The sequence below is a fragment of the Cetorhinus maximus genome, chromosome 19 (assembly GCF_964194155.1).
Source record: "Cetorhinus maximus chromosome 19, sCetMax3.hap1.1, whole genome shotgun sequence".
NCBI lineage: Eukaryota > Metazoa > Chordata > Chondrichthyes > Lamniformes > Cetorhinidae > Cetorhinus > Cetorhinus maximus.
In genome coordinates this window covers 81,953,952-82,067,786 of record NC_135897.1, presented here as the reverse complement: position 1 = coordinate 82,067,786, position 113,835 = coordinate 81,953,952, and the positions used below count along the sequence as shown (strand labels likewise).

Here is a 113,835-nt window from a genome sequence, read left to right as displayed (position 1 = left end):
ATGGGCTTTAATCGAGTTAAGTATTTTAAAGGGTGAGCGAGAGGGGGGAAGGAGAGATTAAAAAGGTTTAAATAAGCAGCTCCAAATGGCATCAAGGAGGAAGCTCAGCACTTTACAACTGATGTTAGAGGGAGGGGAATGGGAGCATCCAGGAGGGAGTGGACTTCAAGAGATTTGCAAAGATAGGGTGGGGCAAGCCATGGGGGAATTTATAGGCGAGGACAAGGATTTTAATTTTGACAGTTTGGGAGTCAGAGAACCAATGTAGGTGAGCAAGAAAGGATGAATGGAAGAAAATTTGTATGCAAATGATAGGTCAGTTGAATAATTGATTACAGCACAGAAGGAGACCGTGTGCACTCTCCTGTCCGTGCCAACTCTCTGGAAGAGCTACTCAGCTGGTCCCACTCCCCAGCCTTTTCCCTGTGGCCTTGCAAACGTTTCCTCTTCAGATAATTAATCCAATTCCCGTTTAAAAGCCATGATTGGCCTCACCCTCCACCTTAACTCTGAGGCAGTGCAAATTGGTGAACCCCTCCCAACGTGATTTGAGACGAACAGGAACACTTGGGGCAGAATTTTGCTGTCGGTGAGCAGGGGGCGGGGCCCGCTCGCCGGCGCGTAAAATGACACGTGATGATGTCGGGCGGAACCTCCAACGTCACCCTGCCCCATTTAAATTTTCAGGAAGGCGGGGGTGCAGCAAAATCAGCTGTGCCCCCACCGACCTGTCAATGGTCAATTGAGGCCATTGACAGGATCAATTAGAACCATAAACCATAGAACACTACAGCACAGAAAACAGGCCATTTGGCCCTTCTAGTCTGTGCCGAGATATTATTCCGCTCGTCCCATTGACCTGCACCTAGTCCATAACCCTCCAGACCTCTCCCATCCATGTATCTATCTAATTTATTCTTAAAACTTAAGAGTGAGCCCGCATTTACCATGTCAGATGGTAGCTCGTTCCACACTCTCACCACTCTCTGAGTGAAGAAGTTCCCCCTAATGTTCCCCCTAAACCTTTCCCCTTTCACCCTAAAGCCATGTCCTCTCGTGTTTATTTCTCCTAATCTAAGTGGAAATTTAATTATTCAATTAAAGGACCCGCCCATCCAACCTTAAGGTTGGCGGGCAGGCCAGGAGCCCCAGCGGCAAATAGATAAAACATGAAACCTCAACCACCGGCGGGATGAGGTTTATGTAGGGTTTTAAAAAGTTTAATAAAGTTATTATGTAAATTATGAACATGTCCCATCTCATGTGACATTGTCACATGAGGGGGACACGTTAAGGAATTTTTTTTCTCTATTTTTCATATTTTTAAAAGTGTCAGCGATCTCCCTGAGACAGCACTTAGCCTCAGGGAGATATGCGCTCTTTCGTGCGCATGCGTGAAAAAGCGCACTCTCGCTTTTGGGAAATTCCCCCCCCCTACCCGCACAGGGAGCGCATAGCGCTTCCCGCTGGATGTCACGCTGGGTGGGCCTTAATTGGCCCACCCACATAAAATGGCGGCGGGGCCCGCTTCTCCAGCAGGGATCGGCTCCCCGCCCGCCAGAGATTGGGTCGGGCTCGCCCGCCTGACAGGCAGAAAATTCTGCCCTTGGTGTTTGTAACGAAGGATCTCGGTGCATCTGCCAGGCCAACAATAGCATCGGGAAGGGAAAGCCCTCAGGGTTGTGGGATCATTGAAAACTCGCCAGTGACTCAGACACCTTTAAGATGACAGCTAAAACTGTTTCTTCTCTCTACCAAGCAAAGTTGGACAAGATGTCAAGTAAAGAGGTCCAGACTCTGCTTACGGAGTATCTGGAGAAAAGGGACTGGGTCCCTTTTGAAGAAGTGGTTGCATTTATTCAGGAATGGCTGTGCGAGAAAAAGTTAAGAGCTAAAAAGGCAAAGAATCTTGTGGCTTTTCAGGGAATAGATGTGTTTCAACCAGGAGGCTGGTTGGATTGTGATCATGGGAATCAGGAAATAACCAGGAGCGAGTGGCTGGCAGGCGTTGATTCCCATGAACAGAGTTTTAACCCTTCAGTTGCTGTGGTTAGTGCGCGGAGCGTGATGGACACGCAGGGCCAGGTCCAGTCTATAGAGATTCACGTGCGCCCCCTTTCCCCAGAAGCTGAAGTGTTGGGCCAAGAGTTAGGGCCGGGTTTGGTTTGGGCACTTCACTGTGCTGAGAAATCTGGCAAGGTTTTTCAGGAGTCAGAGAATTTAAGATGCAGGGCGCACAAGAGAATTCGGGAATTGGAAGGGAAGCTGGACAGGCAACAGGTACTGGCCCTTGCTGAAATGATAGGGGCGAGCTCCCTTTTCTGTGAGACAACGCAACAGCTGCTCATGTGTCTGACCAAAAAGTAAATGGACCTGTTTCTCTAAATCTCACCAAGTCACAAGGAGGGTTAAGAGAGAAAACAAAATTTGAGCGTAAAGAAAATGATTAGGAGAAAATAAGAAAGTAAGCTTACAGGCACCCAGCAGAGTTAAGGTGCTGTGTGAAAGGGAAAATGAGAAATAACTTGTGTGTGAATGATTAAGTTTGCTGGTGTACTTTGTTGAGGTATAAATCTTTTTCCTGCCTGAATGTGATTTTCTTGTGTGTCTCTAAGGCCTGTTTCTGTGTCACCAAAATAATGACTTATGTGGTCTGGTATGTTTTAAATTTTTTTTTCGTGTTTGTTTAATGTGTCTATACATTTGTATTATGGTTGACATTTTAAACTGGTTTAAACCTTAATTTGCTTTTTCTTCTTTTCCCCTGGAGCTCGCGATTTGGGGATACGTTTGATGCTTTGAGTTGACCTCACTATAAGAGTTCATATTTCTAGGGGTGCATGGAAATATGAAAGTGTGAGTGTGATTAATGAGCATGCCTATGTAAATTTAATACAAGGTTTAATTGTGAATTTGTGGGAACCCAATGACCAGTTAAATGCGTGAATTCACTTTTTCTTTAGTTATTTTAAATTACAATCCTTGGAAATCCAATTGAAGAAAGAGCCATAAGGTCGCCGATGTAATTTGTTTCTGTTTTTTTTGAAGCATGTTTCTTCTTGTCTTGGTGTGTGGAATAAACTGATTTTTGTGTGGACGATGTTTGTGGTGCTTCAAGTTTTAATGTTTTTCTTCCCTGTATTGTGATCTTGCAGTCTCAGTACTTTAAGCTTCAAGCTAACAAAAGGGAAGCGTATTTATTAAAGTAAAATTTTCAAGTTATGAAACTGGAGTCATGGTTACTGGGCCAGACTCATTATTCCAGGGTATTTTGTTAAACATGTGGGAACTTTAATCTGGGTACAAATTCACACATGTGAGAACAAGGTAGTTTTAGTGCTCGATAGGGTATATTGGAAATTGGGATACTTGAAGTGATTATGATCAACCCTGAGCTGGATTGATCTTGGGTTAGAAACTTCTTGCAAAGTTTTTTTATTCATTCAGGGATGTGGGCTTCACTGGCTGATATCTTGATATCATGTGGAGTGAATTGAATTGGCTGAAGACTGGCATCTGTGATGCTCGGAACCTCTGGAGAAGGCCAAGCTGGATCATCCATTCAGCACTTCTGGCTGAAGATTGTAGCAAATGCTTCAGCCTTATCTTTTGCACTGATTTTTTGGGCTCCCCCATCATTGAGGATGGGGATATTTGTGGAGCCTCCTCCTCCAGTGAGTTGTTTAATTGCCCACCGCCATTCACGACTGGATGTGGCAGGATTACAGAGCTTAGGTCTGATCTGTTAGTTGTGGGATCGCTTAGCTCTGTCTAACAGTTACTGCTTATGCTGTCTGGCATGCAAGTAGTCCTGTGTTATAGCTTCACCAGGTTGACATCTCATTTTTAGGAATGCCTGGTGCTGCTCCTGGCATGCCCTCCTGCACTCTTCATTGAACCAGGGTTGATCCCCTGGTAATGGTAGAGTGGGGGATATGCCGGGCCTTGGGGCAGCATTGTCTCCCCATCGGGGGGCTTGTGCGGGAGTGGGCGCAAGCCGGCGGGTTTCCGATCAGCGCCCCCAGTCGGGGGTGCGCCGCCATTTTATGTGGGCGGGCCAATTAAGGCCTGCCCGGCATGACGTCCACCCAGAAGCACTGTGCGCTTCCTGTGCGGGTGAGGGTGGGATTCCCTGAGCCGGGAGTGCACTCTTTCGCGCATGAATCTCCTTGAGGCAAAGTGCTGCCTCAGGGAAATTGGCTCAAGGTTCAAAAGTTCATCAAAGGCAGAAAAAAAATTCCTGACATCTCCTCATGTGACACTGTCACATGAGCTGAGACATGTCAATTTATTTTATTCAAAAATTTTATACAAATTTTAATACCCTCATGAAACCTCATCCCGCCTGTGGATGAGGTTTCATATTTTTTCTGAAGTCTGCCTGGGCTCTTCGCCTGCCCGCTAACCTTAAGGTTGGACGGGCAGCTCTGTTGATTGTTTTAATTGCTCGTTAACTGGTCTTAATAGGCCTTTGACAGTTCGGCGGGTGCGCAGCCCATTTGGCAGCGCGCCCGCTGAACTGAGAATGTAAATGACATCACCCCACGTCATTTTACATGTTGGCAAGTGGGCCCCACCCCCCTCGCCAACCGGAAAAAGCTGCCCATGAGGTTACAGATTGTGTTCGAGTACAATTCTGCTGCTGCTGATGGCCCACAGCACCTCATGGATGCCCAGTCTTGAAAGTTAAAAGATTTGTTCCTGACACAATCGTCACAAAGAAAAGATTTTGAGATTGGATACTGCAAAGAAACATTTTAAAGGAGAGATTCAGGTTTTCCCTTTTGAGCACAAATTTTAATAAATGGTGGTGACATCATTACATCAATTTGAGAACATTTGCTCCGCCCCTTTCCAAGCAGAGAATGAACTCTTTTCTACTAACAGCTTAAGCTCAGCACAGCTTTTACTTTGCTAAATGAAAATGTATTTATATTTATACATATATTGGGAATTACAAAATTCAAAACTTCTGAATTGTCAGATATGTTTGGATGAATTAACCCAATTTGCCCTGGGCAGAATGGATCTTTTGTGATTCTTTTTCACATTTTAATTCATACAAGTTGGAATCCCAAAAGAAAATTAAGGAAAAATTACCTGAAATCCAAAGGAATTGCAAGATAACAATAAAAAGACACACACACACACACACACACACACACAGTCTAGGTTGTTTCTACGACTATAAAGAAGTTTATTTTGAAGAAGAAATTAATTACTTATTAAAGGAAATCTGTCAGGCCATCAACACTGCTATTTTGAGATGTGAAAAGTGCAGTGTAATTTCGCAAGTTATTTTTGAAAAATTATGATTTCATCTAAGGTACAGAACAAACAAGCAAAACATGTTAATGCCTGGAATCAAATACAAATGTTTGATGAAAGCAAAATACTGCGGATGCTGGAAATCTGAAACAAAAACTAAAAATGCTGGAAAAACTCAGCAGGTCTGTTAGCATCTGTGGAGAGAAAGACAGAGTTAACGTTTCAAGTCTGTATAACTCTTCTTCAGAGCTAAAGAGAAGTACAAATGTGGTGAAATATATACTATTTAAGGGGCGTGGAACAGATGAAGCTGGATAGGAGGCTAGTGATAGGTGGGGGCAAAGGAGAGATGGCAAAAGATGTCATAAACAAAAGGTCAAAGGGGTGTTAATGGTGGCGGTACTGGCTAAAGGAGGTGCTAATTAAGAGTAGAAAGCAGAATGAACAAGTGACTGATGGCCCTAGTGGGAGTGGGGTGGGGGGAGGGGATGGTGGTGGGAAAAAAGATCGAAAATAGGCCAAAAGGTGGAGTTAAACAATTAATAAAAATGGAAATAAATTTTAAAAATAATATAAAAATAATGGAAAAAATAAATAAATAAAAAATTAAAAATAAAAATGAATACTGAAAAAAGGGGATCAAAAAGGGATGAGGTTGGAGGAGAGAGTACATGGTCTGAAGTTGTTGAACTTCATGATGCAGATCTTCCTGTCGCTTGCCATGTCAACACACCACCCTGCCCTCATGCCCACATGTCCAGTGAAGCTCAACGCAAACTGGAGGGACAGGACCTCATCTTCTGATTAGGCACTTTACAGCCTTCCGGATGTAACATTGAGTTCAACAACTTCATACCATGTACTCTCTCCATCCTCACCCCTTTTTGATCCCCTTTTTAAATATTTTAATTTTTAAACTTTTATTTTTTTTCCACTTATTATTATTATTATTATTATTTTTTAAGTTTATTTCCATTTTTATTCATTGTTTTATCCCTACCTTTTAGCCTATTTTCGATCTTTTTTCCCACCACCATACTCTCCCCCCACTCCACCCCCACTAGGGCCATCTGTCACTTGTTCATTCTGCTTTCTACTCTTAATGTCACCATTAGCATCTCCTTTAGCCAGTACCACCACCATTAACTCCCCTTTGACCTTTTTGTTTATGACATCTTTTTCCATCTCTCCTTTGCTCCGACCTATCACTGGCCTCCTATCCAGCTTCATCTGTTCCACGCCCCTTAAACAGTATATATTTCACCACATTTGTACTTCTCTTTAGCTCTGAAGAAGAGTCATACAGACTCGAAACGTTAACTCTTGTCTTGCTCTCCACAGATGCTGTCAGACCTGCTGAGTTTTTCCAGAAATGTTTGATTTCTGTTTTAAAGATATCATAAGAATATTTTATTGGGCTGTAAAATTTCTCCAGGGCTCATAAATGTAACAGAATAGTAACTAACGACATGTGTGAAATTGGATGAAAGGAAGTAAGTGAGGGTAGAAGATCGAGACAGGAAAACACAGGAACACATGGGAATTGGAATAATCTATATTGGGTCTAATCCAATGGAATATCTCAATCTGCTATATATATATATATATGTATATATTCTAGCAAAAGGAAAGTGTAGATGAGGTTAGTAAATTGATAACTTACTCTTGATGAGGCTTGTGTCCTTGTCTATGTTTTTTTTAAGAACTGAATTTGATCTCCTGGTCACCACCCAAGGCATCAGGACCATACTTGGAGAGATAAGCAAAAACTTTGAGATCCTTTGATAAGATCATGAGAGTTAAGAATGTAAGGCATGGTATTTGGAACACTGCATATGTATGTAGATAAGTTACGTGTGAAGTCACTAATATGCAAGAAATCAGTTCAAAAAAGGCTGATTCAGAGGTTGAGAAGTACTTGGAGAAATGCACAGAAGAACAGGTCTCAGGCATGTGCACTACTTGACAAACCACATGGCATGAAATGGTTAATGTGGCCAGTATAGTGAGACAATACCTTTAAATCATCAAGACACTGACACATACTCCAGAGAAACAGACTTTAAAACAGCCAGGGTAGAATTGGACACACTGATACCTGTCAAAGTGAGCAACATTAGAGTAGAAGGGTGCAAAATTTGGCTTGGAACAATGAAGGGCCTGGGAGTAAGTACATGCAGTAAGACGTATCCACAAGATGGATATAGATGAAAGGAGAGCTGGAGAATCTTTTAAGTCCATGCACATTGTTATTTTAATGTTATTGAGTGAGGTGATCTGCAGGTGGGGAGTGTCAGACCGAAAGGAGCATCAATCTGAGACACCCTTGGTTAAAAGCTCTGTCCACAGTATTTGTTCAAGTACAAATAGTGACAATTATTGGGATAATACTGATACCCTGGTACCTGAGATACTTTATCGGGAAACTGCGGAGATGCACCATTGATTTCAGAGCAGCTGGGCTGCTCTGAAAAACAATGATAGAATTGTTGTGTGAGGCATCAAATGCCAAGCATTTTAGCCTCAAGGTGGGGAATATGCAGGGAAAATGATGTTTAATGATTAATTTTAGTTTGGATCACACAATTAAAGCATATTGATCTTTTAACCTCGTCGTACACTTTCCTTTTAAATTGTAACCAATAGAAGACTCCAGCAGTGAATATCATGTGACTCTGCTTGGCTTCATTTGATAGAGAAAGGCACCATGGGATTTTAGACACAATGAGGTAACATACTAATGAGTTAATTACAGAACAACTGATGGAAGAGGCCCTTGTTGCACTTATCTCCATATTACAGAGCCACATTGAGATGCTGCCTTCAAGGTTGAATGGGCAAGCTTATATTCTCTCACATCATAGAACCGAAACAGAACCGGGTGTTATCAGGAAAGGGAAGGTAGGAGGGAAAGAACAACAACAGCTATGTCCTACACTAAGCTAGTTTTACTTTGTAGTGTTTTAGAAGGAAGCAATTATATTCGACACAATGTATTCTTTGTATTAAGAACTAATGTTTGTAACAATGTGTGACTAGTTTTGTAATTGTATAATCTTTTTAGACTTTTATCACTCAAGACTATGTATTAATTGAATGTATAAAGAGACATTACTACCTTACATTTTAAACACTGATTACTGCTATGCACTTGTATTTTATACACACTCTGTATAACTTTTAAGTATTAATGCTTTGCAATCTTTTGTATTAGGTGTACATAGTTTTAAGGTTATAAGCAACTTTTCCAAATCGTCCCTTTGTTTTAAAAGTAAAGTAACTCATTCCAATTACCAACACCCACAGAGAGAAAACCCACCCAGCAGATAGCCTCTAAAGACAGTTATTGATAAGGGTTCTGAGAGGATGAGTTCAGGGTATCATTCATGGGGACATGATAGCATGCCTCCCCTATTCCAAACAAATGGTCAACGGAAGATATCATAAAACACCCTTTTGTCTTCGCAAGAAGTTATTAAAATAACAGAAATAAACTGTGTTCGACTGCAGTTTGCCTGTTAATTCACATATACCTCATTTTAATTCTGAGTGTTAGAGAATAATGTAGATATTGTAAATTATTATACTTTTCTGACTTTGTATAATAAAGTTTATTTTGCTTTGTTTCAAACCGTGGACTCTTAAGACTTTATTCTCTTAGTATTTGACAAGGCTCCTTAGCACCTTCCAAATTCACGACTGCTGCCACCTAGAAGGACAAGGGCAGCAGATAGATGGGAACACCACCACCTGGAAGTTCCCCGTCAAGTCACTCACGATCCTGATTTGCAAATATATCACCGTTCCTTCACTGTTGCTGGGTCAAAATCTTGGAACTCCCTTCCCAGCAGCACGGTGCACATGGACTGCAGCGGTTCAAGAAGGCAGCTCACCACCACCTTCTCAAGGGCAACTAGGGATGGGCAATAAATGCTGGCCCACATCCCGTGAATGAATTAAAAAAAATAGTAAATACCTTGGATCTGACAGCTACCTGACTGGCCGACAGCTCTTTAATCCTAGCAATACCACTGGGAGTGGTGCCCGAATCTAAGTGCCAGGAGCCCAGGACAAAGGTAAATACAGGAGGCAGGAAATACAGTGGGGACAGGGGATGAGGGCCCTGGGTGGGGGAGGTTTTGTTGGAAGGAGCAGGGAGGAGGGAGCACCCGGAGTGGGGTGAGGGGAAGACCTTGTTGGGGGTATGGCAATCAGGAAAGTGGGCCAGTGATGGAGGCGCCCCCCACCCCACCTTTCTCACCCAAAGGCTGAGCGGACTTCGTCCCTTACTTCCTCCTGCCAGCCTTGAAATTACAGCTTCATTCTTCCTGCCGAAATACATTACTTCACACTTCTCTGCATTCGATTTCATTTACCAGGTGTCTGCTCATTCCACCAATTTGTTATGTCCCCTTGAAGCTTCTCGCTATCCTCCTTATATTTCACAATATTTCCAAGCTTTGCTTCTTTGCAAATTTTGAAATTGTGTCCTTCACACCCAAGTCCAGGTCATTAATATAGATTAAAAAGAAACTGGACCTAATACTGATCCTTGGGGAAACTCACTATATGCCTTTCTTCAGTATGAAAAACAATTGTTTACCAGTCCATTCAAAATCCTGGAACTCCCTCCCTAACAGCACTGTGGGTGTACCTACACCACATGGACTGCAGCGGTTCAAGAAGGCAGCTCACCACCACCTTCTCAAGGGCAATTTGGGATGGGCAATAAATGTTGGCCTAGTCAGCGATACCCACATTTCATGAATAAATTTAAAGAAATGCTGTTTCCTGTCACTCAGCCAACTTCATATCCACACTGCCACTGTCCCTTTTATTCCACTGGCTTCAACTTTGTTGACAAACCTGTGTGTAGCACTTTGTCAAACGCCTTTTGGAAGTACATGTGCCCCACATCAACTGCATTACCCTCAAACCTCAATCCTCTCTATTTCACTGAAACTTAAATCAAATTAAGTATTGCTGAAAAGGAGACATTATTGAAGCTTTTTGTCTCGCAAGACAAACAATTTATACTGGTGCGAAGAGAGTGCTGATTGGTTGTCAAGTGGACTCTGATTGGTGGAGGCGTTGCCATGGAGAATTCAGCAGCGAATAGTTAACTGTTAACTGCCAAGTTTTTGTTTCAAACTCAAACTAGGCAGGTCAACTCTGATTGGTCAAGGCATTGCTATGGGGAATGAACCTGGGAATGGCTGTTCCCCCAAGCTTTTGCTTAGTTGGAAAAGGCATAATGCATGGACATGATCCTTCTGTCTGCAAAGGACAGGGCCCTGTGTGTGAATATATGTGGCTCCTGGCATGCTCAAGTGAACCACATTGCAAGCCTGACTGATAATCTTAAATTGGTTTTCAGTATAATTCTTAGCCCAATCAGGATTATTTAGCAAGTGTTGTCTAATTGCAGAATCGCATCTAATGCCAGACACGATGTTTTGAGCCTTGAAAGCGCAGGCTGGCTGGGCATAACCAGTACTTTGCCTGTTGCGAACAGCCAAAGGATGTGCTGTTTGATATAATCTGCCAGCCATTGGGATGCATGGCCTACATACCTGGCATCACACTGGCACTGAAATTCATTTAACACATTACTCATTTTTCTGATAGACAGAAGGTCTTTTTGACTTGATGGCAGCATCCTGTTAGTGGAGAAGACCACTCGTGTTACTACTGCATTGTCACAGTGTGCAATGGCTAGCTTCACCTGTTGTTCAAATTTTTGAGACTCCTTACCCTTCCAGGTAATCTGAGGCAGACTGGGCACCACCCATGAGCAAAAGTGGAAGTACGAGGCCCATTCATGGGTTTGCACGATACACATCAAGAAATGATCTGATCAAGGCAGCCATTATCCTGCAAGATGGCTGTAATGCGGTCTATTTCAGCATCAAGCTTGCATGGTGAGAAAATAGCCCAGGCCCCATTCATGAGGTTGCTGATAAGGTCAATATTATAGAAATTCCAATATGTGTATTGACCAGTGAAGGCAGGCTTGTGGTAGACAGTAGGAGAGAAAACCCATTGGCAGATTTCTCAGCTAGCACGTTGAGGAAAGGGAGCTCATTTGACTGCTCCATTTCAAAGTTGAATTTAAGTGCAGGATGGAGCCTATTAAGATGTCTAAGGAAGTTCCCACACATAGTTGCAGACCCAAAAATAGCAAATGTATCACCCACGTATCAGAAATATGCAAGGGGTAGGAGGTTAGGTGTCATTCCATTAAGATGCGTTCGCATGGAAACCAACAAATATGTCCATGAGAGCTGGGCCCAGAGAGGACCCCACAGCAACAACATCTACTTGGGCATACATGGTGTCGTTAAAACTGAACTTAACTGCATGGGCTGCTGAGCCCATAAGTCCAGTGAACACAGATTCAGACATTGGCGACACGTCTAGATCACCATGATATAGTGACATGGTGCAAATATCCATGGCCTTCTTGAGCTGCACACTGGTGAACAGGCTAGCTATGTCTATTGAGCACATGGACATAGCATTGCTATTGATATGCAAGTCCCATATGCTCCCTGCAAAAGTGAAGGAATCTTTCACCATGTATGCAGAAAACTTGCTTAGAACTATTTGTAGTAACTCGCCCAGCTATCTGGCCAGCTCATGTTGTATAGGACCAGCCATAGACAAGATAGGGTGGAAAGGGACATCACATTTGTGTGTCTTGGGCAGCCCATACACATGCAGATGCAGTGAGCCGTGAGGACGAATCCTATTATATATACCACCTGGAAGCGAGTTACTCTTACACAAACCCAACAAGCATGTTTGTAACTTGCTTTTGAGCAGGGCTGCCCGGTCATGCTTAGCAGCAGGTCCAATGGACACAGTTAACTGTTCTCTGCTGCATTCTCCATGGCAACACCTCTACCAATCAGAGTCAATTTGCCAACCAATCAGCACTCTCTTATCATGCAGTATAAATTGTTGTTCCCTTTACTGTTGGTTATCTTGTGTAGCTGTCCTGATGAGTGCAAGGTGAAAAGCTTCGATAGCATGTCTCTTTTTTCGGCCATACTCAAGTTCTGTGGTACCAAACGACTATCAATCATATTAGTTAAACATGATTTGCCCTTAATTGATCCACATTTGTCCAAGTAACCATTAATTTTGTCTTGGATTATTGTTTCAAAAAGCACTTCCACTACCGAAGTTAAGCTGACTGGCTGGTAGTTGCTGGGTTTATCCTTACACCTTTATTTGAATAAGGGTGTGGCATTTGTAGCTCTTCAGCCCTCTGGGCCCTTGTATCTAAGGAGGATTGAAGATGGCCAGTGCTTCTGCAATTTCCTCCCTTAATCCCTTCGGAATAGTTGGATGCATTCATCCAGTCCTGATGGTTTACCAACTTTAAGTACAGCCAACTTTTCTAATCCCTCCCCTTTATCCATTTTTAGCACATCCAATGCCTCAACTACTTCTTCTTTCATGACGGCTTTGGCAGCATTTTCTTCCTTGGTAAAGACAGATGCAAAATAGTCATTTAGTACCCCAGCCACGCCCTCAGCCTCCATGGGCAGAATTTTTCAATCAGCATGCGGAGACGGGCCAGACACGCCAACGCATAAACCGATGCATGAGGACATCGGGCGTGCATCCCGACATCATTGCGCAGTCCCGCAATATTTCGTTCGGCCGGTCCAACCTGAAGGTTTGTGGACGGACGAAAAGCCCAAGCGGCCTTCGCATTTTTTAGGAAACCTCATCCACGAGCGGGGTGAGGTTTCCTAAAGCTTTTATTAAATACATTTTTAAAAGTTCATAAATATAAAAAACATGTCCCATCTCATGTGATACATGAGGGGGCATGTTTAAATAAATTTTCAAACCTTTTATTTCATTTTTTGAACATCGATTCAATCTCCCTGAGGCACGGAGCTGCCTCAGGGAGATTGAAGTGTTCTTGCGCGTGCAGCGCTGGCCCCGACTCTTCCCCCTCCCCCTGTCCACACAGGTTGTGCTGAGCGCTACGGCTTGCGTTTTACGCTAGGTGGGCCTTAACCGGCCCGCCCGCATATAATGGTGGGCGGAGCTAATCGCGGGAGGCGATCAGCTCAGCGCCCACTCCTGCCCACTCCCGCCGAGCCCGCCCGCCATGTGAAAAATTCTGCCCCATGTGTAAATCCCCCTTTAGGTCCCTAAACAACCCCACACTTCCTTTCCCCACCCTTTTACTAATTATATGGTGTTATGACATGGCAGATGATGTGTGCCAGGTGGACCAAATTCACACGGGAAACTTGGTCGTCCTATTACAATGGTTTTGCAATTTGTATTTTTTTTTACAAGAAGATGTATGCACTGAATTCAGAAGTAATGAGTCCCCCAAAACCTTTAGAGATTTTAAAAATTAAATTAAAATATTTATTAACAAAATAAAAGATTTCAAGAACATACAAAAGACTACAATTACTTACTACTATAACAAATCCTAAAATTTCTAATTGACCTGACTCCCAGTTACACACCCACTTTATGGTCACAGTTCAAAGTAGATTTTAGATTTAAAACAAAACCAGCAAGTTAACAAAATGCCTACTCGACTGTGGAATTCCAAATGGCTTCCCCAACTTCGGTTAATACACAGCAGGCTTATGCACACATGGCTGGAGGCTTCTTGAAGGCTATTTCACACACTCCTGTTAGATCCTACATGGCCCTCTCCTCACATAGCCTTTTCTCTCTCTTTAATGTGTAAATTCTATTGTTCCATAAGTCTTTGAAACTGTATCTTCCTCATAATATAAAAACTTTCATGTTGCCAATATTGTCAGTAACCTTTGGGAAAAATAAACACACTCCTTAGCCTTGCTTATCTGGACAGTTGTAAACAGACTAACATGGCTTTGAGATCCAAACAATCCCTTCATTTATCTGAAGATACAAATTCCTTTCACATCTTACATGCTAAGCCAGCATCCATGTTTACTCATTAGCATTTCAAACACATTTTGATGATTTTAAGCTTGCAGCCTGCTTGACTCCAAATGTAATGAAATCACATAGACAGAACCACCTATACCTATATCCATAAACCTATTTTACAACAACCAGAAAAATATTTTGAAAATTATTATACTTTCACCACAAGGGCTTTACAAAAATTTTAGACCCCTTTTCATGTTGGGGGGTGGGGGGGCGCACGGGGTTGGGTGGGGGGCGGAGTGGGAGCAGATCAGGCTCCTTTCGATCGGGTCGGCACCGCCATTTTACGTGGGCGGGCAAATTTAGGCCCACCCAGCGTGCTTCACGAATCCCATGCATATCAGGAGTGGGCGGGCAGCAGCGGGTGCACTCAGCCCGCCAAGTCCAATGGTGACCCGGCGCCCTCTATAAAGGAAGGCCTGGCAGCCTTGGAAAGGCTGCTCGCAATGGCTGGGCGAAGGGCTCTGCAGAGGGGCAATGGAGGTTATTCAAGTTCAGAGGCTAGGCCATCGGGACAGGCCAGGCCAGAGGGTAGGGCAGGGGGCCAGCGTGCCCCTTGCTTTTTAGATGACTGCCTTGCTGCCCTCCTCGAGGACGTGGCAGCATGGCAGGAGGCGTTGGTTCCCAAGAACGAGAGGAGGAGGCCCCCCCCCAACATGAAACTTGCCTGGGAGGAGGTGGCAGAGGTGATGAGCTCCCGCGACATGGTGCAGTGCACCTGGATCCAGTGTCACAAGCGCTTCAATGACTTGTTGCGCTCTGGAAAGGCAAGGCCAATGTTGGCCTTGGTCACTTAACCCAGCACCCAGCAGGTCGACTTTCCCCTCTGCTGCTCCCACCCCCCCAAGCCTGAGTGTAGTGACTGCCTTGAATCATTGACAGCATGTGTCCTTTGCTGGATGTGCCAGCAGATATTGCCCATGCCAAGGTCACCCTGAGAGGGTGGTGAAGAGATGGGTTCTGTGCCTGCAGCATGTGGTACACTGAGACCCACATGACTGCTTTGGAGGAGCTGCACCTAGGCGCTGTGTTTGAACTGCAGGACATGTCCAAGTCAGGGTGATGAGATGCTGGGAGGGGAGCTTCAAGGTGGCGTGGCAATGAACCATCTGCTGTCCTCTGCGCTCCATGTGCTTGCGCCTCCTTGCTATGGAAGGATATACCATGTGGTGCCTAATGTGATATAGGTAGCATGTGTCCAAGAGGGGGGTGGGCGGGGGTGGGCGGGGGTGGGGACCAGGCCTAGCATCTTTGTGTGAGTGTTTGGCAGCAGCGGGGAGAGGAGGCTTTGGGGTCCTGATATGTCCCACTCTGGTTGGGGTGGGCTGTGCGCGAAGAGAGTCCATGTGCAATTTGCACTAATCAATGTTTGTCTCTCATTTTCAGGAGAGGAATGCTCATAATGTGGCAGAGCGTGCGAGGACTGGCGGCGGCCAGGCGCAGATCGCCATTCTTAGCCGTTTCTAGCAGGAGGCCCTGGATCTGGAGAGGCGCCATGCGCCCAGGTCCACTGGTGTCGGTGAGGCTGGGGTGCCACGGCCAGGTATTTATGCCCAACAGTGAGGTCAGCATTGTTCCCCCAACAGCCATAGCAGTGCTGAATGTTAAGTGATTTAATTTTGCAACATGGCTTGACCATTGCTTATGGAAGGATGAGCTCATAATGATCCGGGGGACAGGGATGCACTTTGCCATTGTCTTCACGTTAACTGATCCAATGTCCTTGTTCTTCCTTTCAACATCATCAGAGCAGGGCCGGGAGGAGGAGGCATAGGGGCTCCCTCTCACACCTGAGGGGCCTGAAGTCTCACCAGCATCACACCATCTCTGCCAGGCAGGCACCAGCGCAGATACTAGGACCTCGGTGGGAATTTGAACATCAGCTAGTGTCCTGGAGCACAGCGGTGAGGGCAGTTCACAGTCGATGGAGGAACTGGCAGAGACAGAGGGTGCCCATGGTGCCAGCAGTCGGAGGACTGCAGGGGACCAGGCACATGCTCAGTCGCTGCCTGATGATGTGCCTCTGGAATCGTCCACGATGCAGCAAACGCAAGAAATGCGGCCGGGTGTGTGGGAGCATCTGGGGGAGGTACATGAGGCTATGCTTGGCTTGGTCTCCGTGGTGGAGGAGTCTATGCGGACGATCGCCAAAGCAATGAGTCACATGTCCGAGTGCCATGTGTCCTCCATGGAGAGAGTGGCGACTCTCGTGGAGAGGCTCCTCCAGGAGACCCATCAGGGCTTCCTGGGGATGCGCTCTGACCAGCAAGCCCTCACATCGGCATTGACCTCAGCTGGTCAATGGCAGTGTGGGAGATGGTCTGGGCACCAAGTTTCCCAGCTCGGTGCCCATCCATCCACAGTGAGCAGGGAGGTCTGAAGCGACCTCATGTTGGCGCAGCAGCTGCTTGGCGTCTCTGTGGGCTCCTCTCAGGGCGCTCTGGATGAGGGCAGCAGCTCCTCCGCCCCTCTGCCAGTGACCATAGCATCCGATGAGACTGTGGCGACTGGGGGGATGCCAGCTGTGGAACTGGCAGCTCCCTCCCAGGCGGGGCCAGCACAGACTCCATGGGCCAGAGAACGACTGCCAAGGTCATCGAGGCCAACAGGACAGCAGAGTCAGCAGGCTGGCTCAGATGCCACTCCAAGCGATGGGGCAGCACCAAGACATAGCACTCAGAAACATAAACATAAGGCACCTTAGGCACACCACGGGTTTATCACTGGTGCTTTTGTGTTGGCCCGAGATGAGGTCTTTGTGATTTGCTTTGAATTGAAATACCCTGGTCATTTTGTTTCATTAAGTTTCTTTGCTTGTGATATTAAATTCAGATATATCACCATGACTGAGGGTGCCTCTTCTCTTCTGCATATGTATGGTTTCCAAAAATGTTAGGAGTGCTTTGTGGGACATTAAGCTTTATTAACAAGGCCCTTAGTTAATGTTCCTAACCTGGAAGATTTGGCACTTAGGTATTGAGTATGGAGCCTACAGCCCAGGCATGTCTTGGAGGTCCATATGTGCTGTGCTAGCTGAAGGTTCATTGGATTAAAGCCTCCCGGGTGTCCCTGCCTCCTGCAGTATGGCCGGGTCAGTGTCTACTCCCTCAGCATTTCCCTGTGCACGCTCATCCTCGGACTCACTGCTGGACTCACCGTGTGCAGCCGCAACCACTGCATCGACATCTTCATCGTCCACTGCGTCCCCCCTTTCCAGCACAAGATTGTGGAGAGCGCAGCATGCAACCACTATCACCGAGACACGATCTGGGGGGTACTGGAGTGCGCCCGCCCGAGCGGTCCAGGCATCGGAAGCGCATCTTGAGAAGACCGGTGGAGGCGTGGCTCCTATTGCACCGCTGCTCAGCTTCTGTTCTTGGATGGCGGAGAGGCGTCATGAGCCACCTTCTGAGGGGATAGCCCATATCACCCAGCAGCCATCCATCCAGCCAGGCTGGAGCACTGAAGAGACCCGGCACCTGGGAGTGTCTGAGGATGTAGGCATCATAGGAGCTGCCTGGGTACCTTGCACAGACTTGTAGAATCTGCATTCTGTGATCACACACTATCTGCACATTCATGGAGTGGAAGCCCGTCCTGTTGATGAAGGCACCGGGCTTACCTGCTGGCGCCTTGATGGCCCCATGTGTACAGTCTATAGCACCCTGGACATGGGGGGAAGCCAGCAATGGCCGCGAAGCCTCTGGCTCACTGTGTCTGGCTTGCCTGGTCCCAACGGTAGTGGATGAAGGTCAATGCACGCCTGAACAGACCGTCTGTAACCTGCTTAACACAAGTGTGGACAGCTGATTGGGAGACACCACAAAGATCACCCACCGACCCCCAGAAGGAACCAGAGGCATAGGAGTTGAGGGCAGCTGTACCTTTGGAGCCACTGGCATGGGGTGTCCACCCACACAGTTCGCGGAGATCTCAGGCCCAATCATCTGACAGATATAGTTGACTGTCTCCCTTGAGAGACGGAGTCTCCTTTGGCACTGCACCTCAGACATATTGAGGTAGCTGCTTTGCCTGGCAGCAGTGTAGTGGTGTCTTCTGCGGCCCCTTCCGCCTTGGTCTACCTCTTGGTCCTGCGCCCCTTGTGCCTGCACCTGCCCTCCCAAAGGTGGCTCCCCTGGAGGCTAAATGTGCACTCCTGGTCTCCTCCCCCTTCTAGCCCTCCCTTCCTCCTCAGAGGAGGTGCCTCCAATGGAGAGTTCAGCTCCCATTCTCAGGCTATGGGAAGGCTTCTAGAAACCTGCAGGCTCAAAAAAGATTACTTACTGCAGAATGTTGACCTGAAGGTTGTGAGTCCAGTCCAAGCAGCTGGTATGCATTTTGAAGTATTGCAGATCACACAGGCAAGTTTCAAAAACTTTGAAAAATCAATAATTGACAGAGTCCACTCGCGATCCCAGTGAGTCCAGTTATCCTGCCCGTGGATGAGGTTTATACAAATGTGTCCTACCTGCCTGCTCTTTGTGCTCATGCGCTGACCCAACGATTGCACGGGAGCCGAAAAATTGGCATCGATTGGCGAGTCAAGGGCCTTCAGTGGCCCGTTAATTAATGGCGGGCACACAGCAGATATCATTGCATGCCCACTCAATGAAATATCGCGATGGTGCGCGGTGACTTCGGGACACTCGCCCAACGTCACCACGTGTCATTTTACGCGCGGACGTGCGGGGTCCGTCCCCGCAAACCAATGGGAAAATTCTGCCCTCTTTTTCTTTTATTTATTTTTTTCACCTTCCCTCTGAACTTACTGTATTCTGCCTGGTTCGTACTGGTATTATCGACCTGTTATCTGCCATACACATTCCTGCCTCATCTTACTCGCTATTTCTTTCATCATCCCGGCAGCTCTGACTTTATTTGTCCTGCTGTTCCACCTTATGGGAATGTACTTCAGCTGAATGCGAACTATCTCTCTTTAAAGGCAGCCCATTGTTCAGTTGCAGTTTTGCCTGCCAATCTTTGATTCCAATTTACCTGAGCCAGATAAGTTCTCAGCACATTGAAGTTGGCCCTCCCCCAAGTAATTATTTTTATTCTGGATTGGTCCTTGTCCTTTTCCATTGCTAACCAAAACTTTATAATACCATGATCACTGCCCCCTAAATGTTTCTCTATTGACACTTCATCCACTTATCCCACCTCATCCTCGAACCAGATCCAGCAATGCCTCCTCCCTCATTGGACTGGAAGCATGCTGATGTTGAAAATTCTTTTGAACACATTCCTAATCTGGAAACTCTTCCCCCTCTCTTCCCTTTACACTTTTACTATCCCAGTCTATACTAGGATAATTAACATCCCCCTATTATGACTACTTTATAGTTTTTGCATGTAAGTTCCTTGCAAATTTGTTCCTTTATATCTTTCCCGCTGTTTAGAGGCCTATAAAATACATATAGCAGTGCAATGGTACCTCTATTGTTTCTGAGCTGTAACCAAATAGATTCTGTCCTTGACCCCTCTATGTCACCCCTCCCTCCAGCACTGCAATATTCTAATTGAATAATTTATTTTAAGAGGCAATTCTTCACTTGACATAACAAACACTTGGCTCACTTTGAAGCTTTTATCCAGATGGCCTAATTTATCTGACTGGTAGGTTGATAACAGTCTCTTGCAATGCACTTTGCATGTAAATGATCCAGACCTCTCAATCTCAGACTGAATTCGCAAACTTTTTCCTGCTCAACAAAACCAAAGTACTTTCAAATCTGCACTAAAACCCGGAAAGAAATCTGCCAGAAGAGATGAAAAAAGACCACCATCAGCTTGGCAAAGTGGTAGCAAGCTTACCTCTAACAAAAAGGTTGTAGGTTCAAATTCCACTCTGGCGAGTAATTGTGAATGGCACTGCAATGTGATACAAAGGGAGTTAGACCATAAGACATAGGAGCAGAAATTAAGCTATTCGGCCCATCGAGTCTGCTCCGCCATTCAATCATGGCTGATAAGGTTCTCAAGCCCATTCTCCTGCATTCTCCCTGTAACCTTTGATCCCCTTACCAATCAAGAACTTATCTATCTCGGTCTTAAATACACTCAATAACCTGGCCTCCACAGCCTTCTGTGGCAATGAATTCCACAGATTCACCACTCTCTGGCTAAAGAAGTTACTCCTCATCTCTGTTCTAAAAGGTCTTCCCTTTACTCTGAGGTTGTGCCCTCGGGTCTTAGTCTCTCCTACTAATGGAAACATCTTCCCCATGTCCACTCTATCCAGGCCCCTCAGTATTCTGTAAGTTTCAATCAGATCCCACCTCATCCTTCTAAACTCCATCGAGTATAGACCCAGAGTCCTCAAACGTTCCTCATATGTTAAGCCTTTCATTCCTGGGATCATTCTCGTGAACCTCCTCTGGACCCTCTCCAGGGCCAGCATATCCTTCCTGAGATACGGGACCCAAAATTGCTCACAATATTCTAAATGTGGTCTGACCAGAGCCTTATAAAGCCTCAGCAGCACATCCCTGCTTTTATATTCTAGTCCTCTCAAAATAAATGCCAACATTGCATTTGCCTTCCTAACTACCGTGTCAACTTGCAAGTTAACCTTAAGAGAATCCTGGACTAGGACTCCCAAGTCCCTTTGCACTCCAGATTTCTGAATTCTCTCCCCATTTAGAAAATAGTCTATGCCTCTATTCTTCCTACCAAAGTGCATGACCTCACACTTTCCCACGTTGTATTCCATCTGCCACTTCTTTGCCCATTCTCCTAACCTGTCCAAATCCTTCTGCAGCCTCCCCACCTCCTCAATACTACCTGTCCCTCCACCTATCTTTGTATCATCTGCAAACTTAGCCAGGATGCCCTCAGTTCCTTCATCTAGATCATTAATGTATAAAGTGAAAAGTTGTAGTCCCAACACTGACCCCTGCGGAACTCCACTAGTCACCAGCCGCCATCCTGAGAAGGATGTTGGGGTTCTTGTCCTTTGAATGTGATGTTAAACCAAAGGCCTGTCTACCTGTTCACCTGAATATGAAAGATTGTATTGTGCATTTTTCAAAGAAGAGCAACAAATTCTCCCAGTGTTCTCACTGTCGTTCAGCCCATAGCTAACTTTGCCAAGAACAGTATAACTGGTCCAGCATCTCATTGCTTTTCCTTGTGCTGTATTAACCTACAAAACAACAGCGATCTGACTTCAGAATGTAATTTATTGTGTAGAAGAAATGCTATAAAATTGCATTAAATATGTGTTCAAAATGTATAATCAGGCTGAATGCCAGGAAAGGAAAGAACAGTTAAACCATGAAGAATAATACAAACAAAACATTGCTTAGTAGGGATAGAGATAAGCATTCAAGGCCCTAGCCAGTAAATGGCACAATAAAAGGGGCATTTTTGTTGCTTCACTGTTGGCAATTGTGCCTTCTGTTGCCTAGGCCCTAAACTCTGGAAATCCCTCTGCAATCCTTTCTGCCTCTCTACCTCCTTTTCTTTAAGATGCTCCTTGAAAACCTATCTCTTAGGTCAAACCTTTAGTCATCTGCTCTAATATTGCTTTAAGTGCCTTAATGTCTAATTTTGCTTCATAACAGTCCTGTGACAGTCCTTGAGATGTTTTATTTCATTAAAGGCTCTATATAAATATAACTCATTGCTGTTGATGTTGTTGCTGTTGTTCTGCATTGTTCGAACATGCATAGGGCCTATTTTAGGGAGTAAAGAAGTGGCCTGCCTCATCAGAGTGTCAGAAATCAAAGACTTATTGACCATTATATACACTGTCTATCAATTCAACTCTTAGAACATGATGAAATCCTTGATCATTTGGAAATATGTTTGACCCACTGGCTTTGAGACAATGTTTGAACCAAACAGAATTGTTGAATGCATTACAAACAATAAGCTTGCATCACCATTGGCTGCCAAGTGGCAGATCTATTTATTTCCCTTGACTATGTCATGTCTGTGCAAAGTTCCATTCATTCACACCAACCAAGGAGCTACAGGCAGGCAACCAGATCATGCATCCTAGTTTTCAAATTTCTCCATGGCTTTGCCCTAAATCTGTAACCTTCTCCAATCCTACAACCTGACAGATCTCTGCGCTTCTCCATTCTCTGGTGCATCGCCAATTTTCTTCTCTCCACCATTGGCAGGTGTGCTTTCAGCCACCTCTGCTTTAAGCTCTCTGCCTCCTTTTGGCTCTCTCCTCCATTGAGAGGCTTCTTAAAACCTAACTCTTTGAGGAACGTTTTGATCACCTGTCTTACTATCTCCTATGTGGCTCAATGTCAAACTTTGTCTGATAGTGCTACTGCGATGTGCCTTAGTATCTTTTATTACATTAAAGGCACTGTATAAATGAAGGTTGATGTTGTTATCTTGGTGTGCCAGCCCAAGGCCTGTGCAACCATGTGACAATGGTGTTGAAGCGATGATGATGTTAGTGCTGAGACACGAGTTTGGTGTCTGCAGCTGAGGTCCAGGAAATAGCTTTAGTCATGATGCACTTTGTCATGCAAAGTAAGATGCAGATATCACCACGGTTCTCCAGGGGAAACGTTGCTGTGTGATGTCGAGTCACCATGGGCAGAAAAGAATTCCAAACATTTTCATGAAACTTGAACAGCATTCAAAGTCACAGGTATCATGCACTACATAGGAGCATTGGGAGAACATGGGAGGTACGTAGAAACATAAGAACAGCAGGAGGCCATTCAGTCCCCTGAGCCAATTCTTCTAGTCAATTAGCTCATAGTAATCTGCATCTGAATCCCATCTACCTGCCTTGGTTCAATAACCCTTGATATCCTTGCCTAACAAAAATCTAACAATCTCAGTTTTGAAATTTTCTATTGACCCAGTCTCAACGGCTTTGTGGGGGAGTGAGTTCCACATTTCCACAGACATTTGTGTGAAGAAATGCTCCCAGACATCCATCTGAATAACCTAGGTCTTATTTTAAGGTTCAGTTCCCTACTTCCAGCCTCCCACATGAGAGGAAATCATTTCTTTCCATCTACCCTTAATACCTCAGCAATTGACACATTTCAAGTGTTGTATCTAAAGTTACAGTACTTAAAAGATAGTATGTTAAAGTATTAAAATTTTATTTACAGTGTAGCGCTGAAACTTAAAAAAAGACAGCAATTTGCAACTGGCATCTTTAAAATTGAAGACATCCCAAGGTGTTATACAGAGAAATAAAAAGAGGAACGAATTCTGAGTCAAGGGCTTGAAGTTAGCAGAGGTGACTGAAGAGCGGGTTAAAGAAGATGGGTTTTGAACAGCTTTTTAAAAAAGGACAGAGAAATAGAGGGGGTGGAAGGAGTTTAGACTGAGATGCCTGAATGCTCCCTAACTGATGGTAGGGCTGAGGGAAGGGTGGATACATAGGAATCCAGAGCTGGGGGACTGGAGGTTGTGGGAAGGGATGCATGGTTGGAATAGGTTGTAGACTTCTGGAGATGTGAGGCTTTTGGAGGCTATGATTTTAAATTATATGCAGTGAGGGGTCAGGAGCCAATATAGGACAGCAAGACTGGGCCTGAAAGACAAGCAGGACATGGAACACGATGTAAGAAGATGAATTCTGGCCAAGTTAGAGTTTAAAAAGGATGGACAATAGAGGACCATCACAAGGAGGTAAGGTTTACCTCCCTGTCGCTTGCCATTTCAACACTCCACCCTGGTCTCTTGCCCACATGTCCGTCCTTGGCCTGCTGCATAGTTCCAGTGAAGCTCAACGCAAACTGGAGGAACAGCACCTCATCTTCCCACTAGGCACTTTACAGCCTTCCGGACTGAATATTGAGTTCAACTATTTTAGATCATGAACTCTCTCCTCCATCCCCACCGCCTTTCCGATCCCCATCTCTTTTTTTTTCCAATATCCCACCTATTTCCATTATTTTTAAATATATTTCCATCCATTGTTTTATCTCTGCCTTTTAGCCTATTTCGATTCCTTCACCCCACCCTACCCCACCCCCACTAGGGCTATCTGTATCTTGCTTGTCCTGCTTTCTACCCTTAATTAGCACATTCCTTAGATAATATCACCACCTTCAACACCTCTTTGCCCTTTTGTCTGTGACATCTTTTGGTTATCTCCACCTATCACTGGCCCTCTATCCAGCTTTACTTGTCCCCCCACCCCCACTTAAACCAGCTTATATTTCACCTCCCTTCTATTTTTATTTAGTTCTGTTGAAGAGTCATACAGACTTGAAACGTTAACTGTATTCCTCTCCGCAGATGCTGCCAGACCTGCTGAGTTTTTCCAGGTATTTTTAATTTTGTTTTGGATTTCCAGCATCTGCAGTTTTTTTGCTTTTATCTTAAGGTTTAATCAAGACTGGAAGTGAAAAAAGTGAAGTTAAAAGGGCAGTGGTGGGAGCACTGAGGCAGACGCATTGTTATAGAGGTGGAAATGAGTGATCCTGATGGTGGACAGGTGGCCTGTGAAACTCATCCCACTGACCTGTGCACCATTTCATTCTGCTTGAGTGAGTGGTCAAGGAGGGTGATGGTATTTCTGATAAATGAAAAATTATGACAGCTGCTATGTCAATAGCTCCTGACTTCCTGGTGGCCAGCTGAATGAAGCTGTAAATCATCCAGGATTACATGTCATGACTGACCCAATCCAATGGTCATGGAGTCCACAACTTCCATACTGTAAACCATTACTTACTGCTAATATCAGTGGAAATACTCCACAGTTGTTGTATAGCTTTAAGTGTTTACAGACTTTCTGCAAATATTCACCTCAAACCTTTTATAAAGTTCTTTAATACAGCACTTCTGCATTGTAGTTATTTAAAATTCATTGTCCATCTTGAATTCAGGTAACTTTATACATAGTTTCAGACCAGGGGATTTAAGTTTAAACTTGTGCAATGATCCTTGAATGAAAAGCATGCACAGCTGGTAGTACTGAGTTCCACGTTTTAACGGAGGATCTACTTTTGACCAAATAAGTTTTGGTGTCAGCTGTAAACTCAACTGCTTCAGCAAAAGGGATGTCTGGATTATTTTAACACCCGACACCCATTGACAGGCTGCCGACTAATTTCCCACCCGTTAACCCGGAATATTCCTCTAAATTAAACCATGGGGCGCAGAACAAAGGACACAGGCACAATGTAGAGCAGGGTGGTTTTACTAGTGATACCAGAAATATCTTCCTCACACAAAGGTGGAATAGTGGAGGCAAGAAACCTGGAGACACTTAATAATGCGTCGGATTCCACAATGGATAATGCACGGTCGACTGAAAGGCCTTCTTCGCCTGCATCAATTTTGTGACCTGGTGTGGATTTTATAAAATATATTCTTCCGCACAGTGTGTGTGTCGCTGGCTAGGCCAGCATTTATTGCCCATCCCCAAACTGCCCTCGAGAAGGTGTTGATGAGCCGCCTTCTTAAACCTCTGCAGTCCATGTGGTGTTGATACACCCACGGTGCTTTTAGGGAGGGAGTTCTGGGGGCAGACTTTTTCCCTCGGTGGGTGGGCGCCTGCCCAACCCGAACGGGAGAAAAAATAGTGCGCCGATGACGTCGGGCGAGCGTCCCGACGGCATCGCGCACTCGCACGATATTTCGGTCAGCGGACGCGCGCGGGATTCGGCAGCGCGCCCGCCAGCAGTTAAGAGGGCTGTTAAGTCCATTAATTAATTCATTTCATTGAATTCTTCCCTGCCTATCCAACCTTACGGTTGGCGGGCAGGCGAATAGGCCATGTGGCCTTTGCATTTTTTGCGAAACCTCATCCATGGGCGGGATGAGGTTTTGACCATTGATTTAAAAAAAATAAAAACTTTTAAAAGCTCATTTTTAACATGTCCCTTCTCATGTGACAGAGCCACATGAGGGGACACGTTTTCCTTATTTTTCCATTCTTTATTTTCATGTTAGAAATCTTCAGCTTCCTGAGGCAGCTTTGTGACATCAGGGAGCTTTCAGTGAGTGGACCCACGATCATCCACTGACTTCCGCGCTTGCCCTTCTCCCCCCGCCACCCAGGCAGCGCTGAGCGTTTCAGCGCGCGATTCATGCTGGCTGGCTGTTCATTGGTTAGCCAGCATGAAATAGCGGTCAGGGCCTCATTGCAGGTGTTGGTCGGTTTGCGGCCGCTCCCGGGTGTGCCCACCGCGCCTGCCCAACGAGGTAAAAATCCTGCCCCAGGATTTTGACCCAGCGACAGCGAAAGAACAGTGATATTATGCCAAGTCAGGATGGTGTGTGGCTCGGAGGGGAACTTCTAGCTGGTGGTGTTCCCATGTGTTCTGCTGCCCTTGTTCTTCTGGTTTGTCGAGGTCGTGGGTATGCAAGGTGCTGTCTAAGGAGCCTTGGTGAGTTGTTACAGTGCATCTTGTAGATGGAGCACACTGCTGCCAGTAAGTGCCAATGGTGGAGGGAGTGAATGTTTGTGGATGGGGTGCCAATCAAGTGGCTGCTTTGTCCTGGATGGTGTCGAGCTTCTTGAGTGTTGTAGGAGCTGCACTCATCCAGGCAAGTGGGGAGTATTCCATCACACTCCTGACTTGTGCCTTGTAGATGACGGACAGGCTTTGGGGAATCAAGAGGTGAGTTACTCGCTACAGATTTCTCAGCCTCTGACCTGCTCTTGTAGCCATTTATATGGCTAGTCCAGTTCAGTTTCTGGTTAATGGTAACCCCCAGGATGTTGATAGTGGGGGATTCAGCAATGGTAATGCCATTGAATGATTAGATTCTTTCTTGTTGGAGATGGCCAATGCCTGGAACTTGTTTGGCACAAATGCTACTTTCTACTTACCAGCCCAAACCCAAATGTTGTCCAAGTCTTGCTGCCTATGGATATGGACTGCTTCAGTATCTGAGGCTCCTTTAAGCCACACTTGGTCAAAAGCTGCCTTGATGTCAAGGGTAGTCACTCCCACCTCACCTTTGGAGCTCAGCTCTTTTGTCCATGTTTGATCCAAGGCTGTAATGATGTCAGAAGCTGAGTGATCCTTGCAGAACCCAGACTGAGTGTCAATGACCAGGTTATTGCTGTGCAAATGCTGCTTGATAGCACTGCTGATGACCCCTTCCATCACTTTGCTGATGATCAAGATAGATTGATGGGGCGGCAATTGGCTGGGTTGGATTTGTCCTGCTTTTTGTGTACAGGACATACCTTTGGAAATTTTCCACATTGCTGGGTAGATGCCAGTGTTGTAGCTGTATAGAACAGCTTGGCTAAGGGCAGCAAGTTCTGGAGCACAAGTCTTCAGTACTATTGCTGGAATATTGCTGTCAGGGCCTGCAGCCTTTGCAGTATCCTGTTTGTTCAGTCATTTCTTGATATCACGTTCTGAGAATCAAATTGGCTGAAGATTGGCATCTTTGATCCTGGGGACCTCCGGAGGAGGGTGAGATGGATCATCCACTTGACGCTTCTGGCTGAAATTGATTGCAAATACTTCAGCTTTGCCTTTTGCGCTGATGTTCTGGGCTCCCCCATAATTGGGGATATTTGTGGACCCTCCTCTTCCAATTAGTTGTTTGATTGTCCACAACGACTCATGACTGGATGTGGCAGGGACTGTAAGAGTTTAGGTCTGATTCATTGGTTAAGGGACTGCTTAGCTATGTCTATCACATGCTGCTTCCACTGTTTGGCATGCAAGAAGTTCTGTGCTGTAGCTTCACCAGGTTGACACGTCATTTTTAGGTGTGCCTGGTGCTGCTCCTGGCATGCCCTCCTGCACTCTTCATTGAACCAGAATTGATCCCCTGGCTTGATGGTAATGGTGGAGTGGGGAATATGCTGATCATGAGGTTACAGATTGTGGTTGAATACAGTCATGCTGCTGCTGATGCCCACAGTGCCTCATGGATGCCCAGTTTTGAGTTGCTAGATCTGTTCAAAACATATCCTATTTAGCACGGTGGTAGTGCCACACAACATGATGGAGGGTATCCTCAATATGAAGATGGGACTTCGTCTCCACAAGGACTTTGCAGTGGTCACTCCTACCAATACTGTCATGGACAGAGGCATCTGTGACAGGTAGATTAGTGAGGACGGGATCAAGTATGTTTTTCCCTCTTGTTGGCTCCCTCACTACCAGTTGCAGACCCAGTCTAGCAGCTATGTCATTTTGGACTCGGCCAGCTTAGTCAGTAGCGGTGCAACCAAACTACTCTTGGTGATGGACATTCAAGTCTCCCTCCCAGAGTACATTCTACGTCCTTGTCACTCTTAGTGCTTCTGGCAATTGGTGCTCAACATGGAGGATTACGGGGGCTGGGAGGCGGGTGCAGTCGGCCGTAATCTACAGGAGGTTTCCTTGCCCATGATTGACTTGATGCCATGGGACTTCATCGGGTCCAGAGTCAATGTTGAGGACCCTCAGAGCAACTCCCTCCCGACTGTCCACCACTGGTAGGTGTCCTTCTGTACTGCTCGTGGAACAGGACATAACCAGGGATTGTCTAGGACATTATCTGTAAGATATGATTCGGTAAGTATGACTATGTCAGGCTGTTGCTTGACTAGTCTGTGGGACAGCTCTCCAAATCTTCGCACAAGCCCCCAGATGTTAATAAGGAGAACTTTGCAGGGTCAACATGGATTTGCCATTGTAGTTTCCAGTGCCTGGGTCATCAATGCCAGGTAGTCTGTGCGGTTTCATTCCTTTTTGTAGGCTTTGTAGTAGTTTTAGATACAGCTGAGTGGTTTGCTAGGCCATTTCAGAGGGCAGTTAAGAGTCAATCACATGGCTTTGGACCTGGAGTCACATGGCAGATTTCCTTTCTCTGAAAGACATTTGTGAACCAAATAGGTTTTTATGACAATCATCAATGGTTTCATGGTCACCATTACTCAGACTACCTTTGAATTTCAGACTTATTAATTGAACTTTAATACCACCAGCTGCTGTGGTGGGATTTGAACTCATGTCTCCAGAGGATTAGCCTGGGCTTCTGGATTGCTAGTCCAGTGCCATGAAAATATAATAATTTTCATGATATAATTGTGATTTATTGTAAAGGTGGGCTAATAGTGGGGTTTGGATTCATTTCTCTGTGTGTAGGTGTGTGTGTGTGTGTGGGGGGGGGGAGGGGGTTTAATTGAATTGCAGACAGCTAGCCTGGAGATTTGAGTTATCAGAAGGGGAGCTAAGTTTGAAATGATAAATGCCTAAACATGGCTGAAGTTTTAGAATGTGAGGTGTGAGGAACATTTGCATTTTGAGGTAAACCAGAGTGGTGAATTTCAAAGAGATGGTAAGGCGTTACACCTAACTAACAGAGGCTAAGCCAAGCAGTGTGTTTATTTTTCCCAAAGATTACTGATAGTATGAGTACTATGGGAGATTTATATAATGGAAAAAGTAAAGTTGCAAAGACATATTGGAACAATGAAATTTACATTAAAAAGGGAGAAGCATGTGTAAAGGGGATGAGGTTATGTGTAAGGAGAAAGGCATTCTAAGATTTAACAAGAGTGAAAAGCCCCCAGTCTGTATGTATCAAGTTTCTGTCTACAGGAACCGAAGCTAAGAAACTCATTGTGAATATTCCTGTCCAAGGTATTGTGTGCTTTGCGTGGGTCTGTTGAAATCTATCTTGTTTTACCGTTGCCTTAATGGAGGTGTAACTGGGAGTCAAATTAATTAGGGTAGTTAGGAGTTATTATAGTAGTAATTTGTAGACCCATGTGTGTGCTAAATATCTTTTCTACTATTGATAGTTTTGTAATATAGTTTTGTAAAAAACCTCTAAGATTCGGTGGACTTGTTACTACTGAATTCAAGGCACGCATCTCAAAATAAAATACGAATTGCAAAACAGTTGTGGCAGCTGTTTCAAGTTTCCCTCTGGGATTTAAGCAGCTCAGCATTTATCACCAGCTGTGCCATAACACCCAATGACGTTACCACTATGCCACCACGTCCCCTCTAGTCCAAACCACGGGCTATAGAACAAAGGTCACAAACTCAATGTAGATTAGGGTGATTTTAAGAATATCAGAAATGTCTTCCTCACACAAAGGTAGAATAATGGAGGAAGGAATGGTTTTGAGTCAAATATGACACTTCAGAAAGTTTTTATTCCTTATGCATTAATTCCACTGTTCCAGCAGAGGGAAGCAAAGAAACATAAAGTGGAAAGGTATGCTTAGATCAATGGTTCGCAAACCTTTTTGGAACTCTTTTTCAGATGGATCAGTAATCACGGGCCCATCATCTAAATGATGATACTATATAATACCCGTTGTACAAAAGTGCTGTAGAGTACTTTATTAATGCTGTAAAGAACAGATAATTACTTAAAATAGCAATCCAAAGGCAATTTCAGTGATGAGACAGACCAGACAAACCAAAGATAAAGGATAAGCGTGATTCCACTGACATTGTAGTGTAGGCCCAACTGAACTCCTTTTTATGTGGTTAAAGATTGCCTGTTAATGGCATACAAATGTAATCAGTGGATCACATCCAATACAAACAGCTATTCAATCCAATCAGTATTAACAACAGTCGCACCCGATTTAGATGGTTAACAGGCTCAAAGCAGTTTACTGTTTTAATTTAAAAAAAGCTTCCCATAATCATTTGAGCTCCCCTTCCTCCACAGAGTACTCACTTTGGACATGCCATTCCTGAGGATATTTTTCAGATTTGTACAAAGGCCCTTAGTTTCTGAGTGTTATTTCATTATGCAAACAAATTACATTATTATAACATGGTGGAAGATTGAAGCAAGTCCAAATGACAGTTTTTCCACGGTTGGAAGTATTCAACCAGAAACAGCTTAATATAAACAGAAAATGCTGGAAATACTCAGCAGGCCAGGCAGCGTTATGATGGCACTTGCTCGCTGGGTCCAAATTGAATGCACCCGGATATCAGAGCAGTAGCTGGCCTCCCACCATCACCCCCCCCCCACCCCTTCAAGAATGCAAATGTGCGACTTCCCGCTGAAATCCATGATAGTGGAGGCACCCATCGCCGTGAAGAAAGCCAAGTATTCAGGAGATTTGGGTGTGGAGAACTCATCAGCTACTCATGTGGGAAAAATATAACTAGTGTCATTTTATACATAAAGACATGTCACATTTTTCTCCTTCCTTCCTTTTTCCACTTCTGTTTGTCTTGCCTGCTGGAGGGGTTATTTCATGGACGCCATCGAAAGGCTTGGTGAACACCCCAGTTTGGGAACCACCACATTAGATCACCCCAAAGTGTTTACCCGGTTCTGACAGTTCTATTGGTGTATTTATAGAAATGACACTCACACCAAGAGAGCACACTCACTAAGAATGGACACTCACATTAAGAATGGACACTCAATAAGAATGGACTCTCACATTAAGAATGGATACTCACATTAAAAATGGACTTTCACATTAAAAATAGACTCTCATATTAAGAATGGACTCTCACATTAAGAATAGATACTCACATTAAGAATGGACACTCACATTAAGAATGGACACACATTAAGAATGGACACTCACGTTACGAATGGACTCTCACATTAAGATGGACTCTCACATTAAGAATGGACACTCACATTAAGAATGGATACTCACATTAAGAATGGACACTCACATTAAGAATGGATACTCACATTAAGAATGGACTCTCATGTTAAGAATGGACTCTCACATTAAGAATGGACTCACATTAAGAATGGACTCTCACATTAAGAATGGACTCTCACATTAAAAATGGACTCTCACATTAAGAATGGACACACATTAAGAATGGACACTCACATTAAGAATGGATACTCACATTAAGAATGGGCTCTCACATTAAGAATGGATACTCACATTAAGAATGGGCTCTCACATTAAGAATGGGCTCTCACATTAAGAATGGACTCTCACATTAAGAATGGACACACATTAAGAATGGACTCTCACATTAAGAATGGACACACATTAAGAATGGACACACATTAAGAATGGACTCTCACATTAAGAATGGACTCTCACATTAAGAATGGACACTCATTAAGAATGGATACTCACATTAGGAATGGACTCTCACATTACGAATGGACTCTTACATTAAGAATGGACACACAGTAAGAATGGACTCTCACATTAAGAATGGACTCTCACATTAAGAATGGATACTCACATTAAGAATAGACTCTCACATTAAGAATGGACACACATTAAGAATAGACTCTCACATTAAGAATGGACTCTCACATTAAGAATGGACTCTCACATTAAGAATGGATACTCACATTAAGAATGGACACACATTAAGAATGGACTCTCACATTAAGAATGGACTCTCACATTAAGAATGGACACTCACATTAAGAATGGACTCTCACATTAAGAATGGACACTCACATTAAGAATGGACTCTCACATTAAGAATGGACACTCACATTAAGAATGGACTCTCACATTAAAAATGGACTCTCATATTAAGAATTGACTCTCACGTTAAAAATGGACTCTCATATTAAGAATTGACTCTCACGTTAAAAATGGATACTCACATTAAGAATGGAATCTCACATTAAGAATGGACTCTCATATTAAGAATTGACTCTCACGTTAAAAATGGATACTCACATTAAGAATGGACACACATTAAGAATGGACACTAACATTAAGAATGGACTTTCACATTAAGAATGGAATCACATTAAGAATGGACTCTCACATTAAGAATGGATACTCACATTAAGAATGGACTCTCACATTAAGAATGGACTCACATTAAGAATAGACACTCACATTAAGAATGGACTCTCACATTAAGAATGGATACTCACATTAAGAATGGACTCTCACATTAAGAATGGACTCTCATATTAAGAATGGACTTTCACATTAAGAATGGACTCTCACATCAAGAACAGACACTGAACCAATGAAAGGACATTTGAATGAAGAAACAGATGCCGGATAGCCTGCAACCCCACAGATGACACTGCTGCACTCTATAGGTAAAGATTAAAATTTACGTGAATTGCTTAGAGATTGCAGGCAGCTCCTTTACAGATTGTCTGATCTAAAAAGACTGGACGCAACATTTACCAGCTCGTCTTCCTGGATACACTTCTCTTCTGTTATCATTGACTGTGGTAAATAGCAGATGGACATAGGAATTGCTGAATACTGAAAGACCCATGTCTATCTAATTCACCTTACATCATGCTGATAGTTGGATGATACAATATAATATAAAGGAGTTCTTGACTAATCACAGTAATGAATCTCTGTTAATTAGTCCACCACCAACCCAGACATGAGGTGAGGAAAATGGCATTGGTGGAGTTTTGAGAACCAGAGGTCCAAAGTTGCACAATACACTTACCTCATCTCATGTCTAATGTTACTGCCAAACTCTATACTCACTGGGGGAGCTGTTTCTATGCTGGGAAAATGCCTGTAAGTTCTGAAAACGGCCCCTAAGTCAGGTCTTAATTGGCCTATGTGAGAAATGGATTTTTAAAAGAAATTTGGGTAATTCTGTAAAGAAGGCTGTGTGTGTCTGAACATGCATGTGTGTACATGCGTGTTAATGATTTTATTAAGCTGGGAAAGGTTACTAGAGACAGATCGTCTAGGGGGTTTAAAACATTAAAAAGGATAGGGATGTCAGGTTTGAGGTACAAGTGAATAGGTTAGATCTAACATTTGCATTTTTAGATAAGTTGAGAGTTTGTTTGAATATCAAAGGCGAGTGAGAGGTACCAAGAAACATGTTATGCATCTTGCAGGAGTTCCATAGGTAAATAGAAGAGGGATATTATATTTTATTGACCTGAAAGCAAAATAGAGACATTAATGATTTTATATTTAGAAGGACTTGAGCTTCAAGTAGGTGTGAGAACGATGGAACCTGAGATGAAAAGGGGAAAAAAAAGTATTTTAGAGGTACTGTGGAAAGCTTACGGTAGCTGTTTGAGCTGTTGGCAGCTGTGAGATGTAGCTGTTAGCCAGAGCTGAGCTGGGAGCTGTTAGCTCTGAGCTTGGAGAAAATGCAGTTTGAATCAGCCATCCAAACAAGCCAGAAAAACTTTGGGCTGCAAGTCTGGTTCTGAAGTCTTGGATTTCCACAGCAGAATGGAATAGAGTTAGAGGTTATGTGGTATGCCTTTATTAGAGCTACAGCAGTTTGCCTTGGGTAATATTACTGAATTTTCATAGTTAAACATCTATAAGGCAGTGTTGCCTGGAAGGTGTTTACTTGTGGATCTGACCAAGTAGGGAATCTTTTGGGGGAATGTTTTGTAAAACTAACTTTAATTGTGCAACTGTAATCTTGTGTGCGTAAGTTTTCTTTTATTCTTGTTAATAAAAATTTTACTTTTAATTTTTAAAATCCCAAAAGTGTTACTGGACTTCTTGCTGCTGAGGTTAGTGCATCTTCTTCTCACTTTCAGAATACAAAAAAGGGTATGGCCTGTTAGCCAAGTTTCCCTCTGGGATTTGGTTTGTGCAGCAATTAACAACGGCTGTGGTCATAACACCTATTTGCCTACTTCCGTGGATTGGGTTGTCAATTACCGTGGGAACTCACCCGAATGCAGGTCAGTGTTCGTGAGCCCTTCTCACATGCAACTGTTCAAATTTCCCCACCTGCGGAACTGCCTGTGCCTTTGTGGCAAAAGTCAGTCCATTGTTTCTGCAGGGAAATGCTATGATGTTAATCACGTGTCGTAGTGGCGCAGTCGTAATGTCACTGGGCTAATAATCCAGAGGCCCAGGCACAGGTTCAAATCTCACCATGGCAGCTGGTGGAATTTAAATTCAGTTCATAAAAAAATCTGGAAATGAAGGCTAGTCTTAGTAATGGTGACCATGAAACTAGCATCAATAACCCATCTGCATCACTACTGAAGGAAATCTGCCATCCTTACCCAATCTGACCTCTAGATCCACAGTGATGTGGTTGACTCTTAACTGCCCTTTGAAATGGCCTAGCAAGCCACTCAGTTCAAGGGCAATAGGGATGGGCAACAAATGCCGCACTGGCTAGCAACACCCACATCCCATGAAGGAACAAATTTAAACAAGTTACAATACACCAGCCTGCTTGAGGCAGTAAATGGCCCACTAGCACAAACGCGCAGGGGATCCTGCATTCTGAACCTCTACTTCAGCTTCCTGTGCCTCATGTTTAGGAATCAGTGAAGAGCTGAGAAAAAAAAAATCAACTCTTTGCTGACGTTAAAAAAATAAAAATTATTTAAAAAAAGTTCACGTTGCCTGGATGCAATTACTTTTTAGCTGCCGTGTGATTGCTGTGGTATCAGATACTTTACTGTGGTGGCTCCACGCTCTTTGGCAAATCTAAAGAAGGAAAATATTGCATTTATACAGCACCTTTCTCGACCTCAGTATATCCCAAAACACTCTAAAGCTAACAAAGTATTTTTTGGAAGCAGAGTCACTGTTACAGGAGGTCTTGCGATGCAGTGTGTAGTGTCCCTGCCTCTGACCCAGAAGCTCCGGCACTCCATGGTGAAGGAAGGTTCGCAATGTGGCCGAACGGTTTGGTTGTCAACTTGTAAATCCTTCCAATATATGCCAATGGCAGGTGGGAAGAACGGAAGAGATTGATGGTCAGCCATATGATGGAAAGAAATTGGACCCTCTATTTTCACTATGACTAATTCAAGGTGACATGCATGTAAACATGTAGATTGCCATAGCAAGTCGGATTCCTCGGTGGGGCTGGTTGGCTGGATGTCCGATATGGATCAGATTTATGCCAACATCACTGGGTTCGATTACCGTTCCGGCTGGGGTGGATTCGGGACCTGCCTCCTTGCCCTGCCCGTGGTGGAGGTTGTGCCACTGTGGGTCAGACCTGTCCTCCGGCAGAGAACTCAAGAAGAAGAAGTTGCTGTTGTAATGTAGGTAACACAGCTGCCAATTTGCATGTAGCAAGGTCCCAAAAACAACAATAAGATAACGTTCAGTTCATTGTTTTTTAATGATCTTGGTTGAGAGACAAATATTGGTCAGGACACTGGAGGGAGCTCCTGCGCTCATCTTCATATTATGTTATGTAATGTTATATTTACAGTCATCTGAATTAAAGAGCATGCTGGGCCTGGGTTTAATGTTTCTTGGTTTAACAATGAGCAGTGTGAGAGATGTGTGGTGTGATGGGGACAGGTGAGATGTGCAGATGCACTACCCTTGACCACCTGACTGAGCTCCTTGAGCCTCTTTTGGCATTACTGCCATGTCCTGGGTGCAAAATGCAAGGCATTAAATGCCCTTGCCACCTTCACCCAATCCTTCCTGAAGCTCATCCGTGTAGGTTTCCTACCCTCTGGTGTTTGTCTGTCTGGCCAGTGCCTCCAAGGGGGCAGCACTGATGTGCGAAGTCCTTTCCTTGGCGTGCTGCGACATTCTCCTTGTCCCCCAGTGGTCTGAAGTAATTATCCAGTAGCTTGCAGTGCAGGACTGCAGTTTCCCTTCTAATGAGACTGCACCTTTAAAAACAGAAGGCTGCCTGGAGCATGTGGTTTCTTCAGAATGCTATTTGGTCCGCTGCTATGCGCAAAAGCTGTCAGCAGCGCTACAGAGACCAGAGCTGCTCTGGGCGACACTACAATCATGGGAGGTCAGGTGGGTACACCAATTTTACATGCTGCCTACCTTATTTAACTAGGCATGGACAGGTTGCGAATAGTGAACCCTGTGTCCAAATAAATGGGGCTACCCAATTTCTAGTCCTCTGTGAATTTCTATGGTCTCAGTCCTGTCCCTCTGGGAAGCATCTTTCAACTGCTTACATTCTTTCGTAAAGTTTTTATTTGTTGCAGACTGGTTTCTGGCTACAGTGAATAATCCTTGCCTTACAACTCTCTTATTTGGGTGGCACCACCACCATGTCTTGTGAAATACTGGACTGCATTCTCTTCCAATTTACTCATTGTTCAAATATCCAAGGAGCAACTTTACCAATTCTACTGTCGTACATGTCCAGATAAATCAGGGACAGTCCATCCCCAACTCAAAATTCAAACCACTGCCAGCTTGAGCTCTGGGCACCACATCAAACTGTTGGCTAGGTCCTTTACCCATTAAACAGATACGGTTTAACTAGAGACAGTAATATGTCTGATAAGCCACTTCATTTATTATTGACAAAACATTAGTCTTAATCACAATAATCAAATACTTGCTTTGGCCTCAAGCCCGGAACTTGTGTGTGAATCTATAAATATGGTTCACGCCGCAGGGTGTTGAAGGAAGAAAAGGTCTTTCTTTCTTTCCAAACTAAGTAAGAACATGGCATCTCTTTATACCAGTTTGTTTGATTATCTGCTTCCTGCTGGATGTAGCCCTATCAAATGTTATATGACCACCTAGTTGCTCAAACAGAGATGAGAAAGAGAGAGAGGCCCCTTGCCTTTTTAAAATACAACATTACTTCCTTTTATTTGCTGTCCCCCAAGCTGTAGTTTAGGTGTAATTAACCTTCTATGTATGCTTTAGAGCAGCACATTGCCTTTTATTTTGCTATGGCCTCATACCGTTATCCTACACTCCACTGTGATGGGAAGCCTGTGCTGAAATCAGCATTTTTGGGTGGGAGGAGAAGACAAACTTTTTGAGATCACAGTTTAAACCAAATCTGTTCCCATTCCTGTTATGGCTTTGTTAGAAATTAAAGCAATGTAAAATATTTAGATATTCCTACAATGCCTCCTCATCATCTATTTGCCTAAAGCCAAGATAATTCTCAAGGAAAGGCCTATGCTAGCCATGGGGTGCTGCTCCTTATTTACAGCAGACTACATTGAAGGGTAAGGGAATCTAACAAGATCCGATTCAAACAAAACCTGAGGCACCCAAAGTGCAATGTCAAAGTAGGCAAAAAGCTCCAAAAGCAAACTTTCATGAATCAAGGCAAAGGTAAGCCGGAACAGCTATAACAGCAATGTTGCTGGTTCTACGTCTAAAGGATTTGATCTTGTTAAAGACGTACAGTGCTGCCATTGTACCAATAATACAGCACATCAAGTCAATCCCTCCCCAATTCATGCCAACATCCATTGATCTAAAGCTATTCGTGAGGCTACAGCCACAGAGTGTTGCAAGCCTCCTATCTCCCCACCAATGGAAACCCCAGGAGAGTGTGTTTAAAATGTAAATTGGTCAATGCCCCAGTCTTGAGTTTTTTTCTATTTTGCTGGACTCTGTTCTCCTACTGTCTGTCAGCCTCTTAGTGACAAAGTGAAGTGTTACACAGGAAAATATCAAATTTAAAAGATCCCACACAGCCTGCAGATTAACTCCATCTTTTTGAGGTTACTATCAGACTGTCGGTAGGCTGCAATGCAAACGTCCTTACAACGCTGAAGTATTTTAAATAGCACTGTACTCGTGCCACCGGCTCTTGGTGGCGAGTCTAACACTAATGGTCAATGTCCAGGCATTGTGCTGTGATGTGCCCACCCATGATCTTCAGCACTGACCCAGCCGAAGTTATAAGGTCAGGGGAGACTCCTTAATTTAAACACCCTGGGCAGGCACCTGTGCACCCTAAAGAAAGAAGAAGGAATTTGCATTTACATAGAACCTTTCATAACATCAGGTGTCCCCAAAGTGCTTTACAGCCAATTAATTATTTCAGAAGTGCAGTCACTGTTACAATTTAAGAAACGTGCAGCCAACTTTTGCACAGCAAAGTCCAACAAACAACTGTATGATAATGACCAGATAATTTGTATTTAATGGTGTCGGTTGAGGGATAAATATTGGGCAGGTGACCAGGGAGGAGTCATCTGCACTTCAAAACATTATCATGGAATCCTTTACATCCACCTCATGAGGACAACCAGGGCTGTGACCTCAATCTTTATCTGCCCTCCCTCAAGTCTCTGGAGCGCAACTTGAATCCATGAACTTGTGACCCAGAGGCACAAGTGCTACTGACTGAGGCACGGTTAACACCACAGTTAGACAGATTTTTGATAGGCAAGGGAGTCAAGGGTTGTCGGGGGGCAGATGCCAAAGTGGAGTTGAGGCCACAAACAGATCAGCCATTATCTTATTGAATGGCAGAGCAGGCAAGAGGGGCTGAATGGCCTACTCCTGCTCCCAAGTCCTATGTTCCTATATGTTCAAAGTAAACTTAACAAAGTATTGGTTAATAGCCTCCTTGAATGATGCCTACAGGTGACCACCATGGCAGAAGCTGGTGTTACTAACAGTGAAAAAGCACAATGTAAATGCACCTTATGCTGATCGAGCTGTTAGTATAACTTACTGCTACCAGTAGCAGGTACCAATGCCCGGTGTCTGTAGTATAGACTTCAGTTCAGCTTCTACATTGGACAGAAATTTCTTAAGTGTCTTAAAAAAGGATGAAGAGAATTGAAACAGAAATAGCCCAGCTAGTCCTCGACATCCTGGCCCTATCTAGTTAGGGGAGGAAGATTAAGCAGTAAAGTGATAGTTCACTGCACAATAGATTAAAGCTCGTCCACACCTGTACCAATGTCAGCAAACATGTAAATGTTGCCAAATACATGAGTATGCAAATTCCATGCTTGAATGGGAAATGAGGTGTGGTGTGCTGTAGATAGCAGTCAGATGCTTGGTCTGGATGCTGCATCCGTATAACTGTCTCTGACCTGACAAGGTGTCTCCTACAATCCGATCAAAACTATGGAAAGACTCTTGTTCCTGGGTTTTGTTACAGCTGTTGCGGTCTCAGGTCCCGTTGGGCGATATCCCGGGTGAGGATTTCTCCAGATGTGCAAGCGACGGAAGAGGGAACGTCTCCCTCACAAACTCAGTCTGACATTTAGCTTTTGTTTTGTTGCAAGGGATAAAGTTCTGCGTCTGAAGCCGGAAAATGAACAGCACCTACAGTTTATAAGGGATGTGTCCCGCTCTGCGGAGGTATGATTTTCACCTTTGCTATTTCACACGCCGATATTGAATTAAGTTTGATGAAACGAGACCATTAATTGTGTTATTGATGTGCGCACAGGTTGATTTTTGGCAGCCACATTCGGTTGAGCTGGTGACCACAAACAGGAGTGTGGATTTCAGGGTGGGTGCTGGATGGGCCTCGGAAGTTCAGTCTGGACTGAAGAAGATTGGATTGAAATGTGAGTTAGTGTCAGACCCTATATTAACTTTCACTGAACATTATAATCGTATAGTTGTACGTTTTTTTTTTAATTAAAAGAGAGAGAGAGTGCTATTTTATTTCACACAGGATATTAACTGAGAACCTGCAGAACTTGATTAAGAACCAGTTTGACCGAAAGGGGTCCCGGTCGATTCGCTATGATTATGAACTCTATCATAACTGGGATCAGGTAAAAATTAAAGTATTTGCAATTTTTTAAAAAAAAAAAGTGCTCTGTTGGACCTTGTGCCAGTCGTAGGAACATTGGAGCAGGAATAGGTCATTCGCACTCTTGAGACGGTTAGGCAAACCGATTAGATCTGCATTGCATAAGAGACCATTCAGCCCCTCGAGCCTGCTCCGCCACTTATTAAGATCATGGCTGATCTTCTTGATTTCCAGTTCCCATCTAACCACCCCACCCCCCATAACTGTTGATTCTCTTGTCTAACAATAATCCACCTACCTCTGCCTTAAAAATATTCAATGACCCCGCCTTCTGAGGCAGAGAGTTCCAAAGTCGCACAACCCTCTGAGAGAAATAAAAGTTCTCCTCACCTCTGTCCTAAAAGGGCGATCCCTAATTTTAAAACAGTGCCCCCTGGTTCTGGACTCACTCACAGAAGGGAGCATCCTTTTGACGCCCACCTTGTCAAGGCCGTTCAGGATCTTGTATACTTCAATTAAATCATCCCTCACTCTTCTAAACTCCAGTGGGAACAAGCCCAGTCTGTGCAACCTTTCATCATGGAACAGCTCGCTCATTCCAGGTGTCACAAGATATTATAACTCCATTTACCAGCTTTTGTTCCAGTCTTAGGGCAAACCTGGCTGGTTTGTTTACCTGTTCCATTTTCCCAACAAAAGGAATGAAATGGCTGTTAGCAGCTACCACTGTAATCTGTTAATATAGTATTCATTCCTTACAGTTTTAGTTCATGCTAATAACCACAACAACAAATCTGCTCTTGGAATAGACCAAGAAAATTTATCGAGCCATATGAATTGGGCTTGCATCTAATGTTGAATGCATATATTAATTATGCCTTAAATGCTCTGAGATCTTTCCCACAGACTTCTTAATAATGATAACTTGCAGAATGGCCAAAAAATGGCAAATGAAGTTTAACACAGAAAAACTGTGAGGTAATACACTTTGGTGGGAAGAATAGGGAGATCACTTATTACTTGGAAGGAACATATCTTAGTGGTGCAGAGGCACAAAAGGATAACAGAGTACAGGTATGCCAAAACTACAAGTTACACCGTAGGTTAGCACGGCCATAAAGCAACAAACTTAGCACTAGACTTATGCCGGAGGATCAAAACTCAAAGTAGGGAAGTTATCCTGTATCCAGACCACAGTCTGTGTACTGTGTGCTGTTCTGGTTACCATATTATAAAAAGGATATAGAGGCACTGGAGAGAGTGCAGAGAAGATTTACAAGGATGATACCAGAAATGGGTGGATATACATAATCAGGAAAGGACTGACAGGCTGGGTCTCTTTTATCTTGGAGAAAGAAGGCTGAAGGGTAGCCAAATAGATTAGGAAAGGTTTTGATAAATTGGATGCAGGGAGAAGTTTCCCATTTGTCAGGTAGAGCATAACTAGGGACCATCAGTTATAAGATTTTCACCAAAAAATCCAACTGAAAATTCAGAAGAAACTTCTTCACCCAAAGAGTGGTGAGAATGGAACTCACTACCAGAGGGAGTGCTTGAAATCAATAGTATGGATGCATCTCAGAGGAAACTAGACAAGCACATGAGGTAGAAGGGAAGAGAGAGCTATGATGGTGTATTTCGATGATGAAAGATGGGAGAAGGCTTGAGTGGAGCGTAAACATGGATATGGACTGTTTGGGCTGAATGTCTTGTTTCTATGCCATATATCTTATGCAATCCCTTGAATATGCAAAAAAGGTCAGAAACCAGAATGTAGTTTTTGAGGAGGATATGGGGCTGGAGGAGATTGCAGAGTTGGGTAATGGGGAGAAACATACATTAACGAGTGCGGCAGTAACGGGCTTTATGTATAAGACATGTTCACATATTTCCCTTTTACTAGCAAAAGATATACATGCATAATGTTAAAAATGTTTCCAGTGCCCGTGAAATTTTGATAATCAATTGCAGATTGAATCTTGGACTGCTGCCATTGCTGATGAAAACCCAAACCTAATTTCTCGGTTTGAAATTGGACGGAGCTATGAGGGACGAAGCATCTATCTCCTCTGGGTAAGAAGACATGTTCCATATTTTATTACTGTTGTGATAGCTTCTGATCTCTCTGCCCCACTCTGCTGTTATGTGTCAGGAGACCCATGTTTTGTGAAAGCTTGATAGAGTTTTTGGTTTCACTAATAAAGCAGCCTTATCGAATGATGGTGTGTGCCAATCTCTTATTAAAGGTAGGCAAGAGAACAGGTTCTCCAAAACCTGCTATCTTCTTGGACTGTGGAATCCATGCCAGGGAGTGGATTTCTCCAGCATTTTGCCAGTGGTTCGTGAAAGAGGTTAGTAATGGAAACTCATCTATAACTTGTGGGATTTTTATTTATAGTGAGATTGAGAATTACGCTCCAGCGATATTTTATACAAATAACTTATGCATTCCACAGGCTATCAGAAATTTTGGAATAAGTTCTGCCCTGAACACTCTTGTCAATGAACTGGATTTTCTGGTTGTTCCTGTTGTAAATGTAGATGGTTATGCCTATTCCTGGACCAAGGTAAGGATCAGGTGTTTTATGCAAAGTATTTTGCTGGTATTTCCGTTGTGTGTGTTATAATGATATAAAGGCACCAATTGCTCATAAGGGATTGAGTAAACATAACATATTTATTTATTAATTATTATTACTCATTTATTAAGTCTAGGCACATGTGAACAGGACAGAAAGCTTGAAGACTACAGCAGCAGAACTGTGGCTGTGTGTGCCTTGCTCAAAGCACAAGCAGAATTCCTTTCTAGTGAATGTCATGCTGCTATCCCTTAAAGGCACATTGCAACAGTCCCTCCTGGGTGGGGCTGCATTTTCCTTGTTCCAGTCCTATATATCCAGTCATAGCCTAGAGAATCTCTTGCGACGGTCTCTCTTCCTGCTGTCACAACATTGCTTATGAAGTCCACCCATGACTTATCCTTCACCATGCCCAATTTCTCATCTACCTGCTAACTCTCACGACATTCCACCTGAAAACATCAGATTACACATAGCTGATGACTCCACTTTCCTTCCCTGGCCACTGTCTGATGGTGAACATGACTGCTCAAAACCTCGGTGTTCTATTTAACCTTGAGCTGAACATCTGACCCCATATCCTGCCAATGCCATCTACTTCCACCTGTAAAATATTGCCTGGTCACTAATTACTTATATTACCAAAGTATTGCTGGCTGCCAAAACCTTCAATGACTTTTTTTCAAAAGTCTCCTTATTATGGAATCATAGAAAGATAGAGCACAGGCGAAGGCCATTCCATCCTCTGTGCCTGTCCTGGTTCTTTGGTAAAGCTATCTTATCAGTCCTACTCCCCTTTTCTCTCCCAGTACCCCTGTAATTTCTTCTCCTATACAATAACAACTTGCCTATATGTGGAACCTTTAAGATCTCAGGGTACTTCACAGGAGTCTTATTAGATTGGATTTGACATCGAGTCTCATAAGGAGTTATCAGGACAAAATCTTGGTCGAAGAAGTAGGTTTTAAGGAACATCTTAAGGGAGGAAGGCAAGGTGGAGAGGCGGACAGATTTAGGGAGGAAATTTCAGGGATGATCACACATTTCTCTAGAAATGGGATGACACATGATGGTGGCAAGTAACCTGCTGAGAAAACAAGGTGACATTTGCTGCACCATCCAATTCTGAATACTGCACTGGAATAAAATGCAAATATATGAAACAAAAACAGAATTACCTGGAAAAACTCAGCAGGTCTGGCAGCATCGGCGGAGAAGAAAAGAGTTGACATTTCGAGTCCTCATGACCCTTCAGTAGAACTGTTCTGTTGAAGGGTCATGAGGACTCGAAACGTCAACTCTTTTCTTCTCCGCCGATGCTGCCAGACCTGCTGAGTTTTTCCAGGTAATTCTGTTTTTCTTTTGGATTTCCAGCATCCGCAGTAGTTTTTTGTTTTGCAAATATATGAAGATGCGTTCGCATAGCACAACATGTGAGGATATTATCTATCAGAAGGAAAAACCAGTTCAAAATTTTCCAATCCCAGTAAAAATCAGTAATCAGTGATAATGGAGTTCCATTTTAAGGTGTAGAAGACCAGTTTGGACAAGTTTTACTGGTACACTTCATTTCCAAGCTTTACTGCTTTTTGATTTTGTGTATGCGCTTGGTCACTCTGCCTAACTTCAGGATCGGCTTTGGAGGAAGACACGATCCAGAAATCCTGGCTCCGACTGTGTGGGCACTGATCCGAACAGAAACTTCAATGCCAAATGGTGTGGTAAGCCTCTGCATTTGAACAAACAATTTTCTCTCTGTGGGGCAGTGTGTTTTTAAATTAAGAAACATATTTTTGTCATTATCCAAATTAAAGGTCGAGGATTTAAAATTCTTTAAGTATTGCTTTTCAGTCGCACAATGTGGGTCCGAAGGGCCCCGTGGGATAGTTCCAGCAGAGAAGCTGACCTGTTGTGGCCACGCTGCCAATCTGAACTCCAGCTGGGTTTCGGGCAGTTGAGTTGGAAAGTTTGGAGATTAAGTATGAGATGTTTTAACTCCCGAGGCTCGTTTCCTCTGGAAGTTGTGTGAAGTAGGTGGCAAGTAACTGCCAGCAGATGGAAGTTCCTCTGGCTTATGCCTGCCTGCCTGCCGAAGCCCAGTGGGTGCCCTCTCGCAGGGGTCTTGCAGTCAGGAGGGCGGGGAAGAGTTCAGAGCAGGGGGAGGCCTAAGGTTTCCCTCGGCCCCCATGAAGGAAAGAAGAGTGCCTACTTTTTTTTTTTTGGCCTCTTTTAGCGATGGTCCTCCCCCCGGTTGGTCTGGTGGGAAAACTGCAGCCACTTCCTCCGCTCAAGCCCGAGTTAAAATTGCAGTCAGATCTTGATGATGTCATTGGGGTATGACATGCATATGCAATGAAGGACATGGATGGCTGTGGGCAGATGTCCTTGTTGCCCACTCAGGAGAGCTGGATATATTCATAGATAGTGGGATCCTGGTGGTTCCAGGACAGGTAAGTAATGTAACGCATTTTAACTGCCTACCTGTCTGGTGTCCATCAGGTGGACAGATGTAAAATCATCCCTGATGTGGTATAACACAGCTAGGTGCAAATTGCTATTTTGTCTACTCTGCTCCATCAATGGGTCTCAGCCCTAAACTCAGAACAGCTTTCCGTCCAGGCCTAGGATAACATTTTTTCATTTCCCACACCAACCTCGGTCTTGTCTGTGACGTTGTCAAGTTGCGGTTGCATTATGAGCAGTTAATGATACAGTCCCATGTCCACTGGGATTGTACAGAATTATTTCACATAGAACTTTTACAGCCATCAGACAAAGGAGACTTCCAGTGGATCAGGCTGGGCTGGAGTTGATCCCAAGTCTCCAGCTTTCTAACCCACAGTGGACACCTCGTGCAGCAAGCTTTAAAAACACCCAAATAAATAGAGGGTGAGGAGCTTGTTACAAGGCCATCTCCCTCCATCTTGTACATTTAGAGCACCCTCAACACTGCTCTGGACCCACACTTCATGTGATGGTCCTTTGGGAGGCACAGGAACAGGGGTATGCCAGAAGAGAATGGACCGGGTACCCGCAACGTAAGCACACAAGTTCCCCATCTCCATGGCTGGCATTTGCATGCATCAGTTGCGGAAGTCTCAGTGTGGTGGGTAGGGGGCAGTGGGGCTGGGAGAGGGGTAGCTGGGACAAGGGTGGAGGACTCAGCCCTTTATCTGTGATCCACAGCTTATGGTAGTTGTAGACAATGGTAAAAAGTAGAAGGTGACAATTGTAACTGTTAAATACCTGCCTAACCTGCAGGCAATGGAGCCTCAAGGGATCCATGTTCTCCGATTTACTGCGGACCATATGTAGAATCTGAAAAGGAGGTCAAGGCTGTTGCAGACTTCATCCGTAACCACAGTTCAATCATCAAGGCGTATCTCACCATGCATTCGTACTCTCAGAAATGTTTGTTCCCATACCTCTACACCTACTCATTGGCGTTTGACCATGATGAACTGGTAGGTGGCTGCATCTTACAAATAAACTCTGAATTAATTAAAGGTATTTATGTAAATTACTTGTTTACTATACAAAGGGACTTGGCTCCATGCTGCTCATACACAACAGTGCACAGGATATAGTGTGGATAAAGCTATTACTATATTGTAGCCACTGCTTCATTTATGACCTGTTATGTGACATCTGGAAAATGCTATTTTCATGCATGACATAGAGTCATACTACACAGGAGGCCATTCATTCTATTGTACCTGTGCTTGCTCTCTGTCAGAGCTACAAATTAAACCCACTCCACTGCTCTTTCCCAGTAACCATACATTATTTCCCCTTTTCCAATATATATCCAATTCGCTTTTGAAAGTTACTCTTAAATCTGCTTCCACCAGCCTTTTAGACAATGCACTCCAGATCAGAGCAACTCACTGCATTAAAAAAATCTGCTCATCTCCCTTTTTTTTTGGCCTATAATCTTAAATCCGTGTCCTCTTGTTACCGACTCGCTTGCCAATGCAAACAGTTTCTTTCTATCTACTCTCTCAAAGCCACTCATAGGCCAGGATTTTCTGGCCCTGCTGTGGTGGCACCCGCAATGGGAGATTTGGCGGCCCAGCCAAAAGTCCATTGACTTTCAGCGGGACCAGATGATCCTGGCCGTGGGCGGGGCCAGAAGATCCCGCCCACAATTTTGAACATCTCTATTAAACCTCTTCCGACCTTCTCTGCTCTAAGGAGAATAACCACAGCTTCTCTAAACTCTCCACGTAACTGAATTCCCTCATGCCCTTTACATTTCCGGTCACTCTCTTCTGCATCCTCTCCAAGGCCTTGCTTTTATACTCTATGCCTCTATTTATAAAGTCCAGGATCGCCATATGCTTTGCTAACTGCTTTCTCAACCTGCCCCATCACCTTCAAGGATTTGTGGCACATCTCTGTCTCTGCAGTCCCTGTAACGTTGCACAATTTAAGTAAGATCTGGGTAAACCACAACTGTAGGTACAGGAAGAAGGGTTACATCTTCCGAATGTGAGTTGGCATGTCTTGAGCCTGCCCATCTCTGATACTTGGAGCGCCAAGTCAACCTTGAGACCCATGACTGAATGATTTAGATTGACCCCTCTATTTTTCCTTCCCAAATCTATCACTTCATGCTTCTCTACATTAAATTTAATCTGCCATGGGCGGAATTTTATGGCCCCTCCTGCTGTTGGGATCTTCTGGTCCCGCTCAAGTCCATGCAGTTTTGAATGGCTTGCCGCATTCCCTGGCCCCTCCTCCCCTGCAATTGGGCTGTAAAATTCCTCCCCATCTACGTATCAGCAATGAGTTCTAAACAAACAGATTCTAATGTATCCCGATTGTGGAGAAACCGAGCAGCGTATAAATATGCAAAATCTATTTGCCCCAGAGGTCTGGGTTTTAATTGGCCCAATGTATCAAAGCGTGGCAGGGATGTGGCAGTCGGCTTCTCCTCCTGACGTCTATCATTATACCGCTTGATGTTTGAACAGTATGGAGATGAAAGTCCGAGCGCATTGCAATCTAGAAACGGGGGTTTCTTCCCCAATGCCTTGCATTCTGATATTCGTCATATTTAGTAATCAGGTTTGTTATTTGGTGTCTCTATTTCAGAATGACCTAGCTCGGAATGCAGTTGGGGCTTTGCACAGTCTTTATGGAACTCGCTATGCCTTTGGTCCCGGATCAAGCACAATATGTAAGCGCCCTGTCTAGTGATTCCAGGCAAAACAGGCATTATGTTTAGCAGAGTGAATATTGACACTGCTGTCAGGCCACTGTACATTTTGTGGGGTTGGTCAGTCATCCAATCCTGACTTGGGTACTGTCATAGTGCTGGGCTGTGTTGAAGTGTTCAACATTACTGAGTTCTGCATTTAGCCACCCAGAGAACATGGCAGCAACTTAACACACTGCTCTCCTTCATTAATTGTATTGCCGATGGACCATAATGCAGCCAAGTCATCGTTATTGTCTTCCCAATGCCTGGGGCAGAATTTTGTGATGTGGGAGGGAGCGTCTGTCCATCCAGACATGCTGTTAGATTGGGAATGGCGTTGGGAGAGCTTCTCGAGGTCACCGCATCCGATTTTGATATTACGGAAGGTGGGCTGGTTCAAAGGTCACATGTTCAATTAACATCATTAAAAGGGCAATGGAATTGAATTTTACGCAGCCCATGCACTTTTACAGTTGGCGTATGGGCTGCGCTGGTGGCGTAAATCACGCTAGGCTACTCCTTTATGAGCAGGGGCAGGATAAAAGCCCACAGCGCCATGGCAGAGCAAGAACTAAGGAGGCTGTCGCTAAAGTAGCCGCAGCGTGTGGTAAGATGTTTTCCTTATTACTTTGAGCAACTGTGTGATCCTGTGGCACTTCCTCGGTTATCATTCAGAGGCTTCAGGGCTTGAAGGTCCCTCTGTCAGAGGGGGGCTGCCGTAAAGCTTGGTTGCTGCACAGAAATCCTCATTGAGCCTATGGGGATCGTCCAATCAGGTGGAGGCTTCTGCTCTGAGGAGAAGGATGGAGAGGAGGGAAACTGGTCAGAGGCAGCAGAAACAAGTCTGTCGTCAAGTGAATCAGGGAAATGCCGAAGGCCAATGAGAGGTGTGTGTACGAACGCAGCAAGACACCCTTACCCTGTGCTGGCAGAGTGTATCAACAGCGATCCAGTTATTTGGAGATGACAGAGGGTCAAAGTAGAAGGAAGCTTCACCTTTTAAAGGTGGCAGTCACTTCAATATGTGACATATTTGCAGGGGAGATCGCATTAAGCTGCATAAGGGGTACCCAATACCACTCACCTTGAAAGTGACTTTCATCCTGAATTCCTAGTCAGAATTTCAGAGGCTTTCCAAGGGTCTGCATATGTACATTCAGCCCCTCGAGCCTGCTGTGCTATTTAATAAGATCACGGCTGACCTGATCGTAACCTCAGATCTGCACCCCGCCTAGCCCTGATAACCTATCACTCCCTTGCTTACAAAGAATCTATCCGCCTCTGCCTTAAAAAATGTTTAAAAACTCTGCTCCCACTGCCTTTTCAGGAAGAGGGTTCCAAAGACTCATGACCCTTAGTAACCCACTGGGCACCACTGCATCATAGTTGTCATGGCCACTTTATTCAGGAAGATGGAGGCATTGGTGAGGTTCACAACCGATGAGAGTCAGACAGAGAGAGTGAGGGGGTTTGGGGCTGATGCAAACTTCCCAAACTTCTGAGGTACCATTAACTGCACTGATGTGGCCATAGAGGTGCTTCTGGGCCAGCCAAGGGACCTTTGTGAACCATAAAGGGTTTCCGCTGTGAATAGCACATGGACGAGGTGCTGGCGCTTTATCCGTGAGGAAACGATATCAAGAGATTTCGGATGCACAATTTTTGTTTCTTGGAGCTGCTGGTGATCGCTTGTCTCAGTGCTCCGGAAAAAAGGCTTTCAGTTGCTAAACATTCAGAAAGTCTGCGATCACCAGCGGTGCATTCCACAGATGTTTGCGCAGTATATTCGGAGTTGCTATGATGTGTACATTCTTCGGCACTCCCAGGTACCATGGCCATTCACCCCGCCTGAACAAGTGAATGGCAGGTTGGTGGGTGATAATGGATATCCTTTGATGAGGTGGCATACGGCACCTATCAGGGACCCTCGAACTCCTGCAGAGGAGATGCCAGCCATGCAAACACAAGGACAACTATAGAGAGGACCATTGGTCTATTGAAGAAGAGGTTTGGGTGTCTGGATCGAACAGCGGGCACATTGCAACATCCTCTGGATAGAGTATTTTGGATTGTTGTTGCTCTACAAAATTTTGTTCCATCATGGGGTGAGCACATGGGAGGGTCACCAGGAAATATTGAAGGATGAGTCCACCAGTAACTCTGAGGGGGATCCTGAGGAGCACCAGTGTGATGGGAAAAATAGGAAGGGCAGCAAGTTCTTGGTGCTCGGGAGACGAGGGTGGCTCTGATCCTGAGGCATTTCCAATAGGGTGATACCAGCCTCCACAAACATTGCAAAGGAGCTGCTTTAAGACCCTTGGCCAGCCCATCAGAAGATCCTAACTAAACTTCTTAGGTCTCTCTATGCAGACATCTGTCTCAAGGGCCTCTGAAACTCAGGATGGATATATAATTGTTTTGCAGCCCTACACTTAACAACATTGCCTTTATTCCACTTATAAGCATCACTCAAACATCTAGTGAAAAACAATTTAAGAAAGAGCAGCTGAACAACACCACACTCAAGATACACATTGATTGGCCCTTGTGTGTCTAAAGTGTTTTTCTCATGCCTTATTTGAATGCTGCGCTTTGATGCTCCACCATCACTGCCAGCTGTGCTGGAGGCAGGCTCCTGACTCTACTGCCCCCTCGGCCCGGATGACTGTGGCGCATGTTCTCTGGTTGTCTGAGGCCGTGAGGGCCCAGGCCTTGTGAGGGACATTGCACAGTGACAGGAGTCTCCTCTGTTGTTGCGGTACCCTGAGGCACGAGGGACAGAGGAGCTGATGTCGCCATCAGAAGGGCCTGGAGGGGAGCCCCTAGATGCAGAGAGCAGCCACTCATCCGCCATTGTGACGTTCACTTGGACCTCTCTGCTCAGCATAGATGAACCTGAACCTGGTTGGAGCTCCACGGGCAATACCTAACTGAGTTCACTGACTGTGCGAGAGCTTGCAGGTTTGAATGTACACCCAGAAACCCTTGATTGACCCTGCTGGGTCTGGCTCTCCAATCGAGTTGTGCGAGTTGCCAATTTCTTGATGGAGGAAGGCATGCATTCCAAAGAGAGGGAGATAGCAGCACTCAATGGCCTGATTAAAGTCCTCCACGGTTCATGGCAGAGCATGCATACCCTCTGGTAACTCCGTCAGATCTCCACCTACCTCCCACTGGAAATCCAACACTTACCACCTGATGGACGACTCCAGATGCTCGTCATTTGCCCGGTCTCCCACACTCCTCTGGCAATCAGAAACCTGGACTGTCACAGCCCCTGACAGCTGCTGTTCCATCCAGTGCAGTGCTCCATCCAGTGCAGTGCTCCATCCAGTGCTGTGCTCCATCCAGTGCAGTGCTCCATCCAGTGCAGTGCTCCATCCAGTGCAGTGCTCCATCCAGTTGATGCAACCGTTTTGTCAGATGTATGCAAGGCACTGAAGCGCCAGTATCTGAGCTGGTGCAAGATGTGGGGCAAGAATGGCATAGTGCACCCTCCTGAGGTCCCCTTCTCCTTAATGCTCGCTTCTGTTTTTGCCCATGGGACCACATGCCGAGCTCATATTTCTGCACCCCATTGCTGCAAATATAAATCATTAATTATATCAGGTGGTATTATTAAATGCAGACTATATTTAAACAATAAGGGGTAGTGTTGAGTCTCACCTCATGGAAACTCAAGCATACTGTAATACAGATTGGTAGGGCAGGTGGTTCTCTGTATACTGAGTTACTGATCTCAGCTGTGTCTAACCAGGATAAACAGTGAATGGAGCTAACGCACACCATTCTCACCTGGGGCCTGTGTATCAGTACTGTGCACTGGTAGGGAACCTGGAGTGTGATCTAGGTGACCACACCTGGAGAAACAGGCGTGATCCTTGGAATACTATGTCCCCTTGAAACCCATACCTGAACATGAAAGCTGCAATAATATAAAAGTAAAATATTGCAGATACTGGAAATTTGAAATAAAAACGGAAGAAGAAAATAATGGAAAACTCAGCAGATTTTTTTTCATTCATTTGTGGGATGTGGGCTTCGCTGGCTGGGCCATCATTTATTGTCCATCCCTAATTGCCCTAGAGAAGGTGGTGGTGAGCTGCCTTCTTGAACCACTCCGGTCCATGTGGTATAGGTGCACCCACAGTGCTGTTAGGAAGGGAGTTCCAGGTTTTTGACCCAGCGACAGTACAGAAACGGCGATATATTTCCAAGTCAGGATGGTGAGTGGCTTGAAGGGGAGCTTCCAGGTGGTGCTGTTCCCATGTGTCTGCTGCCTTTGTCCTTCCAGACGGTAATGGTTGTGGGTTTGGAAGGTGCTGTCTAAGGAGCCTTGGTGAGTTCCTGCAGTGCATCTTGTAGATGGTACAGACTGCTGCCATGGTGCATCGGCAGTTGAGGGAGTGAATATTCATGGATGGGGTGCCAATCAAATGGCCTGCTTTGTTATTTGTTAAGCTTCTTGAGTGTTGTTGGAGCTGCACTCATCCAGGCACATGGAGAGTATTCCATCACACTCCTGACTTGTGCCTTGTAGATGTTGGACAGACTTTGGGAAGTCAGGAGGTGAGTTACTCGTCGTAGGATTTCCTAGCCTCTGACCTGCTCTTGTAGCCACAGTATTTATGTGGCTAGTCAAGTTCAGTTTCTGGTCAATGGTAAACCCTTGGATGTTGATAGTGGGGGATTGAACGATGGTGATGGCACTGAACATCAGGGAATGATGTTTAGATTCTCTCTTGTTGGAGATGGTCATTGCATGACACCTGTGTGGTGCAAATGTTATTTGCCACTTGTCAGCCCAAGCCTAGATTTTTTCCAGGTCTTGCTGCCTTTGGACATGGACTGCTTCAGTATCTGAGGAGTCGTGAATGGTGCTGAACATTGTGTAATCATCAGCGAACATCCCCACTTCTGACCATATGATGGAAGGAAGGTCATTGATGAAGCAGCTGAAGATGGTTGGGCTGAGGGCTCTACCCTGAGGTCTGGCAGCATCTGTGGAAAGAGAAACAGAGTTAACGTTTCGAGTCCATATGACTTCTTCAGAGCTAAGGTAGAAATGTAATGGATTTTATACTGTTTAAGAAGGGGGGAGCAGGTGGAGCAAAACAGAAGGTTAGAGATAGGTGGAAGCTAAGGAGAGATTCAACAAAGATGTCATGGACAGAAGACAAAGGATGTGTTAATTGTAGCAATAAAGACTAAAGAAGGTGCTGATATTGACATAAAGGTAAGAGCAGATTGTGTAAATAGTAGAACAAGGGTCTGCACTCTGTGAAAGCAAAACATACAAACAAGTGACAGATGGCCCTGTGATGGGGGTGACCGGGCCTGTGGGGGGTGGGGGGTGGGGGGTGGTGGTGGTGAGGTGGTTGGGGCCAAGAGGGAAGAGGGAGGTCATAGTCAGAAGTTGTTAAACTCAGTGTTAAGCCCGGAAGGCTGTAAAGTGCCTAATCGGAAGATGAGGTGCTGTTCCTCCAGTTTATGTTGGGCTTCACTGGAACATTGCAGTAGGCCAAGGGCGGACATGTGGGTATGAGAGCAGGGTGGTGCATTGAAATGACAAGCGACAGGGAGGTCTGGGTCATGCTTGCTGACAGACTGAAGTTCTGCAAAGTGGCCACCCAGTCTGGGTTTGATCCCCCCGATGTAGAGGAGACCACATTGGGAGCAGCGAATGCAGTAGACCAAATTGAAGGAGGTGTAAGTGAAGTGATGCTTCACCTGAAAGGAGTGTTTGGGGTCTTGCTTGGTGAGGAGGAGGAGGTAAAGGGGCAGGTGTTGCACCTTCTATGATTGCATGGGAAGGTGCGGTGGGAAGGGGATGAGGAGTTGGGGGTAACGGAGGAGTGGACTAGGGTATCACGGAGGGAACGGGTCCCTATGGAATGCTGACAGCGGGTTGAGGGGAAGATGTGTTTTGTAGTGGCATCACGCTGGAGTTGGTGGAAATGGCGGAGGATGATCCTCTGAATGCGGAGGCTGGTGGGGTGAAAAGTGAGGACAAGGGGACCCTATCATGGTTCTGGAAGGGAGGGAAAAGGGTGAGGACAGAGGCACAGGAGATGGGTCAGACACAGTTGAGGCAACGGTTGAAAGCTGCAACCTGATTCAATTCACTGGGTCACAAAGGCATCAGCTAGATCTAAGGACCAAAGTACCAGTTACAACTGCTCACAACATTGAGGAAAATCTGCAATCCACTGGAGACACCTATACACGCCAGCTGTGCTTTTCTAGTCTCAACCATTCCAGTGCTCTCCTGGTTGGCCTTCCAACTTCCACACTCAATAAATTTAAAGTCATCCAAAACCCTGCAGCCCATGTCCTAGCTTATTCCAAGTCCTGTTCATGCATCATTGCTATGCTCAGTGACCTACATTGGCTCCTGGCCCCTGAATGCTGCTTTACCTTAGTATTCTCACTTTAGCTTCATTTTAGTATTCTCATCCTTGTGTTCAAATCTCCCAGAACACTGGACACATGGGAAATCAGATGCCAATAGACAGGCATGAAGAGAAGGGGTCCTATGCAAGATATTTCAAGAGAAACTTCTTTAACCAAACAGTGGTTAGAATGTGGTGTTTACTATCACAAGGAGTAGTTGAGGCAGATGACACAGATAGCTTTAAGGGGAAGCTAGATAAATACATACTAGTGAAAGGAATAGCAGGATATGCAGATTGGGTTTGCAGAAGTTGGGTGAGAAGAGGCTTATGTGGAGCATAAACACCAGCATAATCCAAATGGGCTGAACGGCCTGGTGCTGTAAGTTCTGTGGGCAGAATCTCTGGGTCAGTGAGCGGGGGTGGCCCCGCTCGCCGATGCGTAAAATGACACGTGGTGACGTTGGGCGTGTGTCCTGACGTCACCGCGCATCATGCAGATATTCAGTTTGGCAGACACACACCGGAGTCGGCTGTGCACCCGCTGAACTGTCAAAGGCCTATTAGGGCCATTTAAATATCAATTAAAATACTTAACTGAGCTGCCTGTCCAACCTTAAGGTCGGTCGGGGGGGGCAGGCGAAGAGCCCAGGCGGCCTTTGCATTTATCATGAAACCTCACCCACGGGCGGATGGTGTTAAATAGACGATCACACTGGCGGGCTGGATGAAGTTTCATGAAGATTTTTAAAGTTTAATAAAATTTTAAAATAAAATTCATTGACATGTCCCAGCTCATGTGACACTGTCACATGAGGGGACATGTCTTAAAAAATTTTTTTTGGTCATTATTAAAATTTTTAAAGATCGAACTGATCTCCCTGAGGCAGCTCCATGCCTCAGGGAGATTTCTGCAACTCTCCCTCCTACCCCTCCGCCCACACAGGGAGTGCTCAGCGCTTCCGGGTGCGCATCACGCTGGGTGGGCCTTAATTGGCCCGCCCACCTAAAATGGTGGCGCGCAGCCAATCACGGGCGGCCATCCGCCCGCTCCCGCTCCAGTCCAACCTCCCCCCCCCCACCGATGGGGAGAAAATTCTCCCCTATATAAAGCAATGTGAAAAAGCTTGGCAGTACACAGTGTCCATCAATACGTTGAAATAATTTGTTCCTTTACAGGCAGCTCACCGACTGCTTGCTCCTCCCAGATCTTAAGGCCTCCCAAGGCCTGCCACCATACCCAGACTGGTATGGCTCCCAACCTGTGCCTGGAGCCCACCTCCCACATATAAATAATCTTGGGGCCTGAAATGTGATCGTCTATTTAATATCATCTCTGTGCTGGCAGCAATCCTGTCCACCAGGGAAGCATCTCAATCAGGAGTGGGGTGGAAAACCCCAGTCTTGTATATGTCCACATTTTATACGAAACATTCCATAAACTGGAGTACTGTACATAGTTTTGGTCTCCTTACTTGAGGAAGGATGTAGTTGCATTGGAGGCAGTTCAGAGGAAGTTCACTAGATTGATTCCAGAGATGTGGGGCTTGTCTGATGAGGAGAGATTGAGCAGTTTAGGCCTATACTCACTAGAGTTTAGAAGGATGAGAGGAGATCTAATTGAGGTATATAAGATGCTAAAGGGACTAGACAAAGTAGACGTGGAGCAGATGTTTCCCCTTCTGGGGCATTCTAGAATGAGATGCCATAGTTTTAGGCTAAGGGGTGGTAGATTTAAATCAGAGATGAGGAGGAATTACTTTTCTCAAAGGGTTGTGAATCTGTGGAATTCACTACCTCAGAGTGCAGTGGATGCCGGGACGCTGAATAAATTTAAGGAGGAGATAGACAGGTTTTTAATTCGTAACGGGTTGAAAGGTTATGGGGAGAGGGCGGGAAATTGGAGTTGAGGCCGAAATGAGATCAGCCATGATCGTATTGAATGGCGGGGCAGGCTCGAGGGGCTGAATTGCCGACTCCTGCTCCTAGTTCTTATGTTCTTCTAAAATGGCCTCATTGCTTTTTAAAATTTTTTTCACACTAGATCTTGCTGCTGGCGGTTCAGATGACTGGGCGTATGACCTTGGCATCAAGTACTCGTTCACCTTTGAGCTTCGTGACACTGGCCGATACGGCTTCCTGTTGCCTGAGTCTCAGATCAAACCAACGTGTGAAGAAACCATGTTGGCGATCAACTATATTGCCACTTATGTTCTCAGCACTTGGCTTAACCCAATGGGTGAATGGACAAAATGATAGATGTCTGTTGGCTGATTTTAAAGTTTAAGGTTTAGTGTTGAAATCTTGTTCGATTTTGCAGACGGAAGGGTTCAAGATTTTTTTTTAAAAGTATAATACACCAGCATACCAAGTGCATCTGAAGGTACAGCAGAGACATTCTAAATAGGATAATATTTGTTTTGGAATACACAGCAATGGCTGTTTGAATTGACAATGCCCTTAGTATACTTAAAACCATAAAGTACCAAAGGGGTCCATTTGGCTCATTCTGCACGCAATGGCTTTTGTAAAGAGCTGTCCGATTAGTCCCATTCGCATTCTCTTTCTCCAATAACCCTGCAAAATGTTCCTTAGTAAGTACATATCTAACCTAATCTAGCCTTCCAGATCATAACAACTTGCTGAATAAAGAAATTTCACCTCAAATCTGCCCAATCCTCCTACTACAATGGAAACAGTTTCTCCCAATCTCAAAACCCTATGATTAACATAGACTTCTGTACAAGTAATGGCACACAATTGACAAGATGGAAATGCTATCTGGCTGCTGTGCTGCCAGGGATACATTGGAGTAGGTCTTGACTTCACCACACTGACTAGGACTAACACAATAATCCCAGAATACAGTGCGTGTTATGGCACCAAAGTGTTGTAACACATTTTGAAATGCTCTTGACTGTTAATAGTGTGCCCCTGGTTGATAAGCAGGTTGAACATAAGCTAAATAGGTTGCACATGCTGGGCTGGATTTTGCAGCCTCTAGGGATGGGTTGGAACGCGGGGTGATGGGGGCGGGGGTGGTGGGGGTCACGGGTAAACTCTAAAATGATGAGGGAAGGTGAGGGGTGTGGGGTTGTTGCCTACCTGCTGCCAGCATGCTTTACCAGCAGCGGGTCAGTCCTCTGCCATGTGAGATCGCCTGGTGAACCCTGGCAGCCTTCCTGTGGGCTGGGGGTGGTGGGTGGGGTACCTCATAATCAGACACTCTTGAGGCCCGCATAGAGGGGGCCCCTTGCAGCAATGGCTGCCCCTTCAGCAACATGCCCCCTGCCTTCACCAACCCACCTCCCCCAACCCCCATTGCGAGAGCGACGCCCATCCATGTGTCTTCTCAGCTAGATGCAGTCCCAGCAGTGGCCACTGCTGCAGGTGGCACTGCTGAGACTGAAGAGGTGCCAGCCCTCCAATTGGCTGGCAGCTCCTGGAAGCGGGATCTCATCCTTCAAAAGGGACGAGAGCCCCAACAGAAACTAATTAGTTGCTGGAAAGGCCTGAAGTGTGGGCAGACACCCAGAAACAGCCAAGGCCGGATTGCCCCAGTCCTGGCTATCAGGCCTGTTATTGGGGCCCTCACTGCCCTGACTAAATTCAGCCCACCTTGTTATCTCTTTTTCTCCAAAACACAGGGCAACTGTGTATGGATGCTAAACTATGTATAATAGTTGATGCAGTGTTGTTGCAGTGTAACATTATATTTAAGACCAAATGAGCGAGCCAGGATAGGACTCTGACCTGGGCAGGAGCACCCATTATACTCCCTGCCCAATTATCAGTTACTATCAAAAGGGACCTATAATAAGAACTGTGTGGCCTGTCCACTAGTTCCCTGTTTGCGCAACTGCCCAAGTAGATTTTCTACCCCCACCATGTCTAAGGTCAGCATAATACGGATAGGATGAAAGAGGACAAATTGTTTAATGCATGTCAGTTATCTCAGCCTTGTAATACAACCCAGGAAAATCAGGTGGAATGCATCAAATCCCAGGAATGCACCAGCACGAAAGCGCTTAGATCCAGTGAGTGCAGTCCCATGACTGCAGTGTCTAGGCGGTAGGCTGAGTCCGGGCAGCCTCAGGGAGATTAGTTTGATTTTCAAAAATTTAAAGAAAGAAAAAAATTTAAGACATGTCCCCTCATGTAACCATGTCACATGAGGTGGGACATGTCAATGAATTGTATTAAAAATTTTTATTGAAGTTTTAAAACCTTCATGAAATCTCATCCCGCCCGTGGATGAGATTTCATGATAAATGCGAAGGCCGCCTGGGCTCTCTGCCTGCCCCCCCCCCGCCAACCTTAAGGTTGGACGGGCAGCTATGTTAATTATTTAAATTGCTATTTAAGTGGCCTTAATAGGCCTTTGACAGTTCAGCGGGCGCGCAGCTGACTCCAGTGCGCGCCCGCCGAGCTGAAGATCTGGATGACGCGGGGTGACGTCGGGACGCACGCCTGACATCACCGCATGTCATTTTACGCATCGGCGAGTGGGGCTCGCCCCCCCCCCCCCCCCCGCTCGCCAACCCGAAGATCCTGGTCCATATCTGGTGGGGGGGGGCTCAGAAATTCCGCCCAAGTTTTAGGGAAGGTTGCTGCCCATTTTGTTTTTAAAGTGCCACTCATTTGTTAGGAAGTATGTGAATGTCGATTGCAGAAGAAAATTGTTATTTTAAAACATATCGGGTATAGCGTTTCATTCTTTTGTATTCCTACATATTAGAGGATGTGGTACTGGACTAACAATCCAGAGGGTTTCGCTTGGATTTGCCTTGGAATTACCATTAAGTTTGGGGAAGATTTGAGGTAGTAAGCAGGGTAAAATGTATTCTTAATTATTATCTCCTCAACACCATTGCTTATGAATGGTCCTCCAAAAATAAAGTGCCCTTTAAGATTTGATGTCTCTTTTTTGGTCTCTCTTATGTGGTGTAGTGTGTTATAGATCACGCAGGGAGTCGGAGTTGCTGTGCTAACGAACACTGTTACATGCATTTTGTGTAGTCTCGAGCTACAGATTGTGATGGTAGAGGCTCCAACTTTATTTCTATCACATGGCTGACCAGGAAGCTCTCCTGCTCTTACCACCTGCCGTTCGTGTGTGGTGGATGGATTTGCAGGTTGATAATCAACTTGTTTGGCCATGTTATGAACACATTTTCCTTGTCCATCAAGTTCTAGAGTGGGACTTGAACCCAGATCTTCTGACTCAGAGACTATCCACTACTCGCCTCGACACAAGACCTCCCTTCTCTTACATAAATAGGTATAAAGGCCTAAACCCCCAATAAATTTTGCAGCCAATGAGGTTTTGACATAAGGACATAATTTCTGTGGGTAGAGTGCAGGGATTTACAAGAATGTTGCCAGGGCTTGAAATTTGCAGCTATGAGGAGAGATTGGATAGGCTGGGGTTGTTTTCCTTAGAACAGAGGAGGCTGAGGGCTGACCTAATTGAGATGTACAAAATTATAAGGGGCTTAGATAGGGTAGACAGGAAAGACTTGTTTCCCCTAGCCAAGGGGTCAATTACCAGGGGGCATAGATTTACGGTGATTGGTAGAAGGATTAGAGGGGACATGACGAAAAACTTTTTCACCCAGAGGGTGGTGCGCATCTGGAATTCAATGCCTAAGTTGGTGGTTGAAGCTGAAACTCAATTCATTTAAAAGGTACCTGGATCTGCACCTGAAGTGCTGTAACCTGTAAGGTTATGGACCAGGTGCTAGAAAGTGAGATTAAAATGAGCGGCTAGTTTCTTTCTCCTCTTTTTGGCCGGTGCAGACATGATGGGCTGAATGGCCTCTTTCTGCACCGTAACTCTTCTATGGTTCTAATCTCTCAGACATATTTTCCCCAATCTAAATCCCAAACATCTTCCAAATAATTGGCCTCTAGATAAGGGGGTTGGCCATTTAGGGCTGAGATGAGGAGAAACATCTTCACTTGGAGGGTTAGAAATCTTTGGAATTCTCTACCCCAGATTGCTATGGATGCTCAATCATTGTGTGCATTCAAAAGTGAAATTGAGAGATTTTTTGAGCAGTATTGTCTGTATCAGTCAGCCCAACAATTGTGTTGAATATCACTGCATTTTTGGGTCCTTTCTGGGCAGCATCTTAGGTGACTTTTGTCACCTCCAGCAGTCAGACAGCTGTTCATTACTGCATTAAAAAGTTGCTTTAACCAGGAGGACTGTGTAAAGAGCATTATCCACCTCCACAGAGTTCTCAAAGGGCAACAGCTACCTCAAATGGAAAGAAGCCATTGTCTTCTATAGCTTTCAAAGCATCCTGTGCCAATCACCTTAATCTTATGAGTAGGAAAGGCTTTCCATCAATGTCCAGCTAGCGTGAAATGTCAGTTACTTTATCCTGAATGACAATGTCAGATACCCCCAGAAGCAGCCATAACACTCTGAAACATGTGACAATTCACCACATCAGCCCTGATAACTCTCCGTCATGTGCTTGGATGGTCGGTTGGTTGGTTGATCAGGTCGATCTCTGAAGACTTGGTTGGAGTCGCTGCCAGAGGGGTACAACAGCAATGATGGGAGTTCACAGGAAGGTGAGGATGTGAGAAGGGGAGTCAACAGCGAGAGAAAGGGGATTGCAACTTATAACCTAGAGTTGCATCAATAAAAGTTGTTTCTTTTTAAAGAATAGTGATTCACTCACAGCATCCTACCCTGCCTGCTCAAGCCCCACATTCTCGCAGGGCAGAATATTGCACACGCCCGACCCGACCGAGTGTAAAATGACGTGCGATGATGTTGGGCGAGCATTCCGATGTCACCGTGCACTCGCGCAATATTTTGATTGGTGGGCCCACGTGGGAGTCAGCAGCGTGCCCACCGACAATCAAGGCCTATTAAGGCCATTAAGGGACTAATTGACTCGAATTTTTCGCTGCCCGTCCAACCGCTTGGTTGGCGGGCAGGCGAAAAGGCCAAAGCGGCCTTTCCATTTTTGGTGAAACCTCATCCACAAGCGGGACGAGGTTTTGTCCGGTGATTAAAACAAAATAAAAACTTTTTGCACTCATGTTTTACATGGGCACTGCTCACGTGACAAGGTCTCATTATTTTAAAATTCTTTATTTACATTGATTAAAAATCTTCAGCTCTCTGAGGCAGCTCAGGGAACATTTACCGTGCGAACTTCAGTGTTTGCGCTCCTCCTGCTCCCACCCCGGGCATCGTTGGGCGTTAATTGGCCAGCCAGTGTGTAATCGCGGTCGGAGCCTGATCGCGGGCGGCGGTCGGCTTTCCGACTGCTCCCGGGCCTGCCCGCCCAACCATCGGAAATTCCTGGCCACAATGTCAAAGATTCCTGTCACGTTCTTTCACAATACCTATGCCCTGGTAAATGTGTCCCGTTCAAAATGTCTGCGCCAGAACTGTTCAGAAGTTGTTAGTTTATCTTAGAAGCTGTTCCTAGCATCTCGATGCTGCAGCGACCTCTTAGACTGTTACAGGGTGCATGGCATTCAGCTGGTTGGAAAACACTTGACTGTTTCTGTTTCTTCCTTCAGATAACATAGGGTTGCCAGGTTCCCAGGGTTGGCCTGGAGTCTCCAGGAATTGAAGGTCAATCTCCAGGACACAGTTGAGCGCAGCCCTGGAGAAAAAAAAAAATCATAGGGACCTTAAAAAAAGATAGCTTTTGAAGAAAAATGTTTTCTTTGAACATTTCTCTTTACCAGATATAAAAAATATTGAAAATGGGAGGAAAAGGCTGTTTGGATGACAGACAAGCATCGTTCAACTGGGAAATGAGTCTTTTTCCAATTAGCGTAGAAATGGCAGTGTGTCACAGGGATGGATATGTTGGTCGATGAATGGCTGAAGCATAGGGGAAAGTCATGGGATGAAATCTTCAGGGATGCATTGGATCACAGTTGGCAACCCTAAACCTGTACCACCACCTTATGAAACAATCGGTCCTTAGTTCCCAACAATCTTAGCCTTCTGGCCTTGACGTCTGCAGAAGGTCCTCGAGGGAAGTGTCCAAGAATCTGGGAACCCTTCCAGCTGCAGACACCCCACCAGGCTGCTTTTGCTTCAGCTATTCTTGCACCAGAACAGTGTTTTAGCTCCTCTCCTTCAGCAGTGGTAAACTTCTGAGAAACAGTGTTGCTACTGCTCCAAACCTGCCCTGCGTGGGAGATCCCAAAGGTATAGACTGGGAGGTACAAGGACTGGCCATCTGCCTAGAATCGTATCATTACCTGGGTGAAAGGCAACTTTATCCTGGGCACAGTTCTATGCAATCGCATTGAATAGAGCAGAAATGGATTTCTTTTCTTGTCTTTAGTGGAAATCCAAACTCAGATGAAGTTACTTATACACAGGATGGTCCAAACCTATTTCGTATGCAACAATGAAGCCAGCTCTGATATGGCTGAGTTCCACATGGTTGCTGCTAGCTTTAAGCAGTCAGAGATCTAGTGGCCTGTGATCCCCCATGTGTTGCTTGTTGAATTCGGAACCAAGCATTAAATCGCATTTGGTAACATTTGATTACCTGGAGCAGAGAAGACGGAGGGGCGACCTGATCGAGGCGTATAAGGTTATATGGGGTATGGACAGGGTGGATAGGGAGCAGCTGTTCCCCTTAGTTGAAGGGTCAGTCATAAGGGGGCATAAGTTCAAGGTGGAGGGGCAGGAGGTTTAGGGGGGATGTGAGGAAAAACTTTTTTACCCAGAGGGTGGTGACAGTCTGGAATGCACTGCCTGGGAGGGTGGTGGAGGCGGGTTGCCTCGCATCCTTTAAAAAGTACCTTGGTACGTCATAACATTCAAGGCTAGGGGCCAAGTGCTAGTAAATGGGATTAGGTAGGTAGGTCAGGTGTTTCTCACGTGTCAGTGCAGACTTGACGGGCCGAAGGGCCTCTTCTGTACTGTGATTCTGTGATCTAGCACCATTGCCTTTCCACCGCGTTGCAGCGGCAATGTTGCCTCGGAGGTTTCCCACCGCTCGTGGAATGTGGCTCCGACATTGCACACTCCAGAGTTCCAGTTCCGAATCTAATTGCTCCCCACCAAACACCCCTGCCCCTCCGGCCTTGCAACCCACTTGAGAAAGCCACATTAGACTCTGCCGGAAGAGTGCATTAAGTCTTTGTGCACTGGTATCACAAGCAGCCATTCTTGGCTTATGTGGACTAGGTGGAAGAATCCATTTGCAATGTGCAAACCTAAGTCTACACAATTCTCAGTCAGCATCTGTACACCGATAAGACTCCATTTTGTTGTGAGTGACGTTTAAGAAGATAAAAGGATCCTTACATTTGTTCAAAATAACACCAAATTCAGGCTGGCCAAAAGTTGCTTTTGTATCTTTGTAATGGGACGATTTCTTCATCAAATTAATATTCTTATTGAATTATTTTCATTTACATTTGCAGAGCGCCTAATGAAATATAATTTGAACAAAAAAAAAACTGAACAATGGAACAGCAATTATGGGCCAACAGTGCCTGGAGACTGGTTCAATATGAGTTGTGAGGAGGATGCAAGGAGGCTTCAGGGCGATTTAGACAAGTTGTGTGTGTGGGCAAACACATGGCAGATGCAGTTTAACGTGGATAAATGCGAAGTTATACGCTTCAGTGTGAAAAACAGAAAGGCAGAGTATTAGTTAAATGGCGATATATTGGGAAATGTGGATGTACAAAGGGATCTGGGTGTCCTTGTACACCAGTCAATGAAAGTAAATAGGCAGCTGCAGCAAGCAATTGGGAAGACAAATGGTATGTTGGCCTTCATTGCAAGAGGATTTGAGTTCAGAAGTAGGGATGTCATACTGCAGTTATACAACTCCTTGGTGAGGCCACATCTGGAGTACTGCGGGCAGTTTTGGTCTCTCCACCTAAGAAAGGATATACTTGCCATTGAGGGAGTGCAGTGAAGGTTCACTAGGCTGATACTGGGGATGGCAGCACTGTCGTATGAGAAGAGATTGATTCGACTGGGCCTGAATTCACTAGAGTTTAGAAGAATGAGAGGGGATCTGGTTGAAAAGTCTAAAATTCTAACAGGGCGAGACAGACTAGACGCAGGGAGGATGTTTCCCCTGGTTGGGGAGTCTAGAACCAGGGGCCACAGTCTCAGGATACGGGGTAGGCCATTTAGGCCTGAGATGAGGAAAAATTCCTTCACTCAGAGGGTGGTCAACCTGTGGAATTCCACCACAGAAGGCTGTGGAGGCCAGGTCACCGAGTACATTCAAGAAAGAAATTGATAATTTTTTGGATATTAGGGGCATCAAGGGGTATGGAGAGAAAGCGGGAATATGGCGCTGAGATACAGGATGAACCACAATCATATTGAATGGCGGAGCAGGCTCAAAGGGCCGAATGGCCTACTCCTGCTCCTAGTTTCTATGTTAAGTGTAGGTTAGCTTGGCGAAAGTCTGGAAACAATGGCAGATCTGTTGAGTTGCTTTATTTGACCACAACATTTACAATCTAAAGCCTTTCACAATATGCAAGGAAACAAAACCATTCACTTAAAGGTGTTTTTTTTAAGCAACAGTGAAAGCGAACAATAGGGCCAATAATATAATCTTTGGCACTTGTAGCACTGACTTTCATCTGGCATCTCCTTACATTGCAGAGTGCTAAAACCGGAGAGCTGCTTAGAAGCTTGCGTGCAGGTGTGTTGCAAACCGAGTGGATAATGCTCATGGTGCCGAATGTCCATGGACTAGTTACATGTAGGGCTGAAAACCAACACATTTGCATCAAAGAGCTTTGGGCATGTAAATATAAGTCCCAGAATTGTTGGGCAAGGTGGAACCCCCACTTCTGTCACCTCCTTTTGTCTGGAATACCAGCACCCCGTCATCAGCTCGCAAACTGGAGTTGAGGGACACTTGGCTTGGGAGACCCCTCCTAATAGCTGCTGGTTAACAAATGCTTCGTCCCAAGCAAGGCCTCCAGGAAGTTGCAGGAGAAAGCCAGGAGCCAGCAGTGTGTGTTTTTGTGCTTGTGTAGGCGTGTGTGGAAAAAAATAATGTTGTAATGCTACCAACCTTGTTTGTTGTTGCTTTCATTCTCTGTGTTTTATAAACTACAGAAAATGAATTATGCACACATATTTCCTCATGCTAATGGTTTCAATTTTCACAAACAATTTGGCTATTTGTGTTACCGGATTTTTTTTCACTCTGTCACTGGATGTGTGCCACCAGGAAGGGGCGGGTTGTCTTATGAGGAAAGGCTGGAGAGATTAAACTTGTCCCACTGGAATTTAGAAGTGTAAGAGGTGACTTGAATGAAACCCCCATAAGATCCTAAGGGGCCTTGACAGGGTGGATATGGAGAGGATGTCTCCTCTTGTGGGAGAATCTAAAACGGGGGGATCACTCTTTCAGGATAAGGGGTCGCTCATTTAAGACAGAGATGAGGAGAATTTTTTCCCTCTGAGGGTAGTAAGTCTTTGGAACTCTCTTCCTCAAAAGGCGGTGGAAGCAGAGTCTTTGAATATTTTTAAGGCAGAGTTAGATAGATTCTTGATTAACAAGGGGGTGAAAGGTTATCGGGGGTAGGCAGGAATGTGGGATTGAGGTTACAATCAGATCAGCCATGATCTTATTGAATGGCAGAGGAGGCTCACAGGGCCTACTCCTGCTCCTAATTCATATGCTCGCACCTGTGCTAGGCCAGCATTTGTTTCCCATTCTGAATTGCCATTGAGAAGGCAACTTGGGATGGGCAAATGTTTCCTTGTTGTGGAAAAGTAAATATCAGAATTGCGGAGACAGATATGGGGGATGCTAGTGAATCAGCCACCCATTGTACACTCCGTCCATTTTTGATGATGCAATTGTTATTTTGCAGCACTGCCAAAGTTGAATTCTGCCCTCACATAAATAGGAAGCGAAAGATAGGTCAAAAATCTATGTTTGATTTTTTTAAGTTAAAATTTGAAAAGGAGTGAAACCTCTGAGAGAAATGGGTAGGAAGGGAGCCTAGAAGTAGAGGGTGGAGGCTTCCAGCCTATCACTATCCAGCTTCATGGAGGGAAGACTAATTGAATTGCAGAGAATCGAGGGGTGCAGAGTATAGACAAAGTGAGCAAAGAGTTTGATGAAGAGTTAGGGATAGTATCGGGAATGAAGGGATACTAAGAATGGGAAGGGTTAGTGGGAGATTGAAAGGTTAGATATGCAATGTGAGCAAGGAATTGGGGGAATGATGAGAAAATGGAAAAAGAACCTTGGAGGGTGATAATCCCCATATAACCTGCAGCTATTGGTAGCTCTTTCCCCCATCACATCACCTCATGTCACATGTCACCTCCTAACTGAGAGGAAAGGATTAAAGAAAAAGACAGATACAAGTAAAAGAGAACAGAGAGAAGCAGAAGAATAGGAGAAAGAGTTATGGGGAAAGGTTAAATTTAAATTAAAAAAAATAGATCAAAATTCTTTCTGCATTCTAGTTTGACTATCTTTCTCCTTCAATGGAGACAGAAGGTGAAGAGAAGAGAAAGCAAGACAAATAGATGTGGAGAGACAGAATGAGAAACCGAGGCATATAAGAGAGAGGCCATAGTCTCTGACTTACAACACACTGGGAGATTGACTAGTTAATTTGAAATACCTTAACTATTCACCTGCCATGTACACAAATATTTAGCTATAAATTCTCAACCTTAAATTCAGTCTACATACATTTTCTGGTAACCAACAAATACTTTCTTTACATTCAGTGGATTAATATGGATGGTTGAGAACATAGGTGGCAATATAGTTGATTGCCAACATGGTTTCTTCGCATGTTGGCTTGATTTGGGACTCAGGCAACAAGAAGCCATAAGTGCCAGTGTCTCGCAGTTCAAAAGTGAAAGAATACTTAATACCCAGATCATAGGCCCAGTCATCTGAACCACCAGCAGAAGGATCTAGATATAAAAAAGAAAAGCATAGGCTTATGATTTTTTTTACAGAATATGACAACTGGAAAACACAACATATGGTATTGACAAAAGCAAAATACTGCAGATGCTGGAAATCTGAAATAAAGACAGAAAATGCTGGAAAAATTCAGCAGGTCTGGCAGCAGCTGTAGAGAGAGAAAAACAGAGTTAACGTTTCGAGTCCGTATGACTCTTCACCAGAGCTAAAGAGAAATGTGATGGATTTTATACTGTTTAAGAGTGGGTGGAGCGAGATAGAAGGTCAGGGATAGGTGACAGCTGAGGAGAGATTGACAAAGATTTCTTGGACACAAGACAAAGGGAATGGTAATGATAGTGGTAAAGAGAAAAGGAGGTGCTGATAATGGTATAACCTTTGTCTTGTGCCCATGACATCTTTGCCAATCTCTCCTCAGCTGTCACCTATCCCTGATCTTCTATCTTGCTCCACCCCCTCTTAAACAGTATAAAATCCATCACATTTCCACTTCTCTTTAGCTCTGAAGAGTAGTCATATGGACTCGAAACGTGAACTCTGTTTCTCGCTCCACAGATGCTGCCAGACCTGCTGAGTTTTTCTGTTTGTATATAGTATTGACAAATGGAAAGGTCTAACAGGCCTGGGCTTTCAATTGTGTTCTTACCAAACTCTGATCTGCTGTTCATCAAATGGTTGTGAAGCAATGAATAATCCTGTCCTTAACTGTCGCTTCCAGGTAGAACAATCTGACAGCATTGAACGTTGATCAGGGACAAAAACTTTCTTAACCTTCTCCTCTCTAAAGCAGGGCCAATGGGGCCAAATGAAGTTTTCCTATCATTATCCTGTCTGATAGTGCCGATCTCAGCATGATCTGCTGGTCAGACCTGGAACTTTCTGATCAGTGCAGTTCTGCTACTCACTGGTTTAATCATGTCAACCATTGGCCAAACTCGATGCTTGTTTTAACTGGTGTTAAATGACATGGACCACTCTTAGCTGAGAAAATGAGTTGACTTGCTCTCAATTCTCTACCAGTGTCGATGCCAATAGGAGTCGAGACCAGAATGTGGTGACTCTCCATTTCTTGACAGTGGGATGACGCATTGAATTATAACTACAAACACATTTCGCACTGCGCCTCAGAGCTTCACATCAGCACATCGCATCATCATTCCAGATTGAATGAACTTTGTTTCTAAATTTGCGCACACACAAATTAGTTCAGTTCTGGACACCACACCTTAGGAAGAATATGTTTCCCTTGGGTGGAGTGCAGCTTAGATTTGCTAGAATACCTAGATTCCAAGGGTTAAAATACAAGGAGATATTGTACAAACTAGGGTTGTATTCCCCAAAATTTGGAAGGTTAAGGGGCAATCTGAACAAAGTTTTCAAGATATTAAGGGGAACTGATAGAATAGATGGAGAGAAACTATTTCTGCTGGTTGGGGAATCTAAGACGGGTGGGCAAAACCTACATGCCAGTGTCTAGCTTTTCAGGAAGTCAGGAAACACTTTACACACAAAAGGTGGTAGAAGTTTGGAATTCTCTTCCACAGACGCAGTTGCCGTTGGGTTAGTTGCTTATTTTAAATTTGAGGTTGATAGGTTTCAGTTGACAAAAGGTATTGAGGGATATGGAGTTAGATCACAGGTCAGCCATGATTGCACTGAATGACAGAACAGACTTGAGAGGCTAAATGACCTCCTCCTGTTCCTCTGTTCCACAATGCTTACATATTATGATCGCAGCGGGACCATACTCATATTGAGTTCCATGAAGACTGCTCAAGGCTTTAACTGCATTGCTAGCCATAGTGTCCTGAAATAAATCACAGAACAAAAGTACAATTACTAGTCAAATACGATGCACAAAATCTTACTTTGTTGCATTTCGATTCTTCATCGCCAATGCTAAGGAAGGTTGTTACATAGAATGGACATCACAGAAACCTACAAAATACTCAAAGGAATGGACAAGATGCAGGTAAGATATTTCCCCTGGTTGGGGAGTCTAGAACCAGGGCACACAATTTCATAATAAAGGGGAAGCCACTTAGGACTGAGATGAGGAGAAATTTCTTTACTCAAAGGGTTGTGAATCTTTGGAATTCCCTACCCCAGAGGGCCGTGGAAGGTCAGTTTTTGAGTATGTTTAAGGTAAAGATTGATAGATTTCTAACTAACAATAACATAAAGGGTTATGAGGATCGTATGGGTAAAAGGCAGCGAAGTGTTCAATCAGCCATGATCGTATTGAATGGTGGAGCAGGCTCCACAGGCTGAATAGCCTTTTCTGTTCCTATGTTCCTAGACCATTCAGTCCATGCTGATGTTTATGTTTCACACGAGCCTCCTCCAATCCCCTTTCATTCAACTTTTTATCAGCCCATCCTTTTGCTTCTTTCTTGCTCATGTGTTTATCTAGCCTCCCCAGAAATATATCATTGCTATTCACTCAACTATTCCATGTGGAAGCGAGTTCCACATTCTAACCACTCTCTGGGGAAAAAACTTTCTGCTCAATTCCCTATTGGATTAATTAATGTCTATTTTATACTTACGGCCCCTGAGTTCTGCTATTTGTTATTGAATCCTGAGGATTATATAAATATATGTGCATGTTGATATGTCGGAGTGAAGTGGGGTAGGCGGGGTGAGGTCGGGGTGGTGGGGGAAAGAGGGTGTTGATGTGGCAGAGATCTCTCTTGACACCTGTGATGGCGGAGATGTTAAAAATAGCCCAAAATGCCCAAGGCAGAAAGGGGTTGTCTGCTGTTAAACATTCCCCTTCAGTTAGGCATCTTTTTACTTTGGGAGTGACAGTGAGTAATCAAGAGTTCACCAGTGATGTTATTCACATTAAAGCTGCCCCCAAAGTTAGGCAGCGTTGTGGTTGGGAACAAAATTGAAGATTTGTAACCCATTAATTGACGGCCAATCCAGTTTTAGAAGGGGCAGGTCCTGGCTGACCCAATCCCTTTTCTGTTTTGCGGAAGTAGCATCACTGGATACTTGATAATCCTGCGATTATAGTTCATCCAGAATATCAGGAAATCTTCACTATAATCTCACATGAAAGGCCATACACAAATTTAGAGGCAGGATTTAACGGGGTGGGTTGGTGGGGGTGGGGGGGAGGGGTGCAGACTACTTGCCCAGCCAGAAAGAAAGCCCGCTACTAGCCAATGCACCTGAAAGAAGCCCACCCCCACAGCTATAACATGTTGCCAGCAGACTAAACGAGGAAAGACTGGGGCTTCCGCACCTCAGTCAGGTTGGATGGCAGCTCCAGCAGTCCCAACAGTGCCAGAACTCGGTAGTGGGCGCTGCTGGAACTGCAAGAAGGCCCATGAAGAAGAGGAATGGACACTGGAGCCAGTTAAGTCAGGTTTGTATAGGTGGGGAGGGACCGGGCAGCTGAGGGATTGGGGGGTGGGGTTGGGGGGCGGGGGGCGGATTGGCAGGAATGTATTTTGGAGGCCGGGTGGGGGTGGGGTGAGGGGGTTGGGGGGAGACCAAAGTGGGGGTGGTAATATTGTGGGAGGGTTGTTCCTGATGTGCACAGGGCACCCCCTGAATGATGTAACCCCCGCCCCCACCCCGCGTTTTCTCACCTTGTTTCCAACATGGGCTCAAAAAACACAGACTGCCCACTCCTGTCAGCCCGCCCAAGCTAACTGTATTACGGCATGGGCAGCTTAATATCCTGGTCAATTGGCTTGGTAAAACGCTCAACTGACTATTAATTATTTATTTAAAAATGGCGGACGGGCTGCTGACTTTGGCCCCTGTCCACTTAACGTATATGGGGGGGACAGCTCGTGGGTGGGCAGGAAGATAGTGGGCCGGGCACCCCTCGTATTTTATGTGCCCCCGCACCCCCTCCCCCACCGCTGAAAACAAGCCTGGGAGAGGGGAGGCTGCAAAAATCCAGCCCTGAGGGGTGAAGCTTGGAGAGGGATAAATCATGTTAAAAAATGTATTCTTCCACAGGACGTGGGCTTTGCTGGCTAGGCTGGCATTTGTTGCCCATCCCTAGTTGGTGATGGTGAGCAGCCTTCTTGAACTGCTGCAGTCCATGTGGTGTAGGTACACCCACAATGCTGTTAGGAAGGGAGTTCCAGGATTTTGATCCAGCGACAGTGAAGGAACGGCGATATATTTCCAAGTCAGGATGGTGAGTGGCTTGGAGAGGAACTTGCAGGCGGTGGTGTTCCCATGCGTCTGCTGCCCTTATCCTTCTCGGTGGTGTGGGGATTTGGAAGGTGCTGTCGAAGGAGCCTTGGCCTGTTGTTGCAGTGCATCTTATATAAGGCACAAACTGCTGCCACTGTGCATCATGGTGGAGGGAGTGAATGTTTAAAATCATTTGAATAGAGATAAAAAATGCTAAGTAAAGGAACAATGCAGGGCTAAGGGGATGCACTGGCTGGAGTGCCTCATGCTCCAGGGTCCCTATTACTGATCCACAGGAATAACTGAGAATGCAGTACAACTTGGTCAAATTCATGAGGAGTTGGGTGGGGGCAGCAGATAGGCAGTTGAATCTGCTGGCGTTGCAAAGGAACTACAATTCCAAGTTATTATAGGGCAGCAATTAAGAACATAGACAGAATTCTGAACTATATTGGTTCAGAACCCATCAGTTCATATTTAAATCAGAGACTGCCTTGCTGAAAATCTTGGCTGACACTCAAGTGGAGACCTGAGGAGTCCTCCACAGTCTTGAGGGAGATGTTTTTTGTTTGAGATGTAAAATCAAGGCCTTTTCTGTCCCTTCAGCTGGCCATAAAAGATCCCATGCACTATTTAAAAGGCAAGCAGGGGAGTGATCCTATTGTCCTGGTCAATATTTATCTTTCAATCAGTAGAACAGATTATCCAGTCATTAACATGTTGCTGCTTGTGGGAGCTTGCTGTGCACAAATTGGCTGCTGCCTTTCCTACATTATAACAGTGACCGCACCTCAAAAGGAATTGATTAGCTGAGAAGCACTTTGTGATGTCTTCGGGTCAAGAAATGAACTACGTAAATGCAAATAATTTGTTTTAGTCCCCTGAGTTGGCTACACCTTGAATAATACAATAAAATAATATTTGATTCTGTCAGTGAGGCAGATGGAGAACATCCAAGTCCTGGATATAGGTTATTAATTAGAATAGAAAGGGCTAGTCATTGGCATCATTTCAATTTAAACCACAACTGCAGGAGATGAGGAAGCAGGGATGATGTCAGGAAGATCTTCTTCACACAGAGTTACAACCTGGATGCTTTTACCCTGGGCATTCCCACAGGATTTAGGACCCCGAGGGGTGGAAATCCCGTCTGCAGAGAGCTGCCAGCCAATCAGAGGTCAACAGCTCTCCAGTGCCAACAGCACCACCAGGAGCAGTGTCTGCTGCCGGTAAATCTCAAAGGACTTAACCAGGAATTGTTGCTGAGTCCCTGGACACAGATGAGTGAGGGCAGGGTGGAGGGGGTCACAGGGAAAGGGAATGACTGAAATGGGCGGGCCATGGGAGTTTGAAGCAAGTTGCCAGGTGCCTTGATCGAGCACAGAGGGATGCCAACAGTGGGCACAACAGGGTTTGCTGCGTAACCTCAAGGGCAGAATTTGCCCCCTGTTTGGGGGAAGGTGGGGTTATGCGGGAGCGGACCCGATAGGCACCCCCGATGGGGTCCACGCCGCCATTTTATGTGGGCGGGCCAACCTGGAAGTGCTGAGCGCTCCCTGGGCAGGCAGTGGGGGTGGGGGTGGGTTTCCTGAGTCGGGAGTGCGTTCTTTTGCGCATGTGCACGAAGGAGCGCAGAAATCTCTGTGCCTCAGGGAGATAAGTTTTAAGTTTGAAAAATTTTAATAAAGAGAAAAACAAGTTTTAAGACACGTCCCCTCATGTGACAGTGTCACATGAGCTGGAACATGTCAATGAACTTTACTTAATTTATAAACCCTTCATGAAACCTCATCCCGCCCGTGGGTGAGATTCCATGAAAAATGTGAAGGTCGCCTGGGCTCTTCGCCTGCCCCCCCCGCCAACCTTAAGGTTGGACGGGCAGCTTTCTCAATAGGTTTAATTAGTTAATTAATGGCCTTAACAGGCCTTTGACAGTTCGGCGGGTGTGTGAAAATCTAAATGATGTGTGGCGACGTTGGGACATACGCCTAACGTCACCCCTCATCATGAGACGCCTTGACGAGCAGGCCCTGCCCGCCAAAAATTCTTCCCCAGGAGTCAAGGAGAGCCATGCAGCTCCCATTTAATCCTTGAGCCACCACTAAATTGCAGTGGGGTCAGGGATAATTGGTGTCAATTGGCTGATCAATGAGCCTAACTGATATCCCACCATGAGTAGGTGAGTTTTTAGCATGAGCCCTTTCGTGCCTCTAACTTAATGGCTGAGAGCTGCCAGCCAATCAGAGGCCGGCAGACTGACGTGAGGCCTCTCCCATTATTCAGTGGGCCCGACCACCATGTTTCCCACCGAGATGGGCTGGATTAAATTCCGTCCATTGTCTCAGTAGACTCTAACAGATCTATGTCATCTCCTCAAGGAGATCTCCAGAGACAAATAAATAAATAATATAACAATAACTTGCATTTATATAACCCCCTTAACTAGTAAAAACATCCTAAGATTCTTCACAGGAGAGTTATCAAACAACATTTGACACCAAGGCACACAGGAAGATACTAGGATAAAAGCACAAAACTGCGGATGCTGGAAATCCAAAACAAAAACAAAAATACCTGGAAATGAGTTTTTCCAGGTATTTTTGTTTTTGTTTAGGAAGATACTAGGATAGGTGATCAAAAGCTCTGCCAAAGAGGTCAGTTTTAAGGACTGTCTTAAGGAGGGAAAGCAGGTGGAAAGATTTAAGAAGGGAATTCCAGAATTTTGGGTCTTATCAGTTGAAAGCACAGCCAACAATGATGAAGCAAAGAATATTAGGATGTTCAAGAGGCTAGAATTGGAGGAATACAGAGATTTTGGATGGCTGGAGGGCTCAAGGAGGTTACAGAGATAAGAATGGGTGAGGCCAAGGAGGGATTTGAAAGTAAGAAATATAATTTTAAGATCGAAGTGTTGCTAGACTGGGAACATACATAGGTCAGTGAGCACAGGGGTGATGGGGTTACAGGGCTTGGTGTGAATTACAATATGGGCAGCAGTGGTTTGGATGTCAAAGTGCATGCAATCCTCATTTTATCACCTGTCATAAGACCATAAGACATAGGAGCAGAAATTAGGCCATTTGGCCCATTGAGTCTGCTCCGCCATTCAATCATGGCTGGTAGGTTTCTCAGCCCCATTCTCCCGCCTTCTCCCTGTAACCTTTGATCCCCTTACCAACCAAGAACCTATCTATCTCAGTCTTAAATACACTCAATGACCTGGCCTCCACAGCCTTCTGTGGCAATGAATTCCATAGATTCACCACTCTCTGGCTAAAGAAATTTCTCCTCATCTCTGTTCTAAAAGGTCTTCCCTTTACTCTGAGGCTGTGCCCTCGGGTCCTAGTCTCTCCTACTAATGGAGACATCTTCCCCACATACACTCTATCCAGGCCTTTCAGTATTCTGTAAGTTTCAATCAGATCCCCCCTCATCCTTCTAAACTCCATCGAGTATAGACCCAGAGTCCTCAAACGTTCCTCATATGTTAAGCCTTTCATTCCTGGGATCGTTCTCGTGAACCTCCTCTGGACCCTCTCCAGGGCCAGCATATCCTCCCTGAGATACGGGGCCCAAAATTTCTCACAATATTCTAAATGTGGTCTGATCATAGCCTTATAAAGCCTCAGCAGCACATCCCTGCTTTTATATTCTAGTCCTCTCGAAATAAATGCCAACATTGCATTTGCCTTCCTAACTACCAACTCAACCTGCAAGTTAGCCTTAAGAGAATCCTGGACTAGGACTCTCAAGTCCCTTTGCACTCCAGATTTCTGAATTCTCTCCCCATTTAGAAAATAGTCTATGCCTCTATTCTTCCTACCAAAGTGCATGACCTCACACATCCCCACGTTGTATTCCATCTGCCACTTCTTTGCCCATTCTCCTAACCTGTCCAAACCCTTCTGCAGCCTCCCCACCTCCTCAATACTACCTGTCCCTCCACCTATCTTTGTATCATCTGCAAACTTAGCCAGGATGCCCTCAGTTCCTTCATCTAGATCATTAATGTATAAAGTGAAAAGTTGTGGTCACAACACTGACCCCTGCGGAACTCCACTAGTCACCGGCCGCCATCCTGAGAAGGACCCCCTTATCCCCACTCTCTGCCTCCTGCCAGACAGCCGATCTTCTATCCATGCTAGTACCTTGCTTCTAACACCATTGGCTCTTATCTTACTGAGCAGCTTCCTGTGTGGCACCTTGTCAAAGGCCTTCTGGAAGTCCAAGTAGATAACATCCATTGGCTCTCCTTTGTCTAACCTACTCGTTACCTCCTCAAAGAATTCTAACAGATTTGTCAGGCATGACCTCCCCTTGATGAAACCATGCTGACTTTGCCCTACTTTACCATGCACTTCCAAGTATTCTGAAATCTCATCCTTAATGATGGACTCTAAAATCTTACCAACGACCGAGGTCAGGCTAATTGGCCTGTAATTTCCCGTCTTTTGCCTCACTCCCTTCTTAAACAGGGGGGTTACATTAGCGATTTTCCAGTCCTCTGGGACTCTCCCTGACTCCAGTGATTCCTGAAATATCACCACTAACGCCTCCACTATCTCTTCAGCTATCTCCTTCAGAACTCTGGGGTGTAATCCATCTGGTCCAGGTGATTTATCCACCTTCAGACCTTTCAGTTTTCCTAGCACCTTCTCCTTGGTAATGGCCACCATACTCACCTCTGCCCCCTGACTCTCTTGAAATTTGGGGATGTTACTCGTGTCTTCCACTGTGAAGACTGATGCAAAGTACCTATTCAGTTCCTCCGCCATTTCTTTGTTCCCCACTACTACTTCTCCAGCGTCATTTTCCAGCGGCCCAATGTCCACTTTTGCCTCTCTCTTACCCTTTATATGTCTAAAAAAACTCTTGCAATCTTCTTTTATATTACTGGCTAGTTTACCCTCATATTTAATCTTCTCCCTCCTTATTTCTTTTTTAGTTGTCCTCTGTTGGTCTTGGTAGGCTTCCCAATCCCCTGGTTTCCCACTGCTCTTCGCCGCATTGTATGTTTTGTGTCAGGCTTGTTTCAGCCTGGAACTGGTGACACCTGCAGTTTGGGCCAGTTGCTCTCCACCAATGTGTCGTCCTCTTAGAGCAGGGACAACAAACCATTTGTTCCCAGAGTATTTTGGCAGAGCTCCAATAGCTATAGGCATTAAGTGCACTTCACTGCTACACACAATTGTTATTACTGCTGTCTAACCTCACGCATTTTTGGTATTTCTTTCTAGGCTAATATATTGTATTGCTTTTGCTAATCTGTCACAACCTGGATACCTTCGGCGTGTTTCACAGCTACTCACTAGTTAAATGTTGGGTGTCGGTATGAGGACCATTCACCTCAGGGCTGAAAATTACACTGTAATTTTGAGAAAATACTGCACTCCATTACTTTTGCTCCTATTCGGGGGGGAAAAGAAAGATCCTTTCTGGCTGAGAAGCAGGGGTAAAATTTACTATGGCACTGCCAATGGGCATGGATTGAACCAGCTCCATGTTTCCATACCTTGTTTTGTTTCTGTTTCTTTGCTGCCCTATTTTGGTTGGGTCTAGCAGTGGAAAATCCAGCTCTAAGGGCCATGTGCGTGTTAATCTGCAATCATTTCTCCCAACCAAATCCTGTATGTTAACATCAGAGGGTGCCAGAGAGCCAAGTGCTGTCTCAGACAAGAGCAGGAGATATTGATGTATTTGGTTATGGGATGTTAATGCATGAGAAACTCAGGTATAGTAGATGAGGGAAAGGAGCAAAAGAAATGATCCAATTCACCATTTGTTCCTTTGTCAAACACACTGGGACGCTGCCTGCTTTAAGTGCACATTTAGCACAGAGCGTTAAAGTCTATGGCCAGAATCTTCGGGTTGGTGTGTGGGGGCGGGCCCCGCTTGCCGATGCGTAAAATGACACGTGGCGACGCCAGGTGTGCGTCCCGACGTTACCACATCATTCCGATTTCCAGTTCGGCGCGCCCTCCAAACTGTCAAAGGCCTATTAGGGCCTTTTAAAAGCTAATTAAAATAATTAATGGAGCTGCCCGTCCAACCTTAAGGTTGGCGGGGGGCAGGCGAAGAGCCCAGGTGGCCTTTGCATTTATCATGAAACCTCATCCACGGGCGGGATGAGGTTTCATGAAGTGTTTATAAATTGTATAAAAATTTTTATTAAAGTTCATGGACATATCTCAGCTCATGTGACACTGTCACAGGAGGGGACACGTCTTAAATTTTTTTTTCTTTCTTTATTTAAATTTTTGATAGTCAAACTAATCTCCCTGAGGCACAGAGCTGCCTCAGGGAGATTTCTGTGCTCCTTCACGCGCATGCGCGAGAGAGCGCAGGCTCTGACTCTCCCTCCTCCCCCGGCCCGCACAGGGAGCGGTCAGCACATCCGGGTGCGCGTCACGCTGGGCGGGCCTTAATTGGCCTGCCCACGTAAAATGGCTGCGCGCCCACCTGCGCCCGCTCCCGCTCAGCAACCCCTGACGGGGAGAAAATTCTCCCCTATGTGATCATCCCCCCAGCTACTGCCACCTTCTGTTAAAGAGAATTCCACAGGATGAGCCATTGTTATGCATATCGTTGCAATGATAGCACATTGCTTTGAATCGGATGAAAATGATCACAAACCAGGGTCATTGCCCCTTCACACACTCCGATCCCCACCCCCACACCCGCCAACAATGTACAACCTCTCAGCCTGCAACACCTCCAATAGCTCGTGGATGGCAGGTTTATATGCTCCACTCAGTCACCTGCCCTGATATGGTGGTGCCTGCTGAAGGTTTTGGTCTTGTGCAAAGGAAATGCGTTGTTTGAGATAAAATTCGCCAGAGAGGAATAAAGACAGCATAGCAATACTTTTTCCAAGCTTTAAAAGTACTGACCTGTCTTCTGAAGATAGAAAATTATAATGCATACAAATTCTTTGCACCAAACTTTACAATTTATTTCTGCAGAGCACACCCTCCCTATGGTGTCCTGTATTATGTTGTATTCTAGACCTTTTTTCCCTTTCACAGGACATGAGTGTCATTGGCAAGGCCAGCATTTGCTGCCCATACCTCATTGTCCTTGAGCTGAGTGGCTTGCTCAGCTATTGCAGAGGGTAGTTATGAATCAACCATATTATGGTGGGTCTGGAGTCACATATTCAGCCAGATCAGGTAAGGATGGCAGATTAATGCTCCTATAGGACATTATGATAGTTGTCACCAGCTTTATATTATTCCAGATTTATTAATTGAATTTGAATTCCACTAGCTGCCATGGTGGGATTTGAACCCACATCCCCAGATGATTAGCCTTGGCCACTAGTTGAGTGACATTACCACTCAGCCAATATCTCCTCCTCAAACCTATAAACCTATTAAAATAATCTCATCATAACCGAAATATGTTGAGCAGATTTAATTCATTACTAAATGTCACATACCAGTTCTTTGTAGTTGGGTGTCAATAAATAGGTGTAAGAGTAGGGGAAGAGACACATCTGGGAATAGGAGTGGATAGTGAGATAAGCCTTGATGCCACAGTATTGACGGATGAAGCCTGCAACAGCCTTAACTTCCTTCTCAGATTCTGCATGTGATCCACAGTAAATATCATCACACGGGTCCCTTGAAGCACCAATGGCTGAATATAAAAAAAGAACGAATTTGTATTTATATAGCGCCTCTCACAACCTCAGTACCTAACACTAATGAGGAACTTTTGAACCGTAGGCACTGTTGTAATGTCAAATTAAGTTCCCACAGAAAACAGTGAAATAAATGAGCAGATCATCTGTTTTAGGCATTGGCTGAGGGTTATACAGAGGCCAGGGTTGGGGAGTACATCCTTTCCCTTTTTCAAAGAGGGCCATGGGATCTGTTACATCAACTGAAAGAGCCAAAGCTCTGTTTTCCAACAACAATACTGTGTCGCTGAGCATTTCTCCACTGTGCTGGTTAGCTTCTTGCTGTAATTCCCCATGGCCCATTCTAGGCTGCCAATGTTGCTCTGGGGACTGCGCTCTGACGCTTGCCCTCACTTGCTGCTGTGCCATTCCCATAGCCCAGCACTGGTCTTGGCCGCTGATTCTGACCCCCCGCAGGCCTTTTCCATCTTGTTTCAGCTGAAGCTTGAAACAATCTACTTTTTAAAAGGAAACCTTTACATCTCCACAAATCAGCACCAGAGAGAATTTTAATGATGATTTTTAATCAAAAAAGAACTTATATTTCTAAACATAACAAAACATTCTAAGTCATTTCATAGGCACATTATAAAACATAAGATGGCCCTGAGCCATAGAAGGAGATATTAGGTCAGGATGACCAAAAGCTTGGTTAAAGAGGCAGATTTTAAGGAGAGTCTTAAAAGGAGGAAAGTAAGGCAGACAGGCGGACAGGTTTAGGAGACCTCTCTACCTTGCTTCCTCCTTTAAGAAACAAAAACAAAAATATCTGGATAAACTCAGCAGGTCTGACAGCACCTGCAGAGAGGAACACAGTTGACGTTTCGAGTCCCTTTGACTCTTCATCAGAATCTCAGCAGGTGAGGCTGGAGTCGGGCCAGCCAACCTGGGAAAAGGTCTGGAGGCAGCCACAGGGGTTGCCAGATGTGGAGGCGGCCTGTTTAAAAGGCACCACCTTGGTGCCATGGGACATCATCCCAGTTAAAATAAGAACTCAAAGGCCCTCCAGCCCTCATCCCTCACAACCACTGATCCTCCAAACACCTCCCATGCCCCATCCATGCCACCTCATGCCCCCATGCAGCCCCTATGGCCCTTCATACCTGCTATGCCTAACTCTGTCTTCCACCCACCCTCTATGGTCCCTCATGTCCCCTATGCCAAGCTCTGCCCTTCCACTCACCCCAAGAGCCCTCATGCCAATCTATGATACTTCCATGTCCATTGACCCAGTATACACTGTATAGGACCAATGATCGCTATCGTCAGTCGGATTATTTTTTATTCTTTCATGGGATTTTGGTATCACTGGCTAGGCCAGCATTTATTGCTCATCCCTAATTGCCCTTGAGAAGGTGGTGGTAAGCTGTCTTCTTGAACCTCTGCAGTCCAAGTGGTGTAGGTACGCCCACGGTTAGGGAGGGAGCTCTAGGATTTTGTCCCAGCAACAGTGAAGGAATGGCAATATAGTTCCAAGTTAGCATGGTGTGTGGCTTGGAGGGGAACTTGCAGGTGCTGATGTTCCCATGCATCTGCTGCCCTTGTCCTTTTAGGTGGTAGATGTTGCTGGTTTGGAAGGTGCTGTCAAAGGAGTCTTGGTGAGTTGCTGCAGTGCATCTTGTAGATAATACACACTGCTGCCACTGTGCGTCAGTGGTGGAGGGAGTGATGTTGAAGATGGGGTGCCAATCATGCAGACTGCTATGTCCTGAATGATGTCGAGCTTTTTGAGTGTTGTTGGAGCCTCAATCATCCTGACAAATGGAGAGTATTCCATCACACTCCTGACTTTTGGATGTGTAAAAAAAAAAGCTTTTTAAAAAAAAGTAATTCATTCATAATGTTGGGAAAAGAGTCATTTCACTACAAGACAGTAAAAGTGTCAATTATCCAGACCCTTTAAGGTATAAATAACAAAAACCACAAACCCTTGAAACCACTTAACTTTAAACATTGTGAAATTGACAGCAGAGATCAGAGAGCCTGGGCTGTCAATCAAACTGTCAATGTTTCCTCTGGAGTGCAGGTATTTCAACAACTTAATGGATGCCTGGGCTCTCAGCCAAACCTCATTATGTAAGCTTGGCTGGTCCCAGGGAAAGGATGGAGTCGGCCATTAGGGAATTTTGAGGGTGACTAAAACAGTGGCAGGGATTTTCCGGTCCCGCCATGGTGGGATCCGCCCAGGTGAATGCGGTGGTCCAATCAAAAGTCCAATGACTTGCGGCGGGACCGGATGATCCCGGTGGTGACTTCACTCTCCCCAATATTTAGTTGAAGGAACTGTCCGCTCATTCAGTCCTGGATGTCAGATAAACAGCCTGATATTTCAACAACAGTGGAGGAATGGAGAGAAGTGGCGGTGAGTTAGAGCTGGGTGTCATCAACATATGTGGGCTAAGGGACAGCATATGGATACAAAATAGATTATTGGAAGACACCAGATACAATGGTGAGGGAGTGGGAAGAGAAATCATCTCAAATGTTATACCAGATATGATCAGAAAGATAAGAATGGAACTAGATGAGGCCCACCCTGTTGGATGACAGTGGGGAAGTGCTAAAGGTGGATGGTGTGGGCAAAAATGGCAATGGCTGTAGACAGGGCAAGAAGGGAAAAGTTACCTTTGTCACATTAACTATCAGATGTATCAGTATGGTGACAGGGGCAGAAACCGGATTAGAGAGTTTTAGACATGGAGTTCCAGGAAAGACAGGAACGGATGTGGGAGAGGAAAGGGCGTGTGGAGGTGGGGTGGTAGTTTGCAATGATGGTGGAGTCCAAGGGTTGGTTTTTTTGAGGAGAGGAGCAGAAATATATTGTCATCATCAATATTACAAGTTTATTGTTGGAGGGTGGAGAGAGAGAGAGAGAGAGAATTGAAGAGAAAAACTCCTCCTTGCTGTTTATCCTACTCAAGCCCCTCTATGTTCCCCTTTCTACCATCGGCAATTTCTTTCTGTTGCATACTCTTCCCCTCTCTGTCCTCCACCTTCCAGTACCTCCCTTCTGCTCCTCTTTATTTTCCTTTCCTTCAGTTTCCCGTCATTATCCCTCTCTTCCTCTTCACCCTATCTTTCTCACACACTCCCCCTTTCTCTTCCTTTTTCCCTGTCCCCTCCCTTTGCCTTTCTTTCTCCCCTCACTATCCTCTGCATCTCTTCCCTCTCCCTACTTCTCTTCCTCCACTTTCACCTTTTCCTCTTTTCCTCTCCTCTCCTTCTTGCACCCTCACCCATCCTCCCCTTCCCCGTCAACTCCCTTCTCCATTCACTCTTCTTCGTCCTCCCCTTTACTATCTTCTCCCCTTATTTTCCTTCCCTTTCTTTTCCCCCTCTCCTATCCCTTGCCTTCCCACTTTTGCTGCTACCCTCCCCTTTTCTAGTTTCCCCACCCCCCCCTCCACACCATTTAAGGTCTACTCCTGCTCCTATTTCATATGTTTTAATGTTTTTAAGATTTGTGGACAGAAAATGAACTCCTTGCACAAGATTTTGGGAAGCATCTCGAATGTTTATGATGCCATTCATTTCTTTCTAGCTGTGTTAGAAATCACACACTGCCCACAGACATTGTGTTGTTTATTAGCATGCAGGAACTTACAGCACCACTTGGCATCGAAGTTTCGGTTTGGATCAGTGCCCACACAGCGAGAGCCAGGATTCCTGGAACGCGTTTTCCTCCAAAACCGATCCTGTAGATATAAACAGCAAATACATAAACGTGTAAGATCCTTACTGCCATCATATCCAATGAACACCTCCTTACATAGTCAAATAATAGCAAATAATCCAGTTTGACAAATTTATCAGTGTTTTTTTGAGGATGTAACTAGTAGGGAAGATAAAGGGGAACCAGTAGGTGTAGTATACCTGGATTTCCAAAAGGCATTCGATAAGGTCCCACACAAAAGGTTAATAAGCAAAATAAGGGCTCATAAAGTTGGGGGGTAATATTTTAGAATGGATGGAGGATCGAGCCAAGGCTGACATGCTCTAAATGCTAATTTCCTTAATCTTTTCTCAAGGATTTTTACTTAGGCTTAACACATCCTTCAAAGTTATGTTGATCCTTTAGATAATTTTACATCTATCCCCTATCTACAATTCCACCCCGATCCAATTTTTATTTTATTTTATTCTTTCATGGGACTTGGGCGTCACTGGCTAGGCCAGCATTTTTATTGCCCATCCTTAACTGCCCTTGACAAGATGCTGGTGAGCCGCCTTCTTGAACCACTGCAACCCATGTGGTGTAGGTGCACCCACAGTGCTGTTAGGAATGGAGTTCCAGGATTTTGACCCAGCGACAGTGAAAGAACAGTGATATATTTCCAAGTCAGGATGGTGAGTGGCTTGGAGGGGAACTTGAAAGTCTTTAAAATTGCAATTGCAGTTCTTTAAAGAATTTTAATCTGGTTGCACAAAATTCAGTTCCCTCATTGAGCTATATCTACACTCTGATTCAAAATATAACCAAATAAGTTCTGGCACTGTGACATGAAAGTCCAGGGATTCTGGTCTGCTGCCATAGTCTGAAACAAGAGTCAGTATCCCAAATGTTAGGGTTGAGATACGAACATACAAATTAGGAGCAGGAGTAGGCCACTCGGCCCCTCGAGCCTGCCCCGCCATTCAATAAGATCATGGCTGATCTGATTGTAACCTCAACTTCATTCCTGCCTACTTCCGATAACCTTTCACCCCCACCGTTAATCAAGAATACATCTAGTTCTGCCTTAAAAATATTCAAAGGCTCTGCTTCCACTGCCTTTTGAGGAAGAGAGTTCCAAAGACTCACAACCCTCTGAGAGAAAAAAATTCTCCTCATCCTGGTCTTAAATGAGCGACCCCTTACTTTTAAACAGTGACCCCTAGTTCTAGATTCTCCCACAAGAGGAAACATCTAACCACATCCACCCTGTCAAGACCCCTCAGGATCTTAAAGGTTTCAATCAAGTCACCTCTTACTATTCTAAATTCCAGTGGATACAAGTCTAACCTGTCCAGCCTTTCCTCATAAGACAACCCGCTCATTCCTGGTATTAGTCTAGTAAACCTTCTCTGAACTGCTTCTAACACATTTACATCTTTCCTTAAATAAAGAGACCAGTACTGTACACAGTATTCCAGATGTGGTCTCACCTACGCCTTGTACAACTGAAGCTTAACCTCTCTATTTTTGTAATCAATTCCCCTCGCAATAAATGATAACATTTGCCTAGCTGCAGTGAGTGTACTGCCCTTGCAAGGGTGCTTTTAAAAAAATTCTTTCACGGGATGTGTGCGTCGCTGCCCATCCCTAATTGCCCTTGAGAAGGTGGTGGTGAGCTGCCTTCTTGAACCACTGCAGTCCATGTGGTGTAGATTGTGGGATTGGAATCCCCTCCAACTGGGAAATTTAGGAATATAATATAAACCCTTGGACATGTTTTGACTTCATGATTAGAACTATAAAAATATAAAAATTAAGCTGCAGTCAGCAGTGCAGGGCTGGGCAGAAAGGAGTTAATTCAGACATCATCATTTTGACTCATCAAAAGGGTTTGGACATTGTTCCCTAATAGCAGTCAGTCAATAGCACATGGGAAATGCCATTATATATCACTGACTAGTGCAATCAAGAAGTTTGGTTACCCAGTACAATGGCACAAAGGACATATCATCAATACAATACACTCAAGGAATTATGCAACTAAGGTCTGCACCACAGACAATAGTATTGGAAATAGGGTAATTCAAACCCTCAGTAACTTTGGAACCAGGGTGATGTTACTGTGTCACTTCAAACAGCAGGAGAATTGATTATACAATGAGAACTGATAACATTTGTCTGCATATATCTTCCATGGAAAATCCTGTATTGTTTCAACCAGTAGGAGCTGATGGCATTTGACTGGACTTTGTATGGAATCAACTAAATGGACATTGGAAAGACAGGAAATATTTTTTGACATGTCTGAGTTAAATTATTATAAAAAAAAGGAGCACTGCTGAGTATCTGGGCAGCAGTTGGAAGGAGGGTCAGGGCTGGCCACCTTGACTCAGGCCCACATTCAACACTGGTCAGGCCAGCTGCGCTGGGGATTGTAAGTGTTTTCAGCTATATCATGGTGATATTGGCCTGAAGGTTTTGGGCTGCAGTTGGAAGAAGGGTCGAGTTTGGTCACCTTTACGCAGGCCTATGGTCAACACCAGCTGTGTTGGGGATTATAAGTTTCAGCCAAATCATTGTGATATTGGTCTGAGGGTTTTGTGAAGGTTTTGGGTGAAAACTTGGTGTCTTTTTTTGCCGGTAATGTAACTTGTTTCAGCCATATCTTGGTGATATTGGTCTAATGGTTTTTTCCTTAAGGCTTCAGGACAAGATGTGGTGTTTTGCCTGTGTTTTTGTAAGTTTAAACCGAGTCGTGGGGACTTGGTGTTTGTGTTAGCATTTTTGTTCTGGTGACTTCGTGTTGGGTACTGGGGACAGGTTGTTTTAAATTTTGGAGTTTTGTACAGTGGGGTTGTGCGTGATTCGACAAAGCGATTGTGAATTATCAGGAGAAACCTGTCTTGCTGGTCATTCTGTTCAAGCCATACATTTTCGAATCTGGTGTCACGAACTTGAGTGTGGGGAGGGTCTCTGAGGGAAAAGAGAAACTCCTGCAAGGTACACCCACAGTGATGTTAGGGAGGAATTTTCAGAATTTTGACCCAGCAACAGCGAAATAACAATGAATTTAGTTCCAAGTCAGGATGGTGTGTAGCTTGGAGGGGAACTTGCAGGTGATGGTGTTGCCATGCATCTGTTGTCCTTGCCCTTCTAGGTGGTAGAGGTCTGGGTTTGGAAGGTGCTGTCGAAGGAGCCTTGGTGAGTTGCAGCAGTGCATCTTGCAGATTGTACACATTGCTGCCACTGTGCACTGGTGATGTGGGGAGTGAATTTGTAAGGTGGTGGATTGTATGACAGTGGGCTGCTTTGTCCAGGATGGTTTTGAGCTTCTTGAGTGTTGTTGGAGCTGCACTCATCCAGGCAAGTGGAGAGTATTCCATCACACTCCTGACTTGTACCTTGTAGATAGTGGACAGGGTTTGGAGAGTCAGACGGTGAGTTACTTGCCACAGGATTCCTAGCGTCTGAGCTGTTTTTGTAGCCACAGTATTTATATGGCTAGTCCAGTACAGTTTCTGGTCAATGGATGTTGGTAGTGAGGGATTCAGCAATGGTTATGCCATTGAATGTCAAGTGGTGATGATTAGAGTCTCTCTTGTTGGAGATGGTCATTGCCTGGCACTTGTGTGGCGTGAATGTTACTTAGAATTGTCAGCCCAAGCCTGAATGTTATCCAATTCTTGCTGTACGTGGTCATGGACTGCTTCAGTATCTGAGGAGTCATGAATGGAGCTGAACATTGTGCAATCATCACTTCTGACCTGAAGAAAAGTCATTGATGAAGCAGCTGAAGATGTTTGGGCCTAGGACACTACCCTGAGGAACTACTGCAGGGCTGCCTGGGGCTGAGATGATTGGCCTCCAATAACCACAACCATCTTCCTTTGTACTAGGAATGAATCCAGCCAGGGCAGAGTTTTCCCATTGACTCCAATTTTGCTGGGGCTTCTTGTTGCCACACTCAGTCAAATGCTACCTTGATGTCAAGGGCAGTCACTCTCACCTCACCTTTTGAGTTCACCTCTTTTGTCCATGTTTGAACTAAGGCTGTAACAAGGTCAGGAGCTGAGTCGCCTTGGCAGAACCCAAAGTGAGTGTCATTGAGCAGGCTATTTCTAAGTAAGTGACACTAGATGGCACTATTGACAACACCTTTCATCAATTTACTGATGATCGAGAGTAGACTAGTAGGGCGGTAATTGGCCGGGTTGGATTTGTCGTGCTTTTTGTGTACAGGATATACCTGGGCAATTTTTCACATAGCCAGGTAGGTGCCAGTTGTAGCTGTACTGGAACAGCTTGGCTACGGGCACAGCAAGTTCTAGAGCACAAGTCTTATGTGCTATTGCTGGAATGTTGTCAGGGCCCATAGTCTCTACAGTGTCAAGTGCCTTCAGCCATTTCTTGATATCATGTGGAGTGAATCGAATTGGCCGACGACTGAGATGCTGAGGACCTGGATCTGCCCTGATACGCTCTGCTGGGAGCAAAGAGCTAGGCTGAAAAAAATCTAATCAAAATGACCTTTACTCCAGGGTCAATTGTTTTACTCAAATAAATGTTGGCGGCCCTTCTAAAGGCCTCAGCAGGGCATGAACCAGCTCCTAGTCTACAGAGGAGGAATTTCTCCACTCAGGAGGTAGTGAATCTTTGGAATTTTCTCCTCCCCCCGGAAGATAGTTAATGCTCAGTTTTCAAGTCTGAGACTGATTGATTTTTGGACACTAAGAGAATCAGCGGATATGGGATTGAGACAAGAAAGTGGTGTTGATGTCAATGACGATCCTCTTGAATAGTGACGCAGGTTTGAGGGGCCATATGACCTACTCCTGCTACTATTTCTAATGTTCTTATGTATCTAGGTTTTATGGCAAATACCTGATGTTTATGGATTGAGTTTGGGCTTTCTGACCTCATATAGCTCAGGGCCTTTGTTTCACAATCCTGTAACACTAACTACTGTCTTAAGAATTACTCTGGATCATCCACAGAGGTTCTGACACTTACCCTGGCCCAGCTATAGACATAACCATCTACATTGATAACAGGAACAACCAGGAAATCCAGTTTATTGAGAAGAGTGGTCATAGCGGAATCAGATCCATAATTTCTAACAGCCTGTGGAAGCATAAGTTTATTACATGGCATGTTTCTTGACTGCTAAACAGATTGTCGGTAAAAAAAAATCACAGAAGTGAAACAGGTGTTCATTACTAACCTCTTTCACGAACCATTGGCAAAATGCTGGAGAAATCCACTCCCTGGCGTGGATTCCACAGTCTAAAAAGATGGCAGGTTTCGTAAAACCTGTTCTCTTGCCAACCTTTAACAAGAGATTGACACACACTATCATTCCATAAAGCTACTTCATCAGGCCAACCGCAAACTCTATCAAGCTTCTGCAAAACATGGGCCTCTTGACACGTATCAGGTGGGGCAGAGAGATCAGAAACTATTTCAACATAATTAATTTTTTTTATTAGTCATTCATGGGATGTGGGCTTCGCTGGTTGTGCCAGCATTTATTGCCCATCCCTAGTTGCCCTTGAAAAGGTGGTTATGAGCTGCCTTCTTGAACTGCTGCAGTCCATGTGGGGTAGGGGCACCCACAGTGCTGTTAGGAAGGGACTTCCGGGATTTTGACCCAGCAACAGTGAAGGAACGGCGATATATTTCCAAGTCAGGATGGTGAGTGACTTGGAGGGGAACTTCCAGGTGGTGGTGTTCCCATCTACCTGCTCCCCTTGTCCTTCTAGTTGGTAGTGGTTGTGGGTTTGGAAGGTGCTGCCTAAGGAGCCTTGGTGAATTCCTGCAGTGCATCTTATAGATGGTACACACTGCTGCTACTGTGCATCAGTGGTGGAGGGAGTGAATGCTTGTGGATGCGGTGCCAATCAAGTGGGCTGTTTTGTCTTGGATGGTGTCAAGCTTCTTCAATGTTGTGAGAGCTGCACTCATCCAGGCAAGTGGGGAGTATTTCATCACACTCCTGACTTGTGTCTTGTAAATGGTGGACAGGCTTTGGAGAGTCAGGATGTGAGTTACACGTTGCAGGATTCCTAGCCTCTGACCTGCTTTTAGGTATGGTATAAGTGATCTTACCCGGAGGAGATAGATGCTTCGTTGCTCATAGCTGTGTCCAATTTCAAACCTAGAAACTAATTTTGGGTTTTCTAAAGTGATCTTAGCAATCCAGGATTCAATCTACAATAGAAAAATTGATTGTGAGCACACCCCCAACATCAAAATAACTGCAATTTCTGATAGCTTTTATTAATTTTTTCAGTATCTTTTCAAATCCAATCATGAATTTTCAGTATGAAAATATCTATCTGCATATATAAGTATTCACCCATAGCTATTCACCAGGAAGATGCTGGTTTAGTTGTAATATTATAGGACTAGTATCCCAAAGGCCCAGGCTAATGCCCAGGGGACCCAGGTTCAAATCCCACCATGACAGCTGGTGGGGTTTAAGGTCAATTAATAAAATCTGGAATTGAAAGTCTCAGTAATAGTGACCATGACCAATTGACTGTTGTAAAAACCCATCTGGTTCACTAATGTTCCTTTAGGGAAGAAAATCTGCCATAGAGTTCTACAGCACAGATAAAGGCCCTTCAGCCCATCGAGTTTGCTCTGGTCAAACAAGTACCTATTATAATCCCATTTTCCAGCACTAGGCCCATAGCCTTGTGTGCCATGGCATCGCAAGTGCACATCCAAATACTTCTCAAATGTAATGAGGGTTTCTACCTCTACCACCCTTTCAGGCAGTGAATTTCAGATTCCCACCACCCTCGGGGTGAAAAAAATTCTTCCTCTAAGCCTCCTGCCCCTCACCTTAAATCTATGCCCCCTGGTTACTGATCCCTCCACCAAGGGGAAAAGTTCCTTCCTGTCTACCCTATTTGTTCCCCTCATAATTTTGTATACCTCAATCATGTCTCCCCTCAATCTCCTCTACTCCAGGGAAAATAACCCCAATCTATTCAATCTCTCCTCATAACTAAAACTTTCCAGCCCAGGCAACATCCTGGTAAATCTTCTCTGCGCTCTCTCTAGTGCAACCATATCCTTCCTATAATGCAGATTCCAGAACTGCACGCAATACTCTAGCTGTGGCCTAACCAGCGTTTTATACAGTTCCAGCATAACCTCCCTGCTCTTATATTCTATGCCTCAGATAATAAAGGCAAGTATCCAAATGCCTTCTTAACCACCTTATCTACCTGTCCTGCTATCTTAAGGGACCGGTGGACATGCACACCAAGGTCCCTCTGATCCTCGGTACTTCTCAGGGTCCTATCCGTTGTTGCGTATTCCCGTGCCTTGTTTGTCCTGCCCAAGTGCATCACCTCACACTTATCCAGATTAAATTCCATTTGCCACTGATCAGCCCGTCTATATCCTCCTGTAATCTAAGGCTATCCTGCTCACTATTTATCACCCCACCAATTTTCGTGTCATTCGCGAACTTACTGATCAACCCTTCTACATTCAATTCTAAATCGTTTATATATACCACAAACAGCAAGGGACCCAATACTGATCCCTGTGGAACCCCACTGGACACAGGAACCCAGTCACAAAAACACCCCTTGACCATCACCCTCTGCTTCCTGCCACTCAGCCAATTCTGGATCCAATTTGCCAAATTGCCTTGGATCCCATGGGTTCTTACCTTCAATATCAGTCTCCCATGCGGGATCTTATCAAAAGCCTTGCTGAAGTCCAAGTAGACTATGTCAAATGCATTGCCCTCATCTACACACCTGGTCACCTCTTTGAAAAATTCAATCAAATTGGTCAGACATGACGTCCCCTTAACAAAACCATACTGACTGTCCTTGATTAATCCCGACCTCTCCAAGCGTAGATTAATTCCGTTCCTCAGAATTGCTTCCAATCGTTTCTCCACCACTGAGGTTTGACTGACTGGCCTGTAGTTCCCTGGTTTATCTCTTCCTCCCTTCTTGAATAACGGTACCACATTGGCTGTCCTCCAGTCCTCTGGCACCTCTCCTATGGCCAGAGAGGTATTGAAAATTATTGCCAATGCTCCTGCTATCTCCTCCCTTGCCTCACTCAACAGCCTGGGATACATTTCATCCGGGCCTAGAGATTTATCTACTTTTAAGCCCGCCAGACCACTCAGAACCTCCTCCCTTTCTATGCTAATTTCTTTAATTATATCACAGTCCTTCTGCCTGATTTCCATACCTATGTCGTCCCTCTCACTTGTGAACACCTACACAAAGTATTCATTTAGAACCCTACCTATGTCTTCTGGCTCCACACACAAATTACCACTATGGTCCTTAATGGGCCCTACTCTTTCCCTAGTTATCCTCTTACTCTTAATGTACTTGTAAAATAACTTTGGATTTTCCTTTGTTTTACCTGCCAATGTTTTTTCATGCCCCCTTTTTGTTCTCCTAATTTCCTTTTTAAGTTCCTCCCCTACACATTCTATACTCCTCTAGGGTTTCCGATGCTTTGAGCCCCTGGTATCTGCCTTAAACTTCCCTTTTTCTCTTTATCCAATCCTGTATATCCCTCGACATCCAGGGTTCCCTGAGTTTGTTGGTCCCACCCTTTCTCTTTACTGGAATATTTACTGGTCACCTCTTTGAAAAATTCAATCAAATTGGTCAGACATGACCTCCCCTTAACAAAACCATGCTGACTGTCCTTGATTAATCCCGACCTCTCCAAGTGTAGATTAATTTTGTTCCTCAGAATTGCTTCCAATAGTTTCTCCACCAATGAGGTCCTGTACTCTCCCTATTTCCTTCTTGAATGAGTCCCACTGCTCTGACGCAGATTTACCTAAAAGTAGCTGCTCCCAGTCCACTCTGGCCAAATCAGATCTGATCTTATTAAAATCGGCCTTCCCCCAATTTAAAACTCTGATTTCTGGCCCATCCTAGTCCTTTTCCATAACAACCTTGAATCTAACGGAGTTATGATCACTATCTGCAAAATGCTCCCCCACTGATACCTCTACCACTTGCCCGGCTTCATTCCCTAAAACTAAGTCCAGGACCGCCCCCTCTCTTGTAGGACCTGTTACATACTGGCTTAAAAAGCTCTCCTGGATGCATTTTAAGAATTTCGCTCCCTCTAAACCTATCACACTATGACTTACCCAGTTAATGTTGGGGAAGTTGAAATCCCCCACTATTACTACCCTATTACTTTTACACTCCTCTGAAATTTGCCTACGTATTTGCTCTTCTATTTCTCTGACAGTTTGGGGGCCTATAGTACACTCATATAGTGTTGAATATGTATGGGCCATCCTTACCTGGTCTGGCCTATGTGTGTCTCAAGATCCACAACAATGTGGTTAACTCTAGCCAAGCAAGCCCCTCAGTTCAAAGGCAATTGGGGATGGGCAGCAAATTCTGGCCATTGCAGTGATACCCACATCCCATGAAAGAAAAAAGTGCAATTTCATAATTTGATAACGTAGTTGTTAGCAGCTCCTGTTTGGATTGGTAAAAAAAATGCTTTAAATGTTGACCTGATTAAGATTATGACATTGTGCAATGAATTGTTATGATCTGGAACGCACTGACTTAAACAGCGGTAGAATAATAACTTTCAGTCAGGAGCTGGATAAATAATTGAAAAGGAAAATTTTGCAGGGAGAAGGGCAGGGAAGTGGGGCTAATTGGATCGCTCTTTCCAAGAGCTGACACAGGCTTGATGGGTGAACAGGTGACCTTTTGTACTGCATCATTCTATGTTTCTAAGTCTGTCAACCCTTGCAATAATGGGTGCTAACTAGCTAAATGTAAACAGCATTTTTAGTTTTCTTTCGGCCAGTTAAAAGATAAGGGGAATAGATGTTGGTCTGGGTCTGTGGAGGCAGTGATGCTTGAACCTAGGGGCCTAAGAAAAGGCAAAAAAAAAAAGACGTTGGGCCTCATAAGCTTATTCGGGATGAGTTGCCATTGCACCTCCATGAGCAAAATCTGCTTCAGGCTAGTGGCCTCACTAACATTGACCCATGGGTAAGTTCCAGAAGAGGGTTTGGGGAGGGCAACAGAAATAGCCCATCACAGAACTCTGGAGATGGAGGGGGGGGGGGGGGGGGGGGGGGTGGAAATCGCTTCTTCTTTTGCATTCACGGAATGATTTATGTTATAACCATTAAAATAACACATTCACACACACACACCCTTCAATGACACTAGACCACTAATAACCAAGGAGCAAAATATCTGTTTTGGGCAAATTTCTAGGACACCTATAATAATCCCCATGAATTTAGCACTGGGAACATAGCTTGGATGCAGGCCACCTGGCTATCAAATTGGCAAGCATTGTGCACATTTTAAGCCTGAACAAAATGCCAATTTCTAGCCCAAGACTTCCTCTGGTTGTGATGGTATATCAACACTGCATTTGTGTAGATGTCCTATCAGCCAGCAAAATTGTAAACACATTTCAAAAGTTTCACTATAATCACTGAGCAAAGAAAACCTTCAAAAACATGTTTATGATATCACCATACAGAGTGACCAGAGGAATTCTTAACCTCCCCCCCCCCCTCGAATATCAGATTTTAAACCTTTAAAATGATTTTACATTTGGTGAATTTCAGTTCTATTGTGTGCCAGAATCATATTTTTACCTCATCCCACCGATGATACTTTTCGTAGTCGTAGCCCGTGGAATCCGTCTTGTTTCGGTCAAACTGTTTCTCCATCAGGTTCTGCACGTTCTCAATTAATATGCTGTGCAATGTAAGATTAATTTTAATATGATAAATCTGGATTGTAAAGACAAAGGGGCAAGAGCTTTTGCTAGGGGCACAATTCGCCCAAATTTACAGATTACACCCAGCACAAATTGAGTTTCCACCACCTTTTGTGCTGGTTGGAAAAAATATTGCATTATGAGCCAGCCATGGTCACAAATTAGTCAGCATGAAAAGTTCCTAATAATTGCTCCTCTTTTCAAGCCTTTGAGGAGACTCTTAACATTGAGCAGTATTTTCTTTAGACACAGGGGCATTAGTAGGTGCATATGAAAAGCTTTTAAACGTTTTTCTTAATTCACTAAGCAAGTGACTGCTGCACACCAGCGTAACTACTAAATGGTTCAGTATAGTTTTCAAAGTTATTTCCAGCTATTTAAAATTGGCTTTCTCACAGGGGTGGGCTAGACGCGCCTTTTAAATGCTTATTCTTTCGTGGTAAATCGGTTTTCAGCTGTATTAATTCAACTGCACCAGGTTACCACTCTTAAAAACATCAAGGAATATTTTTAAATGCCAAAATAAAATAAGCAATTCGGTTGTAAAACACTACCCAAATTTCATTGGGTCATGGAAGATTTTATGTTTGGTGATATGGCAAATGAGTTTGAGCGAAAACATGAGGAAAACATTTTCATTCAGAGAACTAGGGCAATTTTGAGCGCAATTTGTGACAGGTCACCGATTACACCCAAGGACAGAAACTCAACAACCCCCCCCCAGAACCCTCAAATGTTTCTGCTTGGTGAAAGTCAATATTTGACACTAACTCATATTTCAATCCAATCTTCTTCAGTCCAGCCTGAACTTCCGAGGCCCATCCAGCACCGACCCTGAAATCCACACTCCTGTTTGTGGTCACCAGCTCAACCGAATGTGGCTGCCAAAAATCAACCTGTGCGCACATCAATAACACAATTAATGGTCTCGTTTCATCAAACTTAATTCAATATCGGCGTGTGAAATAGCAAAGGTGAAATCATACCTCCGCAGAGCGGGACACATCCCTTATAAACTGTAGGTGCTGTTCATTTTCCGGCTTCAGACGCAGAACTTTGTCCCTTGCAACACAAGTGATCTGTCATTTTTAGTGTGTGCAGTAGAAATTCACGGCACACTCAAAACAACAACTTACCTTTATATAGCGGCTATAACAAAGCAAATTGACCCGAGGTGCTTCATAGGAATAATCAGAGAAAAATTAACACAGAACCAAAGGAGATATTAAAACTGCTGAACAAACTTTTGATCAAAAAATTCAGTTTTTAAGGATATCTTTAGGAGGGAAGAGAGGTAGAGAGGCAAAGAGGTTTGGGGGGGGAGGGGGGTATTTCAGAGCTTAGGGCTGAGACAGCTGAAGGCATGGCTATCAATAATAGGGCAAAGAGAATGGGGGATGCATATGAGGCAAGAATTGGAAGAGTGCAGAGATATCAGTGGATTTAGGTTGGAGGAGGTTCCAGAGATAGGAAGGGCTAAGGCTATGGGAGGATTTAAAAATAAGGACAATAATTTTATAAATTCAGGGACATTCCTTACCCAGCATATTTACCAACTGCAGCTTCACCTGAAATAATTGCAACAAAACCCAGAAATAAAAGTGCTTCCATTGTTTTCCTGGATTGTAAGACACACCCGGTTAGGTCCGACACATTTATACTCTATACAGTGTCCGCAGCAAATATGCAACAAGTGGAGAGTAACATGCCTGAAATATGCCTTCTCATATCTTTGGCAACATTCAATTGCTTTCTGATATGGGTATTTCTGAAATGGAACTTCCCTCTGGTTGATTATCTGAATAGTGATGTTCTCAGCAATGCATGTAGTCAAGAATATCCTGTACCACAACAGCTTAATAGTTATCTCATTTCTTATGAAAAATGTTTTTCAAATGCACCACTAGCCTGGAACTTCTTGCTGTAAGAGATCTTGCACTACCACAGAAAGTTTTGTATAATAATTGTGATGAAAGCATAATAATTTTCATAATATTTTTCTGGTTTATTGTAAGGTAGGTTTATGTGTGTAAGTATAGGTGGTTCTGTCTGTATGGTTTAATTACATTTGGAGTCAAGTAGATTGCAAGCTTGAAATCATGAAAAGAAGCTAGGTGTAGAAATGTACTTGAAATGCTAATGAGTAAACAGGGATGCTGGCTTAGCATGTAAGGTGTGAAGGGAATTTGCATTTTTAGGTAAATGAAAGGATTGTTGGATTTCAAAGGGATGTTAGTCTATTTACAACTAGCCAGATAAGCAAGGCTAATGAGTGTGTATTTTTCCCAAAGGTTACTGACAATATTGGCAACATGAAAGTTTTTTTTAACTCTTTATTCATTAATGGGATGTGGGTGTCACTTGATAGGCCAGCTTTTATTGCCCATCTTTAATTGCCCGAGTTCAGAGGGTATCTTTAAGAGATTGCTGTGGGTCTGGAGTCACAGGTGAGGACAGCAGATTTACTTTCAGACTTGTTTTTTCAATGACAATTGGGGCAATGGTTTCATGGTCATCATTAGATTTTTAATTCCAGATATTTATTGAATTCAAATTCCACAATCTTCCAGGTGGATTTGAATACAGGTCCCAGGGCATTACTCTGGGTCTCTAGATTACCAGTCCAGTGACAATACCACCAAACCACCACCTCCCACTATGAGGAAGATACAGTTTCAAAGACATATGGAACAATAGAATTTAAATATTAAAGAGAGAGAAACATATAAAAAGGAGACTAAAAGGCTATGTGAGGAGAGGACCATGTAAGATCTAACAGGAGCGTGTGATACAGCCTTCAAGCAGCCTCCAGCCATTTGTGCATTAGGCTGCTATGTAAAGTAACTGAAGTTGGGGAAGCCATTTGGAATTCCACTGTCAAGTGGGTATTGTGTTAACTTGCTGGTTTTAATTCAAATCTAAAATCTATTTTGGACTGTTGCCTTAAAGGGGGTGTGCAACTGGGAGTCAGGTCAATTAGAAATTTTAGGATTTTTTATAGTAGTAATTGTAGACTTATGTACGTGCTTGAAATCTTTTATTTTGTTAATAAATATTTTAATTTAATTTTGAAAATCTCTAAAGGTCTTGGTGGACTCATTACCTCTGAATTCAGTGCACACATCTTCTCATGGTAGATACAAATTGCAAAACCGTTGTGAAAGTGAGACCATGTTTCCCTTGTAGATTTGGTCCACATTGCACACATCATCTGCCACATCATAACAGATTATTAATTTGCTGCCAGTTAGTGACAAACAGCAGGGCACCATGTGCTGTGGACATATATCCAGAATCTGGAGGCAACTCATTTCATTTTTTGCAGCAATTGTTTAACTCCTCAGTCTGGTACTGAATCAAACCTAGGTGAAAGGGGAATTCTCTGTCTACATCACCTTCGCACCTCTTTTCCTATATCTCTTTGTTCAAGTTAGCATGAATTGTGGCTCTTTTCTCTGACTTTCTCTCTTCAGTCTTAGTAGCACATACAATTGCAACATCTCTATATCTTTGGTCTCCATTAGGACCATCAGTTTGTGTAATATTACTTAGTGTAATCTCCTCATTCAGTCGATAAGAGTTAGTAATGCTCTTGTTATCCATAGTTCTCAATCTCTCACTAGTAGTCGGTAATCCTAATGGGATCTCTCAAACTCTCTGCTCTGTAATGCCAGTTGGTACCATTCTTGACATTGACACAGAAAGTTGACATGCCACTATCAGGGATTCATAATGTTGGTGCATTGTGTTAAGCGTTACCATAAGACCATAAGACCATAAGATATAGGAGCAGAAATTAGGCCAATCGGCCCATCGAGTCTGCTCCGCCATTCAATCATGGCTGATAAGTTTCTCAACCCCATTCTCCTGCCTTCTCCCTGTAACCTTTGATCCCTTTACCAATCAAGAACCTATCTATCTCGGTCTTAAATACACTCAATGACCTGGCCTCCACAGCCTTCTGTGGCAATGAATTCCATAGATTCACCACTCTCTGGCTAAAGAAGTTTCTCCTCATCTCTGTTCTAAAAGGCCTTCCCTTTATTCTGAGGCTGTGCCCTCGGGTCCTAGTCTCTCCTACTATTGGAAATATCTTCCCCACGTCCACTCTATCTAGCCCTTTCAGTATTCTGTAAGTTTCAATCAGATCCCCCCTCATCCTTCTAAACTCCATTGAGTATAGACCCAGAGTCCTCAAACGTTCCTCATATGTTAAGCCTTTCATTCCTGGGATCATTACGGAGTCACTGCATTGCTGCAAGAGTCTTTATTAAGACAAGATGTGAAATTGAGCATCTGACTACTTTCTAGAGTGATAATGATTCTTATGGTACAACGCATGAACTTCATGTCCTGCTCAGTTAACTGCTCAGGTAAAAACTTTACAACAGCTTAGTCCAACCAACAACTGAAGCAAAAATTAGGTCACTGTGAACAATTAAAGACACCGCCAGACAATGTTACCATCACAAGATCTAGGCGTACTAGCAGATTACCTTTACACTTTAGAGACTCATAGATTCATGAGTTCTATGCACTTATGTAATGATAACTAAACATGAATATATTTTCAATAGTTCTACTTCTTTGAAGGAGGGAAAGTACCTTTAAAAATAAAGGATAAAGTTGTAATATGCCATTAAGGAATATCAGCATGAAGTCACTAGAAGAAAAACATGTCATGTGATCCAGCCTTAGTTGTCATTCTTGGATCTTGCTTTGGTTGCGTTTGTGATCTTGTCCTAGGTGCAATAGGATTGTACAGTGGTTGAGGAGCTGGAATGGATCTGATTTGTCCACGGTTATGTCTCACCACTGTGCCTTTGTGTATAATGATTTCATGGAACTTTGGTTCTGAACAAATCCTTTTCGCCTCGACTGGTTGTCATGTGCCTTCTGTAGGGTCCTGGATGTGAACTTATTGTCCCAACTCTAAATTTGGCAACTCTGTACCTGCATTCCTATCATGCACATTGGTCATCTTTGCTTGCAGTTTTAAAAGCTGCTCTCTAGTTTCTGAGAGAGTAGAATACATAAGAGCAGGTGAATTGGTATGGACTGGTCTGCCGAACATGAGCTCTACCAGTGATGGAATAATTGCACTTAAAGGTATCGCTCTCAGATGTAACATTGCAATGTTGTTTGGTCTGCTTACGTTTGAGAATTAAGGATTTCACTTTGTGAAACATTCATTCAGCTAGGCCGTTAGATCTAGGATAATGAGGAGAAGTTGTGTGATCGATATTCCATTTTTCATATGTATCCTGAAATATCTAACCAATAAATTGTGGACCATTATCCGTAATGATCTCTCTAGGCACTTAAAATAAACTGAAAATAGCACTTAGAGTGTGCGTGACAGTTGTGCTTGACATTTTGTGCAATTATCAAATAATGGAGTATTTGGTGAAATAGTTGATGATGATGAAGTCAGTGTCATGTACATGAAAGAGGTTGGATGCAATTTTGGACAAAGGATGGTAGGAACTTCATGTGGAATCAGTGGTGCTTTGTGCTGGCTTGGCAGATGCTCTTGACTTGCCTCGCACCTTTTGATGATGACAATTAATGTAATTGTTCATAACGGCCAATAAAGCATCTCTCTTATGAGTGTTCTCATCTAATCTATGCCCATGTGTGAGTGATGAAGTTGTTGAAGAACATCAGGTTGCAAAGATTCCGGTATGATGACCCGCTTGCCTTTAAAAATGAGTCTCCAGGAGATGCAGTGTTCATCCCGATAAGACCAAAATGGTCGCACTTGTTCATGGACATTCTGAATTAAATCAGGCCATCCTTTCATGATGTTTTTCCACAGTTTCTGTAGTCTGGAATCTTTCACCATTTCTTCTTGTAGCTGATGGTATTTGCATTGCACAAAATGTACCATATCAATTTGGAGAACATCTTCAAGTTCATTGTCAAGAAGTGAACTTGTAGATCCAAGAATATATCTTTTGCTTTCACTGGGTTAGGCAATCTGCTAAGTGTATCTGATGTGACCATCAAGTTACCTGGCTTGTGACTATCTTACAGCCGTAACCTTGAATCTTTATTGAGAGATGTTGCAATCTTGGCGGTGCACTGGTCAATGGTTTTCACCAAATCATCTCCAGAGGCTTGTGGCCAGTCTCTACCAGAAATATTTTGCTGAGCAGATAGGTATGAAAGCACATGATTCCAAATACTAAAACCAATGTTTCCCCCGTGATGGTCAAGTAGTTGGATTGAGTTATGGACAGAAATTTTGACGCAAATGCAATCAATTTGCCTTTTTGTAGTAGGCTCCCAGACCTTTCTGTGAGGCATCTATCTCCAAGGTAATTGTCTCCCTAGGATCGCAAAATTGCAATGTTGATGCTTCTGATAATGGCTGTTTCAGTGCCTCAAAGAGGGTTTGGTGGTCTTCATGCCATAGGAAAGGCACATCCTTTCTCAACAATTCTCTTAGCAATGTTATGACCCATGCAGTTGGTAAAGCTGAGCTATTTGAAAATCCCAGAGGGAAACTTTAACTGTCATAACCTATAATTTTAAATGTTATGTTTGAGATGTGACCCTAAATTCAGGAATCAGACCATCAGTTCTCGAGACTTCACATTAAACTAAATGAAACATTATATTAATTTACACAGATTAAAATGTATATACACATGGCTTCAAATCACTACGATCATAAGTTTTAATAAATTCACAAACTAATTGCCATTAAGGCAACAACAACCCATAGACTTAACTAGACACCAGGCAATGCATTTTCACCTTATGAATTCAAAATGAGGTTCTTTTCACTTTGGTTCCTGTGGAGACAGTTGGAGGCTTACAGCTGCCTTTTGATCTTACATTGCCTCTGCTCTGCACACATAACACTGCTGAAGTTATACCTACCACCCCCATTGAATGTAAATTCTCATTGTATCACCAACCTCCAAAATAAACCTCTCTAGCAATAAAACCCCTTTCATATTGCCAATTTTATTAGTAATATAAACATATGGCTTGGTATCTGCCAGATGGGTGTCTGTTTCTACCCCACTTCTTGAATGCTCTATTCAAAAAATGCAAATGCACACTATCTCTCCTACATATCAAAACTAGTACACATCAAAGCACCCAGACTAGCTGGCTTTAATCCAATTAAGACACACCCACAGACTAAACCTCTATTTTAAAAGAAAAATATTTTCCAATAATATTATATACACCAATAGCTTCATGACAGCAAATAAGACGTTTGACTGAAATTGGGAATGTATGGGGACAAGAACTTAAAGAGACCAAGACGCCTTTGAAGATCATCCTTATCTTGAGGAACTGGCATGGCCTTAATTTTTTTTTATTCGTTCATGGGGTGTGGGAGTCTCTGGCTAGGCCAGCATATGTTGCCCATCCCTAATTTCCCTTGTTCAGGGGGCAATTAAGAGTCAGCCACATTGCTGTGGGTCTGGAGTAACGTGTAGGCCAGACCAGGTAAGGACAGCAGATTCCTTCCCTAACGGACATTAGTGAACCAGATGGGTTTTTACAACAATCGACAATGGTTTCATGGTCATCATCAGACTTTCAGTTCCAGATTTTTTTATTAAATTCACGGCGGGATTCAAACTCAGGTCCCCAAAACATTATCCTGGGTGGCTGGAATACTAGTCCAGTGAAAATACCATGATGCCATCGCCTCTCCTAATATCCCCTATTTTACTTGGAGCACGACATATACCAGCACTGGAATAAATAGAACCGAAGAAATTGATCTGCTGCACATTGTTGTCACATTTCAGAATGTTGAACACCAATCCTTCATTATGTGTTGCTTGCATCAATGCGTGCAGATTATAATCATGTTCTTGCTTTGTTCTTCCCACAACAGCTATGTCATCTGCGATGCAGATGCATCCTGGCACAGTGCAGGTAATGTGGTCCATGTGATCTTGAAAGAGATTTTGGCTCACGGATAGCCTGAAAGGAATTCAGTGAAAACAGTATTGTCTGAATGGGGTACAACATGTTGTACGCTCTTGGGACTTCTCCGTGAGATGTTGTGACCATACTTGGCATGAAGCTTCATTTGCACCTGTAAATCTCGGATTGAACTCTTCTAATGTGGGTATTTTGTAAGGACAATGTTTCAAAGCTGCATTTAAACATTGTGGATTGAGGCATAGTCTCAATGATCTGTATTTCTTTGTGATTGAGCTGCACCAATCTGCATGCTCTTGCACTCTTCTAGTGATGCTGCCTTTCTGCATTTTGTTTAGTTCTATCTTCAATTTGTCTTGTATGTGGATGCTGCACTTACGTGTTGGATCAATTGACAGGCTTGCATTCTCCTGCAAGTGTAATGTTGCAGGTCCCTTGAAACTGACAATTTTGTCTAAACATTCTGGATATTTCAATGCTAGGTTATGAACTGAGGTGACAGGAGTTGTTTCTGATGCTGATCTGACTTTTGATGCCTGACTGATTCCATGGACTTCACTGGTGTGAAGTCATGACATGCTGGTAGTCCTGCAATGCTGGGTGTTTAGTTTCCACCACATAGAACATCTGTGATATCCAAGAGGATTGATTGTACTTGCACTCCAGAATAATGGATACTCCACATGGAATTAGTGAACCATTGTACGTTGAAAGTTGTGTAGCAGTAGGTTTTGCCATGGCCTTTCATGTCTGTGGATGCATATCTTTGAGAATTCACAGAGGTATTATGTTGGCACTTGGCCCTGTGTCATTCTTTGGTCAATAAATAGTTACCAACTTTCTTGGGTCGGGCAATTCAAACCTTGGCAAAAACTTTGGACAAAATGACGGCATCTACATTTTCAACAAGATTGATAGTGTGAAGCATGTATTTTCCCCTCTTCCTCTTGTCATGCTTATCATCATCATTTTCTGGTTTGTCAGTCAGCTCATGTACATGTTTCTGATGGGATACAGAATGGCCATTCTTATTGCTTGAAGGTACCTGTTGCGTATGCTCTGTTTGGATCAGTGCATGGCTGTTTGTAGCTGCATCAGCCTTTGCTCTAGTGCACTGCCGCTGCCAATGGCCCTTTCTGCCACATGCCTTGAAGAATTGTTGAAAAGCTGGACTGGATCTTGCTAGGTTTGGGTTTTCTAGTGAGTGCATCAACAATTGCATTTAGGACCTGTAAGCTTTGTTGACCTGCGAAGATCGCTTCATACTTAAAAACAAAAAGCTACTGCAGATGCTGGAAATCCAAAGCAAAAACAGAATGTCCATCCTTGAGTAGCTCATCGATGCTCTATGTTTTGGGCTTGTCTAGCTGATCTTTCTGGAATGCTTCCATGGGAGTGGATGCCATTACCAACTCAACAATTCAGTCTGCTAGTTCTGAGTTTGAAAAATCACAGTATGCACCCTTTTCACTGTGTCTGCTGACAAAGTGGTCTATGGACTCTATAGGTTGTTGTCGAATTGACATGAACTCTAGTCGATGAATATGGAAGTTTAACCAGATTTTGAACCGGTCTTCAATGTAATCCATATCTTTTGTGGATCCCTTAGCTCTTCTGCTGTTAATCCTGACATGTTCAGCCCGTGTAGATCTCCATTCCCAATTGCTAGGCAAATTTTTATGGCTTGCTTGTCTGGTTCAGATGCAGTTGAATCAAGAAGCCATATGTGTTGTTTAAACATTTTGAATTCAGATAGTAGGTCAGCTGCATCCCAATTCAAACTGGGGAATTTTGTGGACATTTTGATAATATCCCTTTGACCTTCCTTCTTCTGTAGTACCTGGGATGAATGTCGCTGTAGCTGCTTTTGTGTGCCAATGAAGACGAGTTGTGGTGGGAACACACCATCGAATAATGGCATCTTTGCTTTTTATTCAGTTCATTGCTCAGCAACTCCCGAATCCACTTGTTACAATCGGAATCTTCTCTGGCCCAATTTTTCTGACTTTTGTTTTGTTTTCATCTGGTCTCCCTCACTCATTATCAATGCAGCCCACAGCCTGGTGGCTCACCTTCCCCAACTGAGCTAACCAGGCGCTGGTCCTCTAGATATGCTGTCCCACTCACAGAACTGGCAGACTATGAGCTGCAATCTCATCATGAGAGTTCCAGCTGCTTACCAGCTTTTTACTTGAGCACTAGCTCAGTGCTGCGTCTCCAAAGTTTTCTCTTGCAGTCACAATGCTACGTTTTCAACACTCTCCAACACTGTGACTTTGTTGTGATCTGACCAAAGCGCTGAGGGTCCTCTCATGCCATGTAGCACAATCTAAGGCTGTTCACCTTGTCTTACCTGTACTTAACCTTGCTGCCACCTGTCTCACCACTGCTGTGTTATTGTAATGAAATAATACCTTGGGCTTATTTACTGTACAAGACACAAAGCACCAATCGTACATTAGGGATTGGGGAAACACGCTGTGGGCTCATTTATTGAGACTAGGCACATTTCATCCACCACTTGAAGCATTCAGTCCCTCCACCACAGGCACACACTGGCAGCAGTGTGTATGATCTACAAGATGCACTGCAGCAACTCACCAAGGCTCCTTCAACAGCATCTTGCAAAAATCTACCACCTAGAATATCAAGGGCAGTAGATGCATAAGAACATCACCAACTGCAAGTTTTCCTCAAATTCGCACATCATCCTTCACTGTTGCAGGGTGAATATCCTAGAACTCCTTCCCTATCAGCATTGTGGGCATGCCTACACCACATGGACTACAGTGGTCCAAGATGACAGCTCACCACCACTATCTCAAGGGCAATCAGGGACTGGCAATAAATGCTGGCCTTGCTAGCATGCCCACATCTCATGAACAAATATAACAAAAGGTAACCTTGAAAAAACATGTTTAAATAGTTGCATATATCAATGTTTCTTATGCTATTGCCCATTATCTGTGTAGTAACATCACATCATGAGCTGAACTTCATATGGACTATTAGAAAATGGAAAGTACATTCAGATGGCACATTGTATATTCCAAAATGAGGACTGGCATAGATCCAAGTTGCTAAGCTGGATGAATCAGCAGCAAGAGGTTATTTGTGATATAAGAGTTCAGTGTCCAGTGACAAAGCATAGCACCTTTGGCAAACTTCCATGCAAAACAGTATGTGAAGAAATGATAACTTTTATGCTATTGTTACATATCCCATTAAAAATGTTAAGATTGTTTCATAATTCAAATCGAAATATTCATTTCCACAGCATGTCCTTCAATCCCTTTTATCTCCAGAAAAGAAAAAAAGACTTGTATTTCTATAATGCCTTTCACAACCTCAGGACGTCCCAAAGTGCTTTAGAGCCAATGACTTGCATTATAATATTGAATACGGCAGCCAATTTGCACACAGCAACGCCCCCCTCAGAGCGGTGTGATAAAGACCAGATAATCCGCTGTTTGTTGGATAAATGTCAGCTGGGACACTGGGGAAAACATCATTGCTCTTTCTTGAAATAGGATTTTTTATGTCCACCTGGGATGAAAAACGGGATCACGATTTAATGTTGCATCTGAACAGCACACATCCAACAATGCAGTGCTCCTTATTGCATTACAGAAACACGTTTAACACCACAGTCTGAAGTTGCAAGCTAAATCTGGAATTAGGGCCTTACCTAGAAGGGTAATTCCATACTGCCTCTATTTGATACTTTTTGGAGAGTTTTTCAAAGTCCTTAGAGTGCAAAGAAGGATGGAAAACAATTATCAGGTTAATCAAGCATGTTCCATGCAATATACAGCGTAACCTCCCGCATTACCATTCCATTCCCAAGTAATTTTGTTTCATAATCGTTTGGAAGTACAAAATTTGAGTATTGCTTAAAAAACAGACATGTCAAAGCTTTTTGTCCTGCACTTATCAGGACACTTTGAAAGAATACCAATGTAAGGGGAAAACAACAATTTACACTGTATGAGAAGAGAGTGCTGATTGGTTGGCAAGTGGACTCTGATTGGTAGAGGCATTGCCATGGAGAATGCACCAATTGATGGTGACTGACAATTGACTGCCAAGCATTGTTTGAAATTTAAACCAGGCAGCTTGACCCTGATTGGTCAAGGCATTGTCCTGGAATGAGTCAGTGAATGGCTGTCACTTATTTTGTTATTGCACCTGTTTCAACTAAACAAAATAAATGACAGCCATTCACTGACTCATTCCTTAGGGCAATGCCTTAACCCAACCAGGGTCAAGCTGCCTGGTTTAAATTTCAAACAATGCTTGGCAGTTAACTGTCAGTCATCATCAATTGGTGTATTCTCCATGGCAACTCTCTACCAATCAGAGCTCATTTGCCAACCAATCAGCATTCCCTTCTCATACAGTGTAAATTGTTGTTTCCCCTGAAATTGGTATTCTTGCGAAGTGTCCTGACAAGTGCAAGACAAAAAGCTTCAACATATCTCCTGAGAAAGGGGACAAGATAAACAGAAGGAAAAATCATAACCAATTCATGAACAATGACACCAAAAGCAAGCTTCATGAGACCGTAATTCTCCTTAACATATCACAACTTAATCTAATTAATTACTCCCGTGCAAACTCCACCCTCTCTCCCCCATCTGAAATGGCCAATGTTTATTTCTCTCAGAAACTCAAGTGTCTTTTAAAGGTCTGTGATGACGTCATGCTCACCACATGGCAGCAGTTAGGGCAAAGGATATCTGCATTCCTTGACACTTTCAAAGTCTTCAATTCATGCCGTGACTGAGTTTTCATTTTGCTAATGCTGCATTCTCGATTGTAGGGATGAGTCTGTGCTATGGAAGAGGAACTTGTTGATGGGGGTTCAATAACAGAGGACCAGAGGAACAGCAGAAACAACAATTTATGCTGTATGAGAAGGGAATGCTGATTGGTTGGCAAATGAACTTTGATTGGTAGAGGGTTGCCGTGGAGAATGCATCAATTGATGATGATTGACAGTTAACTGCCAAGCATTGTTTGAAATTTAAACCAGGCAGCTTGACCCTGGTTAGGTTAAGGCATTGCCCTAAGGAATGAGTCAGTGTAGCCTTTGATCTAAGTTGCAATCTCAGAGTGTGGCCTTCTTGTTGGGAACAGAAGATTGCAAGTAGGCCTCTTATAGTTGATGAAATGGTTACAAGGTTCAAACTAATCTCAGGTTTGAGCTATCTTTGATAAACCAGTAAGGTTTTACACTTATGTTTCGTACTAGCAAGTTCCAATCGTCCAACTACATGATGTCCAGATGAGAGCCTGGAAAATGTGGAGGATTTACTTGTGAAAAATATAGAAAAAATGAACTTGCATTTTTATAGCACTTTCATGGCCTCAGGATATCCCACAGTGCTTTAGTTCTTTTTGAAATGTAGTCGCTATAACGGTCTTCTATTCACACAACAAGGATTGGTGAAACAATAATATGGGTTCTTCACTTGAAGATAAAACTATATACAAAACTAGGAGGTTAATTATACATGTCCGACTTCTATCATTCGCTGCTGTAGACTGAATGCAGGTCATAGGACTAATACATCCTGTCACGGTGATAGCAATTGACAGCAGCTTAAGATATGCTCCCTTAAAGACACATTTACATATCACAACGGTCACTGTTCTAATGTACGAAACACTGAAGACAATTTGTGCATAGCAAGCTCCCACAAAGAGCAATGTGATTATGGCAAAACAAGCTGTTTTATTGATGTTGGTTGAGGGATAAATATTGGCCAGGTCACTGGGGAGAACTGCATCACTTTTCTTGAAAATAGTACCATGGGACAGTTTACAACCATCCAAGGTGCCAGACAGACTCTTGCTTTAATGAGACTTGAACCCACAATCTTCTGACAGAGAGGCAAAAGTGCTACCAGTGAGCCACAACTGACACTGAGACTTGTATGTGCTATACTTTAATTATAACATGCCTATTATCACTTCTGATTGCGGTCTTCCTGTAGAAGTTGGGAGATCCATGGTGATGCCAACCTGTGCTTTGCATTGGTTATGTTGGCTGTCATTGGACTGAGGCTCTGAGCAGAGAACGGGTTTGGCAGAATTCGGAGCCAGGGTAGAAACAAGTGCTACAGACTCAGACCTGAAAGCATAGGATAAAGGAATCGGCCCCAACTAGCTTTACTTTCAAAATGTTAATGTTACCTCTCATAACTTCCTGTACATGTAATATTTACTGTTTTGTCTATAACACCCTGATACAGTTTGGACTTTTCCCATGTAAATAGATTGGCCCCAATTTCCATTAGCAGATTGAATTCACCTGGAACTGTTTCACACTCTGCAGTATTTGGTTTAACTAGCTACACGTCTGAAAATTAGCCCTTAGCACAGTAAACTGCTTATGGCAGGATTAGAAGGATTCCAACCACAGGGAATAATGCACCGTTACATTATTTTACACAGATTAAGCTGCAGTTTTGGTTTTAATTAGAATTACAATGATAGACATGAGCAAAAATAACAAAAAAAATTCTCTACATCTCTGTCCTAACTGGGCGACCCCTTATTTTTAAACAGTGGCTCCTAGTTTTAGGCTTTTCCAGAGGAGGAAACATCCTCTCCACATCCACCCTGTCAAGGCTCCTAGGATCTTATATGTTTTAATCAAGTCGCCTTTTACTTTTCTAAACACAAGTGGATACAAGCCTAGTCTGTTCAACCTTTTCCCATAAAACGACCTGCCCAATCAAGATATCAGTTTAGTAAACCGTCTCTGAACTGCTTCCAATGCAATTTACACCCTTCCTTAAATAAGGAAACCAATACTGTACACAGTATTCCAGATGTGGTCTCACCAAAGCCCCGTATAACTGAAGCATAACTCTGACAGATGTTAAGTTACCTCACCTGTAATTTCCTACTTTCTCCCTTGCTTTTTTAATGAAGGAGTTACATTTGCTATTTTCCAATCTTTCCAAACTCCCAATCAACCTTCCCTGAATCTTGGGAATTTTGGAAAATTAAAGCCAACGCATCAGTTATCTCACTAGCCAATTCTTTTAAGACCCTAGGATGAAGTCCATCAGGATCTGGGGACTTGTCAGCCCGCAGTTAGGGTTATACTTAGGACCTGTAAACTTCATCGACCTGCAAGGATCACTTTGTGCATACATTCACCCTTGAGTAGCTCGTCACTGCTAAATGCTTTGTGCTTGTCTAGAAGATCTTTCTAGAGTTCTTCCAACGGAGTGAATGTGATCACCAATTCAATAATTCCACCAGCTAGGTCTGTATTTCAAAAAATCACAGTAGCCTTTTCTCTGCATTTGCTGATTAAGTGGTCTATGGATTCTATAGGCTGTTGCCAAAATGACATGAACTCTAGTCGACAAATACAGAAATTTAACCTGATTCCACACTAGTCTTCCAATGTAGTCCATATCTTTAGGGGAACCTTTAGCTCTTCTGCTGTTACTCCTGGGCTGGAATTTTATGGCCCCTGGGCTGGAATTTTATGGCCCGTAAAATGAGGTGCCATTCTAAACGCCATTGACTTTGGCAGGAACTTAAAATCCCGCTGTCTAATGGCCTAGTGGAACAAATGATTCGTACAGTGAAATCCCTAATTCTCAGAAGTAGACAGATTAAGCAAGAGCAATACTTTGCAGTGTTACATCTGAGAGTGACACCTTTAAGCGACGCCTATGCCATCAGAAGGGATACCTATTCCATCACTGACAGAGCTCATGCTTGGTACGTCAGTGCATGCGAATCTACTTACTCCTACCCATTTTACTCTCTCAGAAACTAGAGAGCACCTTTTAAAGCTGTAAAAGAAGATGATCAACATGCACAATAAAAATGTGGATGCAGCATTGCCAAGTTTAGATTTGGTTCAACAAGTTCACATCCAGGATCCCACAGAAGGTACATGGCAATCAGCTGAGGTGACAAGGATTTGTTCGGAACCAAGGTCCTATGAAGTCATTACACACAAAGGTGCAATGGTGAGGGGTAACTGAGGATAAATCAGATCCATTCTGGCTCCTCAACCACCGTACAGTCCTATTGCATCAAGGGCAAGATCCCAAATGCAACCAGGAGCAACATCCAAGTATGACAATCCCACAGATCACTGCGAGCTATTAAAGACACTTCCAGATAAAGTTCCCATCACAAGATTGGGTGTACAAGCAGATTACCTTTACACTTCAGAGACTCAGATTCACCAGTCCTATACCCTTATGTAATGGTAACTAAACATGAACATGTCTTGTAAATAGTTATCCTTCTTTGGAAGAGGGGAATGTATGTCGAAAAAGAAAGGGGCGTGTTGTAATATGCCTTTAAGGGACAGCAGCATGCCATCACTTTAATGAAAGCGTGTGATGTGATCCAGCCTCACTTCATACACACAGCTCTGATGTCCTCAAGCTTTCTGCCCATGTATATATGTTTACATCTACCTAGAATTAATACATGAACCTACAGTTTGTTTGCACAATCCCGCATGAGCAATTGGTGGCTTTATATCATTATAACACACATGACAGGATGGAAGGAGGGAAGGAAGGAATTAAGGAGTTTTATATTTATATTGCGCCTTTCACAACCTTAGGACATGACAAGGCACTTTACAGCCAAAAAAATATTTTCGAAGTGTAGTCACTGTCATAATATAGGCACACAAATGGGCTGGCACCAAAATTGATTTGCGGAAAATCGGCCTGCTGTTAAACTCGAGGTCCATCAGGAGGGATTTGGGAATCAGTCCACAGGGAGTTTTTAAAATCATTTTGAGAAAGCTATCTGCAGCTTTGTGGAGTGTTGATCTCGATGACACAGCTGAGTCTTATCTATTCCTGGTACACAATCCACAGTCTTGAAATGTATTTTTTGAGATAAGATGTTACATGTCGATTTCTTAAACTTCCAATATACCCGTAGTTCTTTCTAGAATCAAAGACCGGCAGTTAGAACTGAAATATTTAGAACTTCTTTGATGAAGCCTCTTTTTTATTTTGGGAGCAGTCAAGGCACAGGCAGTTAACACTCTCCACACCCTGGCATTGGCAAGTGAAGTTGAAAAGTGGCAGTGATAAAGACAAAGTAAAACAGCCTTTACCACATAAAAAAGTGGTTTTTCACACTTTGCTCATCCTGTTCTTAAGGAAATAGTTTCATCAGGCCCTCATATGTAATGACATTCCAAATGCACGAGTTGAAATTTTGTTCAGTTCAGTATTTCTGATGAAATCATGAAAAGCTCTGAAAGGATCAATAGAATTACAAAACCATATAACGTAGAAAGAAGACATTCCTGGCTGTGCTGAGTCTTGGAAAGAGCTATCCAATTATTCCTGCTTGCTTGCATTTTCCTCTTTGAGAATTTATCCCTTTCCCTTTTGATTTGATAAAAGCAAAATACTGCAGATTCTGGAAATCGGGAATAAAAACAGAAAATGCTGGAAAAACCCATCAGGTTTGGCATCATCCGTGGAGAGAGAAACAGAAATAATGTTTTGAGTCTGCATAGACTCTTCTTCAGAAGAAGAGTCATACGGACTCGAAACTTCAACCCTTTTGAATTGAATCGGTTTCCATTGCCTTTCCAGAGAGTGATGTCCAGATCGGAACAATTTACTGTGTTAAAAACTAAATTCCTCATCTCTCTTCTGCCAACTACTTTAAATCAGTGACCTCTGATACTGCCCCTTCTGCCATTAGATGCAGTTTGTCCCTATTTACTCTTTCAAAGTCCTTTGCAATTTTGAACATCTCTGTTAAATATGCCCTTGAACTTCTTAGCTTTAAGGAGACCAATCTCAGCTTTTCTAGCCTCTCCACATAAATGAAATCTTTTATTTCTGTTTTGTGATTTTACTAGGAGTACTGACCAACGTGGAGTTCTGGTTCAAGTCTCCTCTCTCCTGCATCTGCAGCAAACTCAGACCTAGAGCTTGCTCCCTAAGCCCCTCCACTTAGCTAATTGTCTCCCTTCAAAAATCTCCTCAAGCCTGTCTCTTTTTACCTTCTTTAACTCTTCAAGTTTTGCCCCCACTCTATCTCCCTCTTTCTTCTACTTTGCGAAGGTCCTGAGGGCATTTAGTATATAAAAAGTGCCCTGCTGTGTGTTGTGTTTTTTATAGTGATATAAATGCACCAATCATTCAAAAGAGACTAGACAAACACATTGTGTGTTCATTTATTGAAACTAGGCACATGAGAACATTTATACAATGGTAGAAGGCTTGAAGACACCAGCGGCAGAGCTGTGTTTTTGTATGTGTGCTCTGCTCAAAAGAAAAATGAACATATAACTGGATTGCCTGACACACTCCCCTTCTAGTGATGTCATGCTGCTATCCCTTAAAGGCATATTATGACATTGTCAATTTTGTGAGACCCACACATTGATTCTGTGGTCTTGTACACAACTGTTGGGAAACTGCAAAATCATTGGTGCATCTCCCACGATTTTCTAGACTTTGGTTTTGTGGCCTCTGAGGCCTGACTATTAAACTGCATTAATGGTGTAGAGTTTTGGAAATATTATCCTTGTGTAAATGCAAATCGGCATTGACAAAAGCCGCATTAATGCAGCACCTTAAATGTAGCAAAAACATCCCAAGATGTTTTACAGGAGTGTTAAAAAACAAAATCTGACCCCGAGCCATATAAAGAGATATTATGTAGAGATTTACTTCAGTTACATAGATTGGAGAATTTGGAATTGTTTTCTTTGATGAAGAGAAGGCTGAGTGGAGATTTGTTAGAAGTATTCAAAAACATGAGGGGTTTGGACAGAGCTGACATGGAGCAAAATGTTCCCAGTAGTGGAAGATCTGAGAATGAGAGGGCACATATTTAAAGTAATTGGCAAAAGAAACAATGGGGACATGAGGAGAAACTTTCTCACAGAGCGATTGGTTAAGATCTGGAATGCGCTGCCTGACCGTGTGGTGGAAGCAGGTTTAATTGAATTGGTCAAGAGGAAATTGGATCATTATCTGAAAAGGAAGAATGTGCAGGGTTAGGGGAATAAGACAGAGGAATGGCACTATGTGCATTCCTCATTCAGAGAGTCAGCGCAGACAAGATGGGCCGAATAGCGGTCTTCTGTGCTGTAACCATTCTGTGATTAAGACAGGTCATCAAAAACTTGGTCAAACAGGTAGGTTTTAAAGAGCGACTTAATGGTAAAAAGGGAGATGGAGAGGTGGAGAAGATGCAGATTTGAATTACCAAGTGTGGGGCCTGGGCAACTAAAGACACAGCCATCAGTCTAGGGGCAAAAGAATTAGGGAGTGCGCAAGAGGTCATAATTGGAGGAGCACAGAGATCTTGGCAGGGCTGAAGGAGATTACTGTGAGTGGCGGGTGGATGGGGAGAGGGGGTGGGTGGGAGATGATGCTATAGAGTGAACATAATGATGCAAATTTTAAAGTCAAGGTATTGCTGGAAGCTATTGTATGTCAGTGAGCACAGGGATAATCTGGTAACATAGAGAACTTTTAAAATTAAATATGAATGCCTTGAATTTTCTGCATTAGCTGTGACCATGTCAGATCAGTGGCAGTTTCACACCAACAACACTGAGCTTTCTTGGCAGAGAAAAGCATATGACTGACAAAATAAAGACTAAGAATATTAGGCTGGAAACAGCTTCTGCCGATAACAGTGGATAAATATTTAACATGCGCATTGGATAGTTATCTGGTCGCTAGCTTAATGAATGACTTTGCTTGTTTGCTTCGTCAAGTGCTGACACCAAAAAGAAAATGATGGAGGGAGCTGAGGGACAGTGTTTGACAGGTACTGCGTAGGGCTGAAGGTGATGGTGGATGAAGAGAATCGGAAGAGCAGCCATTTTTTTTTCCTCTGCATTGCAACTCCTTTTTTAGATGTTGCCTTTGGGGCTGAGCAAGATGAATATTGGCAAAAACGTTTCTCTCACCTGATCAGCTATCTTTCATGAGATGAAAAGTTTTACAAATAATTAACATCTATCTTCTAACAGCCTGTTTTATTTCAAAAAGGG

The 113,835-nt window shown here is 44.1% G+C and overlaps 2 protein-coding genes and 1 non-coding gene across 6 annotated transcripts; 2 read left to right on the top strand and 1 right to left on the bottom strand.

Moving 5' to 3' along the window:
• The first annotated feature begins 39,853 nt into the window (after nucleotides 1-39,853).
• LOC144694232 (carboxypeptidase B-like) lies at nucleotides 39,854-57,653 on the top strand. Its single transcript, XM_078564575.1, has 11 exons — nucleotides 39,854-39,924; nucleotides 40,015-40,090; nucleotides 40,182-40,306; nucleotides 40,413-40,515; nucleotides 42,465-42,566; nucleotides 42,740-42,844; nucleotides 42,950-43,060; nucleotides 44,703-44,793; nucleotides 46,334-46,536; nucleotides 48,170-48,254; nucleotides 56,712-57,653. The coding sequence occupies exons 1-11, from the start codon at nucleotides 39,854-39,856 to the stop codon at nucleotides 56,921-56,923; spliced, it is 1,284 nt and encodes a 427-aa protein (XP_078420701.1). The 3' UTR covers nucleotides 56,924-57,653.
• Nucleotides 49,846-49,980, top strand: LOC144694338 (U11 spliceosomal RNA). The gene has a single exon (XR_013579722.1). It is a non-coding gene; the product is annotated as a U11 spliceosomal RNA (small nuclear RNA).
• A 4,167-nt stretch (nucleotides 57,654-61,820) lies between the features above and the next one.
• LOC144693966 (carboxypeptidase B-like) lies at nucleotides 61,821-95,542 on the bottom strand. Of its 4 annotated transcripts, XM_078564246.1 has the most exons (12): nucleotides 95,422-95,542; nucleotides 94,868-94,943; nucleotides 94,653-94,777; nucleotides 93,757-93,859; nucleotides 89,214-89,315; nucleotides 88,330-88,434; nucleotides 88,119-88,229; nucleotides 83,058-83,148; nucleotides 79,211-79,410; nucleotides 69,331-69,415; nucleotides 67,366-67,595; nucleotides 61,821-62,304 (listed from the first exon to the last, which is right to left on the bottom strand). In XM_078564246.1, exons 1-11 carry the CDS (start codon nucleotides 95,490-95,492, stop codon nucleotides 67,408-67,410), a joined length of 1,257 nt encoding a protein of 418 aa, XP_078420372.1. In that variant the 5' UTR covers nucleotides 95,493-95,542; the 3' UTR covers nucleotides 61,821-62,304; nucleotides 67,366-67,407. The 4 variants fall into 4 exon arrangements, with proteins under 4 accessions (XP_078420372.1, XP_078420368.1, XP_078420370.1 ...); XM_078564242.1 differs by lacking the exon at nucleotides 69,331-69,415; XM_078564245.1 differs by lacking the exon at nucleotides 61,821-62,304 and having other exon boundaries at nucleotides 65,118-67,595.
• Nucleotides 95,543-113,835: the final 18,293 nt, after the last annotated feature.

Excerpts from the sequence above, each read along its gene's own strand:
- LOC144694232 (XM_078564575.1), top strand. The coding sequence starts at position 39,854 with ATGGAAAGACTCTTGTTCCTGGGTTTTGTTACAGCTGTTGCGGTCTCA. Across the intron at positions 40,307-40,412 it reads AAGATTGGATTGAAATGTGA|GATATTAACTGAGAACCTGC; the intron begins GTTAGTGTCAGA and ends TATTTCACACAG. Across the intron at positions 44,794-46,333 it reads CTTCAATGCCAAATGGTGTG|GCAATGGAGCCTCAAGGGAT; the intron begins GTAAGCCTCTGC and ends CCTAACCTGCAG.
- LOC144693966 (XM_078564242.1), bottom strand. The coding sequence starts at position 95,492 with ATGGAAGCACTTTTATTTCTGGGTTTTGTTGCAATTATTTCAGGTGAA. Across the intron at positions 83,149-88,118 it reads ATGTCTATAGCTGGGCCAGG|GATCGGTTTTGGAGGAAAAC; the intron begins GTAAGTGTCAGA and ends TTATATCTACAG. Across the intron at positions 62,305-67,365 it reads TTTGTTGGTTACCAGAAAAT|GGCTGCGCTCAACTGTGTCC; the intron begins GTATGTAGACTG and ends TTTTTTCTCCAG.